Below are 144,179 nucleotides of genomic sequence, written 5' to 3' on the forward strand. Positions count from 1 at the left end.
AACTTGCCCTTCCTGTGAGCTAACCAGTGGATTACAGGAAAAAGAGCAGCACAATCATGTCCTCCTAACCCCAAGCATCTGGCTGGTTTAGAGGACAGACTGAGTTGATAGCAACTGAGGTATAAAATAAACTCAATCCTTGTATTATTTGATTGACTTTGCATGCATAAGGCTAGTAGTCTTAAGCATGTATTAAGAGGATAATACTATGCAATATAACAAATATGAGTGTTTTCCTTATGTCTTGCTTTTGAAATACTGTTCTCACTGTTTTGTTCCATTTTGTTGTCTTGTTTTATTTAATATTCTATTTTGATCAGTTTTATTCTCTTTTGTTTTGTTTGATCTTATTATATATGGTGGTAAGGCCAGTAATTAGATTTTGAGTACTGGGAATGAACTCATGATCGCACACTTGCCAGTGGCACTTATGCCACTGAGCTAAATCATAGCACCTATGGGCAGCAATTCTGAAGATAACAAAAGGCATTATATTAGCCATTGTTTATTTCCTATTATCCTGTTTTGAAATCCTGTGGCACTTTACTGTTCTCTTTTGACTGACTTTATACTGTTTTGTTTGGTTTTATTTTCTTTAAAATGAAAAAGATTAATAATCCAAAACCAAGAAAATCTAAATAAAATTTATATTAATATATGTGTGTAGTGTATCTTTATATTGGTTACCAGAATGTTGTACATGAATACAGCCTATTTGAACTCTTTTATCTCACCTTCCTATCTCCCTGTTCCCTCTTCCATCATTTCATCATCCTATTTCCATTTGTAAAATATCTCTCATTTTCCAATTACTGATCTGTTGCTTTTTGTTATAACAGTAAAATTAGAGTATTTGTGAGGAAAGTCAGTCACCTATATATAGCACCTTCCTAAATATACAAGTGCATATGGATTTCATCATCCTTCCTACGTTTCTAAGTAAATCCACAGATTATGATTCCAGTGAAGAGATGCCAAGTTATGGTTGTCCAGTCACATTGTCACCCTGAAAATGGAAAGCCACAAGTGCACAGTGCAAACGTGATGATCACAATCATATGAGTTCAATACATGAAAAAAAATATGCGGTTCATCTACTAAACAGTTTGATGAAGGGCTGCCTTTATTTTGAGGTATCAGCTTTGCTCTGGTATATCCAGTAGGTGGGGTTGAGGGATATGGAAGCAGCCAACATAATCATACTCCCTATTTATCCACATGTTAAGTTTGTCAGTGCAGTAGGACCTAATATTAAAAACTACAAACATAAAAATTACTAGGTTCAAATCTTGTGCCACACAGCACGACTAAATTTTAAGCCACTATGATCCACTGTTAGCATCAATTTATCTCAGATCTACTGATGTCACATCATGAAAAGAAAGATGAGTACAACAGCAAAAGCAACATTCCAAGAAAGACAGCACATTCACTGGGCACCAGCTACACTATAATTTGAATAACCAATTCAGCATCATTAATTAAGTTTAAATGCATAATTTATCATTTAAACTTTTGATATATATATATATATATATATATATATATATATATAATGCTGTGTGTGTGTTTCATTACTATCTACTGTTGGAAGCATATATTGGGCAAACTGAATCATGTTCATCATATAAGGGGCATTACACTTCTATTTTAATAGAAAAGCATATGACTCTTACATTACAGACTTGTAACAACAGAAGAAAAGACAGAAATTGCCTGGAGAATTCACATGACAGACTACCTTGCTACATGACAAAAAGCATGTACATTGCCCAAGAACAACTACTCTTCCACTTGAAAGTCTAAATCACAGGTTTTCTTAAAATTTTTTTGTCTTACTCTCAAGTGACTATGTTGTTTTCACATGGGAGGTGAATGAACCTAAGAAGGAATAAACCTGGAAGAAGAATACATATTTGAAAAGGAAATACCATTTTAAAATGTTCAGTATATATTGTAGAAAATGTTTTTGGGTTTATGGTAGTATATATTAGAGAGAAAGACAGTGTCTAATGGCAAAGACAACACAGGTATCACCAAACAGACAGCACTAGGACACAAGCATCACCTGGACCTTTAGAAAACTACTGATAAGGAAGCAGAAGAGCTCATGTTTGAGACATTGTTCCCCAAACAGGTTTCATTACATATAAATATGTGTCTTAGTCTGTAAATATTGCTGCAATGTGGGTTGATTACATCTTCAAAATGGGGCCATACTGGAGCTAACAGAGAAAGAGCAATGAATTTCCCTTGGTGCAGAATGGACAGCCATGTTCCTTGGTAGGTGGTCTCCAGCTGAAGATATCACCAACAGAACACTGAAAAGTGCAAAGAATTAAAATGCTTCAGAGTGTTGGAGTGTTAGACTCATACACAGAAGTCACAAAGAAAGCAGAATCCACAGTCATTAAGTGCACATTTCATTTCTGAAGCTGTGACCCTACTTTTCTTGGGAGTTTTTACAGTTTTGATTTTGACATGCATAGACTGATGGGTGTGAATCTCTAATTTTCATACATTAAATATTTGTTTTCCAGCTCATAGATAGATTCTTTCTTGTACTTTCTGGAGAAAAGTGTGATGAATTTTGCAGTTTAGTGATAACCTTAAAGTGACTTCAAGTAAGGGTCTTCTTCTAGTAAATATTAGGGTATTGGAAGTTGCATTTTGAAAATGGGAAAAGAGAGCAGCAGGCCATGGTCAGGTCTCAGATTTGAAATTTTTACTTCTTGCCTAGTCACCAGGATTCACTGCAGCACATCATTTCAACAGTTAATTTCATCCTCTACATGGAAAAGATATTTACCTGTGTGAATGTGAATATTTCCTTTGATCATTAGTGCATCAGTTGGCTTTCTTCTCACTTTTGATTCTTGTGTAGAATCCTGGTGTTGAAGAAATGTAATAGATGTGTTAATAATTAGTATCTTTATTTTATATTTTCTTATTTTTTTTTAGCAAAGTGTGCATAGACAGATGTGGTGGCACACTCCTGTAATTTTAGCAATCAATGGAGATTACACATAGGAATTTCACATTTAGTTTGCAGGATTGCTGGGCAATAGCAACATACTGAAAATTTTCTCAAGGAATTATGGCTGGGGATACGGATATGCACATGTGCCCTGATTGGAATGCCACCTGAAAAAAAAAATAAAATGGCTTTGTTGGCTAATAATTGTGAGAAAATCTTAGCAATGAATCCAACTGCCCCATTCCACACTGCTCAATGATGATATCCCACAATTCATCCTCTACTAGGGAAGCATACATGGTGTGTGAAGCCCTCCCTCTCTGAGTTCTGCTGTCTCCATGTGATATAGTGTGGAAATCTGAGCACACTTATTGTTCTATTTCCAGGAAAGAACTGTAGTAATGTCTGACTAAATACACTTGAAAAGTTGACATCTGCTCTAGAAGGGCAAGAGCAAGTTTACCTTAAATGCAGTCAACCCAACTGGACCACAGGTACAACCTTTCTTTCCTTTCTTTTTTGTTTTCTTCAACTGATTTTCTTTCTTTTTTCCTCAAATAGTCTTGAATTTAAAGTTTCAAATGAGTTAGAATTGTCCCTGCCTGTATTGGTTACTTTTCTCTCATTGTTAAGACATTACCTGACATCCAAAGAAAAACAAGAAAGATTTATTTGGCTTACAATTTTGGCAGATTGTAGTCCACACTCAGCTCACTTCCAGGCAGAGAGGCATGGTTGGGGGCAGCTGTCCACAGTGGCTGAAAATCACAATCATAAAAGAGGGAAAAACATGCCTCCATACTTCTGTTCCATTGTGTGCCACCCAACTCCCCACCCTTGGGCAGGTGTAGTACTCACACCAAATTCTCAGCACTAGGACAATGAACCAATCACAAATGCTAGATTTGCCTCCATGATTGCATGAGACTTGAGGAGGGCTTTCCAAACACAAAACATAACACTGTCCTTTCTGATTATTCCCTCACTTTCTATTTCATTTCTTTCCTGTTGTGTCCTTTAGTTTCCCAAAACTTGGGTCATCATTCTTTGACCTCCAGTTTTCACAGTACTGTGTATGACCTCATTAGTCACTTGAGCCCACCTCTACACACCTAAGCTTCTATCCCCATACAGAAGGGTAAAATCACAACACTAAGTGGAAAGCAACTGCATTGAAGTGGTGGTGTATTTTTTATTTCATTAAATAATTATTGAGTTTGCTCCTGTGAACAGAGGTAACCAGTTATGATTGCCATGGTTTGTAGTAAGCTGTAGTTGAGACAGTTGTTATTATTGATTGTTCTGTCTTAGCCAGTTAGTACTATAATATGTTATAAACAGTTCTCTCATGTACAATAACACTGTGAATGTAGGGGATCATAAGCAGCTCCACAGTCCAGTACCAAGTATTGGGGACTAAGCTACATGAGAATTTTGCATCCTTTACAGATGAGAAAGGTAGGGTCTTGGGATAGCTATAAAAATCCAACCACATCTGAAGGATATGCATGAAGAACAGACATCTCCTTCCATCCTTGAGGGAAGCCGCAATACTAGTAATAAAGCTGTATATCATAGGAGATTGGCACATATCAACATAAAAAAGGAAATGAAGGAGAAAATAGAAAATGACAAGATGCAGAAGCAAAATGAAACCCTAGACTTGCAGCCCACTTGTTGAAAGCCCAGAGAACAATGAGGTACAAAATTGCATACCAAAAGCTGGAACATTCTGAAGTGATAACAACAAAATTGAAAAAAAGTGGAAAAGTTTACAGAGAAAATTTGTAAGAAACAAAAAATGCTTTAAGTCAAATTTATTAGAGAACACACAAATAAAATAATAGATGAACTTAGGAAAATGATGAAAAACAAAAATTGCCCAACATAGCAAACAAATGGAATCCATGAAACAGATCCAAACACAAATTCAAGAGGTGAAAACCTATATAAGAGATACACAAAACCTGTAAGATATTAAAAGTATATTTAACAGATGGAACAAAACAGAGTTTTATAATTTCAGATCTTCGAGACAAAATTGTAGCTAGTGATCATGAAAAGAATGCTACCTTAAAAGTAGCAACAGACTATCAGAAATCAATCCAACAGGTACAAAATGAAGTAAGGAAGAATAGTATGTTATTGATTGAGGTCAATGAGAAAGCTGGAGACAGCACAAATACCATAAAAATGTTCACAAAAATAATTGCAGAAAACTTCCCAAGAAAGGATAAAAAATTTGACATTGAGGGCCAGGGATTTAGCTCAGCAACATAACACTTGCTTGGCAAGTGAGATTTTGTGAATTCAATCCACAGCACAAAAAGGAAAAAAAAAACACAAGAAATTGACACACAGATAAATGAAGTATATAGAATTCCAAACAGACATAATCAAACTAAAACTACACCAAGATATATAATATTCAAGATTCCAGATTCCAGCACAAGAACACAATACTAAAACTGTTAGGTAAAAGTCAGAGATCACTTATGATTGAAAGCCCATCAGAATCATGGCAGTCTTTGTTGTATTATAACATAACTGTCACCATCTTGAGCCCTGCATTTAACTAGTGCCCTGTATTTGCACCAGGAGAATGGAAAATTACTCAGGGCACAAGTCCTATGAGAAAAGCAGAATGAACTGCACATACAGGAGAAAAATTACCCTGCTAAACAAAAGAAGCATGATACAGGGGTAAACTAAAATTTAATGTCAGATTCTAGCTCAACTGTTTCCAATCGGATGTCATTTGGTGTTTTCTGTTTAAACGCTTTGTAGGTTTCCAGTTCAGGGCCACTTGTTTGGACTCTGAAATGGGCAGGATTTGTATATGAGTGGTCCTGAGTTAAGTTAATTAAATTCCAAATTTATCAATTTGGCTGCTTGGATTCCTATATTTTTGTTCATGAATCTACCACAGTCTTCTCAACACAAATATCCAAGTGAAGAAGAGTTCAGACAGAATTACAAGTTCTGAAAGAAAAGAACATCCATCTAGAATAATGTATCCTGAAACACTTTGAAAATTAATGAAAACATAAGATACTTCCATGACAAAGAACAACTGAAGAAATATATGACTTCAAACTGACTATAGAAAAAGTAATGCAAGTTATACTAGAGAGAGGTAAAAATGGCCACAATTCTAAGAACAACCCAGAAGCTACCATGCAGGACAAATAATTAAGCACAGGATAAAAGCAGAGAACCAACAGCAGAACAATATTACAACAAAGACAAACCAATACATATCATTCCAAAAATATGCTGTATACAGAAAACATGTTTAAGTAAAAAAGAAATTCAGAGACTAAAACTCAAAGGACAGAAAACAATTTTCCATGCAACAAGGGCCCAGAAAAAAGCATGAGTAGCTATTATCCTTGCAGACAATATGAACCTCAAACCAAGAATGATCAAAAAGATAAAGAACCTTACTACATACATGTTAAGGGAAAGTTTTTAAAGGTAAAGATTACAATCATAAATATATGTGCATCTAATACATGAACACCCAACAATATAAGGCAATTACTAAAAGACATGAAAAAATGATACAAAAAATAACACAATTGATCCAGGAGACTTCAATATCCCACTATCACAAATAGATGAACTAGACAAATAATCAGCAAAGAAATATGAAAGCTGAAACAAATCTTTGAACAAATGAACTGAATAGATGTTTACCAAGTATGTGACCTAACATAATCAGAATACATATTCTTCTCAGCTGTGCATGGGAGGTTCTCTAAAACAGCCCATATAAACTAGTCCACAGAACATGCTGAAGTAAATGCAAACAAATTGAAGTTACCACATGAATTTTACCTGACCATAGTGCAATACAATTTGGAACTAATGGTAAAAGAAATTGCAAAAACGTCATAAATATATGGAATTTAAATAACACTCTCCCAAACAATCAATGTGTCTCAGACAAAATAAAGGCAAAAACTTAAAAATATCTACAACTCAACAAGAATTCAGATGCAAAAGCCTGGATCTCATGGGATTCATGAAAGCCCTCTTATCAGGGAAATTTATAATAGTAAAATCTCACATCAGGAAATAGAAAGAGCACAAATAAAGAATCTACTGTTGCACCTCACACTTCCACAAAAATAATGGCAAGACAAACCCAAAGCCCATACAACGGAGGAAACTATAATGATCAGAGAAGAAATTAATGCAATGCAGAGCAAGAAAACACTACACAGATCTAATGAATCAAAGAATTGGTTCATTTGAAGAATAAACAAAATTGATAAACCCTTAGCCAACAATATCAAAGAAGAAAAATACTCAAAACTGTTCATTGAGGAATGAAAACAGTAAGATAAATACAGATCCTGTGAAAATTCAGAAGATCATCAGTATCTACTTCAAAAAATTATGCTTTCCTAGGTTGGATAATATAGAAATGGATCCATTCCTAGATACATATGAATTGCCAAAGCTGACTCAAGAAGATATAAAAATCTAGATAATGTAGTATCAGTTAAAGAGACTGAAGATCAAAATAAATTGTATCAGTCACTGCCCATGGGGTGCATGCCTATAATCCCAGAACTTGGGAGGGTGAGGTAGAAGGACTGTTGTGAGTTTGAAACTAACCAGGGCTACAAAGTAAGCTCAAGGACTCTCCAGTGCATCATAAGACTCTCTTTAAAATACATTAAAATAAAGCAAAAACAATGATAACAAAAAACCAACTGACCAACATATAAAAATGTCCTTATGGATTTACTGCTGAATTTTACAAGAAATGTAGAGAAAATTGAAAGCTACTACTCTTTAATAAAATTGAAAGAGAAGAAGTTCTCCCTAATTCACTCCTGGAGGCCAGCATTACCCTGATACTAATACCAGAGAAAGACACAATTAGAAAAAGAAAACTATAGGCCAGTTTTCCTAATGAACATAGATGCAAAAAGTTCTTAATAAGATACTAGCAAAGTGAACGTAGCAAATCACCAAGAAGATTTTAAAACCTGACCAACTTGGATTCATCCCAGGAAGGCAGGGATGTTAGAGTACATGCAAATCAACAAATTTAAATGTCATATCCACACAGGCAAAGACAAAAGTCACATGGTGATCATCTCAATAAATGCACAATAAGCTTTTGATAATGTCAAACACTTATTTGTAATAAAATCCTATAGTTCATAACAATCGAGGGCCTTTAACTCAATCTGAATAAAACAAGAAAAGACAAAGATATACCCAGCATCATATTAAATGGAGAAAAACTAAAAACTTTCACATTACTATTAAGAACAAGAAAAAGATGACTACTATGTCCACTCCTATTCAATATAGTTCTGGAAACATTAGGCAGAATGATTAGACACAAGAGAGAAATAAGAATAATCATATAACAGAAAGTAGTTAAACTATCATTTTTCACAGATGACATGATATTCTATGTAGAAGATGCCAATTACGCCACCAAAAGACTTCTAAACTTAACCAAATTCAATAAAGTAGCTGGAGACAAAGTTGACAATCAAAAATCAAGAGCATTCCTGTACACAATCAACTCACTAAGAGAGAATTTACAGAAACCACACCCTTTACAATAGCCTTCAAGAAAATGAAATACTTGAAAGAACCTAACAAAAAAGTAAAGGACTTACATATTGAAAATTATAGTACTTTGGCAACGGATACTGAAAAATTATCAGAAATTGAAAGATATCCCTTGCCCATTCTGTGCATTGTCTTTTCACTCTCAGTGATTTCTTTTGATGTACAAATATTTTTAATAAGATGGGGTCCCAATGATTGATTCTTTGAAGTTGATTCTTCAAAACTTGTTTTTTGTTCATAAAGTCTCATTAGTGTTTCTGTTGTAATATTTAAATCTCTGAGCTATTTTGACTTTTGTCTATTTCATGGTGATAGACATGACCCCAGTTTAAGTGTTCAGTATGTGGAAAGTCACTTTCTTCAGCACCATTTATTTAAGAGGCTATCTCTCTTCCACTGAACATATTTGGCTTTTTTGTCAAAGACAAAGTAACAGAGATTGTTTGTAGCTGTGTCTTTTTGCTTGATTCTCAGGTCTGTTTTTTTGCCAGTACTGTGCTGATTTTATGACAGTAGCTTTCTAGTATTGTAGCAAGCCAGGAATTGTGATGCTTCTTGACTTGCCTTTGTAGCCCAGGAATGTTTTTAGTATTCTAGATCTTTTCTGTTTCCAAATGAATTTTAGAAATGTTTTCTCTAAATTTGTGATCTATACTAATAGTATTTTGATGGGCATTGCATTAAATCTGTATAAGAGTTGGCAATATGATTTTTTTCTTAGTTTTCTCCATATACTTAGAGGTAGTCTTACTGGTTTTTATACTCACCTAATACATCCTAATAGGTATGATCCTAAGAGTTTCAAACAATTGAGTTCTTCCCAAGAATATCAGTTATAATATGATATACTTTTCAGTTTGTTTGAGACAGGATTTTCCTATGCAATTCAGACTGACTATGGACTCACTTATTAGTCCAGTAAATTCACACTGATTATCCTTCCTATTCCTCCCAAGTTTGGGGATTCCAGGTGTGCACCTAGCACCTGAAAGAATTAATGGTGTTATTTAAAAGATGAGGAAACATTCATGAGATACACATGTACTCATTAACTGTCATTTCCTTAAAGGAAAAGTGTCCAAAATAACACAATATCATTGGAGTGAAGGGAACCACAAGATGTGTTTCTATCTCTTATGGGCTGAGGATGCCAGGCTACACAACTGCAGAAACAGAAGGTGTCACAGCTAGGAGTACGAGTCAAATTTAAGCACCAATATTATGAACTCAGAAAGTATTTATGGATGATGAGAAAAAAGACAAGTGGAAAACAAGGAGAGACCTGGTGATGTTTCCCTATCATGACTCTAAATCAGGCTTTATTATAATGTTGAACATCACAAATAGTGAAATACTCAAATATTATGTGTTTTTACCTAGAAAATATTGAGGCTTGGCACTGTAGGTTAGCTGTGTTGTAGCTTGGCATAAATCATGCCATCTTGAGCCCTGCATTTAATCAGTGCCTTGTATTTGACCCAGGAAAATGGAAAATCACTCAGGATATAAGCCCAATGAGAAAAGCAAAATGAGCTGTACCCAAAGAAAAAAATTTAACCTGTTCAACAAAAAAAGCAGGATACAGGTGTCAACCAAAAATTAATATAAGATTCTAGCTAAATTGTTTCCAACAGTTTGTCCTTTGTGATTCTCTCTTTTATAAACTCTTAACTTTCCAGTCCAGGGCCACTTGTTTAGATTCTGAAATGGGGGAGGGGGATCTGTGTACAAGTGGTTCTGAGCTCAGCTATTTAAATTCCAAATTTATCCTTTGGATGCTTGGATTCCTATATTGTTGTTCACAAACTCACCTCAAGGTGCAGAAATCTTTCCTGACACAAGCAAGCACCTGGATTAAATGCCAGTGCCAGTTAAATACAAGAATAATAGTGAAAAGGTGGGAAAAAGACAAAAAGCATGCATTATGATACCCACTTCTTTAACCAGCATTAAAGAGGCTGAAACAGAACAGTGGCCAAGTATTCAAGGACAGCCTAACCTACATAGTGAGTACAAGCCTGGCCAGAACTCCAAAGTTGGAGTATGTCTTTAAAAACAAAAATGAAAAATATAAAAAAACCAAGGAAGAGAGAAAGAATTAAAAGAAAATAAAAATAATAGATCTGAATGAAAGTTGACTTAATTAAAATGGGAATTATGGAATGATGTTGCAGAGGACAGCTGGTCATGTAGTGGCTTCCAGGAGGCAGTGCCAAATATAGAGTTATGAATGTTACCTGTTGTGCTACAGCACATCAGTGAACTTCCTGAAATACATCTGCAGTTTAATAGACAGGAGGTCTAAAAGTTCATGGAAATGTTAAACTCAGAGCAAACAAGCAGCTTGAAATCCAGGCTTTGGAACATTGCCTTAACAGACATTTCATATTCAAATAGAAAAAGGAGAAATATAATCCTGCCCTGCTTGATGTCAAATGCACCAAGTTGGTTGGCTTACAACATTGAGGAATGAAGTCACAAAACAAAAGTTCAAAAAATTTTCTTAGAAAAAAAAAGGCAGAAGAATAGCCCTGCCTTTTCAGGAGGGGTCTTCAGTGTTTTGGCTACAGACCTATTGTCAGGGGTCACTTATAAAGGAAAGTCACAATGTGGGGACAGTGTGGGTCTCAATCAACCTATAAGCTTATAGTTGCTTAACTAATATTATTCAGCAGGGGAATGAGTCAGCCAGAAAAAGTATGTGGAAAGATCCAAGGCATTTTGTGGGAACAATAGTCCAGTTGTTGTGGTCACTGAGTATGGTAATTGAGGACTATCAGGACTTCCTGTAAGAGGTGGTGGTAATTGTAGTACATTTCAAGCTGTTGTTTTTCTCTTCAGGAGCATGTAGACATCTTCACCTTCAGGTCTGGCTTTCTTCAGCTGTGCCTCTTGCAGTAATTGTTGTGTTTAGGTTTTTTCGTTGACTCTTTGAGGTTCCAGTTCCTCTCTGATTGCATATCAATTTCTCACTACCTTGACCTCCTTTGCTAAAATCACAATACTATTTGAATGGATAAAGTGAAGTTTATACATTTAAAAATATTCTTTGATAGAGGCCAGGGATGTACCTCATCAGGCAGAAGCACCTGCCTGGCAAGTGCTAGGTTGTAACTTTGATCCCTGGTACCTAGAAATAAAGTCATTTAAAGTGCAAGGAAAGAAAATAATTTCTCTTGTGAAAATGTAGGTTAACAAGATTTATAACTAAGTATGTCAATTGCACATTAAATAATGGTAATAGTCATATTTAGTGTCTAAAGATGTTGGGGCTGGGGATTGAGCTCAGTGGTACAAGGAGCTGCCTGTCAAGCACAGGTCATGAGTTCAATCCCTCATACAAAAATAAAGCAACCCACCATGCAGTGTTATGAGCACAATTATTGAAACTGATACTTGTTAACTAAAAGACTCAATGTTTATTTTGTGGTCTATGAAATATTTACAGATATCATGGCAATAACAGTGAATGATATACTGTCCCCTATACAGTTGCTATTTTCTGAGTTGTTTTTATTTTTTATTTTTCCACATACTTGAAAGGTGAACATATTGGCTGATGGTAGGTAGCAATACTGTGATAATCACTTTTTCAATTTAATGATATATTTCATTATATCCATTAAGAACATTTTACTTCCTACAATTATGCCAGGTGAAGTTGATAAACAATTCTTAATGTAACAAGCAGCTGAGTTATTTAGAAATACAGGCAGCCATACCATGATATAGTGGAATGAAACTCCTGACTTCTATGTCTAGTATGAGTTTGTGTTCTCTAAAATGGAAGAATGAATTTTAGGAAGAACAGAGTTGAAGAGCAGAGTATATTTATTCAGAGAAAGAAAGTGAAAGTATTTTGCCCTAAATAGGATATTTTGGCAGTGGGCTGTGGAACCAGGTGACTTTTACCTTGAGGTCACTTTCCTCTCCCCTGTGCAACTTACCTGTGGCCCGAAAAGAGTCTCAATCAGCTGCTTATATATCAGCAATGCCACCTGTAATTACCACCACAGTCAAAAACTATATGTATGTCTCCCACATGATATTTGTAGCAGAAAAAGCCAGACCCGCAGTGGTCATGAGGTTCTCTCCATGGACTTAGAATAAAGGCCATTTTGACTTTATATTCTCTTCTTTACTACACCAAAAATCCTATAGGAAATCTTCTGTCTGAGGGAAACAGGAGGGGCTCTGAGCCAGGAGCAAAGGACTTTGGCTTTTCAAAGGACTTTATAGAATAAAATCATGTGGTGAGATTGGTTTAAGGTGGGTTAGGTTACTGAGTTTGCAAAGGAGGTAAATTAGCTTCATAGGTACACAAGAATCCATTCTATTAGCATTTTCGGGTATAATAGAGAGGTAGAATATAAGAAAAAGTAAAAGTGGCCTTTTTATTTAAAGAATGTGTAGAGGAGCCCACAGCCACCAAGGGTTTGTCTTTTTTTTTTTCCAACTGACTATGGGGTTATGGGATATCTGTGACTTTTGACTGGTTGTGGTGCTTGGAGGGGATATTGATGTCATGCAAGGAGCTGATGGGAATTTTCTTTAGGCCCCTGGGAAAGGAATGAGGAAGTTGTATTCAGGGAAAAAAGAGGAAGTGGCCATATGGGTAAGCATCCATGATTTGGCCTTCCACTACCTTGAACTACCACCATGAAACCCTTTCAAGTACATCCTTCAGTTGGAATGAAGAAATGAAAACAAAGAATTTCTGCTATTTATCTTCCACCATGGCTGGTGATAAACCATTCACAAGAACTACTTTTAGTCATTTCCCCTTAATGCATTGTAGATACCATAACCAAAATTACAGATCAGTCCACTTTCAGAAAACAGAAACAGCACTTAAAGGCAGGGATAAAGCCCTTCAATGCAAGTATCCCTAAAGAGGTGAGATCAATATTGTAGATTACTAACTACTAATGATTTCTCCAATGTCAAGAAAGAGAAAATTTTATACTAGTAGTGCTATAGGGGAAAGAAACTCCTGATCTACTATCTGGTATGACTTTGTGTTCTCTAAAGTCAAAGAATGAATTTTAGGCACAACAGAGGTTAAAAGTAGAATATACTTATTGAGAGAAAGAAATCTGTCTGAGAGAGAGAGAAGGTGTCCTGTGTGGGTTGCCAAAGACTGTCCTTTCTAGGGACCTTTATAGAGTAAAATCATGTGGTAAGATGAGTTTAAGGTGGGGAAAACTAGGAACTCTTAATGCAGATGAGCATAAGATGGGACAGTACTATGATAGCCAGTAAGATTAATAGTTCAGGTAAAGTTAATTAAATTGGGAACAAATGGGGAAAGGAGTCACATAGAAAGCAGGCATTCTTAGACAGCTGTGGCTCTTCCCTTTGGGGGTTGGGAGGGTGATTCCTGAGCTCATCAGGATGATAGGAACTATTTAGAATGTCAGTCTTTAGGATACAAATACATTTGTTTGAACAGTGACTCCTGACTTCCTCAGAGCGCTAGGTGATAGGATTATTTCCAAAAGATGAAAAATATTTCCAAAAGATGAGAAGTATAAAACAAAAAGAGGCCTTTATTCTGAGAAAATGGAGAGAGATGAGTGGCACCCCCCACCAGTGGTGTCTGGCGATCTCTCCAGCCAACACATGGCATGGGAGTATGTAAGTAGCCTCGGTTTGGGGTGGAACCTAAGGAGGGCATTAGAGATGCACAGGTAGCCCATTGGTTCTAGGTTTCACACCATAGGTAAATTTCCAGGGGCAGGAAGATGGCATCACAGGTAAATTGCTAGGGGTGGAGAGATAGGGGATTCCTGCTTCCAGTTGAGGCTTTCCTGGCTACAGTGTCCTGTCTGGGCCAAAACCCCTTCATATCCCATATTATGATTATTATTATGAAAAGGGGTGAAGATTCCTCTCTTTAACTACTTCCTGCTGGCAGAGGGTGCTGTACTGGAGCCTAGGGGAGTCGATGGGATGAAGGTTGATGCCCAGGTAGAAGCCGGTGCCAGGTGTTTTAGCGAGGACTACTTCACTGGTGAATGCACGTATGTTAGACTGGAAAATCAAAGAGACAAGATGTTATGAGGAGACATGGCACTGTCATATTTAAGGACCCAGGTGAGGTCGAAGGAAAGGTGCCTTTGATTTAGACATGTTCCACAGTAAGGCAGAATTTTGAAAATTAAGTGTGAGGTTAGGGGAAATGATGTTATGAGAGGTGATTACTCCCCCATTTGAAAACATAAAAGTTAAGAGGGTAAATGTATAAAACTTGTCTCTGGTCCAGGAGTTGAACTGGAAAAAATAGGGGGAGCAGGGAAGGTGGTGGCTGTACCAGTAGAGGGAAGGTAAGGGCTTAGGCTTTCAGGGATGTCACATTTAACCAGACAGCTGAGAGTAGAAAGAACTGTGACTGTTATCATATAGAACATTATAAAGATTATCTGATACTTCTGCAAGCAGGGAGGCATCGCAGCTTCCTGAGGCACCTCAGCCTGTGGTGAGTGCCCAGCACAGTCTGCCCAAATCTCAGACTGTTCCGGACCCCCCAGGCTTCTGGGTGCAGTGAAGTGGAGCAGTGGGTTAGAGGCAACTACAGCTGCCTCCCCATCCCCCCCGGCTACACTTGGAAGTCTGCTGAGCTCCTGACGGATGGGCGGGCCTACACTAACCCCGGAGCCCAGCCGCACCTAGCCATCTCCTGCAGAGGAGGAGCTGGGCGGATCCGGAGTCCCTGCAGAAGCCCGTTCCTTTGTCTGAAGGACTGAATACTTCTGCAAGCAGAGAGACATCGCAGCTTCCTGAGGCACCTCAGCCTGTGGTGAGTGCCCAGCACAGTCTGCCCAAATCTCAGACTGTTCCGGACCCCCCAGGCTTCTGGGTGCAGAGAAGTGGAACAGTGGGTTAGAGGCAACTACAGCTGCCTCCCCATCCCCCCCGGATACACTTGGAAGTCTGCTGAGCTCCTGACAGATGGGCGGGCCTACACTAACCCCGGAGCCCAGCCGCACCTAGCCATCTCCTGCAGAGGAGGAGCTGGGCGGATCCGGAGTCCCTGCAGAAGCCCATTCCTTTGTCTGAAGGACTGAATACTTCTGCAAGCAGGGAGGCATCGCAGCTTCCTGAGGCACCTCAGCCTGTGGTGAGTGCCCAGCACAGTCTGCCCAAATCTCAGACTGTTCCGGACCCCCCAGGCTTCTGGGTGCAGTGAAGTGGAGCAGTGGGTTAGACGCCACTACAGCTGCCTCCCCCCCCCCCCCGCTACACTTGGAAGTCTGCTGAGCTCCTGACGGATGGGCGGGCCTACACTAACCCCGGAGCCCAGCCGCGCCTAGCCATCTGCCTGCAGAGGAGGAGCTGGGCGGATCTGGAGTGCCTGCAGAAGTCCCTTCCTTTGCCTAGAGGACTGTGGATATCTCTGCAAGCAGGGAGGGATCACAGGCTCCTGAGGCACTGTGGCCTGTGGAGAGCACCCTAACCCGGCTGCAATTGAAGAGCTGTGGATCTTCCAAGGGGCAGGTGGGCGCACAGTGTCCCTGAGGCCCAGCTTGTCTGGAACTGCGGAGTTCTGAGCAGGCAGAGGAGGGACACTGGTTCTGCAGGCCCAATGGCTTGGGGTAGTGCGGTGTCAGAGGCTCAGTAGCTCCAAGCATAGAAGGGGATTTTCAACAGATCCTGAGGAAGCTTTCAAATAACACTTGAAACACAGAAATATACAAAATGACAAAACGAAAGACCAAATTACAACCTCAAACCTCCAGCCCATCTCAGGAAACCCTAGAAGCAATGTATATAGAAGAAAATATATCCCATCCACCTCATATATCGGACATAATAGCTACTGAAGTTGACAAACAACTCCAGGAAGCTTTAAAGAAATTCAAACTCGAAATAATCTCCCAGATAAAAGAAGAAATGATAAAAGAAATGAAAGAGATTCTAAATATATCTAAAGAAAACACAGATAAAAAATTGGAGGAACTAAACAAAAAGATAGAATCCCTAGACGAGCAATATAAGAAACAAACAGAATACATAATGCAGATGCACAGAGATATACAGGAAATAAAAAACTCCACTGAAAGTTGTAAAAACCGCCTTAATGAAAGTGAAGATAGAATTTCAGACCTTGAAGACATGATTGCAGCTAGTGAACAGGAAAGGAAAGATCTTTTGAAAATAACAAGGAATCAGGAAACAACAATTCAACAACTGCAAGACGATGCAAAGAAGAATAACATAAGACTGATAGGGATTAATGAAAGAGAAGGAGACAACATAAAGGATGTCAAGCGGATATTTAGAGAAGTAATAGCTGAAAATTTCCCAAGCATGAGATCAGAAACTGACATCAAGGTCAGTGAAGCATATAGAACTCCAAACACTCATAACCAAAATAAAACTACACCCAGACATATAATAATCACCATCCCAGAAATCCAACACAAGAATAGATTACTAAAAGCTGTCAGAGAGAAAAGACAGATCACTTATAAAGGAAAACCTATCAGAATCACAGCAGACTTCTCAGCACAAACGATAAAGTCATGAAGAGCATGGAGTGAAATATTCCAGATCCTAAAGCAAAATGATTTCCAACCAAGACTGATATATCCTGCAAAACTATCATTCAAAATAGATGGTGCAATACGATACTTCCATGACAAAGAACAGCTGAAGAACTTCATGAACACCAAACCGACCCTGCAAAAAATATTGAAAGACAGTTTAGATACACAAAGGAAAAAAGCACTAAGCAAAGCAAATAATTAAACAGAACAGAAAGATAAAGATGCAACAGCAGAGAGATAACATTCCTACAATTAACCAGCATTTAACAGTAATAACCATTAATGTAAATGGTCTCAATGCACCAATCAAAAGAAACAGACTAGCAGAATGGATCAAGAAACAAAATCCAACCATATGCTGTTTACAGGAAACCCATCTAACCCAGAAGGATACTCACAGACTGAAAGTCAAAGGATGGAAAACAATTCTTCATGCAGCAGGAATCCAAAAAAAGGCAGGAGAAGCCATTCTGTTTGCAGACAACGTGAACTTTAAACCAACAATGACCATAAAGGACAAAGAAGGTCACTACATACTTGTAAGGGGAAAAGTCCAAGAGGAAGAGATAACTATCTTAAATATATACGCACCAAACTCCAGAGCACCAATATATAAAACAATTATTAACAGAAATGAAAACTCAAATTATCAGTAACACAATTGTAACAGGAGACCTTAATACGCCATTGACACCAAGGTACAGATCAACCAGACAGAAAATGAGCAAAGAAATAACAGAACTGAATCATACCTGTGAACAAATGGGTTTGATAGACATATACAGGATGTTCCACCCAACAACATCAGAATACACATTCTTCTCAGCAGTACATGGATCATTTTCTAAAATAGACCATATATTAGCTCACAGAACATATTTAAACAAGTGCAAAAGAGCTGAAATCATCCCTTGCATGTTATCGGATCATAGCGCTCTGAAATTAGAAATTAATGATAAAAGATACTGCAAAAATCCCACAAACACATGGAAACTGAATAACACACTCTTGAGTAATCAGTGGGTCACAGAGGAAATTAAAGAAGAAATCAAACAATACCTAAAAGAAAATGAAAATACAGATACAACTTACCGGAACCTGTGGGATGCAATGAAAGCCGTCCTGAGAGGAAAATTTATTGCACTGAGTTCCCACATCAGGAAAACAGAACGAATACAAATAAATAACTTGATGCTACACCTCAAACAGCTAGAAAAAGAAGAGCAAGTCAAGCCCAAAGCCAAAAGAAGAGAGGAAATTATAAAAATCAGAGCAGAAATCAATGCAATAGAGACTAAGAAAACAATCCAAAGAATCAACAAATCAAAGAGTTGGTTCTTTGAAAGAATAAATAAAATCGATAAGCCCCTAGCCAACCTTATTAAAAAAAGGGAAGAAAAAGCTCAAATTCATGCAATAAGAAATGAAAAAGGAGAAATCACTACAGACCCAATAGAAATACAGAAGATCATCAACACCTACTTCGAAAACCTCTACTCTCAAAAGTTTGATAACACAGAAGAAATAGACAGATTCTTAGAAGCATATGAAGTGCCAAAGCTAGATCAAGAGGATGTAAAACTGTTGAATAACCCAATCTCTGTTACTGAAATTGAAAATGTAATTAAGTCCTTACCCACCAAGAAGAGCCCAGGCCCAGATGGATTCACTGCAGAATTCTACAAGAAATACAAAGAAGACCTAATGCCGACACTCCTCAAACTGTTCAATGAAATTGAAAGGGAAGCAATCCTTCCTAAGTCGTTCCTGGAAGCAAATATTACTCTAGTACCAAAACCTGAGAAAGACCCAACTAAAAAAGAGAACTATAGACCGATCTCCCTAATGAACACAGATGCAAAAATCCTCAATAAAATATTGGCAAATAGGATCCAGCAAATCATCAAGAAGATTATACACCATGACCAAGTGGGATTCATCCCAGGAATGCAAGGATGGTTCAACATACGCAAATCAATAAATGTAATCCACCATATCAATAAAGCCAAAAATAAGAATCACATGATCATTTCTATAGATGCAGAAAAAGCCTTCGATAAGGTCCAACATTTATTCATGATAAAAACTCTACAGAAAATTGGAATAGATGGTCTTTACCTCAATATAATAAAGGCCATTTATGACAAACCAACAGCCAGCATCATTCTAAATGGCCAAAAATTGAAAGCCTTTACTTTAAAATCAGGCACAAGACAAGGATGTCCTTTATCACCACTCCTATTTAATATAGTACTGGAAGTACTAGCCAGAGCAATTAGGCAAGAAAGAGAAATAAAAGGGGTAAAGATAGGAAAAGAAGAAGTTAAGTTATCATTGTTTGCAGATGACATGATACTCTACATAGAAGACCCCCTAAACTCCATTGAAATACTCTTAGATACAATAAATAAATTCAGTAATGTGGCTGGATACAAAATCAATACTCAGAAATCAATAACATTCCTATACACGAACAACAAAATTACAGAGAGGGAAATAAGAGAAACTGGACTATTCACATTAGCAAGCAAAAAAATGAAATATTTAGGAATTACTCTTACGAAAGAAGTGAAAGACTTATACAGTGAAAACTATAATACACTGAAAAAGGAAATTGAAGATGATCTCAGAAAATGGAAAGACATCCCTTGCTCATGGATAGGAAGAACAAACATTGTGAAGATGGCCATTCTCCCAAAACTCTTATACAGATTCAATGCAATCCCAATAGAAATACCATCAACATACCTTATAGATCTAGAGAAATCACTCCTAAATTTCATCTGGAACCAGAAGAGACCTAGAATCGCAAAGGCAATTCTAAGCAGCAAAGGCAAAGCAGGAGGCATCACAATCCCTGACTTGAAATTATACTACAAAGCAACAGTAGTAAAATCAACATGGTATTGGAATCAAAACAGAGGCAAAGATCAATGGAATAGATTAGAAGATACAACCACAACTACAAACACACTCAACCACCTTATCTTTGATAAAGGAGCCAAGCAGGTTCACTGGAAGAACGACAGTCTCTTTAATAAATGGTGCTGGAAAAACTGGCTCTCCATTTGCCGAAAACTAAAGCTAGACCCATGTCTATCACCATGTACTAAATTAAAATCTAAATGGGTCAAAGATCTGAATATTAAAACAGAAACACTAAATCTATTGGAAGACAAAGTGGGTAGAAACCTTGGAGACATAGGAGTAGGTAAAGAATTCATGAACAGGACTCAAACCGCACGGGAAACACTTCCCAGAATCAATAACTGGGACCACATCTTATTAAAAAGTTTCTGCATGTCAAAAGAAATCTCCAGCATAGTGAAAAGAAAACCCACAAACTGGGAAAAGATTTTAGTGAACTCTCTCTCAGACAAGGGACTCTTGTCTAAAACATATAAAGAATTAAAAAAACTCAGACCTCCAAAATTCAAAGATCCAATCCAAAAATGGGCATCTGAGATGAATACGCAATTCTCAGATGAAGAAATGCAAATGGCAAATAAATATATGAAAACATGCTCATCATCATTGGTCATCAGAGAAATGCAAATTAAAACCACACTGAGATTCCATCTCACTCCTGAAAGAATGGCCAGGATCAAGAAAACCAACAACAACAAATGCTGGAGAGGATGTGGGGAAAAAGGAACTCTCCTGCACTGTTGGTGGGAGTGTAGACTGGTACAGCCTTTGTGGAGGTCTCTCTGGAGGTTTCTCAAAAAGTTGGGATTGGAAATCCCATTTATTCCAGCTATTCCACTTCTAGGCATATTCCCAGAAGAACTGAAAGCATCATACCACAGTGATTTATGTGCACCTATGTTTATAGCAGCACAATTTGTAATCGCCAGATCTTGGAAACAACCCAAGTGTCCATCAACTGAGGAATGGATAAAAAAGTTGTGGTATTTCTATACAATGGAATATTATTCAGCTATAAAGAAGGATCACATTGAGATATTTATCAATAAATGGGCGCAGCTTGAGACCATACTCATAAGTGAAATAAATCAATCTCGCATGTATGAATACCAAATAGTTTCCCTAATGTAAGTAATGATTCAAATATATGAAAATATGTGGCAATCATGATTCCCCATTATGTGGCCTTGAAGCCTTATAAAATTTTCACTTATTAATTAGAAAGGCTTTATTCCGGGCTTCTTGATATGGAAATATTTGAAGCTATAGTATATGAAGTTTTATCCAAATATCTCAAGGAAAAAGACAGACACTATGGTAACTATTATTCTTTAAAAAAATTATTTAGTTATTTCTTATGTTTATTTTAATTAAGGGAAAAATTTTAAAAATTAGGATATATAATAGTAACTCTTTTCGATTTCCTATTAACTTGTTTTGAAGTCCTGTAATGCTCCCACGATCTTGTTTTGACTGATTAGACTCTGTTCCATTCTGTGGGATAGTATCAGGTCCGAGGGTATAGGCAACAACTTTGAAGGCAGTAAGATTCACTAAGATGCCCATTCTGGTTTGACTATTGTCTCCTTTGGAAGTCCTGTAATGTTTACAATGTCTAAGTTTTATTGGTCTTGTTCTCTACTGTTTTGTCCAACTTTATAATATCTAATGAGATAGACAAATCTTTTTAAGGAAACAAGAGACAACGTTGATAACTATTGTTAATAACCGTATACTCTGTTCTACATCATGTGCTAAGTCTATCCTTGGTTTTGACTGACAGCTTTGTTCTGCCATATTTGACTTTATTCTCCCCCCCCCCCAAAAGTAATAAGAACTAAGGAGTAATAAAATCTAAAATGTGTAAATTTTGTTGTAAAAAGAGAGGAAGGGGAAAAAAGAGCTCTAACGGATATAACAGCAAGTGTGTATAGGGATGTTGAATAGCTGACTATATTAATGTTTTTGGATCATTGAACACAGCTGTTTGTAGTCTCTCTGTTTGAATGTCTACTTTGTATTCTTTGATACTGTGATTTGAGCAACTATTTCCAAGATGATAATATGTAATCTATTAACAGGTGATTTCTTACTGTTATGCTTTTTTTTGTAGTTCTGTATTATATGTAACCTTACACTGCTTTGTTTTGTTTTGTGTTTTTCTCTTTTTCCTCTTAAATAAAAAAAAAAAAAAAGATTATCTTATGCATGACGTAAAAGTCTTTAGGAAAGACTGTCAAGAGTCCTGCTATAAAAATGATCATTAATAGAACGTAAGAAATTAGGAACCAAAGTGGATAACAAAACATGACTTAGCCTGTTAACTGTGGCTGCAAGGCCTTCATGAAATGGAGATGGGTGGGTGACAGAAGATGAGATGACCACTCAGAATTATCAGATTTAGGGCTGGAAGGGCACCTCTTAGCCTGAGTGATGTGATACCAGGATAGCAGTCTAGCAACTTTGATTTAGGCATGGGTCACTGTAACCTGGTTGTATCAGCAGTTTACCTGGTTGTGGGAAAGACTTTTATGTCTCCTGAAAAAGCATAAACAAAGTGAGAAGACAAAATATATCTGTCAGTCTTGACCAGGGTTGACTGACAAATTAGTGAATAAGAAAGGAAGGGGGTGGTCTTATATCACTGAGGAGAGGTGGAAGCTGTTGAGGCCTCAGTGTGTCTAAGTTAGCCTGTATATTTAGGACTGGGACCTGTATGAAATAGGCCCTGTTTGTAAATTGCATAGGTTGACCATCAATGCCCCATCAGAGAGATTGAGGATTTAATATAGCAGCCTGAAAACTCAGGAAAAATTATATATATATATGCCTCTATGTCCACAAATATAGAGAATTGTCTTACCTGAGACTTTAATCAACTTGGACTCTAAGACAGACACCTTAAGGGGGCTGTTTTTACCCTGAACCCCCTCAGTCTTCAGCAGCAATTTTTGTCGGGGATGAATCTGGCAATGTTGACATTTCCTGTGAGGGCTAGAAGTTAGGATGGCTTACCCACACTCTGGTAGCTAGGACAGTCCAGCAGCCCTGGAGCAAGGTCTCAAAGAATGCCAGGTTGGGGTATTTTGCTGCCCAATGTCTTCTGCTGCATTTGATCATGGTCCATGGTGGGGCCAGGCAGCTCCACTTTGTGTAGGTTTACCTGCCTCAGAACAACAAGTGTCAAAAGTGTTAAAAATATGAAAAACCATATTAAGGTCTCTCTAAGGTTTGAAGGTCAAGTTTTGCCTTTTTGTTTGGGATTTGGACTACAGTAGAATTAAGTAAGTATGCAGGAGTTTAATATTGGCATTTTAGATCAGAGAGCAGGCATTATCTGGATGGCATATCACTTTTTTATAGGGTGCCATGTGGAATTAACAAAAAATGGCTTTAGTCTGCCCCAAAAAGGCTTTAGTCTGCCCAAAAAGGCTTTAGTCTGCCTTTTGTCTTTTGGAGTAAAATCTTAATGGAAACATTTTGCAGTAAAGGTTTACCAATCTTATGAATAAATCTATGAAAACTGACCTAATATTGTCACATTTCGAACATGTTTACTTGTTTTTAAATCTGTTATTTGCAGTAATATGAACCAAGACATTTAAAACTTTGAAGAAAACACTTGTCTTGGAATAGAGAAAGTGGTTCCCAGCAAAAAGGAATTTATAAGCTTGGTTGTTAAACAGGAGATTGGTGACAACACAGTATAATACAGGAAATAAGTTTAACATATAAGATTACTGGTGGTCCACAGCAAAAGGAATTGATGAATATCTCATAATTTTAGTCATTAAAACAGGAGATTAGTCAAGGCTTTGATTGATAAACAAGGCTGGTAAAATTATCAGGTGGCCAGTAAGCTTGATTAAATGGTTTAAGAATTGTAATTTAAAAATCACATCTTTTGAGCGGAGCCAAATTGTAAAAAAAAAGCATGCCTGAGCAGAACCACTGAGCTGCTGTTTTTCGGCACGCTGGCAGAGTACACCCAGGGTGGGGGTGGGGCAAGAGTCGGGACATAGTGCACAGGGGTGGGCTGGGACTCCCCCAGAAACTCAGGGCAATGACAACGGTGCACAGGGGCTGGGAGGGCACATGGGGGAGGGGTTGGGAGGCAGCCCCACGCAGCATGTGTAGCTCGAACTGCTCTTGGGGTGTCAGGATTAGAAAGCCAATTTAGTACACAGCTGGGGTTTGATTAGCCTCCTGGGCTTGTTTTAAAAGTTTGTTATAGTTAGTATGCTTGTCCTGCTCTGGCACAGCTATAGGCCCAGGGTCATTATCAGCGGTGTTTACCTTATGTCTGTGATCAGCTTCTTCCTGAACTGCCTGCCACAGCTGATTTTGCTCTTGTGAGCTAAGGGTGGTATTTAAAATCACATAAACATCCTTAAAATGTAAATCATAAAAATTAGTAATAAATTTGAATTGCCTGATATAATTCTGTGGATCAACAGAGAAGCTACCTAATTTATGAGTAATCTGAGATAGATCAGAAAGGGAAAAAGGCACATGGATGTTAACAAGTCACTTGGGGCCAGCTTGCTCCCGAAGTGGTAGTAGAGCCTGAGGAGAAGATTCCGGAGCAAAGGGCCATTTGGCAGGCATCTGTCTGGTAGGTATGTGTGAGCAATCATCTGTAGAGTGGCTACAGAGCTGTTGTCGGTCACCCTGGGAAACACAGGCAGATGGCATCTCACTGTGTGCCTTGTAGCACGAGGATTGCTGTCGGCAGCACACTGAAGCATCATGTGCACTGCAACAGGGCAGCTGGTGACAAAGACATCTCAGGAGAGGAAAAAGTGCAGAATTAATCCAGGATGTTATCTGGTTTGTGAATTGGCTGGGGACTCAACTGGGTGTGTCCCAGGAGTCAACTGCCTGCTGATCCAAGTCACAGCACCAAATGATAGGATTATTTCCAAAAAAATGAAAAATATTTCCAAAAGATGAGATGTATAAAACAAAAAGTGGCCTTTATTCTGAGAACATGGAGAGAGATGACCAGCACCTCCCACCACTGGCATCTGGTGATCTCTCCGGCGGACACGTGTCATGGGGGTATGTAAGTAGCCTTGGTTTGGGGTGGAACCTAAGGTGGGCATTAGGGATGCACAGGTAGCCCATTGGTCCTAGGTTTTGTGCCATAGGTAAATTTCCAGGGGCGGGAAGATGGCGTCACAGGTAAATTTCTAGGGGTGGGGGATATAGAGGCTTCTTGCTTCCAGTGGAAGCTTTCTTGGCTACAGTGTCCTGTCTGGGGCAAAACCCTTTCACTAGGCAACTATTTAGAATATAAATCCTTAGGATATGGATGAATTTGCTTCATCTGTTGTCTTGAGGATTGGCCCATCGCATGAGGTGGCTGTCTTCCTCACAGTTGCAAGGTATCCTGTCTTCTCCATAGGCTCCTTGGAGGACATAGCCCTGTCTTATTGCCAACAGTATTTAAATAACTCAGCTGCCAGTAACAGTATTGTTTGGAAAATTGATTACAGATGTCTTGTGCTCTGGTTGAATGATCTGGAATGACACTGTGCAATGTATATACCAGTGTTGCCCCCTAATTGACATGTTTTGGAATTTAGTTTTAGTCTATTTTTCTTTTTATCCTTGAAATAAAATGGTTTTGGAAATAAAAAGCCTGAGGTAAAGCTCTTCAGTACAAATACTCCTCTGTCGAGCTGAATTCACCACTGTAGAAGAAAGGCAGCTCTTGAAGTCTCTGCACTGCAATCATTTGGGATCCTCTCTTGCAGGGAGGGGTTTCTTTCCCTCTTTATTCTTGACTCAGAAGGAGGGAAGTAGAGCAAGATTCAATCAGTGATGAAGAGGTGGGCTATATGAACAGCCCAATAAGGCAGGCCATGCCTGTCTGTGTCTTCTGTCTCTTTCGGTGTCTCGGCATGATTTACCTGTTCTGAGTACAATAATGGAAGCAAAACTCTTGCTGGATCTCATTTAGTGGTTTTGGTGTCCTGTGGCCTGATTAGCAAAGAATCTGAGAGACCCTCCAGTCACAGAATGGTGAGGTGTTTTGGATGGGAGCCCAGAAATAGTGTGAAATTGGGCAAAACCTGTTACAAGGGTTAGGAGCAGTTCTGGTGTCTGGAGCCTCAGGTATTTAGATTCAGCTCCTGAGTTCCTCCAAAATTTGCCATGGGTCATTCACTGTCTCTTTTGCCTCTTGCTGTTGGCAAGGGTGATTTGGGGTCGCCAGAACCCTGGCTTCACTATGACAGCAACAGGCTTGAGTATCATCTTAGAAATTCACTGCTGGCCTGGTAACTCCACCACCATAGGCATTGGAAGGAGCTTGGGGAGACCCTGACTCTGGTGTTTTTGAGCTGGTAGAGCAGTAATGAGCTAGGGTCTGCTCTCAGTCCTCTGAATAGCAGATCTGGATTGTCTAAAGTTTATAGTTGTCTGTGATGCAGGGCCTAATAGCCACAACTGCTCTCCCTAAACTTGGGCTTTTTTGTATTTATAGTGATTGCCTAAATTTATAGTATATTCTCCTATTTCCATCCTCATGACAGGTATTGGGAAAGGTCCTGAGAATTCAGAGATGTGTAGTGATGTGCCTCAGTGGAGGAAGGCTTCCCAAATACCTGGTGAACTCCTTTTGTCATACAGAACCATGCAAAAGGATTTCTGAACATACTTAATTATTTCAGTGACACCCCCGTTCATAAGACTATGATTGTGAGAACAGCCATAGACTTTCAATTTCTGAGAAAAATGAAGCATATGTGAAAGTGCTAGCAAGGGCAGGGTAAAGTGTGCTTGCTAAGGACAATGACAAATTCCAGAAAGGACTGCCTGTTAAATCCTCATTGAAAAATGCATAAATTTAGGCATTTGGATGTGCATATACACATGATATCCTTCTGAATAGAAAGGAATATGGGTGTCATCTCTGAATTAACAGCTGATGTAATAGCTTGGTTGATCATAGACATTGTTTAAATATGGAAATTCTCTGCAATGGACTACACTAAGTGGTGTAAAGGAGATGCCCTAAATTGAAACCGTGCAGCAATATCAATAGTTAGGCATGAAGGGCTTTCTGCTTAGGGTGGATCAGAGGAGAATGGAAAGGATGTGGAAGTGACTGGCATGATGCAGGATGCCAATAGCAGGACATACAACAGAGAGGGTCTTCACTGGAAGTTAGGTAGTTCTTAAAGTAGGTATGAAGTTAAAGTTGGATTCTGATTTCTTCTTTGAGGTGAGTAACACCAGCTCTGGCAACAATCAGTATTCCACAGCCCTGTCAACCCACGAATTCTGTGTTCCATACTTGAGATCTAATTTTTATTATCTCTATTTATGCCCCAGTGTCATGAATGTGAAATTTGAATTCTTTTGTACAAGGGATTGAACTCATGACCTTATGCTTGCCAGATAGTTGTTCATGCCGCTGAGCTAAATACCCATCTATCAAATTTTTTTCTGCATACTGTAGTGAATATTGTTGGAATTTTTCTATATTGTATGGTATAATATTTTAAGACAAACCAAACTTGTCTCATGCAGTCACTTTTCAAGTTTCACTTTGTCTGTTGGATGTCTCAGTCAGGGTTTCTCTATTTCAGACAGCTCTGTAACTTAGGCTACCCCAAACTCAAGGCAGTTCTGCTGCATCAGCTCCTAAGATATATTTCTTATATCTCAGTGGAAACTGATCACTTGGTGACACTGATCTATAATTTGCAGCTTGGGTCTGATTTCTTTGTTTATATATTTTTTACATACAGCTGTTTCCCACTAACATTTGAGTTATTATTTGTGTACCATATTTGATGTTATTTATGTTTCATTCTATGAAACAAAATTTAAGTATCAAAATGCTGCTTGAATATATTAAAAACAAAGAACTCAGTGGCCTAAATGAGATTTGAGGAGATATAATCTGTAGTCTATTAAAGTAATTGATGAGATATTTGTCTGCCTCTGTGCTTTGTGAATGCTGGTACTGCAGGCTCCCCTTGTGAGTTCTGCTTTAGAGACAGTGTACAGGGACGATTGCAGTGAATCAGCACAAGCATCAGTGCTCTTTTTTGGCTGTTACTTTAGCAGTGAGTTGCAATCTACAATCTAAATTTCTGTCTCAAAAAATGCATATATGGCACTGGGGATTTAGCTCAGCATCATAAGTGCCTGCCTTTCAAGCAGACAGTCATGAGTTCAATCCCTGGTACTGATAAAAAAATATGTATATACACAAAATCGATGACCAAAACATGGAATTAAGAGTTGAAGAATTCAGTCTCCATTCAGCTGTTTTGTTTGGTTTTATTTCTTTAGTTTAGTTTTATTTTATTGATACAAGCTTTCTCTATATATATATCAGCTGGGTTTGAACCCCCTATGGACTCTAGAATTGCCCTGACCTCACATCAGCCCTCCTGTCTCAGTATTTTTAGTGCTGGGATTATAGATATGTACCACCACATTTTACTTTTGATTCAGATTTTTATGAGAGAATTTAAGATATACCAGAACTTGGGTCCCAACCTTCCTTTGGGAAATTTATGTATGATCCTTTAGGAGGTGGTGACCTTTGAGGATGTGGCTGTGAACTTCAGCAGTGAAGAGTGGACTTTGCTGAGTCCATCCCAAAAGGAGCTCTACAGAGATGTGATGGGGGGAACCTTTTGGAACATGGCTGCTATAGGTAAGGATGACATCTCTTTGTCACTCATGCTATCACAATATTGTTTGTTGTTCATCAGTGGTGGTTCATTAAAAAGAATGTGAAAATAGTTTGAAAAATAGCTCAGACCTTGTCACATTATACTGTAAACCTAAGCAAAAATCTATTAATTTATATGTATTACTATAATGATTGCTGGTATTTCTATTTCTACAATCCAGGAGGACTTGAGGATAACCAGGAAGTTGAAAAAGAATGTAAAATTTACTGGAGATACTTAAGGTAAGACTGATCATGTGGAGATGGGATCTACAGGATAAAGACAGAAAGGAGATAATGATGGTGGAAAATTTCAGAGTGATCAATCTGTGATACACATATATACCCATGCCCAAAGTGAAGCTAAATGTTTTGCATTTCAAAAATACCAACTTTTAAGATTCTCAAATGTATACAACTCTTTTGGGAATGGTTGTTTTCAACATATCATGCAAGGCATTCACTTACTTCATTGTCAGAATTTCTTAGCAGGCATCAAAACAGAACTTGTCATTGATGCAGTTATTAATAGAGACCCATTTCACTGTGATTTTTTCTTTTTTGAAATTTTGTTTAAAGAAAGCCTAAATAAACCAGAAAATACATAGAAATCATACTACTGTCAAAGAAAAAATAAACAGTAAGAAATAACTAGTTGATGATTACATATTATTCACTTATAAATAGTTGCTTAAGACACAAAATTGAAACATAAAGTGGAGATTCAAACAGCTAGACTGCAAACAGTTCTGTTCAAATATCCAACAAAACTTAGTAATATGGTTATCAATCCTTTATGTGATTTATTTCTTTACGGAAATGATAAGGTAGGGAAATGCTATGGACATACATCTTGGAATTAGTATAAAGAAGTATTCCTTTGTACTTCAGAAGGTAATGTGGATGTGAAAGAAACAGAAACACACTACAATGTTCAGATTAATGAAAAATATTTAAGTGGAAGGAAATCCTATTTATGTAAGCAACGTGGGAAAGCTTTTACTAAATGTGAATATTGTAGGGAACATGAAATAGTTCATACTGGAGAGAAACCCTATGCATTTAAGCAATATGGGAAAACTTTTACAACACGTGCATATTGTAAGGAGCATGAAACATTTCACAAAAGTGAGAGACTCTATGTATGTAAGCAATTCAGGAATGGTTTTATCACACAGGAAAATTGTAAGAAACATGAAAAACTTCACAGAGGAGAGAGACCCTACATATGTAAGAAAAACTTTCAGCAGAAACATTCATTGTCAAATACATGAAAAAGTGCACCCTGGAGAGAAATCCTATGCATGTAAGCAACATGGAAAAGCTTTCACGCAACCTATGCACTGTAAAAAACATGAAAGAATTCACACTGGAGAGAAAAACTATTATGTAATCAAAGTGGGAAAGCTTTTAGCACTCATGGACATTGTAAGCAACATGAAAGAATTCATTCTGGAGAAAGACTCTATGTATGTAAGCAATGTGGGAAAGCATTTATCACACATACAGATTGTAAGCTACATGAAAGAATTCACACTGGAGAGAAACCGTATATATGTAAACAATGGGGGAAAGCTTTTAGCACATGTGGAGATTGTAAGAACCATGAAAGAATTCACTCTGGAGAAAGACTCCATGTATGTAAGCAATGTGGGAATGCTTTTACCACATATGGACAGTGTAAGAAATATGAAAATATTCACACAGGAGAGAAACCCTATGTATGGAAACAATGTGGGAAAGCTTTTACCCAACATGGACCTTGTAAGCAATATGAAAGTTCACACTTGAGATAATCCCAGTGTATATAAGCATTGTGAGAAGATTTCAGCACATGTACATATTGCATAATGCATGAAACTTCACACTGCTCAGAAAACTTAAATATGTAAGGAATGTGGGAAAGGTTTCAGCACAAATTCTCATTGTCGAATACATGAAAAAATTTGCACTGTTGAAAAACCCTATATATGTAAAGATTGTGAGAAAGCTTTCACCACACATGGATATTGTAAAATTCATCAATGACTTCACACTGGTGAGTAACCCTATGTGTATAAACAGTGTCACAAAGCTTTTATCAGATACAGTAATTGTAAAACACATGAAAGAATTTATATTGTGAACAATCACTGGATATATAAGCAAGTGGAGACACTTTCAGTAGTCAGAGTGAAAATGAAATACATGAATAAACTCACACTGGAGATAATCCTATGTGTTATGGGAATAGTCTCAGCACATATGATGATTGTTACATATCTGAAAGAGCTCACTGGACAGAGATCCTATGTGGATTAGCAATGTGAGAAATATGGCAGTCCATATTTGTCATTAAATGTATAGAAAAAGCCTCACTGGCCAGACTGTTTAGATCTAAGTGTACTTTAAGCATCCCAAGGAGACCTGAAGAAATAATCAATGCAGAAGTTTGATGTCAATATTTCTTCATAAATTTTCCTGAAACAACAAATCTGAGGTGGAGCTCTCCTTAAGTACACATGTTGTGTGATTTTCATTTAATCATTTGTACCTCTCTAGATTTTTTAAAGTGTCTTTGTGCTTCAACATGGCATCTTGTAATTAAACATGGAAAACTGAAATGCGCTTTTCACTTTCAAGTATGGATAGTGTCTATGTACTTAATGTTTTGTCTTTAAAACTTAATTTTTATATTTTTTGGTGAATTGTAATGTTTTTTAATTAAAGAGAAAAATCAGAAAATAAGGGTAGAAATAATACAGAATTTCAGAAAAATAAACAGTAAGAAATCACTATTTGATAAGTTACATATTGGCATCTTAGAAATAGTTGTTAAAGTTACAAAATTAAAGCATATGAAGTGCCTTTCATATAATGACAGTGTGAACTGCTCTGCTCAATGATCCAACTAAAAGTTAGTAATATGTTTATCTATTCTACACACTTGTTTTTTGTCTTAAAGAGGGTAAAATTAAACATGACAAAACAACAGAATGGTTCATAAGGCAACAAGTTAAGGAAATACAGATTTCAAAGCAAGTCCACTGGAGATGTTCACTGTCCATCTTATTGTCATTAGTTTTCTTCCTAATAGTTGTTCCCATCTTCACACATATTGGATATATACTGAACATTATAGAACTAATCAAGTAATTACAGGATGATGAAGGCTTTTTAGAGCTTCAAGACATGATTTTGGGGAAGTTGATAATGACTACCATAATGTCTCTCATTCTCTTTGTAGTAGCTGTCTTTATCTTTACTTATGCTGAAATTAAACATAGGAGACTAGACTAACATCACTCTGAACAGTGAATAATAGTATTCTGAGAAGGAGAAAGTGAGGAATTGCCTAAAAGAAGAAGGCAGAGGACATTGTTAAAAGTTTATCAGGATTTAAAAGCTACAGTTGTCTTATTTCTCTGTTTAGTTTGATTATATTTTGTTCTGGTCTGTCTACTCCTATCAGATTTGAGGGCACAGACAGATAACCCAAAAATAGCAGGTTATACCGTGATAACTATCCTTAATTTCCTATTAGCTTAAACTGAAACCCTGTATTACTTACATTGTCTTACTATGACTGATCTTATTTGAAGCTGGTTTGTTTGAATCCTATTTTGCCTTGACTGGTTTTATTCACATTTGGTATGCTTGCTAGTATCAAGTCTAAGAGTAGAGGTAACTACTCTTAAGATGACAAGATGTAAAAGATAGCCATTCCAGTTTTGATTATTAACTGCTTTCAAGTCGTACAATGTCTTCAAAATGTGTTTTTATAAAAATAGCTATGTAATGCTATGCTTCACTGTATAATGCCTGATGATGTGGAATATTCTACTGAAAATAACAAGAGAAAGCATAGTAACTACTGGAGATTGTGTAATATTGTGGTCTTATATGACTTTTTCATGTCATGTTTTTCTAGGAATTTGTTTTGTTGTGTTGTTTTGATTTGTTTTTTCCCCATAATACAGAAAGGATAGATATACATGTGGAGATTCACACATGGGAATAATTTCTAAACTATTTATGTAATACATGATGTAATGAACAGATACTCTGAAAAAGAAGGGACACGAACAAACCCAATGCTAATTCTGTAGCATAATGATATAAAATCTAGCAATACTATTATTCACTGTTCAGAGTGATGTTAGTCTAGTCTCTTAATTTTTAGTGAATTGTAATTTTAACACTGCATTTGCTTTAATCTTTTAATGTACATGCTTCATTTTCTCTTTCACAAAGGAGGTTTCTGAAGTTGATGCAATATTTGATATAAAGATATACATTTATAGAGGCTTGGAGCATGTGTTTTTCACAAAGTTGCGATCTTTTCACATAACTTGTACATTAAGGAACGTTATGTGTTTCATGTTATGATGAGATACCTGCTGATTTGCTAACATCACTTGATATCATACAACATACATTATGTTGCCTGATTTTCTTTCTCACTGGAGCCAATATTTGTCATTTAAGTAAATCTTTGTTTTTCTAACCATCAGAATTTTACCTGTTATGTTTATATTGTATCTTTACTTTGCTATTAAGTTTTGCACCACATGTAAAAAAAGTAAACCATGCCACTGTGAATTTCTGATTGCCCCATACTGACAGAACCATAACCTGTCTCCAAAATCACATCACAAAATATATTAATATCTCCAGAAATTATAAACTGTGGTATGATTTACAAGTAACCACACTTTTAAAGGAGTTTTTCTTAAATGTGGAGTTGTGTTGGGGCAAAAGGTTGTTATTGAATGTATCATGCAAATGCCTTTATTTTATTCCTTGAAGAAAACTAATGACAATCAGTGAATGCATTATATGTCTTGTAATAATTACTGCTTTATCCTAAAACATCAAAGTAATGGCATGAAGGAAAACCTAAATTTTGAGCTGTCAGCACAGTAAAAAGTAAATTTTCTAAATTATGAGTCAGATTGTGTTCTGTTTTACTGAATTGTGCTATTTATACAATAGCATGTCTCTTTATTCATAAGGACCACTGCCTGATGTCTGTTGTGTGTGCTGATTATCTTTAAAAATATACACTGGGCCAGGAGTCCCAGTTGGTTTCCTGTAGCCTGTGGTTTTCACTTTCATTTTAACATTCATGTAAAATGTAAAATGTTTAATGCAGTTTGGTTGAATACAAAATCTATTTAGGATCCAATGGAGGTATGTTGTTAAAAACTGGGTGTCATGAAAACACAAGTGAGCACTGCATTAAATACCCCTAATCCAATGAAGATAGCTTGCCCTAGTTTCAACTATGCTTGCACACATAAATTACTCACTTGTTGTGTAATCACAACTAAAACTACATCTATTTTGTATCTGAAGTATCTAAAATACTTCACAAAGTAAAAGAAACTGTACAGTACATTGTCATCCTCTATGCACTGCAGCAGGTTGCCAGATTCCATGTAGCACATTTCTGCTTACCATCATCAGGAAGATGTAGAGTGTGTATTTCTATGTTAGCAAGTAATAGAATACTGAGTCTATAAGACATATATCCTCATTTTGCCATGAAAATAAGTCTTGGTTGACCTGTTGATGCATGCTTGTAATGCTAGCAACTGAAGAGGCTTTAAATAGTGAAAGAGAAAGCTGAGTCCAGGCTACACAACTTAGTGTGACCCTGTGCTTACATTTGTAGTGTCTTTCTCCAGTGTGAAATCTTTCATGTTTCTTACAATATGCATGTGTACTAAAAGCTTTCCCACATTGCTTACATATATAGGGTCTCTCTCCAATGTGAAATCTTTCATGTTGCTTACAATATGCATGTGTGGTAAAAGCTTCCCCACAAAATTTGATGGAGAAATACGATACTTCCATGACAAAGATCAACTGAAAGACTCCATGATCACCAAGCCAACACTGCAAAGAATACTGAAAGACAGACTAGATATATTTAGGAAAAAACCACTAAACAAAGCAGAGAGTTGAACAGAGCAGAATGATAAACATGCAACACCAGAAAGATAATATGTCAACAATAAACCAATTTATAACAGTTCTTACTATTAATGTAAATGGTCTCAATACACCATTTAAAAGAAACAGATGGGAAGAATGGATCAAGAAACAAAATCCAACCATATGCTGTTTACAAGAAACCCACTTAACTCAAAAGGATACTCACAGACTCAAAGTTAAAGGATGGAAAACAACATTCCATGCAACAGGAACACCCCCCCCCAAAAGCGGGGGTAGCTATTCTGTTTTCAGACAAAGTCAATTTCAAGCCAATAATGATTAGAAAGGATAAAGAAGGTCACTACATACTGGTTAGGGGAAAAATCCAAGACGAAGATATAAATATCTTAAATATATATGCACCAAACTCCAGAGCATCGAGTTATATAAAACAAGTACTAACAGAAATGAAAAACCAAATCAGCAGTAACACAATTCTGACAGGAGATCTTAACACACCATTGACACCAATGGACAGATCAACCAAACAGAAAATCAACAAAGAAATAAAAGAACTGAATTGCACCAGTGAACAAATGGACTTAATAGATATATACAGAGTATTCCACCCAACAACAACAGACTACACATTCTTCTCAACAGTACATGGGTCATTCTCTAAAATAGACCATATATTAATTCACAGAACATATTTAAATAAATGCAAAAGGGTTGAAATTATCCCTTGCATGCTATCGGACCATAGCACCATGAAATTAGTAATTAATGATAAAAGATACTGTAAAAATCCCACAAACACATGGAAACTGAATAATACACTCCTGAGTAATCAGTGGGGTGCAGAGGAAATTAAAAAAGAAATTAAGCAATACCTACAAACAAATGAAAATACAGATACAACTTACCGGAATCTATGGGATGCAATGAAAGCCATCCTCAGAGGGAAATTTATTGCACTGAGCTCCCACATCAGGAAAACAAAACGAATACAAATAAATAACATGATGCTACACATCAAGAGCTAGAAAAAGAAGAGCAAGTCAAGCCCAAAGCCAAAAGAAGAGAAGAAATTATACAAATCAGAGCAGAAATCAATGCAATAGAGACTAAGAAAACAATCCAATGAATCAAAGAATCAAAAAGTTGGTTCTTTGAAAGAATAAATAAAATTGATAAGCCTTTAGCCAACCTTATTAAAAGAAGGGAAGAACTCAAATCCATGCAATAAGAAATGAAAAAGGTGAAGTCAATACAGACTCAATAGAAATACAGAAGATCATCAACACCTATTTCAAAAACCTCTACTCACTAAGGTTTGATCACAGAAGAAATACACAGATTCTTAGAAACATACGAAGTATCAAAGCTAGATCAAGAGGATGTAAAACTGCTGAATAACCCAATCTCTATCAATGAAATTGAACATGTAATTAATTCCTTACCTACAAGGAAGAGCCCAGGCCCAGATGGATTTACTGCAGAATTCTAAAGAAATACAAACAAGACCTAATAACGACATTCCTCAACTCTTCAATGAAATTGAAAGGGAACGAATCCTTCCCAAGTCATTCCTGGAAGCAAACATTACTCTAGTACCAAAACCTGGGAAAGACCCAACTGAAAAAGAGAAGTACAGACCAATCTCCCTAGGATGCAAAAATCCTCAATAAAATATTGGCAAATAGGATGCAGCAAATCATCAAGAAGATTATACATTATGACCAGTGGGATTCATCCTAGGCATGCAGGGATGGTTCAACATACATAAATCAATAAATGTAATCCACCATATCAATAAAGCCAAAAGTAAGAATCACATGATCATTTCCATAGATGCAGAAAAAGCCTTCGATAAGGTCCAACATTCATTCATGATAAGAACTCTACAGAAAATTGGAATAGATGGTCTTTACCTCAATATAGTAATGGCTATCTATGACAAACCAACAGCCACTATCATACTAAATGGCCAAAAATTGAAAGTCTTTACTTTAAAATCAGGCACAAGACTAGGATGTCCTTTATCACCACTCTTATTTAATATAGTACTGGAAGTACTAGCCAGAGCAATTAGACAAGAGAGAAAAATAAAAGGGGTAAAGATAGGAAAAGAAGAAGTTAAATTGTCATTATTTGCAGATGACATGATACTCTACATCGAAGACCCCCTAAACTCCATTGAAAGACTCTTAGATATAATAAATAAATTCAGTAATGTAGCTGGGTACAAAATCGATACTCAGAAATCAATAGCATTCTTATATACTAACAACAAAATCACAGAGAGAGAAATAAGAGAAGCCATACTCTTCACAATAGCAACCAAAAAATGAAATATTTAGGAATTACTCTTATGAAAGAAGTGAAAGACCTATACAGGGAAAATTATAATACACTGAAGGAAGAAATTGAAGATGATCACAGAAAATAAAAAGACATCCCATGTTCATGGATAGGAAGAATAAACATTGTGAAAATGGCCATTCTCCCAAAACTGTTATACAGATTCAATGCCATCCCAATAAAAATACCATCAAAATGCCTTATAGATCTAGAGAAATCACTCCTAAGGTTCATCTGGAACCAGAAGAGACCTAGAACATCAAAGGCAATTCTAAGCAACAAAAGGGAATGCAGGAGGCATCACAATCCCTAACTTGAAGTTATACTACAAAGCAATAGTAGTAAAATCAACATAGTACTGGAATCAAAACAGAGCAGAGGATCAATGGAATAGATTAGAAGATACAACCACAACTACAAACACACTCAACCACCTTATCTTCGATAAAGGAGCCAAGCAGGTTCACTGGAAAAACGACAGTCTATTTAATAAATGGTGTTGGAAAAACTGGCTCTACATTTGCCGAAAACTAAAACTCAACCCAAGCCTATCACCATGTACTAAATTAAAATCTAAATGGATTAAAGATCTGAATATTAAAACAAAAACACTAAATCTATTGGAACACAAGTTAGGTAGAAACCTTGAAGACATAGGGGTAGGTAAAGAATTCATGAACAGGACTCAAACTGCGTGGGAAATACTTCCCAGAATCAATAACGGGGACCACCTCTTATTAAAAAGTTCCTGTAAGTCAAAAAAAATCTCCAGCATAGTGAAAAGAAACCCCACAAATTGGGAAAAGATCTTAGTGAACTCCCCCTCAGACAAAGGACTTTTGTCTAAAATATATAAAGAATTAAAAAAAATAAGACCCCAATAATTCAAAGAGCCAATCCAAAAATGGGCATCTGAGATGAATACACACTTCTCAGAGGAAGAAATACAAATGGCAAATAAATACATGCCAAAGTGTTCATCATCATTGGTTATTAGAGAAATGCAAATTAAAACCACACTGAGATTCCATCTCACTCCTGAAAGGATGGCCAGGATGAAGAAATCCAACAAGTGCTGGAGAGGCTGTGGGGTAAAAGGAACTCTCCTACACTGTTGGTGGAAGTGTAGACTGTTTCAACCTTTGTGGAGGTCAGTCTAGAGATTTGTCAAAAAGCTGGGATTGGAAGTCCCATTTGTTCCAGCTATTCCACTACTAGGCATCTTCCCAGAAGAACTGAAAGCATCATACCAAAGTGATATATGCACACCTATGTTTATAGCAGCACAATTTGTAATTGCCAGATCTTGGAAACAACACAAATGTCCATCAACTGAGGAATAGATAAAAAAGCTGTGTTACTTCTATATAATGGAGTACTACTCAGGTATAAAGAAGGATCACATTGAGGTATTTATCAATAAATGGGTGCAGCTTGAAACCATACTCATAAGTGAAATAAATCAAACTCGCATCTGTGAACTCCGAGTAGTTTTCCTAGTGTAGGAAATGAATCAAATATATAAAAGTACATGACAACCATGATTCCCCATTATATGGCCTTGAAGCCTTATAAAATTTTCACTCATTAATTGGAATGGCTTTATTCTGGGCTGTTTGATATTATGGCCAGTGATGCAATGAATTTTATCATGCTGTAACTTGCTGGATTTTATCATATGTGGTAGTATAAACAAAAATTGTCATAGGCAAATAGATAATTTTGAAACCATTGATCATTTTTTCTGTTACCTGGTTCTAAATACTCTACAATGCTTTCATCCACTTGAATGGTGTTACACAGTCTTGATATGTTTGATGCTATAGCATATGAAGTTACATTCAAATATTTCAAAGAAAAAGACACTATGGTAACTACTATTAAGTCAGGTTATTTGGTGGTGAAGCACTAGGTTGCTGAAAGTGTCATGCTTTAACCTGTATTGTTATGTTGTTATGCCCCCTTTTATTTAATCCTCTCCCTTATTCATTAAAAAATTATTTAATTTAAAACAAAACAACCAATAAAAATGCTGCTGGGTCTGTAATGAAAAAGAAACCCTTTACAACTGTTGGTTAGAGAGTAGACTAGTACAAACACTGTGGAAATCAGTGTGGAGATTCCTCAAAAAATTAGGATTAGAGGTCCCATTCAACCCAGGTATTCCCCTTCTGTGTATCTTCTCAGAAGGATTGAAAAACATCAAACCACAGTGACATATGTGCAACTATAAGGTTCAAAATATACAATAGTCACTGTGAAATGGGAGGAAACTGTTCAATAAAAAGAAGAAACTAAGATAGGGGAAAAGAGAAAGGATAGAAGGGAAAAGAAAAAAATGCAAGTTAGTTATACCATTAGTGTCACTTATTTCACTGAATAGGAAAGGCTGTGCTAATATTGATTGAAGAAAATTTTATGCCCATATTTTGTACTTGAGTGACTAAAGATAATGATGTGCAATTTATCAACAATTGTTACTTTTTCATTATTTTCTTGTGAAAATTTGTTTTACTTTTTTTTCTTAATATTAACAAATAAGTAAAAAAAATAAATAAATAAATTGATAAATTTGACATTTAATTTCCTGAGCTTAGAACCACTTATATATGGGCCCTGCCCATTTCGGAGTCCAAACAAATGGCCCTCAACTGGAATCTTACAAAGCTTTTAATGGAGAACCACAAAATGACGTCCTATTGGAATCAATTGAGCTAAAATATTTCATTAACTTTCGGTTGACACCTGTATCCTGCTTCTTTTCTTGAGAAGGTTAATTTTTGTCCTGTACTTGCAGCTCATTCTGCTTTTCTCATAGAACTTGTACTCTGCGTAATTTTCCATTCTCCTGGGTCAAATACAGGGTGGCAGTTGAATGCAGGGCCAAGATGGTGTCAGTTATGCTGAACTACAACAAAGACTGCCATGATTCTGATTTCAATCATAGGTGATGTATGACCTTTCCCTAACAGCTTTTAATATTGTGATCTTGTGCTGGAATCTGGAATCTTTAATATTATATATCTTGGTGTAGTTTTATTTTGGTTATGTCTATTTGGAGTTCTATATGCTTCAGGTGTAATTCAGATGTGTTCAGTTTTATTGAATTGTGAATTTATACAATGGCATGTCTCACTATGTATAAGGACCACTGTCTGATGTTTTTGGTGTGTGCTGATTATCTTTAAACACATCCACTGAGCTATGAGTCCCAGTGGGTTTCCTGTGGTGTGTGGTTTTCACTTCCATTTTAACAGCCAAGTAATTTATAAAGTGTTTAATGTAGTGTTGTTTAATACAATCCTATTTAGGTTCCCATGGAATTATGTTAAAAACTGTGGTCTGAAAATACAAGTGAGCACTGCATTAAATATCCCCTAATCCAGTGAAGATAGCTTTCCCTAGTCTCAATTATGCTTGGACTCATAAATTACTCACCTGTTGTGTAATCCCCTCTAAAACTACGTTTATTTTGTATCTGGAGTATGTGATATACTTCACAAAGTAAAAGACACTGTAAAGTGAAAAACATGAATAAATGAAAAAAGTTTTAAGGAGGAACAGTGTTTGACATGTGTACCAAGGGTCATTGGAACAGAGGTCTTAAAAGATGACAACATCACAGGGTGAAGGGGGGGGGCATGGCAGCACAATGTAAACCAATGGAAATAAAAGCTTTAGCTTCAGAAAGGGGAATGTGAAAAAATTTATGCAAGAATCAAGCATATTGGTAAAAAAAAGGCATGGCTTTTTTTAATGTTATCTCAAAGACGGTAGAATACAAAATGAGCTGAAGGCCAGCCTGAACTGCATAGAGAGAACTTGCCTCACAAAAGATGCTACCAAAAAAAGAGGGTAGCGAATTTGCCATAGTTGATCAGAAATAGCATTACTGTGTAAAAAAACAGGTAGGGGTTCATGACTACATACAACTAAAAGAAAAAAAGGGGCATGCTTAGGGCAAGGAGTAGGCTGTAGATGTAAAAATGAGACACTAATTGTGAATATATTGCCATAGGAGAGATAACAACAGAAGATTAGCGTAGGATAACACTATGTACATATAAAGAGTCAGTAACTATGTTAAGGACTTGGGATCATAAAACTTCCAAAGCAAGAACAGGAGACAGCTCACTACATTGACAGAAGGTTGTGTTAGTGAATACAGGTGTTTCCAAGTATTATAAACAAATTTGCTAATTCAGGTACACAGAGGCCAGACAGCATAGGTTTCAAAGACTCAGATTCAGGTGACAGGCAGCATCATGCAGGTTTCTAACACACCTACTACTTGCTCATGCAACACAGCATGTGATGGCTTAATATCCGTAGAGAATCTATCAACAGTCCTCAAAACCAAGCTATTAATATAACTGGGCTTCTCCTCATGAGAAAAGTGACATGTAACATTAGGTAACTAAAGAACATTGTGATGTCTGAAAAACGTCACATCTTATCCTTCCCCATCTGTTGTTGTTCAGGTTTGCAAGGAAAGAGATTTAATATGGAACTTTTAATTGATAAGATTATTTTAAAATAGTCATCCCAAAAAGACAGATTTAGAAAGGTGTACCTCTATTCACACATTAGAGACTTAACGAATCCAACTCAGTGCTTGAATCCTATGAAAATATTCTGAACAAGTCCTGCTGAAGACCTAGAGCCCATGGCAAGGGCCACCACAAGTTTACCTGGAGAACTGAAGGCACTGCCAATGTCTCATGCAAGCCTCTATCAAGGCTGTGTACTAGGAAGGGCCAAAGTTCAATGTTGGAAGCTAGAAAGTCCATGCTATTGAGTTTAGGATATGTGCCACTAGGCTGAGTGATCAGTACTGAAGCCAAGAAGTGAAGCTCAACATAAGGTCAGAGATCCACAAAAGAGAACAGAAGCCATGCACACCAACAATGAGGTCGCGAGCACCTCTGATGATGAAGATGGCTGACTTCATATCTGGAAAACCCGTGCTACCAGCTTTTCCATGAGAATAAATAGCCTAGCACCTTCCCCTCCAGTTCTCCTTTGATGCTGTTTGCAATGATCCTTCAAAGGATGCTCTATGCCCAAAACAATGGCTCAACTCACTGCATGATCAATTCACTTCATGATCCCTTACTAAGTGGGCCACACCACCAAAGCAGTTCTTTAGATACTTAAAATCCAAAATAGATTTCATGGGGCCTGAGGATTATCTCAGTGGGTAAGCATCTACTTGACAAGTGCAAGGTCATGAGTTTGATCCTTGGTACAAAAACAAAGGACTCCATCTCTTAAAGTATTCATCTGGTCTGCCTTACATAAATAACAATGTGAAAACCTGAGGCTCATTCAAATGAAATAATCAAGAACACATATGTTCACAAAGTAGTCTTCACATTTGTCTTGACAAACCTCTCATTGGAACCATGTGGTCTGATTCCTGTCTGTGTATGCTACACTCTACTTAACTGTGGTCATTTGCATGAAAATATAGTCAAAGTTATTGACCCTCTGATTATACAAGGCAAGTTTAAAAATATTTTCTTAGGAAAGAAGACAAAAAAAACAGTTACATGCAGGTGTACACATATGTTTCACTGCAGAACACTGACAGGCCTGAATGTAGGACAGAATGTCATGAGGCTGATGGTATGCACATCACCACCTCAATAAGGCCAAAGTGGTTACAGAGGCTGGGCCTAAAAAGTGGATATATTTTAACAACCAAAAGAGTTGAAATAAAATATACTGATTTATTATTCAGTAATTGAAATAAAACTTACTGAATATGCACTTAATATTGTGGGAACCCCTGCAATTGGCTGCCACCTTATATCTGCAGGGTGCACTACCTTAACTCCCTCTGGGAGTTAGGTTTCATGGTTAAGCAGCATTTGCCTACCTAGCTTGTTTGGCTCATTAAGGGGTTATGCCAATCAGCCCACCTTATGAGACCATGCATGGGAAATTGGAATCAGTCTTGCCACTCTTGCTAAGTTACCCGCTGACGTCTCAGAACCCAAATGCCTCCTCCTCAATACCCTATATATTTGATACTCCTTCCTTGAAAACACAAGACTTGATTGGACTTACTCATCTTGTCTCTGTCTTTTGTGTCTCTTGTTCCTTTTCATCCCCACTCCCTCTCTAGGGTCTCCATGGACTCACCCACAGGCCAGGACAAGTGGTGCTCCAATGTGGGACTTCAGAATGGGGGACTAAGTGAAGGATGCTGTTTGTGGGCCCAAAGTACAAAACGGAAAATAAAATAGAGGGCAGAAGTGGGAGCCTGCCACATCGCTGAACCTCGGTAAGTGAACAGTGATTATAGGACAAGAAATTAGCCAGCATGAGACTTTTGTTGAAAGTTTAGAAAAGATTTAAATATGCAAAGGGTAAAGGAAATAAATTAGCAATTGTGTCCACTAGGGCAAGAAATGAGCCAATATCAGATTTTTGTTACAAGTTTAAGAAAGGCTTTAAAGATGCAAAGAGTAAAGGAAAAAAATTAAGCGATTGTCCACTAGGGCTTAATAAACTTTAACTCAGGAGCAAAGTGAGCCAGTAGCTATGCACCCCTCCCCCATACTGTAATGGCCCTATAGCTCTGACTTCAGCATGATGCTAGGAAGAAATTAAGAGACCAAACTGAACTTTTAAAAGAACAGATTGAACTGGAAAAAGGTCAGGATTTGATAGCTCAATTAGAAAGGCTAAAAACAACAAAATTTAAAATGAAAAGTGAAACTAACTCAAGAGTTTCCTCCCAGATTTCTCCCACTCATTGACCCCCCCCCCAGAAGCATGATTCTAAACTAACCCACGGACCTGATCCCATGTTGAAGCTAGACTATATAGAGGCTTTCTTTGTGACCAAAATGATGGACACAGAGGGTGGTGTTATTCACCACTATGCTAGCTTTGATTTCAACCTGAATAGAGAATTAAAAACAGTGGTTGCACACTAGGGAGACACAGCCACATATACTCTTTTGGTTTTGGATTCTTTGGGTGATGGCTGGCTCACACCTACAGATTTTCAAGGATTGGCCTGAGCAACTTTATTGGTGTGGATTATCTTTTGTTGAAATCAGAATATATAGAAAATTGCAAAGTGACCAACAGGCACAATACTCAAGCCAGCAATGGTTAGAAACTTGGTATGTTAATAAGGGAGGATGCCTAGGCCAACAGAGAGGCCCAAGAGCAATTTAAGGGTGATATGAGATCCTCTCTCACTAGCATTAAGCAAGGGCTGGGGCTTTAGCTTAGTGGCCTAAGCAGCTGCCAGCCAAGAACAAGGTTCTGAGTTCAGTCCCCAGGGCTGGGTATTTAGCTCAATGGCACAAGTGCCTGCCTGGCAAATGTAAGGCTGTGAGTTCAATCACTGGCACCATTGACATTGAAACTGCATATCAACAAGGCCTTGCTATTGCTGCCACATTGCAAGGGTTTACAGTTAAACAGTTCTTATCTCAAAAGGATAAACTAAAATGTTTTACCTGTGGAGAGACATGTCATTTTGCAAAGAACTGCGGAAAAGACTCCAAAGATAGAGATTCCAATGTAAATGCAAAAGCCAAAGCACCAGGATTATGGCCTCGATGTAAAGGGGATACCAATGGGCCAATGAATGCAAATCTAAAAGGGATATTAATGGAAAAGAATTGCTTCCACTGCAGGGAAATGGGCATCGGGGCCAGCCCCAGGCCCACAAACCCAAACAAATCTTTGGGGCACTAAGCTTTGTTCCAACAAAAAACAATCCATTTCAGATCTCTTTAGAGCCACAACAGGGAGTGCAGGATTGGGCCTCAGTTCCACCACCCACACAGTATTAACCCCTGAAATGGGAGTTCAGGCCCTCCCTACAGGAGTTTGGGGACCTGGCATGGTTTATGTCTGTGGCCCCCAGGCCTCATGAGTTTGCATTGTGCATTTGTGATGGTTCATTGTCTAGTGCTTGGATTGATGGCATCAGTGCTACACCCACAAAGCGGTGGGGCCAGGATGTAATACAATGGCAGGATGAAGGTGTGTCTTGCTCTTTTGTAGGTTTCTGCTTGCTGTTTGCAGCTTCCATGAACTGAGGCCCAGCCATGCCCACCTGCCTTGGAGCCAACTGAATGTGGACTGAAACCTCCAAAAACTGTAAGAAATAAATCTTTCCTTTCCCATCTTGGGCTTCAGTTATTTTGTCTCAGCAACAAGTAAAAAGTAACAGGCCCCTACCAAAAACTACATTTGGCCTTATAATAGGATGCAGGGGCACAACGCTTAATGGATTATAGGTTTTTTCAGGCATAGTTGATAATGTTATTCTAGAGAAATAAAGGTCATGGTATCCTCACCTAAATTCATTACTACTATCACTTATGGACAAAGGTTCACTCAGTTACTACTCTTGCCACCTACACTGGGCTTATAGACAACCATTATCCTCCAGACAAGCTTATAGAATTTGCCAATCAGCATTCATTTTTCTTTCCTATGGTCACATGGTTTAAACCATTTAAAAATGCTCCGTTGGTATTTACTGATGGCTCCTCAACTGGCTTAGCAGCCTATGTTTTTCCAACCAAAGTGTATCATTCCAAACAAACAGTACATCAGCCCAGATCACAGAGTTGCATGCTGTCGCTGCAGCCCTTTAGGCATTTTCCATTCAGCCCGTGAATTCGTATACTGACAGTGCTTATACTGCACACTCTGCGACCCTGCTAGAAACAGCTGGCCAAATCAAAAGAGCCTCCAGCCCTGCAGAACTCCTTAGGCAAATACAGTTGCTTATTATAAAAAGAACTTGCCCTGTTTTTATCGGACATCTATGTGCTCACCCTGGGTTACCAGAATCTCTGGCCAGTGGTAATCATGAAGCAGCCCTGGCCACTCAACCGCAAGCTCTCCTTTGTACTTTAGCGAATGTTAGCTCCAGTGATCATGATAACAATGTTACTTCAGCACAAAAGAGTCATCAATTACACCATCTCAATGCCCAAACCCTCCATCTTATCCACAAGATCACTAGAGAACAAGCCAAAAAGATAGTAAAAAAAAATTGCCCCTCTTGTACCATGCACCTACCAGTTCCACACTTTGGGATTAATCCTAGAGGACTTATCTCCAATGCATTATGGCAAATGGATGTCACCCATATTCCTGAGTTTGGCAATCTTAAATATGTTCATGTAACTATAGATACCTTTAGTGGTTTTATTTATGCCTCTCCCCAAACTGGTGAAGCTACCAAACATGTTATTAGCCATATGTTAACTACCTTATCAGTTTTGGGATGCCCACATCAATTAAAGACTGATGATGGTCCAGGCTATGCTAGTTTGCCTTCGTCCATTTCTGTCAACATCTTAATATTCATCATATAAAAGGCATACCTTATAACCCTCAAGGTCAAGGCATAGTTGAAAGGGCACATCTCTGCCTAAAACTCACTGTTGATTAAATTAAAAAAGGGGGAATGGTACTGCACAAGGGGGACACCTAAAAATATTCTATCTCATGCCTTATTCATCCTTAATTTTTAAAATCTGGATGCTACTGGACAACCAGCAGCCCCCTGTTTTGGCATACTGAAATACAAAAGCAATTTGCTTCTGTACTATAGAGAGACCCCTTGACTAACTCATGGCATGGTCCAGACCCAGTCCTTATCTGGATACGAGGATCAGTATGCATTTACTCTACAGAGATGAAATCTGTGAGATGGCTGCCACAACGATTGGTTAAACAAATATATCAAATGCAGCAAATAGAGGATAATGTTACAGATTACTCCAGGGGAAAAAATGATCCCTGAGAGATTTTTGCAGCTTTATTTTTTCAGATGATGGAACTGACAGCCTGAATCCTGTCTCTTGGGATTATGAGAATAAGTTGATGGCTTTTGTCAAACAACAGGTGGATAAATGCAACCTGCTCAGGTCCATTATCACAGGTTTAGCATGGCTGATAGAGAAAATGATGTGGAGTCTGCAAAACTGTATTATGATAATGCTTTGTTAAAGCATGCTGCCCACTCCATTTATCTTGCTTTGGTGTGAAATTCTGGATAGCCAGAGACAGGTAACTGGGCCTCACATGGGATGCCAACATTAAGCTAAGACAGGAATTGAGCCTCTCACTGCCCTGCTTTCCAATGATAGGTAAGGCTAGGTTCGCCCACCCCTGTGGAAGCGCCCTGACCCAAGACAGGTACAGTCTCCACAAGGATGCAGTCTCTTATATTTTAAAGGGAGACCTGGGGGAAGCCCTGTAATTGGCTGCCAGCTTATATCTGCAGGCTGCACCACCTTAACTCCCACTAGGAGCTAAGTTTGGTAGTTAAGCAGCATTTTGCCTAACTAGGTTGTTTAGCTCATTAAGGGGTTATGCTAATCAGGCCATCTTATGAGACTGTGTGTGGGAAATTTGAATTGACCTATACCCCTCAGTCTTGCCACTGTTGCTAAGTTACCTGCTAACATCTCAGAACCCAAATCCTTCCCCCTCAATACCCTATATATCTGATACTCCTTCCTTAAATAAACAAGACTTGATCGGACTTCTTCCTCTGGTCTCCGTCCTTGTGTCTCATGTTACTTTTGAACCCAACTCAACCTCTAGGGTCTCCGTGGAATTACCCACAGGCCAGGACAAATATACCAAATCAAACCAGGCCTGAAGGTACATGCGTGTAACCCCAGTACTTGAGAGGCTTACACAGAAGAATTTTTTGAGATCACTCAGGTTTACAAAGTGATCTGAAAGCCAGCCTGAACTTCATGGCAACATGCTGCCTCAAAAAGACAAATAGATCAAATCTAATGAACGTAATAGCACAATAATGATGGCCTTGCTACATTACCATGATTATCATGTGTATTTTGACGTGTAGTCTACTAGGAAAACCTAACTTAGAGCCCATTCCATTAAAAAAATCACATCATCTACTAAATGGATTACACTGATGCGTATTAATTGTTCATCATTGGTATTTGGTGGCTGACAGAGCAGTGCTTGCTGCTGCTCTCCACAGAACAAGTGACTATTGCTGCAGTAAACAGGAATCTGCATGAATCATTGTAATATATCTTTAACTCTTTGAGGCAGCGACCCATGAAAGGAATCACTGCACTGAATGGACTTACTACATTTAGTCTTTTGAATACTTTGAACACTGATTTCAGTAGTGGTTGAACCAATTACTTACATTTCCACCAAAAAGGATAAATATTTCCTTTTCTCCTGCAGTCTCAAGAATGTTCTTTTGATCTTGTGGTGATTTGTTCTCTCTGCAATCAGGGGTGTCCCTATTTGCATTTATCTATTGAGCAAAAATGTTCACTACTTCTTCAGGTATTTCTTGGCAATTTGTACCTATTCTGAAAAGTGTGTATTAATTTCACTTTTGCATTGGTTTTACATGCTAGCTGTCAGGGAGTAATAGGCAAAATTTCTTCCATTCTGTAGGTTATTTCTTCATTCCTTTTTGTTTGACTATTTTTTCTGTTTGTGCAAGAGTATTAAAATCTTATATAATCCCTTTTGCTTGTTTTGTCACTGTATCTTAATTTATGCACAAAACACCAGAAAAGCATTAAGAAAATGGTTTTTTTAATCCCTCTACATTCAGAACATGGAATGCCTGGCTTATTCATCTCTCACTATGCTTTACTCTAATACAAGTATATTTGAGACTCTTGCACAAATTACCATGATAAGTACATTTCCTGAGGGAAAAGATCATGATTTGCACTAGTAAATTTTTTATCCTATTCTACTCATATACTTGACCTCAACTTACTTGTTTCTTAAACTTCAAATGCAGGTATAAAAACACTTGCTATACACTCTGCTAAATCATCTAGCAGTTGCCTACTAAAGTCAGCTTCAAAGCCATGATCATGCCATCTCATCCTCTCCTGATGCTGGGACTAAAGAAATCACATTTAGCCTGATCTTTATAGGTAACTCTTTACCAATGCAACTATTTACATACAAGATGATCAAAAATTGCTGGAATAGAAATACAAACTCCAAATTTTTCTGTTGATGGTAAGCAGAAATGTGCTGCAGGGAATCTGGCCACATGCTGTAGTGCACAGAGGCGAACAATATACTTTACAGTATTTTTTACTTTGTGAAGGATATCAGGTACTTCAGGTACAAAATAGATATAGTTTTAGTGGTGATTACACAACAGGTGAGTAACAGTGTTTTAGGGGAAAGCAGTAATAATTACAAAATATATAATGTGTTCACAGCAACAAGTAATAAAATAAAGGCATTTACATCATACATTAAATAACAACCATTTTCCCCAAAACAATGCCACATGTAAGAAAAATTCCTTTCAAAGTGTGGTTCCTCATAAATCCTACCACATTTTATAATTTCTGCAAATATTAATATATTTTGTGATATGCTTTTGGAGACAAGTTATGGTTCTGTCAGTCTGGGGCAATCAGAAATTCACAGGGGTATGGTTTACTTTTGGTACATGTGGGGAAAACAATAGCAAAATAAAGATGTAATATAAACATAACAGGTAAAATTATGATCCTTAAAAAATCAAAGGCTTACTTACAAGACAAATATTGGCTCCAGTGAGAAAAAAATCTAATAATGTAATGTACATGGTATGATATACAGTGATGTTAGGCAATCTGCAGGTATGTCATCACACCATGAAAAACGTAACATTCATTAATGTACAAGTTATGTGAAAAGAACACAGCTTTGTCAAAAACACATGCTCTAAGGCTCTAAAATGTATATCTTAATGCCAAATATTTCATCAACTTCAGAAACACCATTTATGAAAGAGAAAATGAAGCCTGTGCATCAAAATTTTAAAGGAAATGCAGTGTTTAAATTACAGTTCACCAAAAAATAAAAGACTAGCGTATTATCACTCTGAACAGTGAATACTGGTATTGCTCAATTTTATATCATAATGCTACAGAATTAGCATTGGGTTTCTTACTGTCTCTTGTTCTTCAGAGCATCTATTCATTACATCATATTTTATATAATTTGTTCCACAAATAGTTTAGAAATTTTTCCCATGCATGAATTTTGACATGTATATCTATCTTTTCTGTATTTTGGGCAAAAACAGATCAACACAAGACAACAGAACAAATTCCTAGAAAAACATGATATGAAAAAGACATATAAGATGACAATATTAGGTTATGTACAGTAGTTACTACGTTTTTTTCTTATTTTCAATAGAATTGTCCGCATCGTCAGGCATTATATTGTTAAGCATAGCATTGCATTGCTATTTTTATAAAAGCACAACTTTGAAGACATTGTAGGACTTGAAAGCAGTTAATAATCAAAACTGGAATGGATATCTTTACATTGTTACATCAGAGTAGTTGCCTCTACACTTAAACTTGATATAGCATATGTAAATAAAATCAGTCAAGGCAAAACAGCATTCAAACAAACCAGCTTGAAATAACATCAGTCATAGTAAGACAATCTAAGTAATATAGGCTTTCAGTTTAAGTTAATAGGAAATTAAGGATAGTTACCATGGTATAACCTGCTATTATCTGTCTGTGCTCTCAAATCTAATGAGTAGGCAGACCAAAACAAAATATAATCAAACTAAACAGAGCAATAAGAGTACTGTAGCATTTAAATCCTCATATACTTTTAACATGTACTCTGCCTTCTTTTTTTAGGCAATTCCGCACCTTTCTCCTTCTCAGGATACTATTATTCACTGTTCATAGTGATATTAGTGTAGTCTCTTATGTTCAGTTTCAGCATACATACAGATAAAGACAGCTACTACTAAGTGAATAAAAAACATTATGGTAGTCGTTGTTGATTTCCCCAATATCAGGTCTTGAAGACCTAAAAAGCCTTCATCATCCTGCACTTATTTGATTAGTTCTATAATGTTCAGCATATATTCAATACATGTGAAGATGAGAACAACTATTTGGAAGAAATCTAGAGACAATAAGATAGACAGTGAACATCTCCAGTGGCCTTGCTTTGAAATCTGTGTTTCCTTAATTTGTTTTGTTATGAACTGTTCTGTTAAGTTTTGTCATGTTTAATCTTATCCTCATTAAGATAAAAAAAACAAGTGTGTAGGACAGATAAGCATATTACTAACTTTTTGTTGGACCATTGAGGTGAAATATATGTAGTGTCACTCTTTAAATGTCACTTGGTATGCTTTAATTTTGTAACTTTAACAACTATTTCTAAGATAACTTAGAAACTAAGGTAACTTATCATCTAGTGATTTCTTACTATTTATTTTTCTGAAATTCTGTATTATTTCTACCCATTTTTCCATTTTTTCACTTTAAATTAAAAAATTACAATTCACCAAAAGATATAAAAATTAAGTTTTAAAGACAACCATTAAGTACAGACACTTTCCATACTTGAAAGTGAAAAGCACATTTCAGTTCACCTGTTTAATTACAAGATGCCATGTTGAAGCACAAAGACACTAAAAATTCTAGAGTGGTATAAGTGATTAACTGAAAACTGTACAACATGTGTGCTTGATGAGAGCTCCACCTCATATTTGTCATTTCTAGATAATTTGTGAAGAAATATTGACATCAACATTCTGTATTGATTATTTCTTCAGGTCTCCTTGGGATTTTTAAAGTAAACATAGATCTAAAGAGTCTGATGAGTGATGCTTTTTCTATGTATTTAAAAACAACTATGGAGGGCTGGGGATTTAGCTCAGCAACATCAGCGCCTGATGCAGGCAATGGTGAGTTCGATTGCCAGTACCAATAAAAATGAAAAAGGAAAACAAAACAAAAACAACTATGGACTGCTGTATTTCTAGCATTGTTAATCCACATAGGATTTCTGCCCAATGAGCTCTTTTAGATATGTAACAATCATCCAGTGTGCTGAAAGTATTCCCGTAACACATAGGATTTATCTCCAGTGTGAGTTTCTTCATGTATTTCACTTTCACTCTGGCTGCTGAAAGTGTCTCCACTTGCTTAGATAGGCAGTGCTTTTTCCCAGTGTGAATTTTTTCATGTGTTCTGCAATGACTATGTGGTAAGAGCTTTGCCAGATTCTTTACTTAACAGGATTTCTCACCAATGTGAAGTCATTGATGTATTTTACAATATCCATGTGTGGTTAGAGCTTTCCCACATTCTTTACATGCATATAGTTTCTCAACAGTGTGAATTTTTTCATGTATTGGACAATGAATGTTTCTGCTGAAACCTTTCCCATGTACCTTACATATCTAAGTGTTCTGACCAGTGTGAAGTTTTTCATGCATTATGCAACAGGTTAGAGTGCTGAAACCATTTTCACAATGTTTATATAGGCTGGGTTTATCTTCAGTGTGAACTTGCCTGTTGCTTACAATGTCCATGTTGGGTAAAAACTTTCCCACATTGCTTACATACAGAGGGTTTCTTTTCATTGTGAATTATTTCATGTTTCTTACACTGTCAACGTGTGGTAAAAGCTTTCTCACTTGCTTACATACATAGGGTTTCTAACAAGTGTGAATTCTTTCATGTCTCTTACATGATCCACATGTGGTAAAAGCTTCCCTGCATTGCTTACATACATAAGGTTTCTCTCCAGTGTGAATTCTTTCATGCTGCTTACAATGTCCATGTTGGCAAAAGCTTTCTCACATTGCTTACATACATAGGGTTTGCTCCTGTGTGAATTCTTTCATGGTACTTACAATTCCCAGATAGGGTGAAACCTTTTCAATATTGTTGACATACATAGGATTTCTCTTGTGGGTCACTTATTTCATGTTGCTTACACTGTCCACATGTGGTAAAAGCTTTACTACATTGCATACATACATAGGGTTTCTTTCCAGTGTGAATTCTTTCATGTTTCTTACAATCTCCATGTGTGTTCAAAGCTTTCCCACATTGCTTACATATATAGGGTTTCTCTCCAGTGTGAATTCTTTCATGTTTCTTAGAATCTCTATGTGTGGTAAAAGATTTCCCACATTGCTTACATACATAGGATTTGTCTCCTATGTGAATATCTTCATATTCTTTACAATGTCCAGATTGGGTGAAACCTTATCCACATTGGAGACATAAATAGGGTTTCTCTCCAGTGTGAAATCTTTAATGTTGCTTACACTGTCCAGATGTGGTTAAAGTTTTTTCACATTCCTTACTTACATAGGGTTTCTCTCCAGTGTGAACCTTCATGTTTCTTACAATTTCCAGGATAGATGAAACCTTTTCCACATTGCTTACATACATAGGGTTTCTCTCCAGTGTGAATTTTTTCATGTTTCTTACAATTTCCATGATGGGTGAAACCTTTTCCACATTGCTTACATACATAAGGTTTCTCTCCAGTGTGAATTCTTTCATGTTTCTTACAATCTCCATTTGTGGTAAAAACTTTCCCACATTGCTTACATATATAGGGTTTCTCTCCAGTGTGAATTCTTTCATGTTGCTTACACTGTCCATATGTTGTAAAAGCTTTCCCACATCGCTTACATACATAGGGTTTCTCTCCAGTGTGAATTCTTTCATGTCTCTTACAATCTCCAAGTGTGGTAAAAACTTTCCCACATTGCTTACATATATAGGGTTTCTCTCCAGTGTGAATTCTTTCATGTTTCTTACAATCTCCATATGTTGTAAAAGCTTTCCCACATTGCTTACATACATATCTTTTTTCTCCAGTGTGAATTCTTTCATGTACCTTACAATGTCCAGATGTGGTAAAAGCTTTCTTACATTCCTTACATACATAAGGTTTCTCTCCAGTGTGAATTCTTTCATGTTGCTTACAATCTCCATGTGTTGTGAAAGCTTTCCCACATTGCTTACATACATAAAGTTTCTCTCCAGTGTGAATTTTTTCATGTTTCTTACAATTTCCAGCTTGAGTGAAACCTTTTCCACATTGCTTACATACATAGGGTTTCTCTCCAGTGTGAATTCTTTCATGTTTCTTACAATCTCCATTTGTGGTAAAAACTTTCCCACATTGCTTACATATATAGGGTTTCTCTCCAGTGTGAATTCTTTCATGTTGCTTACACTGTCCAGATGTGGTAAAAGCTTTCTCACATTCCTTACATACATAGGGTTTCTCTCCAGTGTGAATTCTTTCATGTTTCTTACAATTTCCTCGTAGGGTGAAACCTTTTCCACATTGCTTACATACATAGGGTTTCACTCCAGTGTGAATATTTCCATGTATTTGACAATTAATGTTATTGTTGAAAGCATTCCCATGTTTCTTATATATATATGATTTCTGCCCAGTTTCAAGTTTTTCGTGGATTACACAATAAGTATGTGTGCTGAAAGCTTTCTCACAGTGCTTACTTTTATTATATTTTTCTCCAGAGTGAAAACTTTCATGTACTTGACAATATGTACGTGTTGTAAAAGCTTTCCCATGTTGGTTACATATGTATGGTCTCTCTCCTCTGTGAATACTTTCATGTTTCTTACATATTCCATGTGTGGTAAAACCTTTTCCGCATTGCTTACATAAATTGGGTTTCCCACCATTGCAATATTTTTCATGGATCTGAACATTGTGGTGTGTTTCTGTTTCTTTCACACCCACATTACCTTCTCCAATAAAACAGAATTCTTCTTTATAGTGATTCCAAGATGTATGTCCATAACATTTCCCTAGCTTGTCATTTCTGTAAAGAAAAAAATCACATATATGGTTGATAACCATATTAATAACATTTTGTTGGAGAGTTGAACAAAACTGTTTGCAGTCTTGCTGTTTGAATCCCCACTTCATATGTTTCACTTTTGTAACTTGATTATCTCTTTGTATGAGCTCCATATGTAATCACCATCTGGTGATTTCTTACTGTTTATTTTCACTTTGAAAGTAGCATTATTTCTACTTATTTTGTTTTGTTTAGTCTTTCCTTACATAAAATTAAAAAAAGAAAAAAATCACATTGGAATGGGTCTCTGTGTAAAAGACTGCAGTAGTGTCAAGTTCTGTTTTTAATGCCTGCTAAGAAATTCTGACAATGAAGCAACGGAATGCCTTGTAAGATATGTTAAAAACAACCATTCCCAAAACAGTGGTATACATTTGGGAATCTTAAAAGTTAGTACCTTTTGAAATGCAGAATATTTAGCTTCACTATGGGCATGGGTATATATGTGTAGCACATACTGATCATTCTGATATGTTTCCCCATCATATTCTCCCTTCTGTCCTTAACTTGTAATTCCTTTCTCCAAATTGTCAGTCTTACCTTTCTCTATCAACTCTCTTTCATTTCATTCCACTATTTATATTTTGGGTTCTCATCTAAAAGAAACACTGTGATCTTTTAGGTTTTATAGCTGAGCTATTTCACTGAATTGATGGGAGAAATACTCACATATTTCTTATGGCAAATGACATTATATTATTTATTTTTTGACATTATATAACACATTTTTTTCTTTTCCATGCTGGGAATGAACATGTATTAGAATAAAATCTCTAGCTTTTTTATTTATATTAAGAGATTTTCACTGATCACTAAGCTTTGAAGTTTGAACTTGAATATGGCATTCTGCAAAATCTGATTCCTAGGGTGCTGTGTTTACAAGAATGCACAATCACACAAAGTCTATTAAAATTTCCCTTCTCCACAAATCCAGTGATACATAACTAAGCTTCTTCAAGGCCTGATCTGTTATTACTTGATCTGCTTTGTATATGAGTAAGCATGTAACTGTATTTTATGCAGATTTTGCATTTTAAAATTATATCAAGGAGAAGCATGAGGGGATCAACTTCTAGAGACAACTGCATACTGATGTTCAGAATGAATGCACTTAACATTCAACCAGCCTACTAAGAATTTTAATCAGAATGGCTGATTCCCTACAGCATTGCTTGGAAACATGAGCACTCAGTTTTACTTCAAATTCTATAGCAATCTTAGCAATGTTTAGATAATGAATGTGTTGTATTCACATGTGTATATGAGTAAGTAAACTGAAGGCAGGATGTCATCATAGCTCAAAGTGTATGCCTTTCATTCACACCTATACGCAATGTCATTCATTTTCATGATTTAGTTGCCTCATTGTACATGTCCCAGCTTATACATGTTTGGAAAATATTACTGACATTAAACTGAATGGTGCCTCATTTCTTTGGCAGTCATTTTTCTGCTTACTCACTAATTACTCAGGAACATTCCTTTTCCTTGTGAGTGTGAATTACCTTAAGTATCTCCAGTAAATTTTGCATTCATTTTCAGCTTCCTGGACATCCCCAAGGCCTCCTGAATTGTAGACATAGAAAGACCAGGACTCATTAGAGTAATACATACAAATTAATAGATTTTGATTAGATTTATGATATAATGTGACCAGATCTGATCTATTTTTCAAAATATTTTCACATTCTTTTTAATGAAACACCACTGATGAGCAACAAACAATATTCTGATAGCATGAGTGACAAAAAGATGTCATCCTTACCTATAGCTGCCATGTTCCTAAATGTTTCACCCATCACATCTCTGTAGAGCTTCTTTTGGGATGGACTCAGCAAAGTCCACTCCTCATTGCTGAAGTTCACAGCCACGTCTTCAAAGGTCACCACCTCCTAAAGGTTCATACATGTATTTCTCAAAGGAATGTTGAGACCCCAGGTCTGGGATATCTTAAATTCCCCCATAAAATCTGAATCAAAAGCAAAGTGTGATGGTGCATAGCTATAATCCCAGCATTCAAAAGGCTAAGACAGGATGGCTTTGGTGAATTCAGGTCAATTGTAGGCTCTTTAGGGTGTTCAAATCCAGCTGATATACATACAGAAAGCTTGTCTCAGTAAAACAAAACAAAATAAAACAAATAAAACCAAACAAAACAGCTGAATGGAGACTGATTTCTTAAAATCTTAAATCCATATCTTGGTCATTAATTTTGTGTATATACACATTTTTGGAGACAGCAAATTTGATGCTAGATTGCAACTCAATGTTAATGTAACAGCCAAATAGGAGCACTGATTCTTGTGCTGAGTCACTGCAAGATTCACTGTATACTGTCTCTAAAGCAGAGCTCACAGTGAGAAGCCTGCAGGACCAGCATCCACAAAGCACAGCGGCAGATAAATATCTCATCAATAGACTAGGAAGCCAAGGAAGCACATCCCTCCCTGGTAAGCAGTGGCAGTCTGACACATGCAGCCCTTCCAGGAGGAGAACCAGCAGCAGCTCCTGAGATCTGCACCATGTTGGAACTTAGGACATTGTGAAACCAAACAACCGGGCTGCCTCCCTGCTAAGCAATAGTGAACCTACTGATGCTTGGCCTAGAATCAAACATCCCACTTCCCCTAGCCCTCTTCTCCTGACACCCCCATTTGCAAATGCTATCCAGAAATCTGAGTGTCTCCTGGAAGTTGACCATAGCAAAAGGGGGACTTCCTTCTACTATCTCTGTGAAGGCAAATATTTTTATTACTGTTTTGCTCTATTCTTATTAATGGTACTGCTCTATTCAATATTGTTTTAATAAGTTCTATAATGTTCTGTATTTCATCTAATTTTGATATATGTAATTGAAAGAACCACTATTATAAACATAATAAAATATACTGTGATACCTATTACATTTATCCCAGTAACCTGCTGTGAAGTTCTATACAAATTTCACTGTATGATCTTAGTTGGCCTTATTCTGTCTTGTTCTGTTGTATTTTACCACTTTCAAAATTAAAAAAAAGAAAAAATATCTCATCAACCCCTTCGATAGACTACAGATGATGTCTCTTGAAATCTGATTTAGGCCACTGAGTTCTTTGTTCTTAATATACTTAAGCAGCATTTTGATATTTGAATTTGGTTTCATAGGACAAAACATAAATAACATCAAATATGGTACATAAATAATAACTCAAATGTTAGTGGAAAACAGCTGTATTTTAAAAAAATGTGTATAAAATGAAATGAGGACCAAGCTGTAAATTATACCTTAGTGTGAAAAAGTGATCACTTTCCATTCAGATATAAGAAATATATCATGGGAGACTGGTGAAGGAGTTCTTCCTTAAATTTGGGGTATCCTAAGTTACAGGGCTTTCTAAAATAGAGAAAACCTGACTGATACACCCTACAGAAAAAGTGAAACTTGAAAAGAGACTGCATAATTCAACTTTGGTTTGTTTTAAAAAATTATAGCCATATGATAGAGAAAATTTCCAACAATATTCAACATTTTCTGAGGAACAATGTAGATATTTTCCACAGAAAACACTTTCAGAGCTGGGTATTTATCTCAGTGGCATGAAAGACTGCCTGGCAAGCCTAGGTCATGAGTTCAATCCATGTTTAAAAAAAAATTCAAATTTCATCTTCATGACAATGGGGCATAATTAGAGATAATCAAAATTAGATCTCAAGTATGGAACACAAAATTCATGGGTTCACAAGGATGTGGAATACTGATTTTTGCCACAGCTGGTGTTATTTACCTCAAAAAAGAAATCATAAGCCAACTTTAACTTCATACCTGCTCTAAGAACTATCTGACTTTCAGTGAAGACCCTCTCGGTTGTATGGAATGCTGCTGACACCCTGCATCATACCAATCACTTCCACATCCTTTCCACACTGCTCTTATCCATCGTAAGCAGAAAACCCTTCATGCCTACCTATTGATATCCCTGCAAATTTTCTATTTAGGTCTTCTCCTTTACACAACTTAGTAAAGTCTGTTGCAGAGCATTTCCATATTTAAGCTGTCTATGATAAAACAAGCTACTAAATCAGCTCTTAATTCAGAGATGACACCCCTCTTCCTTTCCATTCATAAGGATATCACGTGTATATGTCCATGCAAATGCCTAAGTTTAGGCATTTTTCAATGAAGATTTAACAGATAGCCATTTTTAGAATTTGTCCTTTGTAAATTTTTACCCTGTCCTTGATAACACATTCATATTTGCTTCATTTTTCTCAGACTTCAAAACTCTATGGCTGTTCTCACAAACTTGGTCTCTGCACAGGGGTGGAACCCAAATAATTATGTTCAGAAATTATTTTGCACTGTTCTGTATAATACACAGGATGTTACCAGGTATTTGGGAAGCCTTTCTCCACTGAGACACATTATTACACATCTCTCAATTCTCAGGACTTTGCCACTACCTGTCATGAGGATGGGAATATGAGGACATACTACAAATTAAGGTGATCACTATAAATACTAAAAAGCCTAACTTTAAGTTGAGCCATTGGGGCTATGAGGCCCTTAGTTATAGACATTAATGAACTTTGGACATTAGAGATCTGCTGCTCACATGAATGAGAACAGAGACCTAGCTCATTAGTGCTCTACAAGCTATAAAAAGCATCAGAGTAAGGGTCTTCTCAAGCTCCTTCCAATGCCTAAGATGCTGGAGTTTCCAGGCTAGCAGTGAATTTCAAAGATGATACTTGAGTTTGCTGCTGTCATAGTAAAGCCAGGGTTCTGGGGACAACAAATCACCCTTGCTAAAAGCAAGAGGCAAAAGGGACAGTAAATGACCCATGAACAATGTTGGAGAACATCAGGAGCTGTAGCTAACTAAATACCTGAGTCTCCAGACACTAGAACTACTCCTAAACACTTGTAACTGGTTTCACCCAATCCACATTATTTCTGGGCTCCCATCCAAAACCTCACCATTCCATGGCTCCAGGGTCTCTCAGGTTCTTTGCTAACCAGGCCACAGAACATCGAAAGTACTAAATGAGACCCAGCAAGTGTTTTGCTACCAGTATTGTACTCAGAACAGGTAAATCATGGTGAAACATCAGAAGAGACAGCCAGCAATGGCCTACCTGATTGAACAGTTCATATAACCTACCCCTTCATCACTGATTGATTACTGCTTTACTGCCCTCCTTCTGACTCAAGAAGAAACAGGGAAAGGAACCCCACCCCGCAAGAGAGGATCCCAAATGATAGATGGCAGTGCTGAAACTTCTGGAGCTGCCATTCTTCTATAGTAGTGAACTCAGCTCGACAGAGGAGTGTTTGTACTGAAGATCTTTACCTCAGGCTTTTCATTTCCAAATCCATTGTATTTCAAGGAAAAAAGGACAAATCAACTAAAAATAAATTTCAAAACATGTCAATCAGGGGGCAAAACTGGTATATACATTGCATATTGTCATCCCCAGATCATTCACCCAGAGAACAAGACATCTGTAATCAATTTTGCAAACAATACTGTTACAGGCAGCTGAGTTATTTAAATACAGGGCTAGGTTCTCCAAGGAGCCCATGCAGGATGCCAGATAACTTGCAACTATGGGCAAGATAGATGTATCATGCTATAGTCCTAGGCTCAGGACAAATGATAGGCAAATTCACCCATATTCTAAGGATTGATAGTCTAAATAGTTCCATAGCACTCTGAGGAAGTCAGAAGTCATCATTGAAAGAAATGTATCCTTATCCTAAAGCCTGATATTCTAAATAATTCCTATCATCCTGATGAACTCAGGAGTCACCCTCCCAAACCCCTAAGGGCACATTCACAGCTGCCTAAGAATACCTGCTTTCTATGTGACTCCCTTGCCCTTTGTTCCCAATTTAATCAACTTTACCTGAACTTATAATCTTATTGGCTACCATAGCTCTGTCCCATCTTACGCCCCTCTGTATTGTGAGTTCCTAGTTTTCCTCACCTTAAACTCATATCACCACATGATTTTAGCCTATTAAGGTCCCTAGAAATGACAGTGTTTGGCAACCTGTTCAGGACCCCTTCTCTCTCTCTCAGGCTGCTTTCTTTTTCTCAATAAGTATGTTCTTTCCTTAATCTCTGTTGTTCCTAAAATTCATTCTTTGACTTTAGAGAACACAAACTCATATCAGACATGGTAGACTGGAAGATTCATTCCCCTATAGCAATATCAGTATAAATTTTTCTCTTTCTTGAAGTCAGAGAAATCAGTAGTAGTTTGTATTCTATAATACTGATCTCACCTTTCCAGGGATACTTGCATTGAAGGGCTTTATCCCTGCCTTAAAGTGTTGCTTCTGTTTTCTGGAAGTGAACTGATCTGTAATTTTGGTTATGGTATCTAAAATGAATTAATGAAATGACAAAATATTTCTTATGATTGGTTTACCACCAGCCATGGAGGAAGACTGAAAGCAAAAATTCTTTGTTTTGCTTTCTTCATTCAAACCAAATGGTGTACTTGAGTTTTGCCCTAGAAACAATTACAAGACCTCATGGTGGTAGTTCAAGGTGCAAGAAGGTGAAATCAGGGATTCTTACCCATATGCCAATTCCAGGTTTTTCCTTGATTACAACTTCCTCTTTCTTTCCCAGGGCATAAACAAAATTCCCATCACCCTCTTGCATAACATCAATGTCCCCTCCAAGCACTACAATCCAGTCAAAATTCACATATACCCCATAACCCCACAGTCAGTCAGAAAAAAAAAAAAGCCAAAGCCTTGGTGGCTGTGGGCTCCTCTCCACATTCTTTAAATAAAAGGCCACTGTTACATTTTTTATCTTATGCTTCTCTATTGTGCTAATTTACCTCCTCAGTAACTTCAGTAATATAACCCACTTTAAACATATCTCACATGATTTTATTCTATAGAGTCCTTAGAAAATACAGAGTCCTTTGCTACTGGCTCAGAACCCCTCCTGTTTGTTTCAGACAGAACATTTCTGATAGGATTTTTGATGTAGTAAAGAAGAGAATATAAAAATAAAAATTACCTTTATTCTAAGACCATGGAGAGAATCCCATTACCACTGGGAGTCTGGCATTTTCCTCTGGAAATGTGTGGGGGGCATACATATAGTTTTGACTTGGGTGGTGCTTAAAGGTGGCATTCCTGATATGCAAGTAGCTGATTGAGACTCTTTTCAGGCCACAGGTAAGTTGCACAGGGGAGGGAAAGTGACCTCAAGATAAAAGTCCCCTGGTTTCACATCCCACTGCCAAAAAATCCTATTTAGGGCAAAATACTTTCACTTTCTTTGTCTCAATATCTCAATAAATATATTCTGCTCTTCACTTCTGTTGTTCCTAAAATTTATTCTTCCATTTTAGAGAACACAAACTCATACCAGACATAGAAGTTCAGGAATTTCATTCCACTATATCACAGTATGGCTTCCTGTATTTCAAACTAACTCAGCTGCCTGTAACTTTAAGAATTGTTTATCAATTTCACTTGGAATAATTGCAGCAAATATAATGTTCTTAATGGATATAGAGAAATATATCATTAAATTGAAAAAATGATTATCACAGATTTTCTACCTAGCATCAATCAACATTTTCAATTTTTTTTTTTTTTTTTTTTTTTTTTTTTTTTACCGGTACCGGGGATCGAATTCACGACTGCCTGCTTGCAAGGCAGGTGCTCATGCCACTGAGCTAAATCCCAGCCCCTCATCTTTCAAGTATGTGGGAAAACAAAAAATAAACACAACTTTGAAAATAGCAATCCTATAGGGGACAATATATCATTCACTGTAATTGCCATGTTATCTGTAGATATTTTGTAGACCACAAAAGAAACATTGAGTCTAATAATTAACAAGTATCTATTTTAATAAATGTCCTCATAGTACTGCATCATTGACAACTGTGAATTTTTTTTTTTTTTTGTATAAGGGATTGAACTCATGACCTTGTGTTTTCAGGGAGCTCCTTTTACCACTGAGCTAAATCCCAGCCCCAAAAACTTTAGATACTAAATATGACTATTAACAATGTTTAATTTGCCAATGACATATTTAGTTATAAATTTTGTAAACCTACACTTTCACAAATGAAATTATTTTCTTTAGTTGCAGTTTAAATTACTTAATTTTTTAGGTACCAGGGATCAAAGTTACAACCTAGCACTTTCTAAGCAGGCATTTCTGCCTGGTAAGCTAAATCCCTGGCCTCTATTAATGAATATTTTTGATTGTATAAACACCACTTTATCCATTCAAATAGTATTGTGATTTCAGTAAAGGATGTCAACCTAGACAGAAATTGATATACAATCAAGAGGAACTGGAACCTCAAAGAGTCAATGCAAAAAACTAAATACAGCAATCACTTCTACAGGCACAGCTGAAGAAAGCCAGACCTGAAGGTGAAGATGCAGTGACAATGTCTACATGCTCCTGAAGACAAAAGAAACAGCTTGAAATGTGCTACAGTTACCACCTCCTCCAGGAAGGCCTGATAGGCATCAATTACCATACTCAATGACCAGAGCAACTAGACAATTGTTCCCACACAATGCCTTGGCTCTTTCCACATACCTTTTAGGGGTGACTTGTTCCCCTGCTGAATAATATTAGTTAAGCAGCTATAAGCTTATAGGTTGATTGTAGTTTGAGACCCACACTGTAGCCACATTGCAACTTTGCTGTATAAATGACCCCTCACAATAGGTCTGTGGCCAAAACACTGAAGACCCCTCATGAAAATTCAGGGCTATTCTCTCTTTTTTTCTATGAAAATTTTTGAATTTCTTTTGGTTTGTGACTTCATTCCTCAACGTTGTGAGGCAACAATCAACAGCAAACAGGGCAGGGTTTTATTTCTCCTATTTCAAATTGAATATGAAATGTCTGCTAAAGGCCAAGTTTCAAAGCCTGGAATTCAAGCTGCTTGTTTGCCATGAGATTAACATTTCCAAGAGCTTTTAGAAGTCCTCAGTCTAGTGAATTGCAGATGTCTTGGAGGAAAGAGGTCACTGTTGTGCTTTAGCACAAAAGGTGCCATTCCTAAGTCTGTTTTTGTCACTGCCTCCTGGATGCCACTACATGGCCTTCTTTCCTCTGCAGCATCATTCAATAAATCCCATTTTAGATAAGTCAAAACTTTCACTCAGCTCTATTATTGTTTTTTTTTAAATAGTCTTTCTCTCTCATTTGTTGTTTATTTTTTTCATTTTATTTTTATGATTTAAAGACTTAGGCTCACTTTGGAATTCTGGCCAGCCTTGCACTCACTGTGTAGGTTAGGCTACCCTTGAGTATATGGCCATTCTCCTGTTTCAGCTTCTTTATTGCTGGGGAAAAGAGGTGGGCATTATAACACATGGTGTTTTGTCTTTTTTCTCCTCTCCTTTTCACTATTATTCTTTCATTTCAGTGGCATTGGCATTTTATCCTGGTGTTTGCTTGTATCAGTAAAGGTTTCTGCAGCTTGAGTTGACTTTGTGAACAACAATATTGGAATCCAAGCAACACAATTGAGAAATGTGGAATTTCATTAGCTGGTCTCAGGACCACTTGTATACAGAACCCCAACCCCCATTTCAGGATCTAAATGAGAGGCTTTAAACTGGAAAGTTACAGATGTTTTATAAGATACAATCACAAAAAAGATCCTGTTGGAAATCATTTAGCTAGTCTCTTATAATAATTTTTGGATGACAACAGTATTCTGCTCCTTTTGTTGAGCAGGTTAATTTTTTTCTTTCGGTACAGCTAGTTTTGCTTTTCTCCTGGGACTTCAACCCAGAGTGACTTTCCATTTTTGTGGGTGAAATACAGGGCACTAGTTAAATGCAAAGCTCAAGATGGCATCTATTATGCCAAGCTACAATACAGCTAAGTTACAGTGCCAAGCCTCAATATTTTGTAGGGTTAAAAAACACATATCTATAATCCCAGCACTCAAGAGGCTGAGACAGGAGGGATGCTGTGAAGTCAGGGAAATTGTAGGCTCCATGGGGGTTCAAAACCAGCTGATAAACATAGAGAAAGGCTGTCTCAAACTAAACTAAACTAATTCAAAACAGATGAATGGAGACTGAATTCTTCAAATTTTAATTCCATGTCTTAGTCCTTAATTTTGTGTATATACACATTATTGGAGACAGCAATTTTGATGCTATATTGTACCTCACTGCTAATGTAAAAGACAAACAGAAGCACTGATTCTTGTACTGAGTCACTGCAAGAATCCCTGTCTCTAAAGCAGCACTCACAGCGGGAGCCTGCAGGACCAGCATCCACAAAGCACAGAGGCAGGTAAATACCTCCTCAATCACTTTGATAGAATACAGATGATATCTCTTCAAATCTCATTTAGGCCACTGAGTCCTCTGTTCTTAAAATACTTAAGCAGCATTTTGATACTTGAATTTGGTCTCATGGAACAAAACATAAATAACATCCAATATGGTACACAAATAATGACTCAAATATTAATGAAAAACAGTTTTATGTAAAAATGTATAAACAATGACACCAGGTCCAAGCTGTAAATTATAGCTGAGGGTCACGAAGTGATCACTTTCCATTCAGAAATATATCTTGGGAGGCTGATGCAGGAGAACTGCCTCGAGTTTGGGGGTAGCTTAAGTTACAGAGCTGTCTGAAATAATGAAACCCTGACTCAGACACCGCTCAGACAAATTGAAACTTGAAAAGTGACTGCATAAGACACCTTTGGTTTGTTTTAAAAAATTATAAGCATACAATATAGAAAAATTCCAACAATATTCAACACTTTCTAAGAAACAACGTTACTATCTTCCATGGTATACAGAAAACACTTTCAGTGCTGGGTATTTAGCTCAGCGGCATGAATGCCTGCCTGGCAAGCATGAGGTCATGAGTTTGCTCCCTGGTACAAGTAAAACTCCAATTTCACCTTAATGACACTGGGACATAATTAGAGATAATCAAAATTAGTATAGAACACAGAATTCATGTTTGGACAAGGATGAGGAATACAGATTGTTGCCAGAGCTAGCGTTATTCATCTCATGGAACTAATCAGAGCACAACTTTATCTTCATACCTACTCTAAGAACTGCCTGACTTTCAGTGAAGACCTTCTCTGTTGTATGTCCCACTACTGGCACCCTGCATCACACCAATCACTTTCACATCTTTTCCACGCTCCTCTGATCAACCCTAAGCAGAAAACCCTTCGTGCCTAACTATTGATATCCCTGCACAATTTCTAATTAGGTCTTCTCATTTACACCATTTAGTAAAGTTCATTGCAGAGAATTTCCATATTTAAACAATGTCTACGATCAAACAGGCTATTAAATCATGTCTATTCAGAGATGACACCCACATTCCTTTCAATTCAGAAAGATATCACTTGTATATGTCCATGCAAATGCCTACGTTTAGACTTTTTTCAATGAGGATGTAACACTCAGGCCTTTATTGACTTTGTCCTTAGCAAGCACACTTTACCCTGCCCTTGCTAGCACTTTCACATCTGCTTCATTTTTCTCAGAATTCAAAACTCTATGGCTGTTCTCATAAACACAGTCTATGAGCAGGGGTGTCTCCTAAATAATTAAGTGTGTTCACAAATTCTTTTGCATGGTTTTGTATGATAAAGGGAGTTCACCGTGTGTTTGGGAACCTTCCTCCACTGAGGCACATCACTAAACATCTTTGAATTTGCCACCACCTGTCATGAGGATGTAAATCCAAGAACATACTATAAATTTAGGCGATCAGTACAAACAAAAAAATTTAAGGAGAGCAGTTGTGGCTATGAGGTGCTGCATCACAGACATTTATAACCTTCTACCTTCCAAATCTGTTACTCACAAGAATGAGAGCAGAGACCTAGCTTATTACAGCTGCACCCAGCTCGAAACCACATCGGAGTCAGGGTCTCCCCACACCCGTTCCAGAGCCCAGACTGTTGGAGGGTCAAGGGCAGCAGGCAATTTCAAAAAAGGCACTGTGGCCTGTGGTGTCACAGTGCCGACAGCGTTCTAGGGATCCAGAACTGTCCTGGCTCCAGCGATAGGTAAAAGGGACAGAGGACTCACTGTTAGCCTTAGAGGACCTCAGGGTCTGAAGCTAAGTAAGCACGCTCTAGACAGCACAGCTCCTTCTCACCACTTCTAACTGGTCTCAACCTGCTTCCACCCCATTTCACTGCTGCCATCCCGTAACGTCACCATTGCATAGCTCGGAGGTCTCTCAGGTTCTTTCTAAGCAGTCCACAGCAAATCGAAGCCGTGAAACGCAGTCTAGCAAACATTTAGCTCTCCCTGTTTTGTTCCAGACATGCAATGGACGCCATGACACCGGAAGAGACCGCCTAACTTGGCCCGCCTGATTGGACAGTTCATACAGCCCGCCTCTTCAGCACTGATTGGCTCCTGCTCTTCTGCCCGACCTCCCAACCAAGATTAATTACAGAAAAAAAAAAAAAACCCAGCCTGTAACTGTGGATCCCCAATGAAAGATTGTGGAGACTTCTGGATCGGGCTGTCTTCTGCAGTGCTGACTTCAGCTCCTCAGATGGGTATTTGCACTAAAGGACTTTACCTCAGCCCTTGTTTTTACCCCCAAAAGGATTTTATTTCAAAGATAAAAAGTAAAAAAATGTGGTCCAGGGGTTTAGCTCAGCAGCATAACCTGGGAAGCTAGAGATCATGCATTTGATTCAAGATCTGGCTACTGCAAACTGTGCTGCTATAAATATGGGTGCACATATATCACTGTGATATTTTTAAATCTTTGGGGCAGATACCCAGAAGGGGAATAGCTGATCTGAGTGGGACCTGTAGACCTAGTTTCTGTGGAATCTCCACAATGATTTCCACAGTGGTTGCATTACCACCAACAAAGGGGAAGGGATCCTTTTTCCCCCACTACCCCTCCAGCATTCGCTATTGGTTGATTTCTTGACAGTGGGCATTTTTTTCTGAGGCAAGGTGAAATCTCAGGGTTGTTTTAATTTGCATCTGTTGAATGACCAGTGAAGTAGAACGTTTTATCACATATTTATTTGGGGTTTCTATTTCTTCATCTGAGAACTGTGTATTTCTTCTCAGATGCACATTTTTGGATTGGGGCATTAAATATGGAAAGACTGAATTTTTTTTTTAGTTTTCCTATGCTCTCAATAGTAATCCTTTGTCTGAGGATCCGCTGACAAACATTTTCTCCCCCGTTGTGGGTTGTCTCTTCACTCTGCCAGTGGTTTCTCTTGCTGTTAAAAAGCTATTCAGTAGGGTGAGATCTCAGTTGATTCTGGGTGATTGTTCCTGTTTAATCCATGTTTTCTTCATACAGTCTTTACTTACAGCAATGTCTTCTAGAGTTTTACTTTATCTTCCAGAAGACTTAGTATTTCTGTTGTAATATAAGATCTTTGATCTATTCTGATCTTAGGTTAATACACGTTGAAAGATATGGGTCCAGTTTTAATGTTCAGCATGTGTAGAGCCAGTTTTTTCAGCACCATTTATTAAACAGGCTGTCTTTCTTCCAGTGAATGTGTTTGGCACCTTTGTCAAAGATAAGATGGTTTAGTGTGTCTGGGGTTGTTTCTCCATCTTCTAATCTATTCTTTGATCTTTGTGTCTGGTTTTGTTTTGTTTTGTTCATTGTCAGTACCACAGCTTTTTTTTTAATCACAGTAGCTTTATAGTATAATTCCAAGTCAGTGATTGTGATGAGCCCTGTCTTTTCTTTGTTGCCCATGAGCACTTTTGCTATTCTAGGTCTCTTCTGGTTCCAGATGAATTTTAGGATTTATTTTGTATAATTCTGTGAGATATGCTATTGGGGTTTTGACTGGGATTGCACTGAATCTGTACCATAGTTTTGGAAGTATGGTCATTTTCACTACATTGAATTTTCCTACCCAAGTGTATGAGATATCTCTCCATTTTATAATATCTTCTTCAATCTTTTTTTGAGAGTACTGTACTTTTCATTGTAGAGATCATTTACATCATGTGTTAGATTGATTCCTAAATATTTCATTTTTTTGGATGTCATTCTAAAAGGTATTGTTTCCTTGATTTCTCTTTCTAGGAGTTTGCTATTTGTGTATAAGAAGACTATGATTGTTGAGTGTTGACTTTGTAAAAAGCTATATTATTGATTTTGCTAATTAAACTAGAAGTCTTTGGGTGGAATTTTTAGGGTCTTCTGAGTAGAGTATGGTGTCTTCTGCAAATAATGATAGTTTAACATTTTCCTTTCATATCTTTATTTCTTTTATTTCTTTCTCTTGTCTCATAGCTCCAGCTAGTTTCCAGGACTATATTAAATAAGAGTGGAGACAGTGGACATTATTTTTTTCTTCCTGATTTTAGAGTGAAAGCTTTCAGTTTTTGTCTACTTAGTATGAGGCTGACTGTTGGTTTGTCATAAAAGGCTTTTGTCAGATTGACCTAAATATCATCTCTCCCAATTTTTGTATGGTTATTATTCTGAATAAGCGCTGGACATTTTCAAAACCTTTTTTCTGCACCTATTGAAATGATCAAATGATTTTTGCCTTTGGATTTTTCAATACGGTGTATTATATGTATGGATTTATATATATTGAACCACCCGTGCATCCCAGGGAAGAATTCCACTTAATTATGCAGTACAGTCTTCTTCATATTCTGCAGTCTGCTTGCCAGTAACTTATTGAGCATTTTTGCTTCAATGTTCATTAGGCAGATTGGCTTGAAATTATCTTTCTTATTTGGATTCTTCTCCGGTTTTGGTAAAAGTGTAATTCTTGCTTCCAGGAATGAATTTGGGAGTACCACTTCCAATTCAATTTCATTAAAAAGTTTGAGAAGTAGTGGTGTTAGGTTTTCTCTAAATGTTATGTTTATCCTTGCCATTTCATGGCTACAACTGCTTTCATTCAGGACTTAGTGGACTCTTTCGATAATGGGCTGCAAATATTTTCAGGATTCAGAATCAACCCTCCAGGGATGAATAAATGCCCTGATGTCAGAAAACATTCTGTGCCCAGGCCAGGGTGGCACACAACATAATAGAGAGTGGGAAGGTTGTATGAGATGCAGCAGACTTCATTTTCAAGATTTTCCCTATTATCTGTATTAATTTTCCACCTAGGAACCCAGTATGTGAACACAAAATGAGCAATTACTGTGTAAAGTGAAGACATTATATTTAAATGATAGTAATAGTCTGCAAGAGAGTAAACATGAAAGAAATGCAGACATCAATTCTCCAAGACAAGCTTGCTACTCATTCAGACTTATAAAAATTCTGAATTCTGAAATAAATCATATTGCCAAGCATGGGCAGCACAATTATTGCTGAAATGGAACCAAGTTTCTAATCCAATTAAACATTTCCTTCTGATGGGGCAGGAACACCTGAGAACATCAAACACTAAGTTCCCCTTGCCCTATCATTCTCTTGTCACAAATTATCACTTGCGCTTCAGGATTTTAATATTGCTAGAGGGCACATATTCCCTAAAGCCATGTGATCCATTTGTTAACAACTTGTTTGGCGTCAGAGATGTGTAGAAGGTTTGTATAATCACTTCTATATGTATACATTGCAGCCATGTCATTTGGAACCCATGAACCAAATCTGGTCCCTGAATCCTTCCGCTCCAGCTCCTTCACTCTTCTCTGGCTCCTTGACCTTGTAAAAAAAAGTTACCTTTTCTTTTCACTTCTATTTTCCAAGATATTTCTGTATTGGAAACAGACAAAACCAAACTTCCCTCACAGAAACATTGACATAAACGAATATATTTTTATTAAATTTTGTAGGTCAGATATTTTGTACCTGAATAAAAGGAAAGAAATAATTAAACTAATTCAGCTAGCTGTATGTCCTAAATAATCTTCCAAATGGATCAACTCATTCAACTAATTATGTAAATGAGTTTTTAATCTAGGAATACACAGACAGGTTTTTAGCATGCACCTATTTCAGTTCGACTCCAGCACTTCTTTGCGGATGAAAACCACTAATTTCCTATGTAACCCATTCTCTGCTAAGCAAGCAGAACAGGCCTCTGGTGATGCACTCATAGTTGAAACAAATCAACTGCTAGAAACACCTAGACTCATGTTACATACTACTTAACAAATTGATGGATGCCTACTTTATCATCTACCAATTTCACTTGTAATTACTGACTTAGAAAAATTTATGCAGAATACTTTCAATGATGTGAACAGTTGTACGATCATGCCCTCTGAGAAATCAATATAATACTCCTGAATATGTTAATAAGAGAATATATGTTGATATGTAGCAATATATTGATAAGGTAGCAATATATTTTGTTGATAGGCAGCATAACACTTCCATATACAGGTACAGAAAATTTTACATGAAGTAATCTTTTCAGGAAACTTACAGTTATCCTATCTGAAAGTTAATTTTCTGTTGGGGCCTATGTCTAAATCTTGAGTACCCAAAAAAGTGCACAGCAAAGGACCAAAGGAATGAGACAAGTGGCAATCTCTTGAGGATAGCAGGAAGAGTGAAATCCTCTTCAGAGCTCATAATGCTGCTAGCTGGCCAGCCAACTATCACTAGGTAGCATGTATTTAATCAGAACGAGCAAGGAATTGAGTGGACAATAGGGGAAACCTGAGCAGGCTCCCGGGAGAGTATCAAGGAAGCCTCATTACAACAGATGATGCTAATTAAGGAAAACTATCTAGGAAGTCTCCAAGTGGTCTCAGCAGTGGCCTATCTTATTCCTTGAGATGTCTCCTCATTCTCAATTCAATTAAGGCAAAGCCACACCACAGCCCTGCACATGTATTCAGCTTCAACCCCTTCCAACATCTCTCTCTTTATTTGTTTCATTGTCTCCCAGGATGGGTGGCCAGCTCAAGGTGGGGAAGCTTTGAGGAGAACTCCAATTTAAACTCATCTGAGTTGATCAGTTCATAATAGTATTCAGTTACCAGCATAGACAGCAATTGTCAGAGGATCTTAGTGACCTGAGATTCTCCCACAGCCAACATTTTACATTGCACTGTATCTCCCAAGGCCAGCCTTTTCTGCAGGAGGTTCAAGACCAAGCTAACATGAGATCTGCATTAACTACAATCAGCTCCTTAGTTCCTATAAAGGACACGTAGTTCTTCTCAGGAGTTATCTTAGAACTGTGCATAGCACCTCATGGCTCATCTGTCAGTGTCAGCCACCCAAAGTCTCACAGCCATTGCTGTGACAACTTGCTCTCTGTGAAAGCTTGGGAGATTTTTCTCCTGGTTACTCTCCTTAGGCACACCTTGCACTGAAGATGACTTTCCTCTGTGGTCTCATCATCTTATTAATGATACCACCAGGGACACACTAAGTATCCTAGGCTGATCCAATCAGCAGTTATTTTATACCCTGGGTCTACACCAACCTTGAAGGGCTAGGGCCAAAATACTGGCTATCCATTTAGCCCATTTGTCTCTCTAAAGTTTGGCTTCTAAACCTTAGCTGTTGAACATCCAGAAGTTTTGGGTAGCAATAAAGTATATTAGAGGCAGTAAGCTTAACATTACTGTTTTATTTAAACATGAAGCAACTTCAAAAATTAAATGAACCCTATTTTCTTCTATCCATGGACATTTTAGGATTTGAATACCTACAGTGCTAAAGTTGCATATTTTACATAGTATATCAGGAATCAGAACCATACATAGTATTGCAGCATGACAATCATGAGATTCTTACAATAATCTAAATTCCTGTTTGACATAAAATATTTCTTTAGTCAATCACCCTTATTTAATACACAAGAAGTTTTTTGTGTATTATTGACCAACTTATTGATCTTTAGCTGAATGTGAATCTCACAAGTCTTTGGTATCAGCAGAGGTGTGCACGTGACACAAATATCTGTTACCACGAGTAATCCCCATTTTACAATCAGGAGTCTTATGCATAGAGAAATATAAACATATGCAATCATCATGAAGTTGATTATAGTCAACTTTCATAACCATGAGAAACTACAGGCATCTTAAAACCAAAAATATGTATTACTTCTTTTCATAATGACCAATGTGAACATTTAGGAATACATTTCATAAACTTATTTGAGGTGTCCCTTTAATGCTCTGGAGATAATTGAGGTCTCTAATCAATGACCAACAACTGGTTAAAAATGTTACCAGGCAGCTGCTTTCTTATTTATCAATCAGAGCTTGGCCCAGCAATCTCATTGCTAAAGGAGTGTTTATTTGTTTATCTTTTAAAATTTATTTTTATTTAAAGAAAGACAAAACAAAACAGAAAACAGATAGAAATAGTACATAATTTCAAAGAAAATATTAAACAGTAATAAATCACTCATTTGTGTTTACATATTTTCCTCTTACAAATAATTGTTCAAGATACAAAAGTGGAACATATAAATGGGAATTCAAACAGGGAGACTGCACATAGTTCTGTTCAACTATCTAATAAAAACTAAGTAATATGGCTATCAATCCTACGCCCTTAAACATGTACGCATTTATCCATATCTTCATTTATGTTGACTTTAACAAACCAAAGCAGGTTAAAATCACTCTGATTGAAGATTAATAGTATTGCTGGATTTCACATGATGACACTATGGAATCTGCACTGGGTATTGTAGTGCCTTTTTTCTCTTTAAAGTATTTGTTCATTTCATCATGTGTCATAAGGTCAGTTCTTCTAAACTGTTGATAGGTTTTATGGAACCATGTGTCTTAACATGTATTTCTATCTTTTCTGTATTAGAGGGAGAAACAGAACAAGCAGGACAGAGCAAAACATAATCCTAGAAATACATAAATCTAAAAAGACATATAAAAGTGCTGTACAAGGATTTGTACCATGGTTACTGTGTTGTCTCTTGTTATCATCAATAGAAATGGCTATCTCATCACATAAAATATAATTGAATATATCAGTGCATCACAGCATTAATAGAAATACAACTTTGTAGATAGTGTAGAGCTACAAAAATAGGTATTAATCAAATCAGAATGGGTATTGTAGTGTGACCAGCGCAGCCCCCCAATGAGACAGAGGATGCTCTTGTGGGTAACAGGTAACTGCCGCTTTATTGTTGCGGGCTCTGGCTTATATATTCAGCCGTGACCAATCACAGGCTGCCACAAGGAGGCAGGGTTGGAATGAGACGCGAGCTCTGGCCAATATACCCAGCTGTGGTCAATCAGGGATTGCCACAGAGTCAGCACGGGGTGAATACGGAGTGAGCACGAGGTGCACACGGGGTGGCTAATTTGGAGAAGGACGTAGCGCATTGCAAAAGCTGACATGGTCCTTAGTCCCGGGCGGGGTATGTGAGCACCTGTGCCCAAAATCTCCCCCTTTGTTTATAACTCACGCAGGGTCTCCAGGGGTCGGCGCCCCTCGTGAGGCGTCATGCTGTGCAGTCATGACGGTACCTCACTACCCATTGGTGCTCTTTTTTTTTTTAAGAAGAAAAAAGAGAGAAACACAAAACAAAACAAAGTGGTGTAAGGGTACATGTAATACAGAACTACAAAAAAAAAATAACAGTAATAGATTACATAACTGTTAATAGATTACATATTATCATCTTGAAAATAGTTGCTCAAATCACAGTATCAAAGAATACAAGGTGGACATTCAAACAGGGAGACTGCAAACAGCTGTGTTCAGTGATCCAAAAACATTGATATAGTCAGCTATTTAACACCCCTAAACACACTTGATGTTATATCCATTAGAGCTCTTTTTCTTTTTTTTTTCTTTTTTTTTTTGCCTCTTTTTTACAACAAAATTTACACATTTTGGATTTTATTACTCCTTAGTGTTTATTACTTTTTTGGGGGGGAGAAAATACAGTCAAATATGGCAAAACAAAGCTGTCAGTCAAAACCAAGGATAGACATAGCACATGGTGTAGAACAGAGTACAAGGTTATCAACAATGGTTATCAACGTTGTCTCTTGTTTCCTTAAAAAGAATTGTCTATCTCATTAGATATTATAAAGTTGGACAAAACAGTAGAGAACAAGACCAATAAAACTTAGGCATTGTAAACATTACAGGACTTCCAAAGAAGACAATAGTCAAACCAGAATGGGTATCTTAGTGAATCTTATTGCCTTCAAAGTAGTTGCCTATGTCTTCAAACTTGATACTATCATATAGAATGGAACAGAGTCTAATCAGTCAAAACAAGATCGTGGGAGTATTACAGGACTTCAAAACAAGTTAATAGGAAATCAAAAAGAGTTACTATTTATATATCCTAATTTTTAAAATTTTTTCTTTAAGACAAACATAAGAAATGACTAAATAATTTTTTTAAAAGAATAAGGGGGAGATTGAGATAAAACAGGACATAACAATATAACAATAGAGGTCAAAGCATGACTGTTTCAGCAACCTAGTACTTCACAACCATATAACCCGACTTAATAGTAGTTACCATAGTGTCTGTCTTTTTCCTTGAAATATTTGGATAAAACTTCATATACTCTAGCTTCAAATATTTCCATATCAAGAAGCCCAGAATAAAGCCTTTCTAATTAATGAGTGAAAACTTTATAAGGCTTCAAGGCCACCTAATGGGGAATCATGATTACCACATATTTTTATATATTTGAATCATTACTTACATTAGGGAAACTATTCGGTATTCACACATGTGAAATTGATTTATTTCACTTATGAGTATGGTCTCAAGCTGACCCATTTATTGATAAATATCTCAATGTGATCCTTCTTTATAGCTGACTAATACTCCATTTTATAGAAATACCACAACTTTTTATCCATTCCTCAGTTGATGGACACTTGGGTTGTTTCCAGGATCTGGCGATTACAAATTGTGCTGCTATAAACATAGGTGCACATATATCACTGTGGTATGATGCTTTCAGTTCTTCTGGGAATATGCCTAGAAGTGGAATAGCTGGAACAAATGGGATTTCCAATCCCAACTTTTTGAGAAATCTCCAGACAGATCTCCACAAAGGCTGTACCAGTCTACACTCCCATCAGCAGTGCAGGAAAGTTCCTTTTTCCCCACAGCCTCTCTAGCATTTGTTGTTGGTTTTCTTGATCCTGGCCATTCTTTCAGGAGTGAGATGGTATCTCAGTGTGGTTTTAATTTGCATTTCTCTAATGACCAATGATGATGAGCATTTTTTCATGTATTTATTTGCCATTTGCATTTCTTCATCTGAGAATTGCGTATTCATCTCAGATGCCCATTTTTGGATTGGATCTTTGAATTTGGGAGGTCTGAGTTTCTTTAATTCTTTATATGTTTTAGACAAGAGTCCCTTGTCTGAGAGAGAGTTCACTAAAATCTTTTCCCAGTTTGTGGGTTTTCTTTTCACTATGCTGGAGATTTCTTTTGACATGCAGAAACTTTTTAATGAGAAGTGGTCCCGGTTATTGATTCTGGGAAGTATTTCCCATGCGGTTTGAGTCGTGTTCATGAATTCTTTACCTACTCCTATGTCTCCAAGGTTTCTACTAATTTGTCTTCCAATAGATTTAGTGTTTCTGTTTTAATATTCAGATCTTTGACCCATTTAGATTTTAATTTAGTACATGGTGATAGACATGGGTCTAGCTTTAGTTTTCGGCAAATGGAGAGCCAGTTTTTCCAGCACCATTTATTAAAGAGACTGTCGTTCTTCCAGTGAACCTGCTTGGCTCCTTTATCAAAGATAAGGTGGTTGAGTGTGTTTGTAGTTGTGGTTGTATCTTCTAATCTATTCCATTGATCTTCATCTCTGTTTTGATTCCAATACCATGTTGATTTTACTACTGTTGCTTTGTAGTATAACTTCAAGTCAGGGATTGTGATGCCTACTGCTTTGTCTTTGCTGCTTAGAATTGCCTTTGTGATTCTAGGTCTCTTCTGATTCCAGATGAAATGTAGGAGTGATTTCTCTAGATCTATAAGCTATGTTGATGGTATTTCTATTGGGATTGCATAGAATCTGTATAACAGTTTTGGGAGAATGGCCATCTTCAAAATGTTTGTTCTTCCTATCCATGAGCAAGGGATGTCTTTCCATTTTCTGAGATCATCTTCAATTTCCTTTTTCAGTATATTATACTTTTCACTGTATAAGTCTTTCACTTTTTTCGTAAGAGTAATTCCTAAATATTTCATTTTTTTGCTTGCTAATGTGAATAGTCCAGTTTCTCTTATTTCCCTCTCTGTGATTTTGTTGTTTGTGTATAGGAATGCTATTGATTTCTGAGCATTGATTTTGTATCTGGCCACATTACTGAATTTATTTATTGTATTTAAGAGTCTTTCAATGGAGTTTAGGGGGTCTTCTATGTAGAGTATCATGTCATCTGCAAACAATGACAACTTAACTTCTTCTTTTCCTATCTTTTCCCCTTTTATTTCTCTTTCTTGCCTAATTGCTCTGGCTAGTACTTCCAGTACTATATTAAATAGGAGTGGTGATAAAGGACATCCTTGTCTTGTGCCTGATTTTAAAGTAAAGGCTTTCAATTTTTGGCCATTTAGTATGATGCTGGCTGTTGGTTTGTCATAAATGGCCTTTATTATATTGAGGTAATGACCATCTATTCCAATTTTCTGTAAAGTTTTTATCATGAATAAATGTTGGACCTTATTGAGGCTTTTTCTGCATCTATAGAAATGATCATGTGATTCTTATTTTTGGCTTTATTGATATGGTGGATTACATTTATTGATTTGCATATGTTGAACCATCCTTGCATTCCTGGGATGAATCCCACTTGGTCATGGTGTATAATCTTCTTGATCATTTGCTGGATCCTATTTGCCAATATTTTATTGAGGATTTTTGCATCTGTGTTCATTAGGGAGATCGGTCTATAGCTCTCTTTTATAGTTGGGTCTTTCTCAGGTTTTTGTATTAGAGTAATATTTGCTTCCAGGAATGACTTAGGAAAGATTGCTTCCCTTTCAATTTCATTGAATAGTTTGAGGAGTGTCGGCATTAGGTCTTCTATGTATTTCTTGTAGAATTCTGCAGTGAATCCATCTGGGCCTGGGCTCTTCTTGGTGGGTAAGGACTTAATTACATTTTCAATTTCAGTAACATAGATTGGGTTATTCAACAGTTTTACATCCCCTTGATCTAGCTTTGGTACTTCATATGCTTCTAAGAATCTGTCTATTTCTTCTGTGTTATCAAACTTTTGAGAGTAGACGTTTTCGAAATAGGTGTTGATGATCCTCTGTATTTCTATTGGGTCTGTAGTGATTTCCCCTTTTTCACTTTTTATTGCATGAAATTGAGCTTTTTCTTCCCTTTTTTAAATAAGGTTGGCTAGGGGCTTATTGATTTTATTTATTCTTTCAAAGAACCAACTCTTTGATTCGTTGGTTCTTTGGATTGTTTTCTTAGTCTCTATTGCATTGATTTCTGCTCTGATTTTTATAATTTCCTCTCTTCTTTTGGCTTTGGGCTTGACTTGCTCTTCTTTTTCTAGCTGTTTGAGGTGTAGCATCAAGTTATTTATTTGTATTCGTTCTGTTTTCCTGATGTGGGAACTCAGTGCAATAAATTTTCCTCTCAGGACGGCTTTCATTGCATCCCACAGATTCCAGTAAGTTGTATCTGCATTTTCATTGTCTTTTAGGTATTGTTTAATTTCTTCTTTAATTTCTTCTGTGACCCACTGATTGCTCAAAAGTGTGTTATTCAGTTTCCATGTGTTTGCAGAATTTTTGCAGTATCTTTTATCATTAATTTCTAATTTCAGAGCGCTATGATCCGATAATATGCAAGGGATGATTTCAACTCTTTTGCATTTGCTTAAATATGTTCTGTGAGCTAATATATGGTCTATTTTAGAAAATGATCCATGTACTGCTGAGAAGAATGTGTATTCTGATGTTGTTGGGTGGAACATTCTGTATATGTCTATCAAACCCATTTGTTCACAGGTGTGATTCAGTTCTGTTATTTCTTTCTCATTTTCTGTCTGGTTGATCTGTCCCTTGGTGTCAGTGGTGTATTAAGGTCTCCTGTTACAATTGTGTTACTGATAATTTGAGTTTTCATTTCTGTTACTAATTGTTTTATATAACTGGGTGCTCTGGAGTTTGGTGCGTATATATTTAAGATAGTTATCTCTTCCTCTTGGAGTTTTCCCCTTACAAGTATGTAGTGACCTTCTTTATCCTTTATGGTCATTGTTGGTTTAAAGTTCACGTTGTCTGCAAACAGAATGGCTACTCCTGCCTTTTTTTGGATTCCTGCTGCATGAAGAATTGTTTTCCATCCTTTGACTTTCAGTCTGTGAGTATCCTTCTGGGTTAGATGGGTTTCCTGTAAACAGCATATGGTTGGATTTTGTTTCTTGATCCATTCTGCTAGTCTGTTTCTTTTGATTGGTGCATTGAGACCATTTACATTAATGGTTATTACTGTTAAATGCTGGTTAATTCTAGGAATGTTATCTCTCTGCTGTTGCATCTTTATCTTTCTGTTCTGTTTAATTATTTGCTTTGATTAGTGGTTTTTTCCTTTGTGTATCTAAACTGTCTTTCAATATTTTTTGCAGGATTGGTTTGGTGTTCATGAAGTTCTTCAGCTGTTCTTTGTCATGGAAGTATCGTATTGCATCATGTATTTTGAATGATAGTTTTGCAGGATATATCAGTCTTGGTTGGAAATCATTTTGCTTTAGGATCTGGAATACTTCACTCCATGCTCTTCTTGACTTTATCGTTTGTGTTTATCGTTTGTGATTCTAATAGGTTTTCCTTTGTAAGTGATCTGTCTTTTCTCTCTGACAGCTTTTAATAATCTATTCTTGTGTTGGATTTCTGGGATGGTGATTATTATATGTCTGGGTGTAGTTTTATTTTGGTTATGACTGTTTGGAGTTCTATATGCTTCACTGATCCTGATGTCAGTTTCTGATCTCATGCTTGGGAAATTTTCAGCTATTACTTCTCTAAATATCCTCCTGACATCCTTCATGTTGTCTCCCTCTCTTTCATTAATCCCTATCATTCTTATGTTATTCTTCTTTGCATCGTCTTGCAGTTGTTGAATTGTTGTTTCCTGATTCCTTGTTATTTTCAAAAGATCTTTCCTTTCCTGTTCACTAGCTGCAATCCTGTCTTCAAGGTCTGAAATTCTATCTTCACTTTCATTAAGGCGGTTTTTACAACTTTCAGTGGAGTTTTTTATTTCCTGTATATCTCTGTGCATCTGCATTATGTATTCTGTTTGTTTCTTATATTGCTCGTCTAGGGATTCTATCTTTTTGTTTAGTTCCTCCAATTTTTTATCTGTGTTTTCTTTAGATATATTCAGAATCTCTTTCATTTCTTTTATCATTTCTTCTTTTATCTGGGAGATTATTTAGAATTTGAATTTCTTTAAAGCTTCCTGGATTTGCTTGTCAATTTCGGTAGCTAATGTGTCCAATATATGAAGTGGATGGGATATATTTTCTTCTATATACATCTCTCCTCAGGTTTCTTGAGATGGGCTGGGGGTTTGAGGTTGTAATTTGGTCTTTCGTTTTGTCATTTTCCTATATTTCTGTGTTTCAAGTGTTATTTGAAAGCTTCCTCAGGATCTGTTGAAAATCCCCTTCTATGTTTGGAGCTACTGAGACTCTGGCACCACGCTATCCCAAGCCATTGGGCCTACAGAACCAGTGGCCCTCCTCAGCCTGCTCAGAACTCCACAGTTCCAGACAAGCTGGGCCTCACAGACACTGTGTGCCCACCTGCCCCTTGGAAGCTCCACAGTTCTTCAATCGCAGCCGGGTTAGGGTACTCACCACAGGCCGCAGTGCCTCAGGAACCTGTGGACCCTCCCTGCTTACAGAGATATCCACAGTCCTCCAGACACACGGAGAGGCCGATGAGGGCACCCCAGATCTGCCCAGCTCCTCCTCTGTACACTGATGACTAGGCCTGGCCACAAAACAGGCTGGGCTCGGCTGATAGTGTGGGCCGGCCCACCTGTCGGGAGTTCAGCAATACTCCAAGTGAACCGGAATGGGGAGGCTGATGTGGAAGCCTCAAACCCACCTCTCCCCTTCACTGCACCTGGAAGCCTGGGGGGACTCCAACAGTCTGGGCGGAGATTTCCAGAGTCCTCCAGACATGCAGAGAGGCCGGTGAGGGCACCCCAGATCTGCCCAGCTCCTCCTCTGCAGACCGATGGCCAGGCGCGGCAGCTAAACAGGCTGGGCTAGGCTGATAGTGTGGGCCCGCCCACCCGTTGGGAGCTCAGCAGTTCTCCAAGTGTAACCGGAATGGGGAGGCTGATGTGGAAGCCTCAAACCCACCTCTCCCCTTCACTGCACCTGGAAGCCTGGGGGGACTCCAACAGTCTGGGCGGAGATTTCCAGAGTCCTCCAGACACGCAGAGAGGCTGGTGAGGGCACCCCAGATCTGCCCAGCTCCTCCTCTGCTACATTTCTTATATTATATTTCTCTATTGTACTAATTTACCTCCTCACTAACCTCAGTAATCTAACCCACTTTAAACATATCTCACATGATCTTATTCTATAAAGTTCCTAGAAAATACATATCCTTTGCTACTGGTTCAGAACTCCTCCTGTTTCTCTCAGATAGAAACTTTCTGTTAGGATTTTTGGTGTAGTAAAGAAGATAATATAACATAAAAATTGTCTTTATTCTAAGACATGGAGAGAATCCCATGACCACTGGGAATCTGGCTTTTTCTTCTGGAAATGTGTGGGGGGCATACATATAGTTTTTGACTTGGGTGATGCTTAAAGGTGGCATTGCTGATATGCATTTAGCTGAGTGAGACTCTTTTCAAGCCACAGCTAAGTTGCATAGGGGAGGGAAAGTGACCTCAAGATAAAATCCCCTGGTTCCACATCCCACTGCTAAAATATCCTTTTTAGGGCAAAATACTTTCACTTTCTTGCTCTCAATATCTCAATAAATACATTCTGCTTTCACCTCTGTTGTTCCTAAAATTTATTCTTCCATTTTAGAGAACACAAACTCATACCAGACATAGAAGTTCAGGAATTTCATTGCACTATATCACAGTATAGCTGCCTGTATTTCTAACTAACTCAGCTGCCTGTAACTTTAAGAATTGTTTATCAATTTCACTTAAAATAATTGAAGCAAATAAAATGTTCTGAATGGATATAGGGAAATATATCATTAAGTTGAAAAAATGATTATCACAGATTTTTTACCTAGCATCAGCCAACATTTTCAACTTTCAAGTATATGGGAAAACAAAAAATAAACACAACTCAGTGTTATAACTCGGGCCCTGGTATAAAATCCAAGGAAGCAAGAGACCAAAAAATTAGGTAGCAAAGGATTTATTGAGCCAGTCCTGGCGGCACAGTCTCTGCCAGACCAACCCAAAGACTGCACACCCCAAGACTGGGGAAAGGGGTTTTTAAAAGTAAGGAAAATTGTGTGTGTTGGGGGGGGAACCCGCAAGGCCATTAAACCTGTTGACCTGCATCTGGAAACTGTATTGCTGTCCACTTAGCTCTGACAATCTCGGGAGTTTCTGGTGTTTCTCAAATTACTCCCATCCTACAGACTGACATTATCTCAGAGTAGCACATCTGCAGCAATATTTGGAGAAGAAAGTGGAGAGTAAATTATCCCAGGACAGCTCATTTTCACTAGTGGGTGTGAAGGGATCAAGAGTTACAAGAAGCTGAAACTTAAGTTTTACAAAGATCTGATATCTAACTGATTTGATGCATACAGAACAAAAGGAGAGCACTGATTGGGATTTGGGCCATAGTATTTCCCAGTAATTTCTTTGAAGCTAAACAGTTCTTAAAATCGGAGCAGGCTCATTTTATGACAGATCATCACCGGGTCAGGAAGTGGTCACCAGAAACCCAAATTCTTTATGGCCTAGATAGATAGGTGAGGGGAGGTAATAAGGCACGCTACAGAACAGGAAAATGGTGGTTATGTTTATCTATCTTTCTCAGGACGGGAATCAAGGTCAGGTAAAGGGTTAAACTAATATGCAAATCTCCCTGCACACAAGCAAGTTACTTCAAACAAGTGTAAATTAGGGGGCCATCCTAGTTTTCTTTAGCTCTTTAGCGAAGAATAGAGGTCCCTAACCATGATTAACAACCCTTGTTAGCTTGTTTTAGCACCACTCTTCTTGTTTGTAGAGGGCCGCTCTGGTTAACATATCAGTTAGGTGAGATTCTTGCAAATCTTTACAGAGGAGAGTATTGCTCAACATATCAATTAGGTCACTTAACTTATCAGTTAGGGAAAAAGGATAAAAAAAATCATATTTTGTAAGCCACTTTGCAGGTTTGCTATAATACACAAAATAATGAAGCTATTTTCTTAGAGTACAACACTCAGAAAATAGCAATCCTATAGGGGACAGTATATCATTTACTATAATTGCCATGTTATCTGTAGGTATTTCATAGACCACAAAAGAAACATTGACTTATTAATTAACAAGTATCAGTTTCAATAAATGTGCTCATAGCGCTGCATCATTGACAATTGTGAATTTTCTTTTTTTGTATGACATATTGACCTCAAGACCTTGTGCGTTCCAGGCAGTTCTTTGTACCACTGAGCTCAATCCCAACCCCAACAACTTTAGATACTAAATATAACAATGTTTAATTTGTCACATATGAGTATGGTCTCAAGCTGTGCCCATTTATTGATAAATATCTCAATGTCATCCTTCTTTATAGCTGAATAATACTCCATTGTATAGAAATACCACAACTTTTTATCCATTCCTCAGTTGATGGACACCTGGGTTGTTTCCAAGATCTGGCGATTACAAATTGTGCTGCTATAAACATAGGTGCACATATATCACCGTGGTATGATGCTTTCAGTTCTTATGGGAATATGCCTAGAAGTGGAATAGCTGGAATAAATGGGATTTCCAATCCCAGCTTTTTGAGAAATCTCCAGACAGACCTCCACAAAGGCTGTACCATTCTACACTCCTACCAACAGTGCAGGAAAGTTCCTTTTTCCCCACAGCCTCTCCAGCATTTGTTGTTGTTGGTTTTCTTGATCCTGGCCATTCTTTCAGGTGTGAGATGGTATCTCAGTGTGGTTTTAATTTGCATTTCTCTAATAACCAATGATGATGAACATTTTTTCATGTATTTATTTGCCATTTGCATTTATTCATCTGAGAAGTGCGTATTCAACTCAGATCTCGCATGTGTGAATACCAAATAGTTTACCTAATGTAAGTAATGATTCAAACATATAAAAATATGTGGTAATCATGATTCCCCATTACGTGGCCTTGAAGCCTTATAAAGTTTTCACTTATTAATTGGAAAGGCTTTATTCTGGGCTTCTTGATATGGAAACATTTGAAGCTATAGTATATGAAGTTTTATTCAAATATTTCAAGGAAAAAGACAGACACTATGGTAACTACTATTAAGTCGGGTTATTTGGTGGTGAAGCACTAGGTTTCTGAAACAGTCATGCTTTGACCTGTATTGTTATATTGCTATGTCCTGTTGTATCTCAATCTCTCCCTTATTCTTTAAAAAAATTATTTAGCTATTTCTTATTTTTGTTTTAATTGAGGGGGAAAATTTAAAAAATTAGCAGGATATATAATAGTAACTTTGTTTGATTTCCTATTAACTTGTTTTGAAGTCCTGTAGTACTCCCACAATCTTGTTTTGACTGATTAGACTCTGTTCCATTCTGTATGATAGTATTATGTTTGAGTGTATAGGCAACTACTTTGAAGGCAATAAGATTCACTAAGATGCCCATTCTGGTTTGACTATTGTCTGCTTTGGAAGTCCTGTAATGTTTACAATGCCTAAGTTTTATTGGTCTTGTTCTCTACTGTTTTGTTCAACTTTATAATATCTAATGAGATAGACAATTCTTTTTAAGGAAACAAGAGACATCGTTGATAATCTTGTACTCTGTTTTACATCATGTGCTATGTCTATCCTTGGTTTTGACTGACAGCTTTGTTTTGCCATATTTGACTTTATTCTCTCCCCCCAAAAAAGTAATAAAAACTAAGGAGTAATAAAACCCAAAATGTGTAAATTTTGTTGTAAAAAAGAGAGGGAAAAAAAGAGCTCTTAAGGATACAATAGCAAGTGTGTTTAGGGGTGTTAAATAGCTGACCATATTAATGTTTTTGGTTGGATCATTGAACACAACTGTTTGCAGTCTCACTGTTTGAATGTCCACTTTGTATTCTTTGATACTGTGATTTGAGCAACTATTTCTAAAATGATAATATGTAATCTATTAACTGGTGATTTCTGTTTTTTTTTTTTTTTGTAGTTCTGTATTACGTGTACCTTTACACCACTTTGTTTTCTTTTGTGTTTTTCTCTTTTTCCTTTTAAATAAAATTTTAAAAAAAGAAATATAAACTATTAATTCTAATACATTTAAACATACTCAAACACTAGGTATCAGATGTACTTTCACTGTGTATTAAAAAAAAAGAAAGCAAATAGTTTTCCAAAAAATAGTCATTTACAAAAAAATTCTGTTTGGACATCAGAAATTTTCCTTCAATTACAAAGTATAAATTTGTTATATAGAGTCTAATACAAAAGTACTACCAATGGTAGGGAAAGATTAGTTCTACAATTCCAATTTGTTTTTTTCTTTTCTCACCAGAGAGATGGAATACTGGACCTCAGTCACACTGAACATGCAGTTTATTTTTTTTAGAGCAGAATATATTTACTGAGAGAAAGAAAGCTTTTGTCTGAGAGACAGACAGAAGGAGTCTGGAGTGGGTTGCCCTGAGCCTGGAATTTAATGCTGAAAGCATGGTGCATTCTTGTGTTTCTGAAGCAAAATATATTTTTTAATTTTTTTATGTAGCTCAGGCTGGCCTTGAATATAAAAGGTAGCCAAGGCAGGCTTCAAAGTTGTACTTATCCTCCCTCACCTGAGTCTGCTCGGATTTCAGGTGGGAGTCATCATGCCTAACCCAAACCTAAATCCAAAGATTTTACCTATCAATGAAAATATAAAAAATTTTATTAGTGAGGAAGAGACAACATGGCTGAATAAAGGATGAGCCTCATTCAGAGCTACTGACAAATTCAACTAAAACACAGGTAATTGGCAGAAAGAGGAGGGACATACATCCTGAAACCAAAAGCAATTTGACATGAGAGAGTCCCTGACTGCCTGGCCAGCCATTCTTTTCTCTTCCTTTCTTTTCTTTATTTCCCTTTCCTTTTGTGCACCATAGCACTAGGAACAATATTAAAAACTACAGGTTTGCAGAGTAAGTGAAATAGCCAGGTCACAGAAGCATGGTCCAACCCATGGTCACAGAAGCAAAGGAATAAAACACCCTTGTACCTTCAAAGGTTCCACACAGCATTCTACCTCATCTTGGTGACAAAGTAACAGATTACACCCAGAGACAGTTGGCCAGGCTGCAGACCTTGTAAAGTAACCATTCCCTCCTCAGGAGAACAGTAAGACCTGGGACTGAGCAGCCCTGGATGGCATCAGCAGAAGCAGAGGAACACCAGAGGAATTTTGTTTGGTTTCATTTTGCTAGATTATTATTTTTTCCTTTCCTTTGTTTTGATTTTTGGGGGGGGGTGGTTAACATATTTTGGTTCTAATCTGGTCATCTTATCTCTGCTTTTCCTTATTTATTTCCCTTGACTAAATTATATTTTCACAGGAGTGAACAGTCTCTCTAACTTTTCTGGTTAACTTCAATAACTTCTAGCTTACTCATTGTTTCTTTCTTTTTGGCCTTCTTCTCTAGTTTACCAGTTTGCATGATCATTACTTGGCCTGCAGCCTTGCTTTTGTTTTATTTCTTTACAGTTGTCTCCATTTTATACACTGTGCTCCTTAAATTTCCCTCCAACAGGGTAAAACCATTCTTCCATGGGGAAACACTTTGCTTACAAGCTCCGAATTTATCATCAGTTCTGTTATATAACTGTTGATTTTGCTCCTATGGTTTAAAATACAAACTTAATGCTTACCACAGTGTGTAAGTTTCTAAGCTATGATTGATGCTATTATTACTGCTAATTATACTAATTTAGCTAGGTCATATCTGTTGTAATCATTTCTCCCTTCTGTAATAATCCTGGGAAGCTCTGGGGTAATGACCTCACCACATCCCTCCAAAAAAGGTCTGGGGACAGAGCTAAACAGATACCAACATTTCACACAATTACTTTCATGTTTTTGTTTTGGTACACACACTTAATTAGCTGGGAAGATAGAATTCTGGGATAACACAAACCAGAACTCTCCTACACATAGAAGACATCTCTGAAGTACAAAGAATTACTAGAGAGGCTTTGATACAAGTGATATAACTACCTACTACAAAAACTAAGGAGGGTCAACATAAAAACAAACCCCAAAAATGTTACAAATAGCAAATGATGTGACAAAGAAGAGAAATGCAATCTCAGACCTCCAACAGACACAGAAGAAGCCCAGGAGAGAATAGGATAGAGGAAAATGAAGAAACAACCTTAAATCTATGAAATGATAGCAACAAAAGTAAAGAAACTAATCCACTAGGCTATAGTGGACGTCAGATCAGAAGTAGTCTCTCAAGTGAAAAGAGAAATGACAACAATAATGAAGGAATTGCCCAGCAAATCTAGAGTAGAGATAAAAACATAGAGAAGTATACAAAAACAATGGAAACTTTGAGTGATTCAATATAGAAAAGAAACAGAATGTATGAAATGGAAATTAAAAGTTCCATTGAAAGCTGGAAAAAAAATTGGAATGGAACTGAAGACATACTTTCAGACTTTAAAGACAGGACCATGGCTAGAGATTGTGAACAGAAATATCTCTTAAAAATTATGTGATCAGAAAATAAAAAAGAAGAGGTAGGGACACAAACAAATGAACTACAAAAGCTACTCACAGAAATAATCCAGGAGAATTTTCCTAATTTAGCAAAAGGTAAAGATACTCAGATGTATGAGGCATACAGGACCCCAGCCACCTACAACCCAAACAGAGAAACACCCAGGCATATAATAATAAAAATTCCAGAAATTCAATACAAGAACAGAATATTAAAAGCTGTAAGAGACAAGAAACAGACCATTTACAAGGGAACACCCATCAGAATTACAGCAGATTTCTCTGCACAAACCATCAAATCACGAAGAGCGTGGGGGGAAATAATTCAAGCTTTGAAAGATAATAATCTCCAGCCAAGATTGAGATATCCTGCACAACTGTCCCTGGAAATTGACAGAAAAACAAGGTGCTTCCAGGACAAAGAGGAACTGGGGGAATTTGCAACCACCAATTCAACTCTACAGAAAGTATTGCAGGATATTCTAAAAAAAGAAAAATACAAAGAACCCAGAAATAGCGGCAGGGAGGCCACAACGAATGGAGCAGAGAACAAAATGAAGAAGACAAACTGACAGCTACTGACAGAAAAAGAGCTCAACAGAAATGAGACAGAGAAGATTGGATGATAGGAACAGCTATTTTGGAGAAAATGACATCTTAATAGGTAATACTGATTTAGTATCATCTTGTTTTGAAGTCTCATCTAGCTTTTGTTCTTCTGTCTCCAATGGTCTAAACAGGTTGTATCTTATTGGATTTTATTATGTATGATAGTATAAGCAAAAACCTTTTAAAGACAAGGAGAATATACAGGAACCATTGTTCATTTTCTGTTAGTCGATTCTAAATACTCTGTAATGCTGTCATTCTCTTAAATGGTTTTACATTGTTTTGATATACTTAATGCTACAGTATACGAAGTTGTACTCAAGGACTTCAAGGAAAGAGTCAATATGGTAACTACCTTTGGGTCGGAATTATCTGGTGGTGAAACACTATTCTGCTTAAATGGTTATGTTTTGATCTGCGCTGTTTCGCTGTTATGCCCTCCTTTTTCTCAATCTCCACTCCATTATTTACTTTTTTATTTTTATCCGTTTAATTAAAGGGAAAAAATAGCAGGATATAATATAGTAACCCACTTTGACTTTCTATTATCTCGATTTGAAGCCCTGTATTACTCTCACCATCTTGTTTTTGACTGATGTTCCCCTATTCTGTTTTGCTGGATAGTATCAGGTTCGAAAGTTTAGGCATCAGCTGTGAAGATAATGAGATTCATTATAACGCCCATTCTCATTGACTTTTATCTACTTTTGAAGACCTACAATGTCTCAAATGTTTTGGTTTTGTCGGTTTTGTTCTTTACTGTTTTGTTCAATTGTATTACAACTAATGATATAGGCAATTCTATTAGAGATAGCGGGAGGCATTATGGTAACCATTGTTGATCACCTTGTATTATGTTTTTATATTATCTATTATGTCCACCCTTTTGACTTGACCGATTATGTTCTGTTATGTCACATTTGGTTTTACTCTCTTCCAAAAAAGCAATAAGAACCGTGGGAGCAATGAAACCCAAAATGTGTAATAGTCATTGTACAAAAGAGAGGAAAAGAAAGTGCTCTAAACTATATAACTGCATGTATATTTAAGTGTATAAGATAGAAAATGATATCACAGAGTTTTATTGGATCATTGAACAGAACTGTTTGCAGTATCATTGTTGGAATGTCCACTCTACAAGCTTTAATTTTGTGACTTGAACAATTATTTCTAAGATGGCAATATGTAATCCATTAACTAGTGATTTCCTACTGCTCATTTTTTTCTTCTGTAAATCTGTATAACTTGTACCCTTAAAAAAAATAAAAGGTTTCAATGGCTGCAAGACAATGCATATATATATATATATATATATATATATATATATATATGTAACTAATAAGTGTCCATGAAAAAGCAAGTGTCAAACCAAATGACATAAAATGACTATTTGTAGAAAAATACCAAAAGTTTCTCAAGCAATTGAAAAGAGCCTGAAATACAGGTAAGTGAGGCATACACCATTCCAATCAGCCAAAATAAATCTACAGTCAGACATATAATAACCAAAATCCCAGAAATTCAGCACAAGGATGACTATTAAAACTGTTAAGAGATAAGAAACTGATCACCTATAAATAAAAGTTTTAGAAAATGTTTGTAGAATTTTCAACATAAACCCCTAAGTCAAGAAGAGTTGGCATGAAATATTTTAAGTCTTGGAAGAAAACAACGTCCAGATAAGATAGATGTACCCTGAAAAATCATCTTCCAAAATTAATGGAGAAATAAGTACTTCCATGTAAAGAAAAACTGAAGAAATTCATAACCTCCAAACCTTCCCTACAAAGAGTAATGAGAGGTATCTAGGTAGGGATAAAAATGATCATAATTCCAAAGCAACAACAAAAAGAAACCACCAGACAGCGTAAGAAATTAAACAAAGGGAAAAATCAAGGAACCAAAAGTAGGACAATAACATGAAAAAGAAAAGCTCCTACATACATGTTAGAACCCCAATATAAAGGGTGTCAATTCACTAATCAAAAGAAACAGACTGGAAAAATGCATCAAGAAACAAGATCCAACAATATGCTGTATACAAGAAACACATTTAATTAAAAAATTCATAGATTGAAAGTCAAAGGATGAAGAACAATATTCCATGCAACAGAAACTCAGAAAAAAGTAGGATAGCTATTCTCTTTTCAGACAACATGAAATTCAAACAAAAATGATCACAAGAGATATAGAAGGTCACTACATACTTTTTGGGGGAAACTTCAAGAATAAGAGAAAATAATCATAAATATGTATGCACAAAATATGGGAGCACTCAAATGTACAAGATAAATATTAACAGAAATGAAAAATCAAATAAGCAATTATATATTTGTAATGTCACAAACAGTATCAACCAGGCCAAAAAAAATCAACAAAGAAATTATCAGAACTGAACGAAACCTGTGAACAATTGGACTTAGTAGGTGTTTACCGAGTGTTTGATCCAAAAACTTCAGAATACACATTCTTCTCAGCTATACATGGGACATTCTCTAAAATACACCACATATGAGTCCACAGAACAGGCTGAAGTAAATGCAAAGAAAATAAAATTACCCCATGCATGTTAACTGATCATAGTGCAATGAAATTGGAAAACAATGATAAAAGAAGTTGCAAATACCTGGAAAATAAATAGCTCCAGAAAAACCAATGGATCACAGATTAAACTATAGAAATTAAATTATACCTACAAATAAAGGAAAATACAGATACAACATACTTAAACCTGTGGGATGCAAAGAAACCATTCCTAAGTGAGAAATTTATGGCAATGAATTTTCACATCAGGAAAACAGAACAAGCACAAATAAAGAACCAAATACTGCACTACAAGCTTGTACAAAAAGAAGAGCAAGTCAAGTCCAAAGCAAAAAAGAGAAAAAAATTGTAAAGATCAGAGCAGAAATCAATGCAATTGAAACTAAGGAAACAGTACAAAGAATTAATGAATCGAAGATGGTTCTTTGAAAGAATGAATAAAATTGATGAATCCTCAGCCAATCTTATAAAAAATATGAAACAAGTCTGAGATTCATACTTAAGGAATAAAAATGGTGAAATCACTACAGATCCTGTGGAAATTCAAAAAATCATGAATATCTATTTCAAAAATTTTTACTCCATTGGGTGGAAAACACAAAAGAAACAGGTTGCTAGGTATCTATTAATTACTAAAGCTGAATCAAGAAGATATAAAAATTCTGAATAAATCAGTATCAGATAATGAAATTCAAAATGTAATTAAAATCACACCAACAGGAGGTGAGAGAACATGGCGGACAGACAACAGCAACTTCTGAACGCTCTCTAAAGGCTCGGATCAGATGCCAGGAATGATGCGGGCTAAGGAGATACGAACCAGTAGAGATATGCTCTGCTGACTCAGGAACGAACTGGGCTGAGAGAATCCAACTTGGAATACAGTCCTGGCGCTAAAATAGGAACAGAAAAATCTCAGTGTGGAGGCTCGACTCCGCGCCATTGGAAACCGCGGTTTGGATTTCCCGCCGCAGTGGTTTGGATTTCCCGCCCCATGCGGCGGCCAGCTACCTCCATAGCGGCTCAGCAAGAAGAGACGCGACCGCCGAGCTCTGGGAACGCGACGGCCAGGGAGGAAGGCTGACTGGTGGCGAGGTGAGCGAGGAACTGACTCCCTACCGCAGTGTGACTCCAGCGGAGGTTTTTCTGGGTGCAGGCAGTCCTGTAAGAGCAGGGCGCGGTGGCAACTGCAACCGCACATTTCCCTCTCGGACGGGATTGGTGAAAGGTGCCTGGCCAGAGGGACGCTGCTCGCAGACTCCCTAGGCTGGCCTAACCCAGATCCCAGAGCCTGACGGTGGCCCGGAGGAGCCACCGACTCCCGCGTAGGCTGCCTCCTCCGCAACTCCCTGGGGCGCAGCGGTGGGCGGGAACAACTAGCCAGCGCAATTTGATCAGGCTGTGGCTGGCAGGCAGGGAAGCCGGGCCTCCTGTGTAAGATTACATTTTATAAGGAACAGAAAATATCGGGAAGGGAAGCAACAAAAAAGGCTCCTCGACCCCCAATCCTGAGAATCAGGCAATTGTGGACACTGCACCAATATACATTAAGCGCCATTTAGAGAGCCTCATAGACCAATTCAGGAATGAAGTTATCAATGACCTGAAGCTAGAAGTATGCAGAATAGTTAGAGAAATGCTAAGCACCACCCAGGAAAAAGCAGATGGTGGAATGGAAGAACAGAAAAAGAGGGGAGAATTGCTTGATGGAGAAAACAGAGAAAGCATTGAGTATGTGAAGCAGGTGCAAAGGGACTATCAAGAAATTAAGAAGTCTACCCAAGACTGGCATAACAGCTTGAAAGAAACTAAGGACAGACTATCTGAATTGGAGGGCAGACTTGAAACATGGGAGAATGAAATGAAAAACTTCTTAAAAATAACAAAGAAACACACAGCAATAATACAAAGACAAGAAGATGATAAGAGGAGCCATAACTTAAGGATTAAGAACATAAAAGAAGAAGTAGGGACACAAACAAGTGAACTACAAAAGCTACTCACAGAAATAATCCAGGAGAATTTTCCTAATCTAGCAAAAGGTAAAGATACTCAAATGTATGAGGCATACAGGACCCCAGCTACCTACAACCCTAACAGAGAAACACCCAGGCATATAATAATAAAAATTCCAGAAATTCAATACAAGAACAGAATATTAAAATATAAAAAGAGACAAGAAACAGATCACTTACAAGGGAAGACCCATCAGAATTACAGCAGATTTCTCTTCACAAACCATCAAATCACGAAGAGCATGGGGAGAAATAATTCAAGCTTTGAAAGATAATAATCTACAGCCAAGATTGAGATATCCTGCACAACTGTCCCTGGAAATTGATGGAAAAACGAGGTGCTTCCAGGATAAAGAGGAACTGGGGGAATTTGCATCCACCAATTCAACCCTACAGAAAGTATTGCAGGATATTCTAAAAAAAGAAAAATACAAAGAACCCAGAAATAGGGGCGGGGAGGCCACAACGAATGGAGCAGAGAACAAAATGAAGAAGACAAACTGACAGCTACTGACAGAAAAAGAGCTCAACAGAAATGAGACAGAAGATTGGATGATAGGAACAGCTTTTTTTGGAGAAAATGACATCTTAATAGGTAATGCTGATTTAGTACCATCTTGTTTTGAAGTCTCATCTAGCTTTTGTTCTTCTGTCTCCAATGGTCTAAACAGGTTGTATCTTGTTGGATTTTGTTATGTACGATAGTATAAGAAAAAACCTTTTAAAGACAAGGAGATTATACAGAGACCATTGTTCATTTTCTGTTAGTCGATTCTAAATACTCTATAATGCTGTCATTCTCTTAAATGGATTTACATTGTTTTGATATACTTAATGCTACAGTATATGAAGTTGTACTCAAGGACTTCAGGGAGGGAGTCAATATGGTAACTATTTTTGGGTCAGGATTAGCTGGTGGTGAAACACTATTCTGCTTAAATGGTTAAGTTTTGATCTGCCCTGTTTCGCTGTTATGCCCTCCTTTTTCTCAATCTCCACTCCATTATTTACTTTTTTATTTTTATCCATTTAATTAAAGGGAAAAATATAGCAGGATATAATATAGTAACCCACTTTGACTTTCTATTATCTCGATTTGAAGCCCTGTATTACTCTCACCATCTTGTTTTTGACTGAGGTTCCTATATTCTGTTTTGCTGGATAGTATCAGGTTCGAAAGTTTAGGCATCAGCTGAGAAGATAATGAGATTCATTATAACGCCCATTCTCGCTGACTTTTATCTACTTTTGAAGACCTACAATATCTCCAATGTTTTGGTTTTGTCGGTTTCATTCTTTACGGTTTTGTTCAATTGTATTACAACTAATGATACAGGCAATTCTATTAGAAATAGCGGTAAGCATTATGGTAACCATTGTTGATCACCTTGTATTATGTTCTTATATTATCTATTATGTCCACCCTTTTGACTTGACCGATTATGTTCTGTTATGTCACATTTGGTTTTACTCTCTTCCAAAAAAGCAACAAGAACCGTGGGAGCAATGAAACCCAAAATGTGTAATAGTCATTGTACAAAAGAGAGGAAAAGAAAGTGCTCTAAATTATATAACTGCATGTATATTTAAATGTATAAGATAGAAAATGATATCACAGAGTTTTATTGGATCATTGAACAGAACTGTTTGCAGTATCATTGTTGGAATGTCCACTCTACAAGCTTTAATTTTGTGACTTAAACAATTATTTCTAAGATGGCAATATGTAATCCATTAACTAGTGATTTCCTACTGCGCATTTTTTTATTCTGTAAATCTGTATAACTTGTACCCCTTCACTGTTTTTTTTTTCTTTCTTTTCTTTTCTCCTTAAATAAAAATTAAAAAAAAAATCAAGCCAACAGATCCTAATGAATTCACTGGTGAATTATATGGGAAATTTAGAACAGATTTAGGGTAATACTCTGCAAATCTTCAATGAAATTGAAAAGGGAACAATATTCTCTAACTCATCCCTGGAATCAAATAGCACCTTGATACCCAAACTAGAGAAATACCCAACCAAATAAGACAACTGTAGGCCAATTCCCTAATGTACATAGATGCAAAAATCCTCAGTAAGAAACTAGCATACAGAATATAACAAATCTTCAAAAGATCATAGAAAATGTCAAAGTGGGATTTATCTCAGGGATGCAGAATCTGTTTCATATACACAAATCAATAAACATCATACACCATATCCAGAGCTGAAGTCAAAAATCACATGATCACTCAGGAAATGTAGAAAAAAAACTTCTGAAAAAATCCAATACTCATTCATGATAAAACCCTAAGGAAATAGGAATAATTGGTTCTTATTTTACTCCCTTAAAAGACATCTATGACAAGCCAACAGCCAACATCATATACAGGGACAAAAAAATGAAAGCTTTCAACTAAAATCAGAAATAAGACAAGGATATCCACTATCCCCACTCCTATTCAATATACTTCTGAAAACATTAACCAGAGAAACAATACAAGAGAGAAATAAAATGAATAAGCATAGGAAAGGAAGAACTTAAATTACTTATAGATGACACAATACTCTACATAGAAGAACACAAAAACTCCAGCACAAGACTTCTAGATTTAACAACCAAATTCAGTGATGTAGCTGGAACAAAGATGACACACAAAAATGAATAGCATTCCTATACACAAACAACAAACTCACTGAGAAATGAGAGACACCATGCCTTTTACAATAGCATCCAAAAACTGAAATATTTAGGAATCAGTCTAACAAACATCTCTAAATACAAAATTTCAGTACTTTGAAAAACATATTGATGAAGATATTAGAAAATGGAAAGCTATCACTTTCTCATCCATAGGTAGAACTATGAAAATGGCTGCACTCCCAAAATCTATATACAGTTTAACACATTCCAAATCAAAATATCATTAACGTACCACACAGAACTAGAGAAAATATTCCTAAGGTTCAACTGAAATCAGAAGAGACCTAGCCTAGCAAAAGTAATTCTGGGAAACAGGCAAGGCAGGTGGCATCACAATCCCTGACTTGCAATTATACTACAAAGCTTTTTTGATAAAACCAGCATGGCAAGGGCTGAGACATAGCTCAGTGGCATAAGTGCCTGCCTGGAAAGCTCAAGTTCCTGAGTTAATACCAAGTACCAAAAAAGGAAAGAAAAGAAATCAGCGTGGTACGTACAAAAACACAGACCTGAGAAATCAGTGGAACACCATAGAAGATGCAGAAATACACTCAATTATTTTATCTTTGACAAAGGGTACAAACAGATTCATTGGAAGAAAGACAGCCTTTCTAATAAATGGTGCTAAAAAGACTGGCTCTCTACAGGCTGAAGACTAAAACTAGACCTGTGTCTATCACCATACACCAAACAAAAGTCAAAATGAATCAAAGATCTAAATATTAAAACAGAAATGCTAAATCTACTGGAAGAGAAATTTGGTAGAAATCTTGAAGACAAGGTGTAGCAGAGACTTTAAGAACAAAACCCAAACTATACAGGAAAGTCTTCAAAGCATCAACCACTGGAATCTCGCCTTATTAACAGCTTTTGCACATCAAAAGAAATCACCAATGTACCAAAAAGAGAAATCAGAGTGGGAACAAAAGTTAGCCAGTTTTCCCTTACACAAAGATCTAGAAAACATACAGAATCCAAAATCCAAATTCCCAAATCCAAAAATGGCATCTGAGAAAAATATGCACTTCTCAGATGAAGAAATACAAATAGCAAATATATATGTATGAAAATGGTCAACTTTGTTGCTCATTCCAGAGACAGAAATTAAAACAATTTTTATATTCCAGCTCACTGCAGAATAAATGACTATTATAAGGAATTCAACCAATAACAAATGCTGGAGGGCCTTTGGAGAAAAAAGAATGCTTTGCCACTGTGTGTGGGAGTGCAAACATTGTGGAAATCAGTGTGGACATTCCTCATAAAACAAGGATTAAAAATGTAATCTGACCTAGTCACGTCCCTTTAGGTATTTTTCTAGAAGAATTAATAATATCATACCACTTAAATGTATGTACATCCATATTTATAACAGTGCAACTTATAATACTAAATATTGGAAGCCATACAAATGAATAAAAATATGTGGTATTTTTATACAGTAGTATATTATTCAGCCATAAATTATCAACAGGAGACTTCGGTAAATGGATGCAACTTGAGACCATACTCCTAAGTGAAAATAATCACACTCATGTGTGTAAACATCATATTATCTCCCTGGTGTTGAAATCTGTATAAATATATAAGGTATAAAATGTATAATCGATATTGTGAAATGAGAAGAAATTGTTCAAAGGATAAAGCATCTACAATTGGGAAAAGGTAAATAAGGTAAACAAAAGTGAAAAAGTCCAAGTTAGTTATTCTATTAATGCCTTTTAGTTTATCAAAAAAGATTTGCATTATATTGATTTAATAATTTTATAAACCCATATCTTGTACTCAGAGTAACTGGTACTTTAAAGATAACAATATGCAATGCATTAACTATTATTTTTCTTCTATTATGTTATGAAATTTTGTCTTACCTTTTTTCCATAAAAAATTTGTTATTAACAGATTCAAAGGTGCAGACATATCACCATACTATGTGAATAAATGAATATTATAGGGAAGAATATATATTTTGAAAAATATATTTAGTTAGAAGTTTTAGATTCTTTAAAATTTTTACAAATACCTCTAAATTCTTCCTTCAAAGAGGTCAACTAGAGGTCACAAACTGCTTCCTCATCACTCCATGACCATGTATAATTTTTCTAAAGAAAATGCTTCTACATAGGGGTATGTAGAGAATTCATGAACAAGAATCAAACTGCATGGGAAATAGTTCCCAGAATCAATAACCCAGATCACATCTTATTAAAATGTTTCTGCATGTCAAAAGAAATCTCCAGCATAATGAAAAGAAAACCCACAAACTGGGGGAAAAAATCATTGTAAACTGTCCCTCAGACAAAGGATTTCTGTCTAAATCATGAATTTAAAAAAAAAAAAAAAAAAAAAAAAAAAAAGCAGATCCCTGAAACTCAAGGACCCTAAGGACCCAATCCAAAAATGGCATCTGAGATGAATACACAGTTCTCAGATGAAAAAATACAAATGGCAAATAAATACATGAACAATTGTTCAGCATCACTGGTCATTAGAGAAATGCCAATTAAAACAACACTGAGGTTCCATCTCACTCCAGGAAAAATGGCCAGGATTAAGAAAACAACCAACAACAAATGCTGGAGAGGCTTGGGGAAAAAGGAATTCTCCTGCACAGTTGGTGGGAGTTTAGACTGGTACAACCACTGTAAAGGTTAGTCTGGAGATACCTCAAAAAGCTGGAATTGGAGGTCCCATTTGATCCAGGTATTCCACTTCTGGGCATATTCCCAGAAGAACTGAACCCATCATACCACAGTGATATATGTGCACTCATGTTTATAGCAGCACAACTTGTAATAGCCAGATCTTAGAAACAACCTAAATGCCCATCAACTGAGGAATGGATAAAAAAGATGTGACTTTTTTGTGCAGTGGAGTACTACTCTGCTATAAAGATCACATTGATATTTATTAAGTAAATGAATACAAATCAAGACCATACTAATAAATGAAATAAATCAAACTCACATGTGTAAATACCATATGGTCTCCCTAGTGTAAGAAATGGGAAGAGTAATAAGAGACAAAAAACTCAATGCTTAAAGGAAAAAAAATATCTCAGGGAAAATGAGGAAAAAGAAAAGGGAATGGAAAATAAAAAATGTCTAAAATTATATAAACACACTTAGGATAACTAAGATGATTGTGCTACATGAGTCCTTGGAACAAAATAGATAACATTCATAGGATTGGAAAAATTGTGTATATTATTGTATGGTGATCTGAGGAACTCTTGAAGATCATTATGTAAAATAACAATCCTAGTTATGCCCCTACCACCTTGTTTTGAAGGCTTATATTGTCAGTGTCCTGGGCTCTTTGCTATTGTTATTGATATGTCTTTCTGTTTCACGTTCATCTAGGAATTTGTTTTGTTTTGTCTTATTTTGTTTTGTTTTTCCCTATAATAGAGAAAGGACTTATGGATGTGTAGAAATTCTAAAAAGTTTATGAGTTGATTATAAAATGCATGACAAAATGAATAGCTACTCTGAAGAAAAAGAGACACTAAGATACCCAGTGCTAATTCCATAGCATCATGATGTAAGATCCAGCAATACTATTATTCCTTGTTCCCAGTGATTTTAGTCTGTTTTGTTTTGATTAATTTCAACATACATGAAATCATGAACAGCTATTTTGAAGAGGAGAGATAGTATGACAGCCATTGTTGACTCTCTTAGTGTCTGGTCTTAAAGACCTAAAATGCCTTCATCAGGCTCTTCAAATTAGTTTTTACACTATGTTGTTCTGTATGAATTCTCTGCATGTAAAGATATGGACAAGTATTTGGAAGAAAACAAGAGACAATATGATAGACAGGGAAGAGCCCTGGTTGTCTTAGTATCTGTGTCTCTTACATTGTTTTCACATGATCTGCTTAGTTTAATTTTACTCTCTTTAAAAATAACATTTTTAAAAATGCCTCTACTTGTGTCACTGGAATGCATGGAAAATACTGATATCCAAAAATGCTTTCAAATACCAGCAAACATTATTATAATAAACTTTAAAAATTATTACAAATTATATATAAAAAACATTTATAGTATGAAATTTTTTCAAAAATTAATACATAAAAAATTAAAGACTATGATATGAATATTGGGAAGAAAATGTATGTACTTAGATTTTGATAGGATTATTTCCAAAAGATGAAAAATATTTCCAGAACATGAGAAGTACAAAACAAAAAGAGGCCTTTATTCTGCAGAACATGGAGAAAGATGACCGGCACCCCCCACCACTGGAGTCTGGCGATCTCTGTGGCGTGGGGGTATGTAAGTAGCCTCGGTTTGGGGTGGAACCTAAGGCGGGCATTAGGGATGCACAGGTAGCCCATTGGTCCTATGTTTTGCGCCATAGGTAAATTCCCAGAGGTGGGAAGATGGCGTCACAGGTAAATTCCTAGGTGGGGGAGATAGGGGATTCCTGCTTCTGCTTGAGGCTTTCCTGGCTACAGTGTCCTGTCTGGGCCAAAACCCTTTCATATCCCGTCTTATGATTATTATTATGAAAAGGAGCAAAGATTTCCCTCTTTAACTACTTCCTGCTGGCAGAGGGCGCTGTACTGGAGCTTAGGGGAGTCAACGGGATGAAGGTTGATGCCCAGGTAGAAGCTGGTGCCAGGTGTTTTAGCCAGGACAACTTCAGTGGTGAATGCACGTATGTTAGACTGGAAAAACAAAGAGACAAGATGTTATAAGGAGACATGGCACTGTCATATTTAAGGACCCAGGTGAGGTAGAAGGATAGGTGCCTTTGATTTAGACATGTCATTGTATCAGGAGAACGTTGAGGTAGGAACATTTCCACGGTAAGGCAGAATTCTGAAAATTAAATGTGGGATTAGAAGGAGTGAAGTTATGAGAGGTGATTACTCCCCCATCTGAAAGCATAAAAGTTAAGAGGTTAGGTTGATAAGGCTAGTCTCTGGTATGCATGACGCTGGAGTCTGTAGGCAATACTGTTTAAGAGTTCTGCTGTAAAAACGATCATTAATAGAATGTAAGAAATTAGGAACCAAAGTGGATAACAAAACATCACAACCTGTGAGTCGAGGCCATGAGGCCTTGTTAAGGCAGAGATGAGTAGGAAAAGGATGGTTAGATCTAGGGCTTGAGTGATTCAAAACCAGAATGGCAGTCTAGCAAATTTGATTTAGGCATGGGTCACTGTACCCTGGTGGTATCAGCAGTTTACCTGGTTGTGGGAAAGGCTTTTAGGTACCCTGAAAAAGTATAAACAAAGTGAGAAGACAAAATGTATCTGTCAGTCTTGACCAGGGTTGTATGACAAATTGGTGAATAAGCAAGGAAGGGAGTTGTCTTATATCACTGAGGAGGGGTACACCAGCAACCACAGCTGGAAGGTGCTGAGGTGTCAGTGTGTCTAAGTGAGCCTGCATAAGCACAAGGGAGTGAAAGCATTTTAAGATTTAGGACGGGGACCTGCACGAAATAGGCCCTGTTTATAAATGGCATAGGTTCACCATCAATACCCCGTCATAGAGATTGAGGACTTAATATAGCAAACTGAAAATTCAGGAAGACCTCTGTATATATGGCCTCTATGTCCACAAATACAGAGAATTGTATTACCTGAGACTTAGTGGGACTTGGACTCTGAGACTGACACTTTAAAGGGACCTGTTGTTGCCTGATCCCCCTCAGTCTTCGGCAGCAATTTTCTCTTGGCAAGGAACCTGGCAGTGTCGACATTTCCTGGGAGGCTAGAAGTTAGGATGGCTTACCCACTCTCTGGTGGCTAGGACACTCCAGCAGCCCTGGAGTAAGGTCTCAAAGAATGCCAGGATGGGGCATTTTGTTGCGCAATGTCTTCTGCTGCATTTGAGCATGGTCCATGGGGGGGCAGGCAGCTCTGCCTTGGAGAGGTTTAACTTTCTCAGAACTCCAAGTGTCACAAGTGTTATTGTTATCTCTGTTGTTGAAAACATAAAAACCATATTAAGATCTCTATAAGGTTTGAAGGTCAAATTTTGCCTTTTTGTTTGGGATTTGGACTATAGTAAAAGGTATCTGTAGAATTAAGTAAGTATGCAGGAGTTTAATATTGGCATTTCTGATCATAGAGCAGGCTTTAACTAGATGGCATATCGCTTTTTTATAGGGTGACACGTGGAATTAACAAAAAATGCTTTAGTCTGCCCAAAAAGGCGTTAGTCTGCCTTTTGTCTTTTGGAGTAAAATCTTAATGGAAACATTTTGCAGTAAAGGTTTATTAACCTTATGAATAAATCTATGAAAACCAATCTAATACTGTCACATTTGGAACATGTTTACTTCTTTATAAATCTGTTATTTGAAGTAATATGAACCAAGACAAATAAAATAAAACTTTGAAGAAAACCCTTGTTTTCAAATAGAGCTAGTGGTTTTTAGCAAAAAGTAATTTATAACCTTAGTTGTTAAACAGGAGATTGACAACAACACAGTATAATACAGGTAATAAGTTTAACATATAACATTACTGGTGGTCCACAGGAAAAGGAATTGATAAATATCTCTTAATTTTAGTCATTAAGACAGGAGATTAGTCAAGGCTTTGATTGATAAACAAGGCTGGTAAAATTATCAGGTGGCCAATAACCTTGATTAAATGGTTTGAGAATTGTAATAAAAAAATAGCATCTTTTGGGCAGAGCCAAATTGTAAAAAAAAAAAAAAAAAAAAAAAAAGCATGTCTGAGTGGAGCTGCTGAGATGCTGTTTTGCGGCATGCCAGCAGAGCATGCCCAGGGTGGGGGTGGGGTGAGCATCGGGACGTAGCAAGCAGGGGCAGGCTGGGACTGCCCTCAGAAACCTGTAAGGTGGTGGCAACAATGGCACACAGGGGACGGAGGGGCTGGGATGGCCCATGGGGGAGGGGCTCGGGCATGGCCCCACACATTGTGTGAAGCTGGAACTGCTCACAGGGCATGAGGATTAGAAAGCCAATTTAGGAACACAGCTGGGTTTTGATTAGCCTTCTGGACCTGTTTTAAAAGTTTGTTATAGTTAGTATGCTTGTCCTGCTCTGGCACAGCTATAGGCCCAGGGTCATTATCAGCGGTGTTTACCTTATGTCTGTGATCAGCTTCTTTTTGATCTGCTTACCACAGCTGATTTCATTCCTGTGAGCTAAGGGCAGTATTTAGAATCACATAAACATCCTTAAAATGTAAATCATAACAATTAGTAATAAATTTAAATTGCCTGATATAATTCTGTGGGTCAACAGAGAAGCCACCTAATTTATGGGTAACCTGAGATAGATCAGAAAGGGAAAAAGGCACATGGATGTTAACATCCCTTGGGGCCAGCTTGCTCCCGAAGTGGTAGTGGAGCCTGAGGAGAAGATTCCAGAGCAGAGGGCCATTGGGCAGCCATCCATCCAGTAGATATGTGTGAGCAATCATCTGTAGAGTGGCTACAGAGCTGCTGCTGGTCACCCTGGGAAACACAGGCAGCTGGCATCTCACTGTGTGCCTAGCAGTGAGAGGATTGCTGTTGGCAGCACAATGAAGCGTGATGTGCACTGCAGCAGGGCAGCTGTTGCAGCTTACAAGAGGAGCCACAAGGGGGCGCTCATGACAGTGAGGCCCGTGCGAACATGGTGGTGCCTGGCCACGTGGCTGAGGGTTGTAACATGGTGACTGTTCCCAGCGCAATCTTGAACAATCATGTGGCCTTCTGGAAGGACATAGCAACCAAGACCTAGTGTGGTGGGTGGGTGGTGAGAATGCTGTAGGGGATAGAGAATTATCAGGAGAAAGAGTCGGAGACTTTGAGGAAGTGCTAATAGAGTGATTAGAGTTGCTGGGAGAGTTTTGGGTCCCGGAAGGCAGAGAGGGAGACGATTGCACAGTGGGAGGTAACTGCGACACATTGGGACCAGGACTGCTGAGAGAATCAGGCATAGGGAGAGGGGAGAGCAGTCTGGCGGAGGTAATGGCAGGGAATGAGTTTGGTGGTAGGCAGGCAGTGGCTGAGAAAACACTGGAGGAACGTCCTCAAGCGAATCCTGAGGGCAGGACAGAAAAGTTTGCGATGCAGTAGAGTTAGCTAAAAGTATCTGAGCAGAAGCACAAGACTTAATGAGAGGTGGGCATGTTCTCAGAATAAGGAAGGCCTGAATATAAGGAAGTTCTAATAACTTGTCACCAGCCTGACAGAAATACAAGTTTCTGAAAATGCAGGGGTCAAAAGTTCCTTCCTTGGGCCAATGCTTGCCGATAAGTGGGTAGGTTGGCCAGACCTCCTGGCAGTAAAAAGTTAATTGTTTAGTTTTCATGGTACTTTTAAATTTTAAAGTACATAAATTGGAAATTAGCCATTGAAAAGGTGTCTTTTGGGAGTTAGAAAATACGTTTCCAATCACTGATTCAGGCAAGAAATAACCCGTGGTCCAGAACAAGCCATCAATTGTTTGTGGCACCACATGGCGGCTAAGGTTCCAAAAACTCATATATTCCAAGTCATCACTGAGAGATTTATGAGTGGAGCCCATGTGGGGTCAGTAACAGTTTTGCCCATGAAAGCACGAGGCTTTAAGGGAAGTGAGGGCCTTTCAGTGTGGGCAATCCAAAAATCTCTGCTTTGGGCTATCCGAACCAAAAGAACATGAGAGATTTTAAGAGTGTGGACACAGGTTTGCCCAGAAAGAACACTTCCCTGGGCTGTCCTAAGGATGTGAAAATGCACAGACCCATGCGAACGGGGAGTACAACAGACTGGGGCTGCCCAGTGCCAAGAGTTACCTGGGAAGTGCTCACCTGAAATGAATCTGGCCGATGGTGAGTGCAGGTGGCTGGCGACAAGTGAACTTTTGATCACACTAATATACATATACATATATAAATATACATATATATATATATATATATATACACACACATACACACTAGGCTGGAGTGTAGGTCATTGTTAGAGCACAAGAATAGTGCTCAGCAGTATCTAGGGTCTACAGTGACAGTAAAAAATGTACATGAAGCCACAGAGTACAATGTAGTAGTAAAAAGCAAGGGATCAATGTGGAAAGAAAACACACCTACAACAACAGGCCTGTCAAGCACAGCATTATGCTGTGCTTACTGTTAGTGACATTTAGGGACAAGATTTCCTTCTAATAAGGGCCATTCTGTTTGTGATATGATATTGTTAATATTCCTGACCTCCATCTCCAAGATGGTACTAAATATTTGTTACACTCTGTGTCATAATTACAAGAAAAAGTTGAAACACATTCACATTTCCTCATGTTCATAATCTCCACTGCTGGAAAATCATTCACTTAGTAGGTGGACCGGACATACAAGCTCTTCAGTGACAAGGTATGGAAATGGGCAAAGATTCTAAGACCTGCCAAATTGCTAGCTCTGCACCTCCAAACTCAATCTCAGTGACTCCACACAAAGTACTCTGTCTGTACTTGCACACCTTCTCCTTCTCCTCACCATTTGAACTATATTTCAGATGTCACAAGTGTGAAAATTCAGAACAGGCTCCACTGCTTCATGCTGTATGATGCACCCCTCCCCAGGGGGGTACAGACAGACTGACAGGTGCTTTACACTGAAGCTCTGTGCTTTATCTCAGCTGTGGCATACACCTTTCCCATGGGAATCTCCAGGATACCAACATGGAAGGTCTGTCTTCAGTATGTGGGCAATCAAGAGAACTTAGGGGGATTGCTTAGGGATTGCTGTCAACTGGAACTTATGGAACTAAGTAATTTCTTTTTCCAAGGAGATATGAATTACTGCAAAAATAAAACAAAAATGTTACTGATAAGTAATATTATTGGACAGAAATGCCTTCAACTCTTTAATGTGATGGAAATGCAAGTGGGATTACAAGAGTTGACTATCTAGAATAGAAAGATACATGTTTACCTGAGGTTCAAATAGAAGGATTTCCAAAGTCAGCATAATTAGAACTAGGAATGGAAGTGATTTCTCTTCAGCCACACACATGCTTGATGATATGTGTTCCAGGTACTCAGGCCTGTGTTTGAGTGTTTGATCATTGAAAACTCACTCTTCAAACCCCTTTATACTGATGAAATACAGACAGTATGATCAGACTGGGGCACCTCTCCATAATGTTAAAACGATAAAAACAACCAAACCAAATCAAAGCAAACAAAGAAACAAAAATTTAAATCCAGAATAGTGCTCCCTTTTCCAAACACTACTGATATTGTTCTTCTGAGTCAGCTGATCTGGGCAACCTGATTAATAGAGCTCTCAAAAGAGGTAACAATCTGAAGTTATTATGTTTTATAGTGGACTTTTTGAAGAGTTAACGTTACATGACTGAGAAAGACAAAATAACACCATCAATCCAGAGGAAGTTCAAAAGAAAATGTGTTGAAAATTTACAGAATATGCATGGTCAAAAAAAAAACACTACTGCTAAGCTTTGGATCCTTTAAACCTGCTCAACACACTTACTTGATCTTGGCTTAGGGATATATATGTAACACAAGACCAAAATAAAAAATACTGAACCACTCATGCACCTATTGAATACAGTGTGCTTCAAATCTCTGCTTGTTTAACACTGCTGTCCTGTTGCTGAGAAGTGGTTCTTTACTGCTGTCCACTATTATGAGCAAGTATTGTACCATATATCAGTAGTGTGCAAAAAGAGTAAAAAAAAAAAAAAAAAAAAAAAAAAAAAAAAAAACTTAAGGTAAGATTTCCTTTGAATTGGTTTTCTTTGATTGTTCATTACTAGATATTTATCACCAGGCCAGGGCATGTTAAATGTCTCACTGTTAGGTGGAGGTAAATCACACAATTTATATTTCATACTGAAAGGGGATCTTGCTTGATTGTCCAGGTTTGGTGCACTGTTGTCTCCCATGTACCTAAGAGTAAAGGGGTGAACCACCACGGCTCATAATTTTTACTTTACCTAAGCACTACCCAGCTGTGGTGGTGAACCCCTGTAATCCCAGCACTCTGGGGGACACTGAGGTAGGTGGATTGCCATTACTTCAAGGCCAGCCTGCACCACATAATGAGTTCAAGGCCAGACTGAACTATATGGCAAGACACTATATCAATTTTTTTAAATTTTTTTTAAAAATGAAGAAATTTTATGAAAACATTGAAACCATAGTAAATCAGATGAAATAAAGAACCTCAGTCTTAAACTGGCATAATGGCACATACTTGTCAAAACAACAGTCCATAATGTTCAAAATCTACCAAAAGATACTGGGCAATATAGTAAGACATCATCTCAAATTTTAAAAACAAAAATTGAAAATTTGGGGGTACATAGTTCATCAAATTTCCAGTTTTTTCTATAATAAAATCATCAAGTACACCTTAAAATCTTCTATGTCCCAGGGAAATCCCTTTCATTTTAATTCACTGATGGTGTCCACCAAATAATTTAACCTACACCAATGCCAGACTGTTTCCTAATTTCTGATTTTGCTTCAAAAATGATTCTATGGTTGGGTGTGCTCACACACACTTGTAGTCCCAGCACTTGGAAGGCTGAGGTAGGGGAACTGCTATGTGTGTCAGGTCAGCCTAGACTACAAAGAGAGTTCAAAGGCAACCAGAACTATAAAATCAGACTCAGTCTAAAAAAAAAACAGAAAGAAAGAAAAGAAAAAAGCAAAAACAAAAAACCCAAAACCGGTAACATGAACAGATCAGCGATAACAGTACACACTTCTCTATCATTAAATTCTATCAGAAATTCTAGCAGAAAACCCTTCATGCTAACCTTTACTATCCCTGCACAACTTGTATTTGGGGCTTCTTTATACTAGAGCTCCTGCTGAAATCTATCTCAGAGAGCATTTTAGCATTTACACAATGTCTATGATCAGCCCTAGCTCTATAGCCATTAATTCAGAGATAACCCCCGTCCCTTTCATTCCTACCCATATCACACATATATGTCCATGTAAATGCCCCAATGCAAGGGTTTCTCAGCATGAGTTTAATAGGCAGCCTATCCTTGGAAGTTGTGCTGGTCAAGTACACTTTTCCCTCCCCTGATTAATATTTTAACATCTGCTCCACTTTGGTCAGAATTCTAAACTCTAAGATAGTTCTCACGTAGTCTGTCAGTAGGCATGTCACCTATGTTAGATTAGACATTTCATTTGCACTGCTCTGTATGGAACACAGGATTTCACTAGGAGTCTGGCAAGTGCTCCACCACTGAGGCATATCACCCACTGTGTTCAATTTCCAGAACTTCTGTCAACACTCATTATGAGTGCGGAAATATGAGGACATACTGGAAATGTAGGGGGTCACTATAAAGATAAAAAAGCTGAACTTTAAGGAGAAGAGTCGTGGCTGTGTGCCCTGCATCACAGACATGTATAAACTTCTGATCCTCCAGAGCTGCTGCTGACAAGAATGCCAACGAGGACCTAGCTCACCACAGTGCACTCAGCTCAAATCCTATCTGGGTCAGGGTCTCCCCAAACCCCCTTCTCTCCTCATCTGGTGCAGATGCGAGGGCAGGAGGCTTCCCAGACGCCACGGTGAGCTGATAGAGTCACAGTGAGGACAGGGGTCAGGGGACACAAACGAATCTTGCCCCAGCAAGGGGCAAAAGCGACAGATAATGACTCACTGTCAGTCCAGAAGGACCTCCGGGATCTACAGCTAAGTACGAGGCTCTAGGCACCACAGCTGCTTCTGACCACTTCTAACGAGGATCGCCCAAATTTCATCCCATTTCAGGCTCCCATCCCGTAACTTTACCATTGCGTGGCCTGAGGTTTCCCAGGTTTTTTCTGAAGCAGGATAGTAAATAGAATCCATAAAACGAGGTTTAGCAAGACTTCCTCTGTCACGATTGCCCTCAGAAAACGCAATTGACGCCATGACACCAGAAGAGGCTGCTACATTGGCTCACCTGATTGGACAGTTCACGCCTCTTGCTGGCTCCTCACTGATTGGCTCCTGCTCTGTGGCCCTCCCACCCGGCCAAGAATGCGGATAGAAACAAACCCCTATCTGCAACACTGGATCACAAAGGAAAGTTTGCGGTGCCCGGACTCCTGAACCAGGCTGTCTTCTACAATACTGACCTCACCTGGTCTAATGGATACTTGCATTGATACACCTGCCTTTTCAGTACTGCTCCTGTTTTCTTAAAGGACTCCATGGACTCTTACAGAAAATGGGTTACAAAAGTGCTCAGAAGTTTCTAAGGGCAATATTGTAGGGAAGAATCAATCCCCTGATGTCAAAAAAACATCCTGAGTCCACGCCAGGCCAAGACACAGTCGACTATAAAAAGGGCAGACTGTTTAATAGGTCAGTCTTTGGAGTGAAGCCGCAAGCTTCATTGTCAAGGTTTTCACATTTATCTCCCTGCATATATTCATTTTCAGCCCCCCTCCATACAATATGTGCTCAGAAAAGGAACACAATTATTGTTAAAGAAATTAGAGTTAAATGATAGCAATAATCTCCAAAAGAAAGCAAATATTTCAACTATCCCAGAAAAGCTTGCTACTCATCCGGGGCCATAAAAATCCTGAACTGTGAAAGTGAGCACATTGCCAAGCATGAAGGTCACTATGATTGCTGAAATAGGGCCACATTTCCTATCCACTCAACCATTTCCTTGTGATAAAGCAGGAAAACATAAAGACTTCAAACTTTAGCTCTCCATGCCCTACAGTTCTCTCTTCACAATTTCAAACTCAACCATTTTAGGACTTCGGTAGTTCTAGAAGGATATTTGCCTGGACCATGTGATACACTTGTTAACAACTTGTTTGGCTTACAGATGTGTAGGGTATTAGTAAATTACACCCATGGGTGTGTCTGGTGGCGTATGTGAGTTTGACCTGATAGACCAAATCTGGTCCCTGAATCCTTCATCTCAGGCTTCTTCCCTGCCTTCCTGCTTCCTTGACCTCATAAAGAGTTACCTTGCTTTCTTCATTTCTATTTTCCAAGTTATTTCTGCAATGGAAGTGCTGAAATTCAGACTGTGGCTGCTCAAGCAATGAGACAAAATAAATGTATTTTTCTTAAATTCTGTATGTAAGATATTTTGTACCTGTAATATATGTACCCAGATATATGTCCTAAATAAATTTCCAAATACATCAATTATTTCTTTAATTATGTAAATGAGTTTTTTCTCTCCCTGCTCTTCAGTGTTTATATATACATACTTTAGTCTGACTCTGGTATTTTTTTGCATATCAAAACCTTTGCTTTCAACTACAATCCAGTCTCCTCCATGCAGGCAGACCTGCCTCAGTGCAAACAGGCATCTGGTGATGATTTTGTGGTTAAAATAAATGAACTGTTAGAAATACCTGGACTCCTGTTATACTGTATTTAGCAAGCTCATGGAGGCCTCTGTTATTAGCTACCAATTTCAATTGTTTATGTTGACTTACATAAACTTATGAAGAATACTCACAATGATTTAGCAGTGGGAATTCAACTCAGGACCTTGTGCTTGCCAGGCAAGTGCTTGTGCCACTGAGTTATATCCCTAGGTGATCACAATGATTTGAGGAGGTGTATCACCATGCTTTTTGAGAAATTACTCCAATACCCCTCAATATCTTGTCACAAGGTAATATAGCACTTCCATCTACATGTTCCCAAAATTTACATGCTGCTATTTTTCCTTGACAATGAACTCTTGTGTGAGTCTCAAATGTACAACATTCAGCTTTCATTCAAATATTGCCACTTTCAGGAGGATTCTCTCCCTCCCTGACATAATCTTTCAAGACCAATGAAATTTGGCCCTCAGTGGATTTCAGACTGTCTGAAGCTCTGCAGAGCCACTCACTTGGAAAACCTTTTGATAATGAGTGGAACACTGCTGCCCAGTCTACCTTGCATCTTTCACTCAGCCAATTAGTCACAGTTATCATAATTTTCTGTAATGTGATGAGAATCTTACTTTAAATAAGTAAAAGTGATACATAGCAAAAGATTGGAACTTATACTGGCCATCAAAAATAAAGCAATAATTGAAGGCTGATTGATACTGAGTTTTGTGTGTCTAGGGGCACTGAGTTTCAAGGGTAAGTACTGACCTCTATGTACTATACATTTACTCCTGAGGTGCTGAAATGGTCCATATAGGATGAACTTGATCTTTGCTTTCTAGAGCAGGTAGGTGCTTTCTAAGTGTATGTAGTCAGACTTTCCTGCTGCTCTGTCCTGGAAATAGAGCAGTAAGTGTGCTCAGATTTCTAGACTCTGTCCTGTTGAGACAACAGAACTCAGAAAGGAGGGCGGCCTAGAGCACATGTGGCTCCATAGCAGAGGGTAGTGTGGGATGTCACCTTTCAGCAGTGTGGAAAGAGGCAACTAGATTCATTGCCTAGGATTTCTCACACTTTTTCAGTTAGCTATGCTCTCTTACTTTTTTAAGACGGGGCTGGATCCAGGGCACTTGTGTGTAGCCACATCCTCAGCCACTTTCTTTTCTTTCTTTCTTTCTTTTTTTTTTTTTTTTTGAAAGTGTTTTGGTTTATTGCATAATTTCTGTGCAAATCCACAAACTTGTAAAAATGTAATACTTTTCTGTCAGCTTTCCTGAGTGCTGAGATTACTGGAGTGTACAAACATAGCTGGATATGATAGATTTTATTTAAAAAAATAGGAAAACATAAAAATAAAGGGCTAAAGTTATGTACATATCTACTATATTCACTAGGCAGCATTATTCTAGAGAACAATCAAAAGTGAAAAAAGCCGCCTGCTGCTACTGTCAAAGAAAATTCCACATTCAGGCCATTAAATCTCTTCTCCACGTGGAAGGTGAGACTGACGAATCACACTGAGTCCTGGTGATGAGGCAATAAGAAGTCAAAATGCTAATTCTGCGAGCTGAGCATGGTCTGCTGCTCCCCTTTCCCAGTGTGAAAAAGCAACCTGTTACACCCTAATATTTACTAGAGGAAGACTCTTTCCTGGAGTCACTTCAAAGTCCTCCTTAACATGTAAAATTCATCACCCTTTTCTCCAGAAACTACATAAAAAAATCTTTCTCTGAGCATGACCACAAATGTCTAACGTATAGAAACTAGATTTTCCAGGCGTGGTTGGCAACAACTGTAATCCCAGCACTCGGGAGGCTGAGGCAAGGGAATCGTAGCAAGTTCGAGACCAGCCAGAGCCAAAGGCCAGCCTGAATTGCACAGTGAGACTCTGTCTCAAAAAAAAAAAGAAAAAAGAAAAAAAAATGAAACCAGAGATTTATATCCATAATTCCCAAGGAAAATAAGGTTGCAACCTCAGAAAGGAAATATGCTCAGGATAGCCAGTCTATAAACAAATGTGCTGCCCCCGTGATGCTTGGGTAAAATGCTAAGTGATCGAGAGAGAAAAGGACAACTACTCGTGTATAACTCTTAGTCTTAGAATAATCTAAGAGGAATCAGTCTGGGAGTATGAAAGCACCACCCTACATCTGCAGAAAATGAAGATACTAAATAAAGCTATACTCATTGTACTAGGGATAAGTAATGTAGTACTCACAGATGTTTTCATAATACCATAGGTTTGTGACAATGTAATTCTTTCAGAATTTGAGTAGATTTTGTATTCAAGAACAGTGTATTAAGAACTTTGCAAATTACACCTATGTTAAAAAGAGTGAAAAGAGTGAAAAATAAAAAAAAAATACAGGTCAGTGTAGGTGATTGACAGCAACTGGTACATACTGCAAACATCAGTGTTCTTATGAACACCCAAATGGTATTGTATAGATTTATCTCAAAAACTGGTTAAAAATAACACATTCTGAATTAGAAATTAGTAAATTCATCTTTTACAACACTGATACCTCGCAATTTAGATTTTCCTTCCATTCATTAGTTCAGCATATTAAGAAAAAGCAATAATAATTACAAATAGAATAAAATACATTTTGGTACCAACCAATTTCCCAAAAGCAACTGAGAAAACTTCCTTTTGATGTGTTGTTACTGATAAATCATACTATTGTTTATACTTCCTGGAGATATTACTGTAATTCCTGATATGCTTTTCAAGACAATTTATGGTTCAGTGGTCTGGAGCAATCAGAAATTCACAGTAGTATGGTTCATTTTTGGTACATGTGATCGAAAAATTAACAATAAAGTAAAAATCAATGCAATATAAACATGACAAGTAAAATTTGGGTGGCAAGAAAATATAATGTTTATGTAAATGATAATATTGGCTCCAATAAGAAAAAAAACAGGCAACACAATGTACATGACATGAGAGACAATGACGTTAGGGTATAAGCAGGTATCTTGTCACAATATGAATAACACGACATCTGCCAATCTACAAATTGTGTGAAAAATAACTCAACTTTGTCAAAAACACATGCCCACAAGTCTCTGAAATTGTGTATCTTAATATAATATGTAGCATCAAATTCAAAAACATCATTTGTTACACCAAAGATGAAGTATAGGCATCAAAAATTGAACAAAAACATGAGGCAAAATCCCAACAATTAATAAAAATAATATAAAAATGGAGTCATTGGCGGCCTATATCTCCCAGTTTTAAAGACAAAACATTAACTACAAAGATACTAACCATACTTGAAAGTAAAATGTGAATTTCAATTCATGTTTAATTAAAATACACTATGGTTAAGCACAAAGACACTCAAAAATGCAAATTTACATCAACTCAGTATTTTTTATATTAAATCCTACATGTACAAAATCTGGGTATTTATAAGTGACTTATTGAAAACCATACCACATAGTAATTTAGGAGCACTCCACCTCAGATTTGTATTTTCTGGAACATTTGTGAAGAAATATTGATATCAAATATCTTGTACGAATTATTACTTCTGGTCTCCACATGAGAAATTTTCACCAGATTTTCAAAACAAGATCTTTATATATATATATATGTATTTTGTTTGTATTTCTGTTTTGAGACAGGGTCTCAATATGTAGTTTAGGTGGCGCTTGAGCTTAATTAGTAGCCCAGGCTGGTCTTGAACTCACAATGATCCTCCTGCCTCACTCTCTGGACTGCTGGGATTATAGGCCGAGGCCACCACACCCAGCTCAACAAGATTATATATATTAAGTGTGCACCCATTGAGGATTCTTTCATATGTTTCAAACAGTGTGTGGACAGGCATCTTTCCCACATTACTTACCCACATATGGTTACTGTCCAGTTCAGTTTTTTTTTATGTATATTACAATCACTGGGCCTGCTGAAAGCTTTCCCACATTGCTTACATGTAGCCAGTGTCTATTCCTTGTGTGAATTCTTTTTTAAATTTTTTTTAATTTTAAAGAGATTAAAACAAAAGAGCACATAACAAAGCAGATCAGAACAGAACAATATAAGCAACACAGTATTTCACCAAAAGACAACCCATAAGTAACTGTAGCTACCATAATGTCTCTTTATTTGAAAGTTGAGTATAACTTCATATACAACAGTATCAAACATAACAAAATAGCATAAAACCATTCAAGTGAATGAAAGTATTACAGGGTATTCAGAACCAAATAACAGAAAATATACAATGGTTACTATATTATCTCATTTTCCATAGAAACCCTGTGTGAATTCTTTTGTATGTTTGCCAATGATTGTTTGTACTAAAAGCTTTCCCACACTGCTCACACACATAGGGTTTCCCCCAGTGTGAATTCTTTCACGTATATGATAAGATCTGCCTGTGGTGAAAGCTTACATACATAGGATTAATACCCAATGTGAGTTCTTTCATGTGTTTTACATTGACTGTGCCTGGTGAAACTTTTCCCACACTACTTACGTACATAGGGTTTCTCTCCAGTGTGAAGTCTTTCATGTATATGACAATATCGCTGTGTGGAGAAAGCTTTCCCACACTGCTTACATACATAGGGTTTCTCTCCAGTGTGAGTTCTTTCATGTATTGTAACATAACTGCACCTGTTGAAAGCTTTTCCACATTGCGTACAGACATAAGGTTTCTCTCCAGTATGAATTCTTTCATGTATTTGACAATACCTATGTGTCGTAAAAGCTTTCCCACATTGCTTACATACATAAGGTTTCTCTCCAGTGTGAAGTCTTTCATGTCTTCGACAATGAGTGTTTCTGCTGAAAGCTTTCCCACATTGCTTGCACATATATGATTTCTCCCCAGTGTGAGTGATTTCATGTGATTGACAAGAGCATTTTGTGCTGAAAGCCTTTCCACATTGCTTACATACATAGGGTTTCTGCCCAGTGTGAATTCTTTCATGTCTTTGACAACATGAACGTGTCGTGAAAGCTTTCCCACATTGCTTACATACATAGGGTTTCTGCCCAGTGTGAATTCTTTCATGTCTTTGACAACATGAAAGTGTAGTGAAAGCTTTCCCACATTGCTTACATACACAGAGTTTCTTTCCAGTGTGAATTCTTTCATGTATTTGACAATACCTATGTGTCGTAAAAGCTTTCCCACATTGTTTACATATGTATGGTTTCTCTCCAGTGTGAATTCTTTCATGTTGCTGACAATTTCCACGTTTGGCAAAAGCTTTCCCACATTGCTTACATGCATAAGGTTTCCCTCCATTGCAGTGTAATTCATGGATCGGAACATCATTGTGTGTGTCTGTTTCTTTCACATCCACATTTCCATCTTGGGTACAAGGAAATGTTTCTTCATACTGATTCCAAGTTTTATATTCATTGCATCTCTCTATCTTGTCATTTCTGTAAAGAGAAAAAAATCACAATGAAATGGGGTCTCTGTATTAATGATTTACCATAGCAACTACTGTTTTGATAACAGCTAAGAAATCTGGACAAATAATTAATTGAATGCCTTGCAGGATACATTTGTAATAGCCATTTCAAAAAGAGTAGTATTCACTGGGGAATGTTGAAGTTGGTATATTTTGAAATACAGAATATTTCGCTTCATTTTGGGCAATGGTACATATATGGATCACACACTGACCATTCTGATCCCTTTTCCCTCGCTGCTCTGCCCCTTCTCTCCTTACCCAGTTTGTCATTCCCTTCTCCAAAAGGTCTGTCTTTCCTTTCTCTATCACCTCTCTTTTATTTTGCTCTATCATTTTTATTTTGGTGTCTCATGGAAGAGAAGCCATGTGACATTTCCCATCTGTAGCTGAGTTATTTCACTGAATTTTATGGGAAGAAGACCAGCATATTTCTTTCGACAAATGACACATTATGTATTTTTTTTGGCTGATTACCTAACATATTTACTCTTTTTTTTTTTCAATGTAGGAAATAAAACACAGGTATTACCACAAAATCTCTAGCTTTTTTTATTTCTAATTTTGAAAAGTTGTCAGTGATGTTTAAGGTGTTCTGGGAGAGCTTCAACCTGTCAGTCTGCAAAATCTGCTTCCCTGAGTGCTGCGTTTACAGGAATAAACAGTGACATGGAGCCTATAAACAATTTTCTTCATCCAAAAATCCAGTGATAGATATCTAAGATGGTTGAAGGCCTTTATTGGTTGTAAAGTGAACTACTTTCAATATGGGCATGCATGGATCTGTATAATATGATGATTTTCACTCTTTTGAGAATATACCCAGAAACATACAAGGACCAACTTTTACAGGCATCTGGATTATTACAGTGACTGTACTTAACAATCCACCAGCCTTCTAAAAGTTTTAAAACACGATGGACTCAGTTCTTTGGAGAATGGCTTGGAAACACATATTGAATAACTAGTATTCAGTTTTACTTTGAACACTTTCAAGATTAGCAATGTTTAGATACTGAAAGTGTTTGATTCACATGTATCCATAACTAGATATGCTAAACAAGGGTTGCTGTCAAAATTGAAATTTTATTTTTTTCATTTTCATCTATATACAATACCTATGAAATTTCAGACATTTTCATGATGCAACTACCAGATTATACATACTCAAGCTGTATAAACCTTTGGAGAATATTTTTGACATTAAATTGAACTTCATGTCATTTCCTTGGCCATCATGTTTCTGCTCACACAGACCCCTGAGGAACATCCTCCTCCTTGTGAGAGCAAATTACCTTAAATATCTCCAGTAAGTTTTGCATTCTTTTTCAGCTTCATGGTTATCCCCAAGTCTTCCTGAATTGTAGACATAGAAATATAAGGACTCATTATAATAATACATACATTATATTCCAAGTAGACCAATGATAAAATGTAAATAGGTTAAAGCTATACTTCAAACTGTTTTAACATTCTTTTTAATGAAGCACACTGGTGAACAACAAACAGTATTCTCTGAGACCAAAAGTAACAAAGAGATGTCAACCTTACCTATAGCAGCCATGTTCCTAAAGCTTTCCTCCATCACATCTCTGTAGAGCTTTTTTTGGGATGGACTCAGCAAAGCCCACTCCTCACTGGTGAAGCTGACAGCCACATCCTCAAAGGTCACCACCTCCTAAAGGACGATACATATATTTCTCAAAGGAAAGTTTAGACTCATTACCTGGTATATCTTATCTCCTCTCATAATGTGCTGAATTGAGAGCCAAGGGTGGTAATGCATATCTGTAATCCCAGCACTCACGAGGCTGAGACCTGATGAATGAAATGAGTTCAAGAGTACTGTATAACTACAGTGAGTCCAAAACCAGCATGAACTACAAGGAGAGAACCTGTCTCAATAATACAAAGTGAAATACAACACAATACACAGCTGAATGGAGGGTGAATTCTTCAATCATAATTATATGCCTTCAATCATAATTACATGCCTTGGTCATTCATCCTGTATATATGCATATTTTTTAAAGACAGCAATTCTGATGTTAGATTGCACCTCACTGCTAATGCAAGAGCAGAATAGGAGCACTGGTTCTTTTGCTGGGTCACAGCCAGGTTATTCAGCACTGTCTCTAAGGCAGACCTCACAGTGGGAGACTACAAGACCACCACCAAAAAGCACCGGGACCGATGATAACCCAGTGAAATAATTTGATGCCCTACAGATAATCTCTTTTCAAACCTTATTATTTATGGTACTAAGTGCTTCTTTCTTTGATGCACTTAAGCAGCATTTTGAAATTTAAATTTGGTTTCACACAAAAAAAACATACTGAACATCAAAAATGGTATATAAATAATAATTAAAATGTTAGTGGAAAAAGCTTTATCTTAACCAGTTATGAACAACAAAAAAGCTTCAAATTATCTTATAGCTCCATGTCACCAAGTCATTACCTTGCACTCAGATATAAGGAATTCTAGCATGCTAGACAGTAAGATGTATAAAATATATTGTATGCACTGAAACCAATATATCACAAAACAATTAGGCACAAAAGGAAAACTTCCACCAATTGTGGTGATACATGTGTGCAACCCCAGCACTTAGGAGACTGAAATAGGAAAAGCGCATTGAGTTTGAAGCCAGCCTTAATTGCACTGCTGTCTTAAATACAAAGAGAGACCTTGAATCAAAAAATTGTACTATAGAAAATAATAAAACCATTATTAGAGAAAATGACAAATAGACCTCAAGAATTGATTACAGACCAGAGAGCTCACAGTTATGTAGAATATTGATTGTGGATACAGCTGGTATTATACATCTCTGGAAGAAATCACAATCTCTTTCATTTATGTTTAGTGAGAAACAGGTATGTGTTTTGGAATCTGGATTGTATAGCTTTTTATTCTACCTGCAATATTTATGTTACATACTGAAATAGGAGAGACAAATTTGAATGCTTGAGAATTCATAGTTTTAAAAGTTTTTGTATGTGAAAAGCATTTTCCTTAAAAGAAAACCAACTAACCATCAGAATTAGAATGGTAAATAGATCAAAAATATGAGATATAAACAAGACAAGAAACTATTTAGTGAATACACAGTATAAAGATTTTGCACAGGGAGTAAAGACCAATGAACACAAATCTTAAAAAAGTGACTAAAACATATCTAACTCAAGCAAAAACAAGGAATAAATAACAAGGACCAAATTGTTTTTATATTTCACCAAAGAAAATGGAAGTGTGGAAGAACACAGTAAGGACATAGGCACGTGAGAGAATGGACAATCAATTACTACACTCTGCATTCATTTACCTTTACTTAAAAGTTTTCCAGAACATTACGGACCAGTAACTTTTCTTCAGTGAGAAAGAAACACATTATTATTGTTATTATTCCTAAAGAACGACATGACTCTTTAAAGCAAACTTGAAAAATCCTGTATCACATAACCAATGGAATGGATGAGAAAGCACTTAGCTCTTTATTTATTCACAGAGCAACACTTAAAAAAATACAGAAAAAAAAACTTTTTAAAAGTTTTTTTATTATTTAAAGAGAGAGAGAGAGAAAAAAAAAAAAAACAAAGCAGTAAAAAAAGTACAAGTAATCCAGAATGTCAAGCAAAAAATATACAGTAAGAAATCACTGGTTAACAGATTACACATTGTCATCCCAGAAACAGTTGTCCAAATTACAAAATTAAAGTATACAAAGTAGACATTCATACAGTGAGATTGCAGACAGTTCTGTTCAATGATCCAACAAAAAACTGTAATATGGTTTTCTATCCTATACTTAAGCATACATGCAGGTATATCCTTTAGATCACCTTCCTTTCCTCTCTTTTTTACAATAACAATTACAGTTTTTGGGTTTTATCACTCCCACAGTTCTTATAACTTTTTTTTGAAGAGAAAAAAAACCAAATGTAACAAAGCAAAACAGAGTCAGTTAGAACAGAAAGATGGATATAGTACATGATGCAAAAAGAGAATGCCAGGTGATCAACAATGGTTACCATTATGCCTCTTGCTATCTTAAAAAGAGTTGCCTATATCATCAGGTATAGTAGAATTGAACAAAAGAGTACACAAAAAGACCAATAAAACCTACATTGGAGACCTTACAGGACTTCAAAAGAAGATAATAGTCAAACAATAATGGGCATCATAGTAAATCTTATTGCCTTCAAAGTGGTTGCCTATACCCTCAAAATTGATATTATCAAACAAAACAGAATATAGTAAAATCAGTCAGAATAAGATGGGGAGAGCATTACACGGGTTCAAATAAGATTAATAGGAAAACAAAAAAATTTATATAACATATACTGATATTTTTAATTTAGTTTTCTCTTGATTAAAAAAAATAAATTCTTTAAAAAAGAAAAAAAGGGGAGAGATTGAGATAAAAGAAGACATAGCAACTGAACACAGGTCAAAACCTAACAATTTAAGCATCATTGTGTTTCACCACCAGATAACCTGACATAATAGTAGTCACCATAGTGTCTCTTTCCTTGAAATATTTATGTAAAACTTCGTATACTATAGCATCAAACATATCAAGATACTGTGAAGCCATTCAAGAGAATGAAAGTATTACAGAGTATTTAGAACCAGCTAACAGAAAATGAACAATGGTTTCTATATTATCTCTGCCTATAAAAAACTTTTGATTATACTATTACATGTAGTAAAATATAATAAGATACAACATGTTAAACCAAATGGAAACAGGTGAACAACATTTGATGGGACTTCAAAACAAGATGATATTAAATCAGCACTAGCAATTATGATGTCTTGTTTTCTTTAAAATAGCTATGCACACTATCACAGACAATAAAATTGAACAACCTAGATTAAAACCATTCCAATTAGTGGGTGAAAACATTATATGGCTTCAAACCAATATGATTGGGAATCATGATTACCACATACTTTTATGTATTCTTATCATTTCTTACAATAGGGAAACTATTCGGTATTTATACATGTGAGTTTGATTTATTTCACTTTTGACTATGGTCTCAAGCTGCATCCATTTATTTATAAATATCTCAATGTGATCATTTTTTATAGTTGAGTAGTACTTCATTGTATAAAAATACCACAACTTTTTTATCCATTCCTCAGTTGATGGACACATAGGTTGTTTCCAGGATCTGGCTAATACACGTTGTGCTGCTATAAACATGGATGCACATATATCACTGAAGTATGATGTTTTCAGTTCTTCTGGAAATATGCTAGAAGTGGAATAGCTGGATCAAATGGGGCTTCCAATCACAGCTTTCTGAGAAATCTCCAGACTGACCTCAACAATGGTCGCACCAGTTTGCACTCCAACCAGCAGTAAAGGAGAGTTCCTTTTTCCCCACAGCCTCTCCAGCATTTGTTGTTGGTTGTTTTCTTGATATTGGCCATTCTTCCAGGAGTGAGATGAAATCTCAGTGTGGTTTTAATTTGCATTTCTCTAATGACTAATGATGATAAACATTTTTTCATGTATTTATTTACCATTTGTATTTCTTCATCTGAGAATTATGTATTCATCTCAGATGCCCATTTTTGCATTGGGTCTTTGAATTTTGGGGGTCTGATTTTTAATTCTTTATATGTTTTAAACAGAAGTCCTTTGTCTGAGGGGCAGTTCACTAAGATTTTTTCCAGATTTGTGGGTTTTCTTTTCACTATGCTGGAGATTTCTTTTGACGTGCAAAAAATTTTTAATAAGAGATGATCCAAGTTATTGACCCTGGGAAGTATTTCCCGTGTGGTTGGAGTCCTGTTCATGAATTCTCTACTTACTCCTATATCTTCAAGGTTTTCACTCAATTTGTCATCCAATCGATTTAGTGTCTCTGTTTTAATATTTAGATCTTTGATCCATTTAGATTTTATTTTAGTACATGGTGATAGGCATGGGTCTACTTTTAGTTTTTGGCATATGGAGAGCCAGTTTTTCCAACACCATTTATTAAAGAGACTGTCCTTCCAGTGAACATGTTTGGCCCCTTTATCAAAGATAAGGTGGCTGACTGTGTTTGTAGTTGTGGTTGCATCCTCTAATCTATTCCACTGATCTTCGGCTCTGTTTTGGTTCCAGTACCATGTTGATTTTACTACAGTTGCTTTGTAGTATAACTTTAAGTCAGGGATTATAATGCCTCTTGCCTTGCCTTTGCTGCTTAGAACTGTCCTTGCTATTCTAGGTCTCTTCTCACTCCAGATGAATTTTAGGACTGATTTCTCAAGATCTATGTGGTATGTTGATGGTATTTTTATCAGGATTGCATTGAACCTGTATAGCAGTTTTGGGAGAATGTCCATTTTCACCATATTTATTCTTCCTATCCATGAGCAAGAGATGTCTTTCCATTTTCTGATATCATCTTTAATGTCATTATTCAGTATATTATAATTTTCCCTGTATAGGCCTTTCACTTCTTTTGTGAGAATAATTCCTAAATATCTCAATTTTTTGGTTGCTAGTGTGAAAGGTGTGGCTTCTCTTATTTCTCTCTCTGTGATTTTGTTGTTAGTGTATAGGAATGCTATTGATTTTTGGATATTGATTATGTATCCAGCCACATTGCTGAATTTTTTAATTATATCTAGGAGTCTTTCAACGGAGCTTTGGGGGTCTTCTATGTAGAGTATCATGTCATCTGCAAATAATGACAATTTAACTTCTTCTAGAAAAAAGTTTTCAAAAGAATTTTCTTTGCAAATGTATAATGATCATTTATTGAAAAATCCAAGGGAGAAAAGCAAAGCAACATTTTTCTTAGAAACTCACAGATGGTAAACTTAGGGAAAGTCACCAAAAAGGGAGAAAGGACATCCATGTGGTAAGAGAGAGTTGAATTATATGGGGTATCAATCACCTGGATGCTCTCACCCTTTGCTGAAGCACAGTGAAGAAACTTTCTGAGTATTTCCAGGTTATAAACATTATTAGTGTTAACTCTAACTGACAATTTGGAAAATAAAAGTTATTGCAAAATATTGAAGCAAAACTCACCATTAAGAAAGTACACATTAAGTTGTACCTATCTACATTCATGTATGAAGGAAGAGACAACATACACACACTGGACAGCAATAAGCAAAGTAGCACAGTTACAAACAGGAGATGCACAGAGCCTCAGCAAGCAGGGGTCAAACTCTCCACAGCCCATCAGAAAGACAGATAAGAATGTTAAAGAAAGAGAGAACAGATCAGAGCCTACACATCTGGGCTATGGTCCCAATGCTGTGCCTACTTGTATAGGAGTGGTTGTTATTTTGACACTGATGAGGCTAGATAACATAGAAATTTATACAAAAAGACACACTGGTCTATATGTTTCCTATGTGTTGATTTTAAAAAATCTGCAGAAGCTATATTAATTTGATACTTTTGAAAGTATCAAAATAATTCCAGTGATCACATAATGAAATAAAAGGCAGTTCTTTAAAAAGAAAAGTCCTGGACATGAGTGTGGTAGATTAACTAAAGGGCACCTTTGAATACCCAGCTGAACTGAAACAGCGTGGTTCAGGGTGTGGAATGCTCACATGAGGATCACTGTCCATGGGGTAAAAAGAAACGTGCAGGGGAAGATAGCATGCTGTTCTGGATCAGCTCGTCTTGCAGGTTTTCCTGACATAAACTCAGGTGTTCAGGGGAGCTCTTGTCTATACCTTTAGCATTGCTTTCTAGCTCCAGTACATATTCTATCACAGAGCACATCTCTATCCTAGTATAAAATAATATGACATATTGGGCCAGGGATTTAGCTCAGTGGCATAAGCACCTGCCTTGCAAGTGCATGGTGAGGAGTTTGATCCTGATACCAAAAACAAAAAAAAAGGACATATAACTACGTATCAATTATAAACAGCTGGACTGGGAATAATAAACTTTCTATCATAGGTAGCCCTCAGATGACACAACAACTTTAAATATTAAAACTCATATATAAAGTGTTCAAAACTAGATGTAATAAACACAAAAAACAATTATGAAAGTATAATAAAATGTATTGGATGAAAAAATAAAAATGAACTGAGCTATTCCATGTTTACAAAGCAAAAAAATCTATAAAATATTAGATGAAAATTTCCTGTGAAAATTTTTGAGGTTTCATCATTGGCACACTTGCATTTTTTTAATTCCATCAAAAATTTTAATCCATTATCACTTTTAGAAAGTAGTCAACAATAACAGTTTTAGTTATATCAAAAAAATTTTAAAGGCCAACTTCCAACAGAAAAAGCTGAGAGGCTGTAGAATAAGGCTGTGGAGTACCTGCAACATGAATTTCCCCGAAATCATATGGGCAAAAAGTTGAGGCAAAGGAACAACAAATAATATTTTCAGCTTTGTAATAATGATATACTAACCTTAGTTATTAACTTACTCAAAAATCCAATGAATTGAAACAAAATAACACTTTGCATGAAGAAATTGTTAAGATCCAAAGAGCTTCCACAAAATCCATTCTCTGCCCACACTGGGAATAGCTAGGTGAAATCAGACAGCTGCACTGCAAGAAGCCGTAGGTGATTTGTTCACAGGCATCACGACACTATGAGTCTTCAGGCATATGGAAGGCAAATGCAAAACAAACAATTGAATTCTAAACTCTTTGGCTTCTTCAGTGGTAATCAATTGTCCACTAAGTTTTCAACTAAGTCACCAAATTCCAGTAAGTACTCACATCCTAACACCTTATTCACATACCAAATGCACTGTGAAATGAATTCACTGATGAAGAGAAGGTCTACAAATACCCATCAACTTTCAAACTCATGTGGCATTTAGGAGACATTTTAGATTTAGACAACAGTACCTTGTCTTCTGTAGGGAGAAAAACAAACTCGACACAGCAGTCTCCCCAAACTGAAACTTCACATGTGTCCTGAGTCTCCCCTCAATCCTGCTCATCACTGATCAGCACAGCCCAGAGGAAGGCTGCAGGCACTGAGCTGACAAAGGCGGGGCTCTGGCCACAGCAAAGTAAACTTACTGGATGGGACAGGACAGGATGCTTAAGTCCTGCCCAGTCTCATCCCATCCAGAGCATTACAAAGGAACAAATGAGGATCAGTAAAAGTCGATGTACAGGAACTGGTGCAGGTAGGTCCAGATCCTGCCAAAGCTGGTTCTGTCCACTCCTAACCAGAAGCTGTACAGCCAACACAAGCCTTACTCCTACTGTGTGTGATGTGGCCATAACCATCATCCTGCGGACCAGAGGTTTCCCAGAACACTGCCCTGCAGCCCCTCCCTCATACAGCCAAGTGAGGCTAAGCCAGTTCAAGATTTGTTTAGCAACACACTGGGAGTTTCCAACATGATTGTCTGGCAGAGGATTCTGTTGTCTGGCCAGTGCCTGACTGGACAGTTCTTGCAACAGAACACCTGCACTGAGGCAAAGCTGATCCTTTTTCTGCACACTGAGCTAAGAGGGAGAAGAAAAAGCAATAACACATCTGCTTGCATACAGCCCAAATGAGAGATTCTAGCAAAATCCTTCCCAGCCCAGAATTTCACCTGACACTGATTTGATCCAGCCTGTTTCATGACTGCACTGAAGCATGATTTGCTCCTAGCTTTGCAGAGCTGGTCTATTCACTGAACTCATGGGCTCTTTCTCTTCTTTTGTGTTTGAAAACAGGATCACAACTGTGCCACTGCACTTCAGAGTCAATGTCACAGGAGAGAATCACTAAACTCAACTAAGATTCTAGGTCCGAAACAGAGCAGATCATAATGTAATGGGAGGAAAGGCCTAAGGTTGTCAGTGTGCAGAAAAGTACATGAGGCCCTTAACCTCGTGGTACAGACCTTTCAAACATTATCTAGACATTGCAGCAAACCAAATAAATGCCAAAAAGAGAATAATGAAAGGAAGAACCTGGTGTAAGCACAGTATTAGGTAAAGGAATGAGATGAAAGAAATTATTTTCAATGCCTCAGACAAGACACATATTTATTCCAAAGTCACAAAGAAATCCAGACTAATCTTAACAGAAAAGCCAGGATAATATTTGTGATATACACTCACCCTCAGTCACTTCTCTGTGAAGGGCAGAGTTAGCTAAGACTTTAATAGAGTGTATTTTGCATAATATGCTGCTCCTTTCTTAGAGACTCAAAGTTCTTTCAAAATATTAGTTTCTCCACAGTGAAGCCTAGACCTGGAAGCATGTGATGGTTAAACTTACTCTCTAATTTAATGGCCCAAAAGATGCCTGAGATATTAGTAATCACATGACTGGGTGTGTCTGAGTAAAGCATGGGGACATGACCTTAGAGACACTCTGATTCACTGCCCCTTAATCTCGTGTTTTTTCTCTACTCAAAAACATTCAGTGAATGTTGAAGAGTTGGTTGTGGGATCTTCAAGGAGATAGAGACTCACATCCAAAGGCAATGGCAGACTCCAGAGCTCCCCCACAGAAAAGAGACTTTCTCCCCTCACTTTTTATTCCATCTCAGGTAGAAGCTTACTGGCTGGTGCCAACCCCATGCAGGATGGGTTTTCTCTGCTTAGGTTGTGGCCTACAAAATATTCACACACACACACACACACATTAGATATTATCATAAATGGCTAATGGAACCATATTTGTAGAGCCATTATTTGATTCTGTATTGTTCATTCATCACTACATTTGTAATATACAAAAGAGTTATGAAGACATAAATCCATACAAAATTTGCACAGGGACTTTTAAATTTAATTTTATTTTAAATAGAAAAAAATTAAAAAGTGACACAGAATTTCAAAACAAACTAATGGGATTAAAAATGGATAATATATCACATTTTGTTATCTTCAGAGTTGTTGATCAGATTAACAGATTTAGGGAAGAAAAACTGATCAAAGACTATTAGATATGTACAAATTTTTATATTGTAGATACCTAAGTTACATAATTATTGACTGGCAGATGGGAAAGGACCAGGCACAATACATAGCCACTTCTCAGAAGTGAACTCAGTCAGCACGTGAGCCTGAGCTGACACAAACCAAGCCACAAGCCAGAGGCATGTGACTTGTCCTCCAAGGTTTGCAACAGGTAAATGACAATTCAAAGGTGGATTATAACTGTTCAGGTTAGCCCAATGAAGGCACAACTGGTAGATATGCTGAACACCCAGACCCTTACCCCTAACTCCTTCCAGGAATGCATTTGCTCTTTTTGCTACTAACAGTAATACTACTGGTATAACAGTTATATAACTGAGGTTAGTGATTCCTGTAAGTGACTTCTTGCCACATGCTTCCTTTTAGTATTAGACTGATATTAGCTAAGCAATTGTACTTGTAAACCAATATGATTTTAACTTCTCCCAAGGTAATTGGTAAAATTGTTTTACTGTATAAAATAATACTTAACAATGAAAAGCTCATGAGCTTTTGTTCTAACTCATGTTCAAGCTCCCTTCTCCCAGGAGCTTTTCTCATTCAGTATCTGTTGTCTAACTTCCCTTCTGAACACCCTGTTCCATTCATTACTGAAATGCAACATGAATTTGTACATTTAAGTCCACTGATAAAAAATGGCCAGAATATGAAAAGGAACAGAATACACAGTAGGTTAGTCATTCATATGGTTTGGAAAACAGAAGAAATAAGGAAGCTAGGTTTTTAGGAGAAAAATAAAATGTTCTAAGTGAACTAGGCTGTTTACTATATATAATTTTAAGTAAATGAATTGAACAGTAAGTTATATTTCAGTAAAACTCGTGATCTCTACTTAACAAACCTGAAAACTTTTGGTGAGAGTTTGATGGGAAAGGCCTTCTTCCTGTTGTTTTGCTGATCTTTTTCCCTTATGATAAAAGAGACAGCACCCTTCACGTTCTTTTTCAGGGGCTGTGGAGTCTCCTTAGCATTATTTCAGTACTTAGGCTGGAAAGAACTAACAAAGGCAGATCAGAGAGTTTGCCAATTGCAGTGAGGTATATTATATCCCAAAAGTAGGCAATCTGCATCCCTCAGCACAGCAGACTATGAAGACAGCAGACAAAATGATGAAATAAGTTTAGTCACTGAAGACTGAGCAACTGATGATACTGCAAGCATGGTAAGTAGGATTTCTACTCTGTACAGGGCCCGTCCTGATGGAAATTGTGGCAGGGAACATCTTGGGTAACATTAGCCTCACACAAGGCAGCAGAGGCACATACTATTTTCAACACACTTTCCATAACTCAATGCACAGTACAGCCACAAAGCACACAGCCTCACAGGTTAAAATGCATACTGTAACACAGTCAGATGAATATACAAACACTAGACATAATCCATAACACTTAGCAATAATTGAAATTAGCAAAGCGGAAAGAACATCTGGTAAGACCAGGACACACAGTGATACAGAAGTAGAGACATAAGATGCTGACTACCACTGAGGATGACACTGAACATAATACTAGAGATGGGAGAAGCAGACAAGAAGAGTATGTGGGTGGGCTGGGGCTGCAGTCACTCCAAACAGTACTCTGGCGAGCAGACTCCCTTCAGTGCAAACAAGTCATCAGCAAGGACAGCAAGAAGGGAGCCGACTTGAGCAGTCATGGGAAAGCCAAAGCAACCTAAGACAAGGTCCAGTATTTCTCAACAAGCATGCTTAATGTATCTGCTGAGATTCAAACCAGAATGAAGACACAACGGTTAAATGTGACCAACGGTTAAATGTGACACAGACCAAATAGCAACTTCAAAACTCTACACTGCTGAGCAACTTGCTAAGCCTTAAGCTGTCCTTTTTCTCATGCACTGAATTATAATAGCTTTGAAAATAACAACAGTTAAAGCTAAAAATGAGACCAATATATTAAGTCCTTAAGCCAGAGTAGAACAAATCATTATGATTTGTTAACACTGACTGTAGGATAAGGCATGCAATTGGAACACTGCAAACAGGCCTGAGTTATCAGTGTGTGAGACTTCCCATAGTGAGCATGTTCTAGAAAATGCATATTCGATTTGAGTATTTAGTAAAATGTATTCTGAGAGTATTCATCTTTTCATTGATTAGATCAATGTTCTGCTTTCCTTTCAGTCAGAATATCAACATCCGATCCAGAAATCTGATTTAATTGGAAAAAAAATGAAAGGAGATGGTAACTGGCATACACTTGCAAACTTAGCTTCTTGGGAGACTAAAGCAAGGGGATCACAGTTAAGATTAAGATTGCTATGTAGCAGGAGATTGTATTGTAGTAATAAGACACCAGCATTAAATTGCAAATACCTTATAAAATTTCCATGAAATTCCAGAAGTAATCACATCTTCATTCAAATCAAAGTAGACTAACCTCAATCAATATACATCTATACATACTTTTACTGGCAAATTTACCACTCATCAGAAATACAATTAGAAATTGTTCATTCTAATGCATTAAAAATAATCATTATTATGTATACTTTCATTGTGAATAAACAAGAAATGCACCTTGGTCCAAAAAATATATATTGACAAAAGTTATATAAGAAATTTTCCTTCAATTACAACCATAAATATTATGTAATATTCTAACACAAAAGTACCACAAAGTTAGGCAAGAGTTACATTTACAATGTCAGTTTGTTTTCATTTCTCAAAGGAGGGATAGAAAACTTGACTGCACTCACACTGAGCATCTAGTTTAATGCTGAAGTAATTGTTTTTTCACTCATGTGGTTTAAATGTGAAATGTACATTTTTCATTTTCTTAAATAGTTCAGGCTGGCCTTGAACTTAGTAGGCAGCACAGGATGGCCTCAAACTTCTTATCCTCCCACTGAGTTGAATGTGCTGTGATTTCTGGACTGAGTCACCATGCATTGCCCTAAACAAAACCCAAAGTTTTTAGTTGAAAATATTTTTAAAAATATAATTAAGAGATTTAAAGGTACAAGAATGACTCCATATTATGTGAATATAATGAACATTCTAGGGAATGACCTACATTTTCAAAAATACATTTAATTAGAAGTTTGATCTTTTCAAATTTTTAAAAAATACTTGTAAATTCTACATTGAAAGTTGTCAGCTAGATGTCTGAAACTGCTGCTTCACTCATTCTGCACCCACACATTTTTTTTAAGAAAATTTCTCCTCTCACATCACTGTAATATCAGGACATTATTGACATCCAGAAATTATCTCATATAGCACTAAATATTATTACAGCCGGGACTGGGGATTTAGCTCAGTAGCATAAGCACCTGCCTTGCAAGCAGGCAGTCATGAGTTCGATCCCTGGTACCGATAAAAATGAAAAAGACAAATATTATAGCCCACTTTAAAAATTATTACAAATTATATTCAAAAATGTTTTAAAGTCTGAAAAATTTCCAAAAATATAATTCATACAAATGAAATTGAAGGGCCAGGGATTTAACTCAGCAGCCTAAGTGCCTGCCTGGCAAGCACAAGGTCATGGGTTCAACCCCTAGTACCAAAAAAAAAGTCTATACTGGCAAAACAAATAAAGTTGAAGAACATCAGATAAGTATTGCACAGAAAATATGCAGACTTAGATTGGAAGATGCAAGCTGCTATGGATTCATTACATTATATACTTAATACAACTGTGTCTATAATACAAATAAAACAATATAAATTTGAAAAATATCTAGGAGAGTCTCTTCTAAAGTCAAGGATTTATGTACTTTTTTTGAAATGCCCCTCTTAAAAATATAGAGATGGTCTTTCAAATTATTTAGAAAATATCATACAATCATTTAAACTTGAAATTAAGAAAACATGTATACACACAAAACTTAAAGGAAATATCAACAATCACATTTCTTTTAAACAAACTGAGATGATCAGGTTGGCAGTACAAGTGAAGAGTAATCAGTTCTTTCTTGTGGTAAAGTGCTCATTATATATGCTCTGTGAAACATTTCTCTATCAAACTTTCAAAGGTACACTCTCCATAGATTCAAAAAAATATCTCACATGAACCTGAAATATGGAAGAAAGTATAGAAAAATGACTTGCTGATGTAAGAATGAGGAAAACCTTTGACATAAAATCATAGAGCCACAAATCTAAGGTGACTTGGAAAAGATACAAAAGGTAATAGTAAGGATTTCAGTTCAGATAAGAAAATTCTCAAAGAAATCAAAATGCAGCTGGAAAAAAATCACAAGGTGTACTGATCTTCTACAAGTGATAATGAAATATCTGCCAACACAACAGAAAAAAGAATTTTCATCAAATGAGATCATGAAATAGGGAGATAATTTACACTTCTTACACATGAAATGGAAAAAAATGCCTAAAACGAGAGGCATATAAGACAGAAAAAAATGAAAAAAATTAACTTTCAATATGAGTCTATGAAACCTATCAAATTAGAAAATGTCCAGTGTTGATGTTGATGAGAAACAGAAATCATAAACCTGCTGATCATGGCTATAATGTGCATGAAGTGTCATGTGACTTTAAATGACACAGACTCTGTGTACCTCAAAGAGGCTCCTAAGCATCCATGGGATGTATCAGATCTTTTTCTGAGACAGCAAGTAAGAGTGTTCTTAGTGCATTCATATCTGTGGCAGAATTAGATAAGCCTGCTTTCGCATAACTGAAGAAAGGAAACAAAAGCTATGCACACAAACAACAAAGACCCTTACAGGAACTGTATCTTTATACTCCAGTGTAAATAAATCTGGAAAATAATATTCAGTGAATTAGTTAAAATACAGTATGAATGCTCCATCATCCTGTTTGGGCACTAAAAATATATGTGCATGAGGTTGGGGTGTAGCTCATCATGCTCATCAGCATCTAGGTTGTATAGTCAGCATAGTAATGTACATGAAGCCAACAAGTACTGGTGAAGAACAGAAACACAATGTGGGAAGAAAACACACCTAGAATAGGACCAGTAATATTTGTAGCTAAGGTTTCTTTCTATTAAGGGCCACCCTGTTTGTTTCTCTCTCTCTCTCTCTCTCTCTCTCTCTCTCTCTCTCTCTCTCTCTCTCTCTCTTTCTCTTTTTTTTTTTGTTGGTACCAGGGATCAAACTCACAACTTTGCACTTGCCAGGCAAGAAGTTATGCTGCTGAGCTAAATCCCCAGCCCCTAGGGCCACCCTGTTTGTTATGTGACATTGTGTTCATTTTGACCTACGTTCCCAAAACACTACTAAATCTTTTATGCTTTTTATCACAATTACAAGAAAAAAATTCAAACAAATTTACATGTTTTCTGAGGTGCAAAATCACCATAACCTGAAAATCACTGACTTTGCAGGTGGAGTGAACACAAATGCTCTTCAATGACAAAGTACAGGAATGAGCAAAGATCCCACAAACTGCCCAATCTCTAGCTCTGCACCCCCAACCTCAATCTCAGTGCATCTACACAAAGTACTGTGTACTTGTACTCTCTCCTTGTCCTCACCACCTGCACTACATTTCAGATGTCTTGAGTATGAAAAGCAGAACAGAAATAAAAAAAATAAATAAATAAAATAAAAAAAAAAATGAGAGATGCGATGGTAGTTGGTATTGTCTTCCCTAATTTGGAACTTGAGGACCTAAAAAGACTCCATCATCCTGTAATGATTTGATTAGTTCTATAATATGCAATAAGTATAGAAAGTGGGTGAAGTTAGGGACAACTATTTGTAAGAAGCTAGAGACAGTTAGATAAGGTAGATCTCCAGTGGACTTGCTTTGAAATCTGTATTTCTTTAAATTGTTTTTTTATTTTTTTTTTAAAATGTTCTGTTCTGTTTTGATATGGTTAACCTTATCCTCTTAGAGATGTAAAACAAATAGGTGGGACTGATAATCATATTGCAGAGCTTTTGTTCGGCCATAGAGCAGAATGGTTTGTAGGGTCATTTTTTTTTGAATGTCATTCTATATACTTTCATTCTATAACCTGAACAGCCATTTCGAAGATGACAATTTGTAACTTATCAACTGGCAATTTCTTACCTTTTGTTTGTCTGTAATTTAGAATTATTTCTACCCTTTTTTTTTAATTTCCATGTATTTTTTTTTTTCGTTTCCTTTTCTTTAAATAAAAAAAAAAAAAAAGCAGAACAGGCTCCTATTTCATGCTGTATTATTACACCCATAAGGACATACAGACAGACTGAAAAGTGCTTTACACTGAAGCTCTGTGCTTTGTCTCAGGCCATGCCCATCGGCATCTCCAGAATGCCAACACGGAAGGCCTGTCTTCAGCATGCTGGCAACCAAAAGAACTCTGGAGGCCTCATGGATGGCATCAATTAGAATTTATGGAACATTCAACAAAGACTCATGGTCCTGTCTTTATCCACACAGTAAAGAGCATAATTAGAAGTAGGAATGGAAGCACTTCCACTCATGAAATCCCACTCTCTTTGCATGACATTAAAGAGCTGAAGGCTTGTTTGCCCACTACTTTGCATTACAAGACTTTATCTTTGCTGTGTGGATAAAGACAGGACCATGAGCCTTTGACAGAACATGAGTTGACAAGGATACAAAGGCAGATGCAAGGTTAAAATAGTTAGAAAGGTTTCCAACATGAGCATAATTAGAAGTAGGAATGGAAGTGCTTTCCCTTTGGCCTTGCACATGCTTCATGGCTTGTGCTGCAAATGTTCTGGCCTGTGCCTGAGATTGTCTAGCCTTTTTCTTTATTATGGTGATGCAAGTCAGACAGTATGATCAGATTGGGGCATTACTATAAATACTGATAAAAAACAAACATATCAAATCAAAGCAAACATATGCCAAGACCCAATGTGGCTCCTGAGGTTCTTGGGGTTAAGGACCATGAGAAGATGAGAAAATAAAGAAAAGACAAAGCTGGAGTCAAGTGGAGCCCTTATCCTCCTCATGGGAGGAAAGGAACTGCTCAACCACTCTAGCACCTTTACTTATATACTGGGAAAGGTGATGTCAATTTCAGCCCCTCTGCCCAGCAACCCATTGCTTGGCAGGCCTCAGCCCCTTGCCCTCCCTCTGTTTTTTCTGGGCTGGCTTTGCTTTAGCCCCACACATGTGATCAATCTCCAGCTTCAATGGCTCCCTACAAACATAGAATAGTCAAAATCCAGAGTAGTTTTCCCTCTTTCAAACATTAATCACATTGTTCTCATTTAGTTGCCCTACAATTCTGAAAGGAAATGATCTAATGAGCAGCATGATTCACAGTAACTTTCTGAAGAGCTGAAGTAGAGGTACTACTTAAATGAGAAAGGAACACTATCATGATGGTTCCAAGGAAGCTGAAAAGAAAACACGCAGAAAACGTACAGGATATGCCTGCTGAAGCAAGCCCTGCATCCTTTAACCATGCTCAAACCCTTACTTGATCTGAGTTTGGGGACATATATGTAACACACTACAAAACTGTAACAAAAACACTAAATATCTCATGCACTTGATTATATATAGGGCCCTTCAATCACTGCTTGTTCACCCCTGGTGCCCTGTTGCTGACAGAGCAGAGATTCATTACTGCTCTCCAGCATCTTGTGCACGTATTGTACCAGGTATCTCTAATGTACAAAAAGACTAAAATGAAAAACTCAAAATAAGATCTGCATTGAATAATTTTTCTTTTATGCTTCAATACTGTAGATTTATAACTAGGACTAGGGCATGCTAAATTAGTTACTGTTCAATGGAGAAAAAAATCACAGAATTTATATTCAATATCCAAAGAATATATTGCACAATTCCCCACTGTGGGCCCTTAAACAGTCCTGGTTCACTCTCCCAAGTGCAGGAGAGTAAAGGTGCACAACCATGCCTCACTAATTTTTATTTTATCCAACCACTGAAATCTTGGTAAATCATGATCAACAAAGAACCCCAAACTTAAACTGGCATAATGGCAATGCATATCATCCCAGCAGTCACTGAGCTACAAAAACCATCAAAAGATAGTTAAATATTTGAGGTTACAAGCTCAAAGAAAGTTTTCATGATTTAGTTCATGTAAAATGAAAGCAACAATGACCCCTCTAAATCTTCCACATCCTGAGGCAACCCCTCTCATTCTACTTCAAAGATGGTGTCCACAAAACTGTTTAATGTACACAAAGGCCAGTCTCCTAACTTCTAATTTTACCTTAAAAATCATTACAAGATTGAGTTAGTGATAACAGAATTTATATTTATCTATTACTGAGTTCTCTGTCTTAAAACCTGTTACTTTTAGTCAACCCAAAGATTTGTGAAGCAAGCACACAAGTCTTCCTTTAGGCTTACTCTTAAGAATAATCTGATATTCAGAGATCTCCTATGTTGTTAAGTCCTACTATTTTGTAGACAGGCCACACTGACTCCATTTTGTCCTGGACACATCCAGTTGACAGTGTTTTGGTAGAAAGTGCAGGCCTTGAAACTTTCTCCTTCATGAGGTAAAATATGAGGTCCCATAAGGACAAGAAGCAAGCAAGTCATATAATCTAAGCATGTGCAATACAAGTTTCTGTGTTCTTTTCCTCAATAAAAACTGTTTTCTTATGCTGGCTGGGTGGCAGCCACTTTGCTGCCCCTTAGTGTGTGTGCCCCTTTATTTTCCCCTTGTTTGCAGAGCCCCTACATCTGGCTCCTGAACAGGGGACTTGACAGTGGGTATGTCTGCTGTGGAGGATGACTTGCCTTCCCTGTGTTCCTGGGGTGGGACACGGCCCCCAAAGTGTCAACTTCATTTTTTTTTTTTTTGGAAAATCCCTGGGTAAGTCATGGGGAATTCCTTGTCTAAAGTGCAACAGAAATGTAAGGTAGAACTGCTTTTTCTCCTTAAGAAGGCAGGCCATATGGGGGAGTGTAATTTAGTACAACTTTTGTGAGAAATTCACAATTATTGTCCTTGCTATCCTAAGGGAAGTACACTTATTATGGAGGATTGGGAAAAGATAGCAAACTGCTACATGCAGGGCCTCAAGCTCCCATCTCTGTCCTGCACGCCTGGCAGCTCTGCCTGGATGCTGCTGCCACCTTTGGCAAGCAAACAAACAAATTGCCACATGGCTGACTTCCAAGTCCTCCCAGGTGCGCCCCGCTTCTGCTGTCTCTACTTTAATTGGGCAAGGCTCTACTTTCCTGTGACCACTCAACAATTGGCTCCTCTGTTTGATGCTTTATGGGGTCACACAGTTCCTGCTGAGGTGAGCTCTGATTCTCTCCTCTACAGCAGACCCTTCAGAGCATGGCTCACACACTCACCACAGTTATGAGGAATTGAGCCCCGAAGGCCTGCCTTCTCTCCTTACTTTTCATTTAGCACCCTCGCCACAAGGGCTCACATTGCCATTCAGAACAGCAAGGTATTTATTGTTGAATGGCTACATTTACCCCACTTCCCTAGTGGTACTTATTTCCCATTATCAATGTTATTTCCTATCTTATCTCTGGAGGACATACTCGAGTACTTATACTCCTGGGGACTGACGTGCTGTCACTGTTTTACCACTTACCAAAGCTGACTTCTCCTCTGCTTTCCCCTACTGTTTCTCTTCAAGTTGCTTTGGCTGTGTTGGTTCCATTTCTTTCAACACACCCCCAGACCCAGCTTGGCAGGGGCCAGCACCTCTGCTGACCTGGGAAGGAAGGGATGCTTCAGTGCTATCCCCAACAGACCCTGTGTGGACTCCTGCTCACTGTGTTTGAAATGAATTGACACCATGGGCTGCACAACCCAATTCCAGTTTCACCTCTCCCTAAATCAAGCCCAGCCTCCTTGAAAGCAACCCAGGACCATGACTGCTGGCCAGTGACCTGGTGTGACATGAAGATGCTGACCCAGTCTGCACAAAACTAGCTCCATTCATCTGAAGAGAAACCAAGTGCCGAAAAGCTTCTTGTGGTGGAATTTACCAAACTGACAATGAACTCTTTAGTACCTGTTTGTATTTGTAGCCCACCATCGGGACCTTAGCATTGCATGGCCTCCAGGAAAGATTGGAATGCAACATTTGGGTTCAACTGGCAAAAACAGATAACATCTCTCATTTCTATCTGTCAGAAAAGAAATTACACTATTTTCCCCACTATTCCAAACAAAATTGCAACTTATGCTGGCTATCTAAATTAGGGCACTCTCATCCTTAAAATCCCTGATAATGCTGTTAAAATGTTCACTCCATATTTGGCAACTTCAAATGCCACATGTGCTCATATTGGAAATTGTACCTCTCAATGCCTGTAACTTCCTAATAGTATTTGGCATTGTTCTAGTTATGAGCCAATACTAAATACTGTCCTTATCTCTTTAGTCCCTTTGGGATGCCTTGTACAATGCATCCCATTCCTATGCAAAATGTTCATAACTAAAATACTAGCTTCTAATGTGGCAAGAAAACCTAAACTATAAAAAGAAAGGGGAGAGAGAGGCCACACTGACTCCATTTTGCCCTGAACACATCCAGTGGACAGTGTTTTGGTAGAAAGTGAAGGCCTTGAAACATTGCCCCTCTCTCCTCCAAGGTAAAAACATGAGGTCCCATAAGGACAAGAAGCAAATATATTATATAACCTAAGCATGTGCATATGAGTTTCTTTGATCTTTATCTCACTAAAACCTGCTTACTTATGCGGACCACGCAGCAGCCATTTTGCTTACCCTCAGTGTGTGAGCCCCTTTACTTTCCCTTTGCCTGCAGAACCCCTACACTCTTTGGGACTCATCACCTTGCCACTTGCTCCAACATCCTTCCATACTCCTTTGATACACCCTAAACAGAAAACCTGCCATGTCTAACTTTTGATATCCCCGCATCACTTCTATTTTGGGCTTCTCTTTTATAGTAATAATAGTTTGTAAATCTATCTCAGAGAGCATTTCAGTATTTATACAACATCAATGATCAGCCCAAGCTTTAAATTATTAATTCATTCCACATTGTTCCATTCCACTCAAACAGATATTACATAAATACGTCCACGGAAATTTCCATGCTCAGGCATTATTCTGCGATGGACTTTGTGCTTAGTAAGCACACTTTACTCTGCCCTTGCTAATAGTTTACATCTGCGCTATATTTTTCAGAAATCGAAATCTATGGCTATTCTCACTTAAACAGTCTGTGGGTAGGGTGTCAACTACATAATTAAGTAAGATAAGAAATTTCTTGCTTTGTATGGTACAGAGGAGTTCACCAGGTGTTTGGCAAGTGTTCCTCCACTGAGGCACCATATTTCTCTGAATTCTTGGGATCTTTGTCAATACCGATCATGAGTTTAGAACTATGAGGTCATGCTGGAAATTTAGGAAATCATTGTAAATATAAAATGCTTGTTTGAGAAGAGCAGGTGTGGCTATGAGGTCGTGGATCACAGACATTTACAAACTTCAGGCTTCTAGATCTGTAGCTGATGGAATGAGAGCAGAGACCTAACTTATTACTGTTGTGGCCTAGCTCTAACCAATGTGCCTCTGTCCTGTTCTGTACGCGGCGTTTTGATGGATTAAATTTCCATTTCCAATAAGGACTTAAGTTTCAGCTCCATGTAAGCCCCCCACCCCCACCCCCTTCCGCATGTTTCTGCAAGGTGTGCTGTTCCTGGGAAAATGTTTAACCGCAGAGACCAATGGAATGTACCAAGAATCCCAGATGTTATCTGAAATAGGTCAACAGCTTTACCCTTTTTAGCTTTAAAAATCCCGCTGTTGGTCTATTAGGCACCCAGTCTTCCGTATTGGCTACTGGAGGCTGCATCACCAGGCCTGGAAATAAAGCCTTGCTCCAAATTTCTTAATTTCTTGCTTCCTTGGACTTTATTCCGGGGTCCGAGCTATCACAATTACAGCTGCACCCAACTCCAAACCACATCGGAGTCAGGGACTCCACACGCCTCTTCCTCTGCCCAGACTGTTGCGGGAGCAAGGGCAGCAAGGGATTTCAAAGGTGGCATTATGTGGGCTGGTGGACAGAGTTCTAGGGACCCAGAACTGTCCCTGCCCCAGAGAGAGATAAACGGGACAGAGGATGACTCACTGCTAGCCCTAGAGAACCTCAGGGTCTGACGATAAGCAAGCAGGCTTTAGACAGGACAGCCACTTCTCACCACTTCTAACTGGTCTCAACCTGATTCCACCCCATTTCACTGCTCCCATCCTATTACCTCACCATTGCGTAGCTCGGAGGTCTCCTAGGTTATTTCTAAGCAGTCCACAGCGAATAGAAGCCACAAAATGCGGTCCAGCAAACGTCTAGCTCTCCCCCGACACACAGTAGACGCCAAGACACAGGAAGAGACCACCTACCTTAGCTCGCCTGATTGGACAGTTCATACAGCCCGCCTCTTCAGCACTGATTGGCTCCTGCTCTCCTATCCTGCTTCCCCACCAAGAATAATTACAGAAGCAAAGGCCGCCTTGTAACTGTGAATCCCCAATGAAAGATTGTGAAGACTTCTGGAGGTGGCTGTCTTCTGCAATGTTGACTTCAGCTCGCCTGACGGATATTTTCACTGAAGGGTTTTACCCCAGCCTTTTTTTCTTTTTCCCCAAATCTATTTTATTTCAAAGATTTAAAAAAAATTGGGGGTGGGGGGAGTCCAGGTTTTTAGCTCGCCGTCATAAGCGCCTGCCTGGCAAGCGCGAGGTAGTATGTTCGATCCCCAATACCAAAAGAAAATAAAACTAAGGAAATTGTAAAATTCTTTTTAAGGAAAGTAGAGAAATAAACAGTTATATACACATGTACACAAGTTTCACTGCAGTACACTGACAGCACTGAACCCAGGAGAGAATGTCACGAGTATGCACATCACCACCTCAATAAGGCCAAAGTGGTTACAGATGCTGGAGGTAAAAAGTGGAAATACTTTAACAACCAAAACAGTTGGAATAAAATATACTGAATATGCATTTAATATACCAAATCTAAACTAGGCCTGGTGGCACATGCATGGAAGCCCAGTATGTGAGAGGCTGAGGCAGGAGAATTGTTTGAGACCACTCTGGCTTATAAAGTGATCTCAAAGCCAGCCTGAACTTCATAGCAAGATGCTGCCTTAAAAAGACAAATATATGAAATCTAATGAACAGAATAGTGTAATAGTGATAGCCTTATTACATTAGCATGACTATCATGCTTATACTGTCTACTAGGAAAACCTAACTTAGAGCCCATTTCATAATATATCATCATTTACTAAATGGAGTGCACTGATATGTACTATTGTTCATTTTTGGTATTTGTTGGTGATGGAGCAGTGCTTGCTCCTGCTCTCCACAGCAGTTAAAAAACTGACTATTGCTGCAGTAAACAGGAACATGCATGAATCACTGCAATAGGTCTTTAACTCTTTGTGGAAAAGACCCACTAAAGGAAGCACTGCACTGATTAAACTTACTGCTTTGAGTCTTTTGAATTCTTTGAACACTAACTTCAGTAGTTGTTGAACTACTTAGTTACATTTTCACCAACAATGTTAAATAGTTCCTTTTCTCCTGCAGTCCCATGAACATTCTTTTAATCTTGTAGTGATTTGTTCTGTCTGCAAGGAGATGGTGTCCCTATTTGTATTTCTCTATTGTGCAAAAATATTCAACAGATCTTCAGGTATATCTTGGCAATTTGTACCTACTCTGAAAAGTGTGTATTCCTTTCACTTTCCTGTTGGTTTTATGTGTCAGCTGTCAGAGAGTAAATTTCTCCCACTCTGTAAGGTATCTCTTTATCCATTTTTGTTTTACATTTTTTTTTTTGCTTCTGTGTTTGTGGAGCAGCATTAAAATCTTATATAATTTTTTTTTGCTGGTTTTGTTACACTACCTTATATTTTACAAAAAACACCAGAAATAGCATTTTTAAAAATCTTCTTAATGCCTCTACATTCAGAACATGGAATGCTTGGCTCATTCATGTTTCACTATGCTTTACTGTAACATAGGCATATTTGAGACTGCTGCACAAACTACATGAAAAATGTATTTCCTGAGCAAAAAAATCATGATTGGCAGTAGTGATTTTTTTTATCCTATCCTACACTTATATTGTTGATCTCAACTTACTTATTTCCTTAAACTTCAAATGCAGGCATAAAAACAACTGCTACACACTCTGCTAAATCATCCAGCTAAGATGCCTCCCGAAGTCAGCTTCAAAGCCATGAGCATCCCAACACATCCTCTCCTGATGCTGGGACTAAAGGAATCACATTTAGCCTAGACTTTATACGTAACTCCTTACCAGTGCAAGTATTTAAATACAAGATGATCAAAATTGCATACTTTTTGTTAGTTTCTATAAAATAAGAAGAAATATAAAACACAATTCCAATGTACTCAATATAACAATCAACTGGTTAAAAATACAACTGCTCCAAAGAGGTTCAGCATAGTCAGTGAATAAACAAATGTGCTTCCTAAGTGATGTGTGGGGATAACTGCCAGGTGGTCAAGTGATAAAGGAGAACTGATATGTACTTGGGAGTATTAAAATAATGTTGACACTGTGGAGGAAAGGAGGAGTACTAAAGCACTAGGCTACATCTACAGAACCTGAAGATATATTTTGAGACATTCTCACACTAAGTTGTGTAGGTTGGACTCAACTTTCTCTTCCACTAATTTATGCCCCCTGAGTTGCTAGGATTACAAGCATGAATCAACTGGACCTCCAAGATTTATTTTCATCATAAAATGAGAAAGAGAATGTACTCACAATATATGTCTTATAGATTCAATATTCTATTAATAGCTGGAATACACACTCCACATCTTCCTGGTGATGTTAAGTAGAAATGTGCTTCAGGAAATCTGGCCACATTCAGAGGTGCATAGAGACTGACAATGTACTTTACAGTGTCTTTTAATTTGTGAAATAAATCAGATACTTCAGATGCAAAATAGACATAGTTTTAGTGGTGATTACACAACAGGTGAGCAATTTATGTGTCCAAGCATAATTGAGCCTAGAGCAAGCTATCTTCACTGGATTAGGGATATTTAACAGTGTTCACTTCTGTTTTCAAGACACCACAGTTTTTAACAACGTAATTCCCACTGGAACCTAAGTAGATTTTGTATTCAGCTACACTGCATTAAGCATGTTAGAAATTACTTGAATTTTAAAATGGAAACTGGAAATCCAACTGGAACTCATGACCGAGTGTATGTGTTTAACGATAATCAGCACACACAACAAACATCAGGCAGTGATCCTTATGAATAGTGAGATACCATTGTATAAATTCAGAAATCAGTAAAACAGAACACAATCTGAATTATATTTTAGTAAGTTTATTTTTTACTGTGCTGACAGCTGAAAACTTAGGTTTCCCTTCAATCCATTAATTCAATGTTTTAGGAAAAAGCAGTAATAATTACAAAATTCACAGCATCAAGGAATAAAATAAAGGGATTTGCATGATACATTAATAGCTAACTTTGGGAACAATTTAATACCACAAACCATGCTGCTCCTCAGATTTTGGGGATCATGGACTGTAAGAGGATGAGTAAATAAAGAAGAGACAAAGCTGGGGTCTGGTGGAGCCCTTATCCTCCTGACGGGAGGAACAGAACTGGTGAAGAAATACAGCATGTTTGTTTATATCCTTGGAAGGTGATAGAATTGGATTCCCAGTCAGGGAACCATATGATAGAATTCTGGCATGGCTGAAAAGATAAGAATTATGAAACATAAATGACTTTAAAGGCTTTACCAGCTACAGTGTACCATCTGAGCCGAAATCCTTTCAGAAGGATAATGTCAATTTCAGCCCTACTACCTAGCAATTCATTGTTTGGATTGTCTAGGGGCTTGGTATTTTCCTTGGCTGTAGCATCTTCTTCATGCAGCTGGTCATGCATTCTTTGTTTTGGGGATGCATGTAGCTGTCATGCCTAAGCTCTGCATGTATGTTCAATTTCAAGGTTCAATAGCTCCCAACATTTAGATAGAAACCTTGCCAAAGTATGGAAACAGTTGTCTCTATATCTGCATTTAAAGTTTAAGGAAAGAAACAAGTTGAAGTCAAGAATGTAAATGTAGGATAGAATTCAAAGGTCATTACTGAAAATCACTATGATCTTTTTCAGGAAACATACTTCTTATGATAATATTTGTGCTGCAGTCACATATATGCCTCTATCACTATAAACCATAAATAATGAAACATGAAGTGGCCAGGCATCCCATGTTCTGACTGTAGACATGCAAAAAAAATTCTTGATACTGTTGCTGGTGTTTTGTGAAGAAAATGACATAGAGGGCTGGGGATTTAGCTCAGCAGCATAAACACATGTCTGGCAAGAGCAAGGTCATGAGTTTGATCCCCAGTACTGCAAAAAAAGAGAGAGAAAGGAAGAAAAAAGAAAAACAAAATTAGATAGAATGTGCAACAGACCAAAACATTTATAAAAAGTTTTAAAACTTCTACACAAACATGGAAGCAACAGAAACACAAAGAAGCACGAGGAAATAACCTCCAAAATGAGAGAAAAATAATTTGGTTGAAACTCCTCAAGACCAAACATATTAAAAAACAAACAAACAAGACAATGAAAGGTACACACAATTCTCAGAATTAACACAAATTGCCAGTAAATGCCAAAAAATTGTTGTGCATTTTTGTCCAATACAGAAATGAAAATCAGAACCTCATCTCCTTCCTGACAAAACACATCAGCATGAACTCAAAGCAGTACTCATGAGGCTGCAGGGGAAAAGGAACCGTTCAACATCATTTGTGGGAATGGTAGTAGTTCAACCATTAGCGAAGTCAAAGTGCAAAATATGACACTATGAGGAGTAATTCCATTCTGTGTAATACATTTGTTTGTCATTATCTTCCACAAAGTTCTAACATATGTTTCAGTGACCCAGGCACATTCCTATTTACTGTCTCAATATTCATGTTTCTTGGGGCAGCAGCAGTGAGCGCTATGGTCAGCCACCAGATACAAATGATGATAAATGTTCTTCATTGCACTCCATTTAGTAAGTTATGTGATGGCCTACTATGAATGGGCTCAGCATTAGATGTTTTTGTAGTAGGGTTGCCATAACCATAATCAATATGTGAATGTGGAGCGGGCATCCCTGTTCATTAGATTGGGGATAGTAAATGCACATTAATTACATTGTATTTCAATTATTTTGGTTGCTGAAACATTGCCATTTTGTACCTCAAGGAACATATGTAAGCACTTCAGATTTATTGACTTGGTGATGCGCTTACCACCAACCTCCTTACATTCTCTCCTGAGTTCCGTGCTGTTACTGAGGGTACTGCAATGTGTGTGTATATGTATACACATTTATATAAAAGTTTCTTTTTCTACTTTCCTGAGAAAAATCTTTTAAAGTTTCTGTGTATAACCAGAGGGTGAATACCTCTGTAACTGGTGTGTAAGGGTTAAAATGTGAGTCTACAGAAAGCTGAAATGAAGCTAGATTAAGACAAAAAGAACAAATAGAGCAAGCACAGTCCAAGAGGGAAGACTTTGAATTCCCATGTCAAAAAGCCTAATAAACATCTGTGTTCAAAGACTGAAGATTGCAGTCTGATGTACTTGGATGTTTATGGCTTCAATCCTGCTTAAGACAGTTCAACTACAGAAGCTTCTCTTTGCACTTTATATTTTTTTGGCTCCCCAATGCCAAGCCTCTTGCATGACAACAAATTTTTATGGCAGTTATTTTGCACTCAGATCAATGGCTCAAATAATATTTATTATTATTTTCTGTGGAAGGACACACACAGGCATTCAGGTTTTATATCATATCTTCATCAAGTCATGCTGATGACAATATTAACAATCAAAAAGCAAGAACATCTGAATAAAATTTGTATTAATATATCTAGTGTATCTTTATATTGGTTGTCAGAATGTTGTACATGTAAACAGCATACATTAAATGTTTATTTCACCTTGTATCTTTCTCCCTGTTCTGTCATTTCTTTGTCCTGTTTCCATATGTAAAATATCTTTCATTTTCCTGTTAGTGATCTTTTCTTTTTTTATATTTTCTTATAAAAATTAAAGTAAGCAGACTATAGTATATTTAATCATCCATATCA

At 37.3% G+C, this 144,179-nt stretch overlaps 3 protein-coding genes across 17 annotated transcripts; all 3 read right to left on the reverse strand.

The window, feature by feature from the left end:
* Nucleotides 1–1,105: 1,105 nt before the first annotated feature.
* Nucleotides 1,106–108,330, reverse strand: LOC101788244 (zinc finger protein 14-like). 15 transcript variants are annotated; one of them, XR_010042253.1, is made up of 7 exons: nucleotides 66,805–67,167; nucleotides 56,497–56,623; nucleotides 56,237–56,297; nucleotides 23,074–23,221; nucleotides 3,659–3,735; nucleotides 2,810–2,888; nucleotides 1,106–2,321 (listed from the first exon to the last, which is right to left on the reverse strand). XR_010042253.1 is itself a non-coding variant. In XM_063233813.1 (4 exons), exons 1-4 carry the CDS (start codon nucleotides 66,937–66,939, stop codon nucleotides 53,186–53,188), a joined length of 1,698 nt encoding a protein of 565 aa, XP_063089883.1. In that variant the 5' UTR covers nucleotides 66,940–67,184; the 3' UTR covers nucleotides 48,612–53,185. The 15 variants fall into 15 exon arrangements, 3 of the variants coding, with proteins under 3 accessions (XP_063089883.1, XP_063089885.1, XP_063089884.1); XR_010042254.1 differs by lacking the exons at nucleotides 56,237–56,297; nucleotides 56,497–56,623 and adding an exon at nucleotides 24,355–24,415 and having other exon boundaries at nucleotides 23,074–23,225; nucleotides 66,805–67,149; XR_010042255.1 differs by lacking the exons at nucleotides 56,237–56,297; nucleotides 56,497–56,623 and adding an exon at nucleotides 24,355–24,415 and having other exon boundaries at nucleotides 66,805–67,145.
* Nucleotides 99,610–108,178, reverse strand: LOC134472437 (uncharacterized). Its single transcript, XM_063233820.1, has 2 exons — nucleotides 101,180–108,178; nucleotides 99,610–100,102 (listed from the first exon to the last, which is right to left on the reverse strand). The coding sequence occupies exon 1, from the start codon at nucleotides 103,932–103,934 to the stop codon at nucleotides 102,987–102,989; it is 948 nt and encodes a 315-aa protein (XP_063089890.1). The 5' UTR covers nucleotides 103,935–108,178; the 3' UTR covers nucleotides 99,610–100,102; nucleotides 101,180–102,986.
* A 5,479-nt stretch (nucleotides 108,331–113,809) lies between the features above and the next one.
* On the reverse strand, nucleotides 113,810–138,388 carry LOC106025665 (zinc finger protein 431-like). Its single transcript, XM_063233819.1, has 5 exons — nucleotides 138,272–138,388; nucleotides 123,570–123,762; nucleotides 116,712–116,838; nucleotides 116,456–116,516; nucleotides 113,810–115,128 (listed from the first exon to the last, which is right to left on the reverse strand). Exons 2-5 carry the CDS (start codon nucleotides 123,624–123,626, stop codon nucleotides 114,204–114,206), a joined length of 1,170 nt encoding a protein of 389 aa, XP_063089889.1. The 5' UTR covers nucleotides 123,627–123,762; nucleotides 138,272–138,388; the 3' UTR covers nucleotides 113,810–114,203.
* Nucleotides 138,389–144,179: the final 5,791 nt, after the last annotated feature.

The sequence above is a fragment of the Cavia porcellus genome, unplaced genomic scaffold, assembly GCF_034190915.1.
Source record: "Cavia porcellus strain 051 isolate PalLab524CR breed Dunkin Hartley unplaced genomic scaffold, mCavPor4.1 scaffold_23, whole genome shotgun sequence".
NCBI lineage: Eukaryota > Metazoa > Chordata > Mammalia > Rodentia > Caviidae > Cavia > Cavia porcellus.

What these genes read in the sequence shown, in the direction of transcription:
- LOC101788244 (XM_063233813.1), bottom strand. An exon ending in TAGGAACATGGCAGCTATAG is followed by an intron (nt 56,298 to 56,496) that starts GTAAGGATGACA and finishes TCTACAATTCAG; the next exon opens with GAGGCCTTGGGGATGTCCAG. An exon ending in ATTTACTGGAGATACTTAAG is followed by an intron (nt 54,693 to 56,236) that starts GTAATTCACACT and finishes TTTTCTTTACAG; the next exon opens with AAATGACAAGCTAGGGAAAT.
- LOC134472437 (XM_063233820.1), bottom strand. Translation starts at nt 103,934, where the DNA reads ATGGGCTCCACTCATAAATCTCTCAGTGATGACTTGGAATATATGAGT.
- LOC106025665 (XM_063233819.1), bottom strand. Translation starts at nt 123,626, where the DNA reads ATGCAAAGTGTTATTTTGTTTCAATTCATTGGATTTTTGAGTAAGTTA. An exon ending in TGAGTAAGTTAATAACTAAG is followed by an intron (nt 116,839 to 123,569) that starts GTTAGTATATCA and finishes ATCGTCCTTTAG; the next exon opens with GAGGTGGTGACCTTTGAGGA. An exon ending in TAGGAACATGGCTGCTATAG is followed by an intron (nt 116,517 to 116,711) that starts GTAAGGTTGACA and finishes TCTACAATTCAG; the next exon opens with GAAGACTTGGGGATAACCAT.